Below are 107,375 nucleotides of genomic sequence, written 5' to 3' on the forward strand. Positions count from 1 at the left end.
TTGTGCAGGTCTGATCTGCAACTACAGGAAACGTTTGGTTGAGGTTATTGCTGCCAAAGGAGGGTCAACCAGTTATTAAGTCCAAAGGTTCACATACTTTTTCCTCCCTGCACTGTTTACATGTTATGTGCAATTAAACCATGGCAGCATCTAATGTTTGTGTAGTATTATGTTCAGCAGACTGTGTTCTTCTATTGTTGTGACTTAGATGACGTTCAGAGCACATTTTATGCCCAATTCATGCAAAACTCCACGTAATCCCAAGGGGTTCACATACTTTTTCTTGCAACTGTACATGCTGCACAGCTCCCTATTGGATGATGTACAGTGTGAGAGATCCTGCAGTTATACCTGATAATGTGTAAAATAGAAACATCCTTGCTTTTTTCTCACTAGTTCACCAAAAAATGTTCACTAAGGAGTTTATTTTTAATGAACTAAAATCTTTCATTCTCACCCTAAAACAGGAAATGCTTAAATAACTTCATGGCGGGATCACAAAGACTTATGTATTTAATAAAAGATGCAGAGTTAAATATAATGAAAATAACTTTTGAATTTCTTTTAAAATATGCTTGAGGTGATTGTAGCCGTATTAGTGCATTTGCGACAGAAACAACTGAGTACTGTCCGTGATACTTTTTTTATTTGCACTAACATACAATTTTGAGGACAAGCTTTCGGGGGATGTCCCCTTTTTCAAGGTCAGAGCAGTACTAAATATATATTATATATTAATATATTTTAATATATTAAACCTTTTGGGAGAATTTAGTAATTGTGTTTACATCTACTTTAAATATATTAGTCACACAGCAATATAATACAATTATATGTGTGTATATGCTTTGTTTACCAATGATATATTTAGTAATTAGAATAAAATACATTTATTGGGTACATGCTATTGATGTGGTGTAAGTATAACATTTATGAGTATGTAGAGTCCTTTGGACCTCAGTAAGCAGACAGCCCCTGGGATCTCACCCAGGTATGGAGCTGAAGATAGAGACCACAAGTCATAATTAAGCCATTTCATGGTAAGATGATCATACACATTACAAACTCATGTAAGAACTCTGTACAATATTCTTTAGATTCACCAAATACATTTAATATGGCGGCCTATTTAAGCAATCTGTACATCATGTATGAGTCAGGCAGTCCTGTGTACGTTGAAGTTGTTGGTAGATCTAAAGAGATTGTACAATCAGATTACACGGACAGATTTTTTAAAATCTTTTTAAAGCTAATTAACTGAATTATTAAATTGTATTTTCTTAAAAATAAAATCATTACTGAACTTTAAGAATGTAAATATACATAATTAAATTCTAATACACCCCAGGGAACTCATAGACTTAGGACATTCCATTACACAAATACAAACTTCAGCTCAGAGGTCAGCACTGTGGTCAGCAGCATGTTACCTACAGGATCTCTGTATGGGTCACCATGGTGGTCCATTATACCTAATAATGGGATTTGCAGGAGGTGGGACAAATTACAGACGTTTGAGCTGAAGTTTACATTTGCATAACAGAGAACCCTGGACATCCATGGGACATCCTACAAGGGGCCAGAACAATGTTAGTGAGCTCCAGACCTGATGTCCAGAAACCTAATAATTGAGTGTAGGTATAAAATATAATGTGTATATAAGGTGTTAGGGTTGGGGTTACAGGGAGGGTTAGTGTGAAGGGGTGTTAGGGTTGGGGTTACAGGGAGGGTTAGTGTGAAGGGGTGTTAGGGTTGGGGTTACAGGGAGGGTTAGTGTGAAGGGGTGTTAGGGTTGGGGTTACAGGGAGGGTTAGTGTGAAGGGGTGTTAAGGTTGGGGTTACAGGGAGGGTTAGTGTGAAGGGGTGTTAAGGTTGGGGTTACAGGGAGGGTTAGTGTGAAGGGGTGTTAGGGTTGGGGTTACAGGGAGGGTTAGTGTGAAGGGGTGTTAGGGTTGGGGTTACAGGGAGGGTTAGTGAGGAGGGGTGTTAAGGTTGGGGTTACAGGGAGGGTTAGTGAGGAGGGGTGTTAAGGTTGGGGTTACAGGGAGGGTTAGTGTGAAGGGGTGTTAGGGTTGGGGTTACAGGGAGGGTTAGTGTGAAGGGGTGTTAGGGTTGGGGTTACAGGGAGGGTTAGTGTGAAGGGGTGTTAAGTTTGGGGTTACAGGGAGGGTTAGTGTGAAGGGGTGTTAGGGTTGGGGTTACAGGGAGGGTTAGTGTGAAGGGGTTTTAGGGTTGGGGTTACAGGGAGGGTTAGTGTGAAGGGGTGTTAGGGTTGGGGTTACAGGGAGGGTTAGTGAGGAGGAGTGTTAAGGTTGGGGTTACAGGGAGGGTTAGTGTGAAGGGGTGTTAAGGTTGGGGTTACAGGGAGGGTTAATGTGAAGAGGTGTTACGGTTGGGGTTATGGGGAGGGTTAGTGTGAAGGGGTGTAAGGGTTGGGGTTACAGGGAGGGTTAGTGTGGAGGGGTGTTAGGGTTGGGGTTACAGGGAGGGTTAGTGTGAAGGGGTGTTAGGGTTGGGGTTACAGAGGGTTAGTGTGAAGGGGTGTTGGGGTTATAGGGAGGGTTAGTGTGAAGGGGTGTTAGATTTGGGGGTCACAGGAAGGGTTGGTGTGAAGGGGTGTTAGGGTTAGAAATACAGGGTGGGTTTGTGAGAAGGGTCACACGGGTTATTGCTGGTAAACACCAAGAACAGAGGGATGTTTGGTGATGGATTTCAATAGAAGAGGTGGAGAGAATAACATTTCAGAAAGAAAATATTGTCTAAAGCCGGGCTTCACTGGAGAGGAGGTAAGTATTGTAGTCAGAGCTGATTTAGGGAGTTGAGTTTCAGACTTTTCACATCTTTACATCCCAAGTCTTTTCTACAACCCAAAAAATTATCATTTCCCTCAAAGGGAAAACACAATATACCATCATTTTGACCTACACTTGTTTGTGGTTTGTTAAGTTTCCTCTGTATTCTGTTTTTGTGTCATTACTCATAGAGGATACATAAAGAGGAACACCATATATACGTTGATGTAAAGATAAGTGGTTTCGGAAAGTCACAAGATACAATCTCACAGACTGTCATAGAAACAAGCTAAGCAAAAATATATCACTTAATTTTACAAGTCTGCACAAATATACCTAGATTGTAAGCTCCCAGGATCAGGGCCCTCCAAACCCTCTTGTATTGAACTGTATTGTTGCTGTATTGTCTCCCGTTATATTGTAAAGCGCTGATCAAACTGTTGGCGCCATAAATCCTGTATAATAATAATAATATATTCTTTACATGTCACAATATTTGCAGCACCTGTATCGTTTTATTCTCTTTTATCAGCTGTGTGATGTCCAAATTCTGGAAAGTGTCCAGGTTTGGTGCAACCACATATTACATCATCTGAATTGTATAGTTTTGGGATGTTCTATTGGTCTTCATAAACCCATCAGTGGTAGGAGATAACTGCTGTGCAATCCATAGTATTAGCACAATGTTGTCAGATTTTTGGCTTTTTGTTTAACTCGAACAATTCTATTTACATTTTCGCATACGTGTAAAAATCTTAATTTTTGGTGATTAAAATGATTTAAAGCCCCAGAACATTATATACAGTATTTCTGAAAGCAGAGAGCTGTATTCTACCCTGTAGAATAAAAAGGCAATAGATGCAAATTTGTATGTCACATGATATTTACGCAACTGTTTATTAAACACAAATTTTCAGGAAAAAATAGAATGAAATGAATTTTAGTGCAAAACACACAATATAATACCCATTTTTGGTAAAAATCTAAAAGATGAGATTGCATCGAGTAATTGTTACCAAGTATTCCATGTCTAAAATTTGCGTGCGCCCACCATATTGCCAAAAAGTAGCCCAAAAAACACCATAGGTGACCCTTTAACCATTTCCATACCGGGCACTTTTACCCCCTTCCTGCCCAGGCCATTTTTCAGGTGTCAGCGTTCTCACATTTTGAATGACAATTGCGCGGTCATATAACATTGTACCCAAACTAAAATTTTATCATTTTCTTCACACAACTAGAGATTTCTTTTGTTGGTATTTAATCACCGCTGGGGTTTTTATTTTTTGCTAAATTGACAAAAAAACCGAAAATAAAAAAAACACGTTTTTCTTTGTTTCTGTTATAAACGTTTGCAAATAAATAATTGTTCTTCATACATTTAGGCCGAGATGTATTCTGCTACATGTCTTTTGTGAAAATAACCCAAATTAGGATGTATTTTTTAGTTTGTAGGAAAGTTATAGAGTTCACAAACTATGGTACATATCTGATCAATCCTGAAGTACTGACAGCCAATCTAATTTCTTGAGGTCCAAGAATGTCAGAATAGTACAGATATCCCCTAAATGACCCCTTTTTGCAGAATAGACAGTCCGACGTACTTCATAAGAGGCATGGCGAGTTTTTTTAAGTTGTATTTTTTGTCATAATTTTTTGAAAAATTTAAAAATTAAAAAAATTATTTTCACTATTTTTTTTTTACATATTGTCACCAGTGCTGTACAGCGTCATCATATAACTGGCATGGCAGTGATCAGGGACACTGACTGGTGACAGTATGAAAAAAAAAAAAAAATTTTTTTATTATTATTATTTTTTATTAAATTTTTTTCCTTTTTTTTAAGATTTTTTTTTCATATTTCACTATGACCAAAGTAGTACCTTGTTACCATAGTAACATTGTACTACTTTGGGGAAGTGATCAGTATTTTTTTTTTTTTTACACAATTTGCTTATAGCAAAGCATTTACCTGAATGACATCGATTCATTCAGGGTTTTTTGTTTTTTTTGTGCTTAGCTGTGTTTTGGCCACAGCTAATCACATGACATGTGCATGTGATCGCTGTGACCATTCACAGCTAGGCACTAGTAAACAATGGATGGCATGAATGAAGCCATCCATTGTATACAACTGTCGTGTGACCTGCTGTGATTGGTCACAGCAGGTCACATGGTACTGGCAACGGGGCTGGTACTCAGATCTGTCATTGGCCGTGTCCGAGGTACATGGCCAGTGACAGATCGTGCCGCTGCATGGCTCTGCAGGCACACAAACTGCGCATGCCCGGGAGGACTCCATATGGAGTCCACCCGAAACGCTGAAGGATTTTGCCGGCCCCCAAACGGCCATTGGCCGGGCGGCTAATGGTTAAAAGTCTTTACAGCTCATCAGTTTGGAGTTAACTAGGAGCTCTTGTGCTAGAATTATTTTTCTTACTCTGATGTTCACGGCGATATTGTCACACGTGTGGTGCGGATGTGGTTTACATACGTGTGCACACCGTAGGCTTGCTTTTGTATTTGCGCAGGTGTGCGAGGTGTTCTGAAATGTAATTTAATACTTCAATTTTATAGATAGGCAACTCCTATCCTCATATTGATTAGTGGTCCCAAATTAATAATAACGACTGCAGTAGGGAACAGACACAACAAGATACACTCAGCATCTTTCCAAATCGCTGTTCTGTTCATTCGGAGCATTTGAAGTTTTTTATACACATGATTACGTCGGTATGACATTAATATTACAATTGTACTTTTATGGTAACAAGGGGCGTTACATAGACAGGCTCATTTCTAATCAGGACTTGAAGGAATGCAAACGTAATGAGAACATTATTAGTGCCGTGTGCACAATGAGTGCCGTGTACAATACATACAGTATCTCCCAGAAATGAGTCCACCCCTCACATTTGTGTAAATATTCGATTCTATCTTTTAATGTGACAACACTGAAGAAATGACACTTTGCTACAATGTGACGTAGTCAGTGTACAGCTTGTATAACATGTAAATTTGCTGTCCCCTCAAAATAACTCAACACACCTCCATTAATGTCTAAACCGCTGGCAACAAAAGTGAGTCCACCCCTAAGTGACAAGGTCCAATTTTAATTTGTTTAATTTTCTGTCTAATGTTTTGTACTAATAATGCATTTCTTGTGTTATTTTCCTTTTGTACCACTGAGGTATATTGATCTATTTTTTAGGATATTTTTATTTTTACAATTTTGTCTATTTTTTTTATTTATGCCCATTTTTTCTTCATTGCTAATTTATGAGGTTATTTCATAGCTACATTTCTTAACCGCACAAGCAATGGTAAATTGCAACAGTTTTTGCAGCCGGTAATAGTACAAACAGTATATTTTCTATTGGCACAATTGGTGGCTGCCATATTGGTGTAGCCGCCCATTCAAAATACTTGTGACCAGGGTGGATAAAAATCAATGATTTTTTTAAAAAAATAAAAAAATCTGATTTTTTTAATTTAAATTGGATTTTTTTTATTTAAATCGGATTTTTTTTAAATAAAATGCTTTTTGAGGAAAATATATTACCATCCAAAGGTTATTCCATCATGAAATAAAGATTCGTTTTTTAATTATGTAGAATAAGGCTGTATAAGTTTAATTATTTTGGTAAATAAATTCCATGAATCCATTCACAATGTCATGCTCTTCCAGAGGTTTTTGTAAGATTATTGGGCAGTTTCTCTGCCTACAAGATATTATCACAGATGATTGGTTTACTTTTGCAGTTCTCAAAACTGAATTTGACTCAGCGGAGATCACATGCCTCTTCTTCAGAGCAAAAATGTTATAACATGAACAGAGTTAAGAAAAAGACCTTCATCCTAACTTCTACAAACCTATGAATACAGAATCAACCCCTTCAGTGCTAAATTTCAAGAAGTTCAGTGAATAGAATAGAAACAATATTTTTCTGATTGTTTGGAGTGGAATAGATCTGCACAAGAAGAAAGTGAAACTAAGTGTGAGGAGGAAGGGGCTGACAGTCTAAGTTTCTTCAAATATATATATTTTGTTTAGCCAAATTAGTTAACAAACATGGATGTTTAAGCAAATCACATATGCTGGAATGTTATTGTTTCAGATAAATAAATCTATTTAAATTGTTATTATTAAGGTAATGATTATTTTTCTCCTTCCGAAGTACAACAGAAAAGTTGTCCAAATATGAATGATTAACCTATTAAACTGGGGATAAAAAAACTAATATGAAAAGTTGTTATTCTAAAAATCTTCATCTACTTGCATATTAAAGTTATACCAGCAAGAATTAGTCTTTATGTAGAAAACTAGGATTTAAATCAAGCCTTACTGACTAGTGATTTAAATCGTGATTTAAATCGTGATTTAAATCAGTTTGATTTAAATCAAATCCACCCTGCTTGTGACCCTTTATATTGAGCATGGAAATGGCGGTATGTCACTTCCTGAAGATGCCACCAGGTGAAACGTACATAGAAGCGTGATCCCGTCACCCCCGGGTCCTACATGACATCACGACCGGCTCACTAACATGAGGCTTGGATGCACGCCGGATTAACACAGGGAGACACGTTGTACCCACATTGGCTGCACAGGCTGGTGCCGGGGTACAGCCACCATACAATGTGAGTGCATTTTTTACTTAATATATAAACCATGGTTCTTAATAAATATTACATTTACAGCAAAATAAAAATTTGTTTTTATTTTGAGCTTCTTTGAGAGCTACTACTACAAGAAGGGGAGCCTTGAGACCCATCATACGAGAGCCTGCAGTTGGGAATCCATATGTCATTTGATTACCCTAGCATTATTTGACCACCCAGAGTGGGGGCCAATACCTTCTGGTGAGTGGGGAATTCATTTATTACTCACAAGTGGTGGAGAAGAACCTATTGGATCCATGTGACACCCTCCTATAGGACTCTCATTCATCTACAATTTTTGGACTTTACCATACCCTGTATTAGATTCACTATTACATGTGGTGCTGGGAGAGCACTTTATATATATTTGTACTTTAACTTTCATGTTACATGACACATATACTGTATATATATATATATATATATATATATATATATATATATTGTGACAGTAGGCAGGTGAAATCACCTGGTTGCGTCCTGGATGGACGATACATTTGTCCAAGGTTCAGACTCTATGGGGATTTGTTCCACTAGAGGGAAGTGCTGAGTCCTTCAGCACTGACATAATGAGCCCAGCTGAAGGTAGTGGGCTCATTAAGACCATTATAAAACTTCCCAGCTTGCTTAGGGAGTTGCTCCAACCTGGAACCAGATCTGTGCCTGAACTGACTGGGGAGCAGGGAGACAAAAGCCTGTGTGGCTAGCCTCCAACTACTAGCAACTAGGTATAGCACCAGGCTGTACCTAGTGGGTAGCTAGGGAAAGCTGTTGGTACAGTAAGTAGCCAAGCTGGCCAGGATTTAATTTGATGTTTCTTTTTTGTTTGGCATTTTTTGTACATAGTGTAAATAAACTGCATCTTTCTGTTTTTTCACCTCCACTGTTGTGCTGTGCCTGTCTTTTTGTGTTGTGCACCCATCCAGGGGGTCACACACACCCACTGCCGAGCTAACCCCGTTACAATATGTGTTGTAACTTTAATGAGCAAGCACCTGTTTGAAAAACATGTTTTATGTTTATCTTTACCCAATATACAGTACAGAAGTGTGAGATAACTATGAGATATGATCATTAGAATTCAGTTCACGCCCTTCCGCTGAAAAGATCTTCCATCCTCAGTTCATCAGTTGATGCTTCTTTCATTGCTCAGTGCTCAGCCTGTAGAGATGGAGGTTCATCAACTTCTAGCACTCCTCCTACATGGGGTCACCTTGTTCTGTGCAGTGGATGGAGACAATATAATGGAGGGTGAGTACCCAGCGGTTATAGATCTATTTTAACTTCCATAAGTTGGCTCATATGGCAGGCCAACAAAATGAACCAGCAACTATGCAATTTGAGGACCCATGCAGACAATCCATTGACAATATTTTCAGACAGATAGACCATCATATTACACAGGTGTTGATAAAAATATTGGACTGCTAAGTCATTTCTAGGACCAAATCTTCCCATATGTGACCAGAATGATTCATGAAGCCTATGAGAAGGCATGACAAGGTGCTGAGAAGATCAGATCGACCTTACAAGGTTCCATATAAGTGTAATTATCAGCCACAGCCAATAAGAATTTGTATTTTACTGGTCTGATTTCAATACGCTCAAGTCTGAATGGTTGCTCTGAGTTATGTAATTATCATAGAACTTTGTAGTTTCACTAAAGAGGTTAATTGACCATCAGTGGATGTACTAAAGGAGGTTCTAGTCAAAGGTTTGAGGGGACATTTTTCCAAAAACAGATGTATAAAGAACAGGGAAGTCTGGTTGTTCAAATGAAGGGCAGCTTCATTTATGAATCCAGCAGCTGGTGATTATAAGTGAAGCTGACCAGTATCAGAAGGGACCCAATCCCAGTTGTGGAACTGTCCAAGCCCCAGTATGAGTGACTGATCATGGAGTGAAAACACACAGAGAAATATGAAGATAAATGTTTTCTACGGCTTTGGAAAACCACAAAATGGAGAAAAGTAACAAGTGATCAAAGGTGGATCACCTGTAATAGATAGAGACTACAAATGCAGTATATGTAAAACATAAATGTTGGGTTTACTATTCATATAAATCACATTAATATTCACAATAAATTTTATTGTGAATATTTATGTAATTTATATGAATTGTAAACCCACCTAATTGGGTGTTTTACTAGTATTTTATGTTTTATATACAGTATATTTGTAGTCTTTAACTGTTACCGGTGAGCCACCTTTGGTCATCTGTTACTTTTCTCTATTTTGTGGTTTATATTTGGGTTGGTGACCTGCCGGGAAGCTTATTTATCCTGTCCACATTTACAGATACGTCTTTGGAAAGACCTCTATGTAAGTATTATTATCATGTAAAGGTGGTCATGTAGCAATTATTCATCAATCTAAGTTTGTGTAAAATCACTTATAACATTTGTAGTGTCTTAGGCAATTGTGTGTAATTAGTTCAACAGCCAGGCTGGGAAAGTGTGATTTTATAGTATCACACACAAAAAGTATCCAAAAATAAAGTGAATACAAACGATAAAACAATTTACATTTCAATGTAATAAAAGCAAAAATACGAGAAACAAAAACAGACGGTATAAAAATGTGGTAAGATTGAAAATGTTTTTTTGCTTCTTTCTTCTTTTGCAAATGGTGTAAAAAGAAGTAAGTTGAGAGTTTGAAGCAAACAGGTATTTAGTAAGAGGTATAATGAGTTTTTTGAAGTTGTAATTTTTGTCACAATTTTTGGAAAAAGAAGAAATTAAATAATTATTGTTTATTAAATTTTTTTTACATACTGTCACCATCTGTGTGTCATATGACTGGCGTGGAGGTGATCAGGGACACTGACTGGTGACAGCATGTAGAAAAGAAAATTAATAATTATTTACTCATTTTATTAAAAACTTTCTTATTACATACTGTCAGCAGTGCAGCATCATCATATGGCTGGTGTGGCGATGATCAGGGATACTGACTGGTGACAGTATGTAGAAAAGAAAATGAATAATTATTTATTAATCTTTGTAAACATTCTAAACTTTTTTTTACATACTGTCAGCAGTGCACTAAAGCGTCATCGTACGACTGGTGTGGAGGTGATCAGGGATACTGAATGATGACAGTATTTGAAAAGAAAATTAATAATTATTTATTCATTTTTAACCACTTCCATACCGGGCAATTTTACCCCTTCCTGCCCAGGCCATTTTTCAGGTTTCAGCGCTCTCACACTTTGAATGACAATTGCGCGGTCATACAACATTGTACCCAAACTAAAATTTTATCATGTTCTTCACACAACTAGAGCTTTCTTTTGGTGGTATTTAATCACTGCTGGGGTTTTTATTTTTTGCTAAATTAACAAAAAGACCAAAAATTTTGAAAAAAAAACACTTTTTTTTGTTTCTGTTATAAAAGTTTACAAATAAATAATTGTTCTTCATAAATTTAGGCCGAGATGTATTCTGCTACATGTCTTTGGTGAAAATAACCCAAATTAGGATGTATTATTTAGTTTGTAGGAAAGTTATAGAGTTCACAAACTATGGGATAGATCTGAAAATTGATCAATCCTGAAGTACTGACGGCCAATCTAATTTCTTGAGGTCCAAGAATGTCAGAATAGTACAGATATCCCCAAATGCCCCCTTTTTGCAGAGTAGAAAGTCCGGCGTACTTCATAAGAGGCATGGCGAGTTTTTTGAAGTTGTATTTTTTTTGTCATAATTTTTCAGAAAATGAAAAAATGAAAAAAATGTTTTTCACTATTTTTTTTTTACCATACTGTCACCAGTGCAGTACAGCGTCATCATATAACTGGCATGATGGTGAACAGGGACACTGACTGGTGACAGTATGAAAAAAATAAAATTAAAAAAAAAAAAAAATATATATATATATATATACAGTTGCAAGAAAAAGTATGTGAACCCCTTGGGATTACGTGGATTTTCGCATGAATTGGGCATAAAATGTGCTCTGAACGTCATCTAAGTCACAACAATAGAAGAACACAGTCTGCTGAACATAATACTACACAAACATTAGATGTTGCCATGGTTTAATTGCACACAACATGTAAACATTCACAGTGCAGGGAGGAAAAAGTATGTGAGGCCCTAGCTTAATGACTTCTCCCAGAGCTAATTGGAGCCAGGAGTGAGCCAACCTTGACTCCAATCAGTGTGATGATATTGGATGTGTTGCTGACAGCTGTCCTGCCCTTAAAAAACACACACCTGTTTTGGGTTTACTGGTTTCAAGAAGCACTGTCTGATGTGAACCATGCCTCACAGAAAAGAGCTCTCAGAAGACCTACGATCAAGAATTGTTGACTTGCATGAAGCTGGAAAGGGTTACAAAAGTATCTCCAAAAGCCTTGATGTTCATGTGTCCACGGTAAGACAGACTGTCTACAATTGGAGAAAGTTTAGCACTGTTGCTACTCTCCCTAGGCGTGGTCATCCTGTAAAAATGACTGCAAGAGCCCAGCGCAGAATGCTGCATGAGGTAAAGAAGAATCCCAGAGTGTCAGCTAAAGACCTACAGAAATCTCTGGCACATGCTAACATTTTTGTTGACACATCTACAATAAGGAAAACATTAAACAAGAATGGAGTACATGGGAGGACACCACGGAGGAAGCCATTGCTGTCCAAAAAGAATATTTTTGCAAAGTTTGCAAAAGAGCACCTGGATGTTCCACAGCACTACTGGCAAAATATACTGTGGACAGATGAAACCAAGATTGAGTTGTTTGGGAAGAACCCACAACACTATGTGTGGAGAAAAAAAGGCACAGCACACCAACATCAAAACCTCATCCCCACTGTAAAACATGGCAGAGGGAGCATCATGGTTTGGGGCTGCTTTGCTGCCTCAGGGTCTGGACGGTTTGTTGTCATTGATTGGTAAATGAATTCCAGAGTTTATCAAGACATTTTGCAGGAAAACGTACGACCATCTGTCCGCCAACTGAAGCTCCGCAGAGGATGGGTGATGCAACAGGACAATGACCCAAAGCATACAAGTAATTCAACAAAACAATGGCTGCAACAGCACAGAATACGCCTTCTGGAGTGGCCCAGTCAGAGTCCTGACCTCAACCCGATTGAAATGCTGTGGCATGACCTTAAGAGAGTGATTCACACCAGACATCCCAAGAATATTGCTACACTGAAACAGTTTTGTGAAGAGGAGTGGTCCAAAATTACTCCAGATCGTTATGCAGGTCTGATCTGCAACTACAGGAAACATTTGGTTGAGGTTATTGCTGCCAAAGGAGGGTCAACCAGTTATTAAGTCGAAAGGTTCACATACTTTTTCCTCCTTGCACTGTGAATGTTTACATGTTATGTGCAATTAAACCATGGCAACATCTAATGTTTGTGTAGTATTATGTTCAGCAGACTGTGTTCTTCTATTGTTGTGACTTAGATGACGTTCAGAGCACATTTTATGCCCAATTCATGCAAAACTCCACGTAATCCCAAGGGGTTCACATACTTTTTCTTGCAACTGTATATATATATATATATATATATATATATATATATATATATATATATATATATATTTTATTATTTTTAATTTTTTATTACATTTTTTTAAAGATTTTTTTTCATATTTTACTATGACCAAAGTAGTACAATGTTACCATAGTAACATTGTACTACTTTGGGGAAGTGATCAGTATTTTTTTTTTTTACACAAAGAATTACTTTGCTATAAGCAAGCATTTACCTGAATGACATCAATTCATTTAGGATTTTTTTTTTTTTGTGCTTAGCTGTGATTTGGCCACAGCTAATTACATGACATGTGCATGTGACCTGCTGTGACCATTCACAGCTAGGCACTAGTATACAATGGATGGCATTAATGAAGCCATCCATTGTATACAACTGTCATGTGAGCTGCTGTGATTGGTCACAGCAGGTCACATGGTACTGGCAAAGGGGCCGATGCTCAGATCTGTCATCAGCCGTGTCCGAGGTACATGGCCGGTGACAGATCGCGCTGCTGCACGGCTCTGCAAGCGTGAAAACTGCGCATGTGCGGGAGGATGCCAAATGGCGTGCACCCGGAAATCCGAAGCATTCTTGCGGCCGCCAAACGGCTATAGGCCGGGCGACTAATGGTTAAACTTTTTTTACATATTGTCACCTTTGCAGTACAGCATCATCATTCAGGGACACTGAATGGTTACAGTATGTAGAAAAGAATATTAATAATGATTTAATTGTTTTTTTCAGCTTTCTAAACTTTTTTTTTATATACTGTCAGCAGTGCAGTACAGCGTCATCATACGACTGGTGTGGCAATCAGGGCTGTCTTTAATATTGATTGGACCCTGGGCAAAATGTTTCTTGCCCCCCCCCCATGCAATTTCACTCTCCACCCCAACATCCTTAAAATCAAACACACACATAGACATAGCTACAACAAACTGCATAATTTAAACATAAAGAACTGGTCCACACTCACTGATTGGTTTCTAGATGTTACTGCACATCCTTACTGCTCACTGATTGGTTGCTAGAGGTTACAGCACATCATTATTGCTCACTGATTGGTTGGTAGAGATTAATCAGTGAACTACCACAATGCTCAACTGCCCCGGGGTACTTAATTGAGAACTACAAGCTGACAGCTGCTAAGGCCTCTGGTAGTTATAGTCCATTCATTCACAGAACTCTGTGGATCAGTATTTAAAAAAGAAAATTAGTAATTTTTTTTTTTTTTACATTTTTTTTTTTACATACTGTCATCATTGCAATACAGCATCATCATATGACTGGTGTGGTGGTGATCAGGGATACGGACTGGTGACAGTATAATAAAGAGAAATAAATACATTTTTTAATTCAATTTTGAAACCATGTAAGACTGTACTACTCTGGGGGGGAAGATCCAGGATATACACTGCTCAAAACAATTAAAGGAGGACTTATTAATCAGAGTCTAGCATTAAGACAGTGACACTCCTGGGATATTGATCTGGTTAGGTAAGTAGCAGAGGGGGTTGTTCATCAGTTTCAGCTGCTTTGGTGTTAATAAAATTAACAACAGGTGCACTAGATGGGCAACAATGAGACGACCCCCAAAACATAAATGATTTTAAGGGTGGAAGCCACTGACATTTTTTTTCCTATTCATCTTTTCTGACTGTTTTTACAAGTTTTGCATTTGGCTAGGGTCAGTGTCACTACTGGTAGCATGAAGCCATACCTGGACCCTATAGAGGTTGAACAGGCAGTCCAACTCCTCCAGGATGGCACATTAATATGAGCCATTGATAGAAGGTTTGCTGTGTTTCCCAACACAGTCTCAAGAGGATTGAGGTGATTCCAGGAGACAGGCAGTTACTCTAGGAGAGCTGGACAGGGCCATAGAAGGTTCTTAACCCATCAGCAGGACCGGTATCTGCTCCTTTGTGCAAGGAGGAACAGGAGGAACCCTGCCAGAACCCTACAAAATGACCTCCAGCAGGCCACTGGTGTGAATGTCTCTGACCAAACAACGTTAAGCTATCTGTAACATCATTCAGCATGACCATTTTGGTGGTGGGTCAGTGATGGTCTGGGGAGACATATCCATGGAGGGATGCACAGACCTCTACAGGCTAGACAAAGGCACCCTGACTGCCATTAGGTATTGGGATGAAATCCTTGGACCCATTGTCAGACCCTACGCTGGTGCAGTGGGTCCTGAGTTCCTCCTGGGGCACAACAATGCCCAGCCTCATGTGGCGAGAGTATGCAGGCAGTTCCTGGAGGATGAAGGAATTGATACCATTGAATGACCACAACACTCCCTGACCTAAATCCAATAGAACACCTCTGGGATGTCATGTTTCGGTCTATCCGACACCGCCAGGTTGCACCTCAGACTGTCCAGGAACTCAATGATGCCCTGGTCCAGATCTGGGAGGAAATCCCTCAGGACACCATCCGTGGTCTCATTAGGAGCCTCCCCCGACGTTGTCAGGCATGCATACAAGCACATGGGGGCCATACAAACTACTGAGGACCATTCTGAGTTGCTGCAATGAAATGTCAGCAAAATGGACTCGCCTGCTCCATCATTTTTTCACTTTGATTTTCGGGGTGTCTTTGAATTCAGTCCTCTGTAGGTTGATCATGTTCATTTCCATCACACGATGGGACATCCTTACGTTCCTAACACGTTACCCAGTCCAATAAAGATATCCAGCAGGAGCTGAGAAATATATATATATATATATATATATATATATTATACTTTAATTGTTGTTACAGTGATGATCACTGTAACAGCAAAGTTTTGAACTGACATGAACTGGTTACATTCATAATGACTGTGATTGGCTATAGTTAATCTATTGGTACAGGGTGCTCTGATTGCCACTTGGTGGGGGGGAAGGAGCCGGGATCGCCATCCAGGGACCCAAGAAGAGTAGGATCAGGGCTGCTTTTTCCAAAAACATTACACAGAGCAGGTAAGTATGACATGAAAGCAGAAATACTGCTACAGGCAGCACGTGTGCGCAAAATTGCATATACAGTTGCAAGAAAAAGTATGTGAACCCCTTGGGATTACATGGAGTTTTGCATGAATTGGGCATAAAATGTGCTCTGAACGTCATCTAAGTCACAACAATAGAAGAACACAGTCTGCTGAACATAATACTACACAAACATTAGATGTTGCCATGGTTTAATTGCACATAACATGTAAACATTCACGGTCCAGGGAGGAAAAAGTATGTGAACCTTTGGACTTAATAACTGGTTGACCCTTCTTTGGCAGCAATAACCTCAACCAAACATTTCCTGTAGTTGCAGATCAGACCTGCACAACGATCTGGAGTCATTTTGGACCACTCCTCTTCACAAAACTGTTTCAGTGTAGCAATATTCTTCGATGTCTGGTGTGAATCGCTCTCTTAAGGTCATGCCACAGCATTTCAATCAGGTTGAGGTCAGGACTCTGACTGGGCCACTCCAGAAGGCGTATTCTGTGCTGTTGCAACCATTGTTTTGTTGAATTACTTGTATGCTTTGGGTCATTGTCCTGTTGCATCACCCATCCTCTGCGGAGCTTCAGTTGGCAGACAGATGGTCGTACGTTTTCCTTCAAAATGTCTTGATAAACTCTGGAATTTATTTTCCCATCAATGACAACAATCCGTCCAGGCCCTGAGGCAGCAAAGCAGCCCCAAACCATGATGCTCCCTCCGCCATGTTTCACAGTGGGGATGAGGTTTGATGTTGGTGTTCTGTGCCTTTTTTTTCTCCACACATAGTGTTGTGTGTTCTTCCCAAACAACTCAATCTTGGTTTCATCTGTCCACAGTATATTTTGCCAGTAGTGCTGTGGAACATCCAGGTGCTCTTTTGCAAACTTCAAACGTGCTGCAATGTTCTTTTTGGACAGCAATGGCTTCCTCCATGGTGTCCTCCCATGTACTCCATTCTTGTTTCATGTTTTCCTTATTGTAGATGTGTCAACAAAAATGTTAGCATGTGCCAGAGATTCCTGTAGGTCTTTAGCTGACACTCTGGGATTCTTCTTTACCTCATGCAGCATTCTGCGCTGTGCTCTTGCAGTCATTTTTACAGGACGACCACGCCTAGGGAGAGTAGCGACAGTGCTAAACTTTCTCCATTTGTAGAAAGTCTGTCTTACCGTGGACACATGAACATCAAGGCTTTTGGAGATACTTTTGTAACCCTTTCCAGCTTCATGCAAGTCAACAATTCTTGATTGTAGGTCTTCTGAGAGCTCTTTTCTGCGAGGCATGGTTCACATCAGACAGTGCTTCTTGAAACCAGTAAACCCAAAACAGGTGTGTGTTTTTTAAGGGCAGGACAGCTGTCAGCAACACATCCAATATCATCACACTGATTGGAGTCAAGGTTGGCTCACTCCTGGCTCCAATTAGCTCTGGGAGAAGTCATTAAGCTAGGGCTTCACATACTTTTTCCTCCCTGCACTGTGAATGTTTACATGTTATGTGCAATTAAACCATGGCAACATCTAATGTTTGTGTAGTATTATGTTCAGCAGACTGTGTTCTTCTATTGTTGTGACTTAGATGACGTTCAGAGCACATTTTATGCCCAATTCATGCAAAACTCCACGTAATCCCAAGGGGTTCACATACTTTTTCTTGCAACTGTATATACATTTTTCTTGGAGGTGGGGAGCTGTGATTTGATCCCCAAGAGATCAATCATCTGATTTAGGCCAGTGTTGGTCGGCCTAAGTCAAATGATCAATCCCTGTCCTATCAGAGATCTTCCTGTACCTATTTTTACATGTACAGAGGTACAGGAAGTGATGAAACCTTCTCTCTCCGGGCACATTCCATCCCAGACAGAGAAGAAAGAAGACACATGTGAGTAAAACAGCACACATTTCACAGTTAGAAAACTTTAGGACACATTTAACCCCTTGATCCCCCCCGTTAACTCCTTCACTGCCCTGTCACCAGTGTCATGAGCACGGGCGGACTGACCATTTGGAAACTCGGACACTGCCCGAGTGCCCGGGGTCAGTAGGGGGCCCCATGAGATGCCCCTGGTACCTTTTTCATAGGCTTTTTTGAGTTTGGGCAAGGACACAGGGGGCCCCATGATCCCCTATTTCCCGGGGGCCACATGAGTTGTCAGTCCGCCCCTGGTCATGAGCACAATGTACAGATTTTTTGCTGATCACCGTATTAGTGTCGCCAGTGAATTCAGATAGCGTCAGCTTCAGTTAGCAGCAGTTAGCACCCCTCCCAGATAGCGTCAGATTGCCCGTCAGTCATCACATTTAACCCCTTGATTGCCAGGAACACGCTCACATACACAATACATCTTCATTGCGAGTATAGTGTCTGAACGGATCAATATCTTTGAGCTTTTAGCTCCTATGCTTACCCCCCCCTTCCACCCCCTCTACCCCAGCAAGTGCAGTGTCAGTAGATCACTGTCACTTGATACATTACATACAAAACGGCAGTGTTTGCAGAATCAGGTCTGATCTCTGTTAGCACTTGCAGGTACATTTTTTTGTAGTGGTTCAAGCTGTCCCTGACAGCCAGGTGCTCTTTTTCCCATGAGTCACACAAGGTACCTATCATATTAGTGGTCAAAATGTCAGTGGAAAGGTACTCTAGTGAAGAGGCAAACAGGATTCTAAGCATGTCAGATGAGAGCGAAGGGGAAGACTCACCGACACAATCAGCCTCAGAATACGAACCTGTAGACAGCAGTGGCACCCTGATAGCTCAGACAATGGAAAAGAGATCCATGCTAAGATCAGGTGTACCTGACCCCGTTCCGAGGTTGCTGAGATGTTACAAACTCATGATGACTCTCATATGCAGCAGACTGCCAGTACTAGTGCCGCTCTACCTTTCAGTGAACTGGTGAGCCCCAGTGGCCTAGTACATCCTGGTCTTTCACATACCAGCACTGCAGTATCACCTGGTGACATGGAGAGTCCCATAAGTGCAGTACAAGCTGGTGTGGTGGCGGGCACAAGTATTATCCTTCAGGCGCTAAGAATTTGCACACAGGCCATTAGAGCTCTCAGTATCCTTCCTGATATGCTTGCAAATCCCAATTGGCAGACTACAAATTCTGCAGCACCCGTACTTCTCCCATTCACTGCCCAACCCGGAATTCAGGTGGAAACAGCAAATTTAACTACTCCCCTTGATTTTTTGGAGCTGTTTTTTTACAGAAGATTTGTATACATTGATTGTGGATCAAAGCAATTTATATGTACAACAGTTTATCGCTGCCAACCCAAATTAAAACCTTGCCAGACCATTCGCATGGAAACCCATTAAGGTTTCCAAATTTAATGTTTTTTGGGGCCTAACCCTCAACATGGACATTAATAATAAAAATGAATCTTGTATCTAGAGAAAACAAATCAATACCTCGGTGTAGGATAGCTAGGGCTGGGTTTGGTTTAATCAGAATTCCTGTTGTTTCAGAAATAATCAAGAAACTGTTTCTCCAAAAGCTAGTAAGGTTTTTACAGGCCCAAAAGATGTGAATTAGGTTGCCTATATGTCCACAGTTTTTCCAACACAGGGGAGAACGGGACTGTGAAAATTTTGCTATTTTGTAAGGTGTCAAATACCATCGGGTGAGTCGTTTCTGGAATTGTTCCCAGTGAGATATGTTGTGTGAGAGTGTAGAGGTGGAGTTTATTGTTATTGTTCTCCATTGTGATTCTGAGCAGGAATGTTGGAAGTTAGAATCCCATTTCTGGATGTATGGTGATTTTTCAAAAGACAGTTTATTTTGGAAGTAGTTATAGAAAAGGGAGATGCCTTTGGGTTTTGGCACGGAAGAAGATAAAAATTGCTAAATGTTCTCCAGAGCGACGGGAGAATGTTTGCAAGTCTCATTGCTAGCAATTTTGCATAGATATTCACATCAGAATTGAGTAATGAGATTGGATGAAAATTTGTGAAAAGTTGGGGTCCTTCACTAGCTTAGGGAGGGTTACAAGATGTGCAGTCAACATCTAGGCTGGGAAAGAGGAAGTTTCAACTGCTCTAGTAAAAACTGATTGTAGATGAGGGGTCAGTAAATCTCTGAATGCTTTAAATTATTTGTTAGTTAGGCCACCTGGTCCAGGTGATTTCCCTAGAGGCATTGATTGGATGATTTTGTGTAGCTCCTCTGAAGTAAAAGGGGTGTCGCTGTGCTCGAGTTGAGAGGACGATAGAGCAGGGAGATTTCGTTTTTTAGGAACTGCTGTATGTTGTTGTGTGTTGGTTGAGGAGTTTGTGAATCAAATTTGAGATTATATAAATCAAGGAAACCGAGGGCTGGGCCCACAGATTCAGAGGGTACATGATGCCACACAGACACAGACAGCGGTTCTTTTACAACAATTACGTTTACTTTACAGTTATAGTGATCATGTAGTTGAGCATACGTAAACAGAATGATAGCGCATAACCATACAGTAAGAATAATACTGTCTAACACTAACCCCATACTTGCGGACTTTTCCCCAATGTCCAGAACGCAGCCTGGCTGCGCCTGAATGTTCCTGAGCAAGATATAACGTTGAGGTGCATCCTAAGTATTGCGGAATACTATTTATAATCGCAAGGAAAGTGGAGTGTGTCTCTTGTAGCTTTCTGGTATATCCAAAATGTCACTGAACACGTGTGGTGCGATGTGCTGCGGCAAAGCCGCACTTACAGTTCCTTGGCAGGCTCTTGGTGCTTTTTCCTAATCCACTGGTCCACTCCAGAACTGCACCATACAGTCACTTGTTTCCCGGTCTCGTCGCGGTGAATCTTCCCTAGGTGCCGTTGCCAGACTCCACTGTGAGCCATAAATCCTCTTCCAGGCCCCACACAGATTCTCCAGATGTCCTCAGCATCCAACAGCCAGACACAGACTCCCTGTCACTTCCTGCTCTCCTCCGGAACTCCTCCCCTTCCCAGAGAGTTTGTGATGCAGTAAGTAATTTCCTAATTGCAGCCACAACCCTGCATTTACAGTTCACTATGACCCTTCTGAGGGTCCTACTCAGCCCCTAAATTAGCATTAATTAAACTTTATAAGGTAAATAAGCATTAGTCTTGTCTTAGTAAACTTCAATGCAAAATCGATTATTGTACTTTGCTGCCATCTACTGACCAAAGAGCATATTGCAGGCATATTACAGTTTAACATTGCACATCAGTATTTATCCTTGCCCCACACCCTTACGTAATGACAAATAATCAGCAAAGGCGTCTGCAATATCTTGGGGCTTTACAATTATTGCTTTGGTGGTGGGGTGAATAACAAAGGGTATTTTGGCCTTGACCCTTTGGGCCCATACTCTATTCACCAGAAATGTGTCTGCTCTGTTGTTATGTGCGTAATAATTCATTTTTATTTTTCATAGGTAATGGTCATGTTGATCACACAACAATTTTCTCAATTTGTTTCTTAGGTTTAACAATTTGGTTGCTAGTTTAGGGGTGGGGGTGGATTTATTTGGGGTATCTAGGGAATGAATCTCCGCCAGGATAGTGTTGAGTTTAGCTGAGTATTGTTTTTTGGCTTTAGATCCTAGTTGTATTAGTAAACCTCTTATGAAGTCATTATCGGCATTCCAAAGCGTAAAAGCATTTGTATCAGAAGGATCATTGAGCAAAAATAATTCCCTGAGTTGTTCAGTTAATTGTGGTTGAAATTTAGTGTTTTAGATTAAAGAATTATTACATCTCCACGTAAATACTGCTGGGCAAGTGTTCTCTTCCAAGATAGTCATATATATGGCTGCATGATCAGACCACGTGATATTGGAAATAGAGGAGGATGATGAAACATTTTACAATACCCATTTATCTACTAGAAACATTTCTATACGTTTGTAGGAATTGTGTCTTGGAGAAAAATAAGTAAAGTCTCGTTCATTAGCATGTTGACAGCGCCATACATCGCAAACATCTTCTGCTTGCAAGAATCCCCCCAAAGAGTGGGAGGAGATGACTAGGTTTGGGTCTGCCAACATGTTAAAATCTCCACAGATAATTACGTTCCCCTATGTACCTTTGATATTTTACCAAATAACTTATGTACAATTGTGTTCAAAATAATAGCAGTGTGTTGAAAAAAGTGAATAAAGCTTAAAATCCTTCTAATAGCTTTTATTTCCATCCACACAAATGCATTGGGAACACAACACATTCTATTCCAAATCAAAACATGAAGAAAAATAGATCACATTTGTGTTGTTCCTCTAGAAAAATTGAAGAAAAGTAAATATTAGACAGTTCAAAAAAATCGCAGTGTTTGTATTCTTCTTTACAAACTCAAACATTCACTATATAAACTGAAAAATGTTTGAAGATTTTGCTTTCCTTTGAATCACTTAATGAATATTTGGTTGTAGTCGCACTGTTTCTGAGAACTGCTGTACATCTGTGTTGCATGGAGTCACCCAACTTCTGGCCCCTGTGATCAGGTATTCTAGCCCAGGATGATTGGACCACATTCCACAGTTCTTCTCTAGTATTATTCTTCTCTGTATTCAAACTGATCCATGATTCCTGGTATGCGATAAATAGGCCCAACACCGTAGTAGGAGAAACATCCCCATATCATGATGCTTGCACCACCATGCTTCACTGTCTTCACAGTGTACTGTGGCTTGAATTCAGTTTTTGGGGGTCGTCTGACAAACTGTCTCCGCCCACTAGACCCAAAAAGAACAATCTTACTTCCATCAGTCCATAAAATGTTGCACCATTTCTCTTTAGGCCAGTCAATGTGCTCTTTGGAAGATTGTAACCTCTTCAGCACGTCTTTTTTCCAACAGTGGGACTTTGCGGGGACTTCTTGCGGATAGCTTGGCTTCACATAGGTGTCTTCTAATTGTAACAGTCCTCACAGGGAAATTTACACCTTCTTTCATCTTCCTGGAGCTGATTGTTGGCTGAGTCCTTGCCATTTTGGCTATTCTTCTATCCATTCCAATGGTAGTTTTTCGCTTTCTTCCACGTCTTTCAGGTTTTGGTTCCCATTTTAAAGCATTTGCGATCATTTTAGCTGAGCAGCCTATCATTTTCTGCACTTCTTTATATGTTTTCTCCTCTCCAATCAACTTTTTAATCAAGGTACGCTGTTCTTCTGAACAATGTCTGGAACAACCCATTTTTCTCAGAATTTCAGAGACAAGTGCACTGTAACCAGCATGTACAACATTTGCTGCCTTCCTTCCTTAAATAAGGGCAATAATTGCCACCTGTTTTTCAAAGAATGAATGACCTCACTAATAAAACTCCACATTGCTATTATTTTGAACACGCCCCTTTCAATGAGTGATTAATGGACACAGAATCAGCAGCATGCATGTCATGACTGTTGGGTCTGTTGGATTTCTATTACTCTACTACACCTGCTAGTAAATTATTTGCCGTGTAGAAATATCATTTCTACCAAAAACAGTGATTGATATTATTTTGAACATAACTGTATATATCCCACCTGGTGTGAGTTTGGAACATAGACATTAACCATTGTGTAAATACAGTTGTTGATAATACAAACAATTTTTATATATCTACCATTTGGGTCTAGAAAGGTATTGGTCACTGAAAAGGATACAGAGTCTCTAATAGTGAGCATCACTCCCTTTTTTGGCCAGAATTGATGCCATAAATACATGAGGATAGTTTTTGTGTGTACAGTGTGGCATAAAGTCCCTGTGAAAATGAGTTTGTTGTATAGCTATTACGTCAGCCTAGTTTGAAGATGCCTCCTTCCAAAGAGAGTGTCTTTTTGCTGGATGGTTAAGCCCTCAGACGCTAAGAGACCTTATATTAAGCCCCATGTTGATAGATTCGGTTGAGATATGATGTGATGGTGTAGTTCCGAAGGATGGTATCGTTGGTTGCTTCCATGATGACTCTAAGTAGTATGTTGCTAGCAGTACTCATTTTGAGAAATACAGGTGATTGGCAAGACTTAAGAGCTGGTATCAGGTTGTGGCTGAAGGGGTTTGAGAGTGTAACCATAACAAAGGGTATGAAATAATGTTCATAAAAAGTAGAAGTCGATTGAGGTTGTCGCGTATGTTGAGGAGAACGTTGAATACGTACGCTTGTGATATGCTTCTCCACTTTTATGTAGTATTTGGGGTCATGGTAAATAATGCAGAGTAGAAGCCAAGTAAAACAACAAATAAAAATAAGGTCCAGGAAGAACCTATATGAGCAGTAAAAACTGCAGAACATTGTGATTTGGGGGTAGTGAGTACGGTGATCGGTACTCCTTCTATTTCCAGAGTTATGCAGCTCAAACTGGGCTATGAAGCGAAGCTATTGCCACTAGATTTTTTGTAGCAGAATGTTTTTTAGTAACTTTTTATCAGGCTTGAGTGACTGTGCCTGGTATTTGATGTTGAGATTGGTTCTGGGCTGGCTGTGGTTCGCGAATGATTCCTCATGTTTTGAGGAGTTTGAGTCCCTCTTCCAAGGAAGTAATTAAGTAGGATGTACCCTTGTAGGTAATGTTCATTTTAGCTGGGTACTTCCATTTGTATATTAGTTTGTTATTTCACAGAGCTTTAGTGATGGTATTCAGTTTGCGTCTAAGCTGCAGAGTGTATTGAGAGAAGTCCGGCAATACCTGGAGGTTTGCTGCTTGAGCTGGGAAGCGGTCTATCTGGCGGAAGGCTTCCATTATTCTTTCCTTCACCTGATAGAAGTGAATGTATTAAAGGACATCTCTTGGTACTTCAGGAGATAAAAAGGAGGGTTTTGGGAGTCTGTGTATTCTGTCAATAGTGAGATCAGCAGAATTGAGGTGTGGTAGCACCGCTCAAAATGTATCCTGAACATGGTGGGGCAATTGCTGTGGTAGTATAGTCTCTGTTATTCTCCTTATTTTCAGATTATTGCGGTGTGATCTGTCTTCCAGGGCAGCCAGTTTTGCTTTGAGATAGGATATATCTTCTTGCTGAGAGGTGATGTGGGAGGATGTGATCTCACACAATTTATCCTCTGTATTGCCCACTCTTTCACCCAATTCCTGTATGTCAGCCGTACATTGATGGATGGATGTTAAAAAATATGATTGTAGGGATGACCGAAGAGACATCGTCATGTCTTTTAAAGCAGTGTCTGATACAGGTTGCACTGAGGTTGGGTAGGCCGCAATCGTGACAGGCTTTATAGCGTGGTGATTGCAAGTCCACTTACCTCCATCAGAGGGTCATTATGCAGCCTCTCTTCTGTGTCCCTTCTTGGACATGATTTAGCTGGACTCTGTGTGGAGGGGTTTGAGTTCCTCAAGTAATTAGTGTCTACCGTCGGTCCCATGCTAGAATCTGAGTCTGGCAGTGGTTTCAAAGTATCCTCCAGAGCTCCAAGCCCGCTGCGAAGTGTGCAGTCTCCGCCACCATTTTGGTTTGGTCCGGGTTGCATGGTCAGGAAGAAACTGGAGAGTTTCTTTAGAGGAGCTGAATCCTGCTCCCATTGCCGCATACCTTGAGGGTGAGCAGGGGTTATCAAGGGTGCTAAGTCAGTCTGCGTGGCTGTAGCTACGCTAGAGGCATTTGTAGAGGTAGATTATCCCAGTGTCAGAGCAGAGCTCTGGAGATAAGCGGCCATCTTGCTGAGCAATCGCCACCCCCCCCTTTATTCTCTTTTTTCATTCAGCCCACAGGCTGCATAAAATACCCAACATGGGCCAACTACGTACTGGTACATCACTACAATCTGAGTGGCTATACCAGGAAGATGCCTGCAGCTGCAGGCATCATCCTGGTATCTTTTTTTCAGCCAGCGATCAGTTTTCATATAAAAGCAATCCTAGTGGCTAATTAGCTGCAAGATTGCTTTTACAAGTAGCGGGAGAAGATGCCAGTCCTACCCCGTTGCCTTCCACAGCCTTCTCAGGCAGTCCCGTGCCATCGGGGGAACCTGAAAATGCAGCCGGTGTTTCTGCCAGCTGACCATAGAGCTGATTGGAGACCAGAATGATGCCAATCATCTCTATAGTCTAAGAAATCAGAAGCTACAAGCATTTCATCACTTCAGTTTCGCAGGATATTAACAGCACCATTTGTAAATTGGGAACGCATCTGATTACACCGATCTTGGTGAGATTAGATAATGTAAGGGCAGAGGAGATATCTAGAGCCTGATAGACCCCAGATTGCTCAAAAAAGAATACATGACAATGCCCATTGAAGTTATAAGAAATATTTGCATTCCCTGTGATAGCATTAAAAGTGATAAAAAAAAAAAAAAAAGAAAGGGACAGTGTAAAAATAATTTAAAAAAACAAATAAAAGCACCCTCGCCCCCCCCCCCATGCACGCACACCTGTGTGCATGAGTGTTTATCCCGTAGTAGTATGTAAACAGCGGTTGCACCATGCATGTGAGGTATCACCATGAACGTCAGATCAAGGGCAGTTATTCTAACACTAGACCTCCTCTGTAAATCTAAAATGGTAGTTTGTAAAGGCTTTTAAAGCATTGCCTAAGGATATTAAAAATGTATGCAGTTTGTCGCCATTGAACGGGGCATGCACATTTTTAAAGCATGTCATGTTTGCTATCTATTTGCTCGGCATACCATCATCTATTATCATCTACCAAATAATTGGCCAATATATTGTGTTTTTGTGCATTAAAATTAAAAACAGTGTATTTTTTTAAAAACATTTGCGTTTGAATAATCGCTGCGCAAGTACTTTGTAACATAAAAAATGCAGCACCCATCATTTTATTCACTAGGGTGTCTGCTTTAAAAAATATATAATGTTTGGGGGTTCAAAGTAATTTCCTAGCAAAAATACAGATTTTTTTCATGTGAACAAAAAGTGTCAGAAAAGGCTTGGTCTTCAGGTAGTTGGAAGAGTGAATGATGTGTGGTATAAACTTTTAATGCTGGGCATAAAATGTCCCCACCCCCCAAAACGACCCCTTTTTGGAAAGTAGACACCCCAAACTATTTTCTGAGAGGCATGTTGAGTCAATAGAAGAATTTATTTTTTACCATAAGTTTTTGGAAAATGACAATTTTTTTTTTTTGGTACACAAAATTGTCGATTAAATGATTTATTGCTCACACATGCCATGGGTATATGTGGAATTACTCCCCAAAATACAATCTGCTACTTCTCCCGAGTATGGAGGTACCACATGTGAGAGACTTTTTGGTAGTCTAGCCAAGTACAGGACCCCAAAATCTAATAAGCACCTTCAGACTTTTAAAAGGCTTTATTTCCTCATTACACTTCCTGACTACCTATCACAGTTTTGGAGGCCCTGAAATGCCAGGATAGCACAAAATCCCCCAAAATGACCCATTTTTGGAAAGTAGACACCCCAAGAAATTTGATAAGAAGCATGGTGAGTGTTTTGTAGATCTTGTTTGTTGCCACAAATTTTTGGAAAATGAAGAAAGAAAACAAAAACATTTTTTTCTTTTTTTACATTTCAAAAGCTTGTGAGAAAAAATGAGATCTGCAAAATACTCGCCATGCCTCTTTTTAAATTCCTTGGTGTGTCTACTTTTCAAATAGGGGAATTTTTTTTTCTGGGTGGTTGGGGGGGGGTTGTGCTATCCTGGCATTTCAGGGCCTCCGAATCTGTGATAGGTAGTCAGGAAGTGAAATGAGGAAGTTACGCACCTTCAGGATTTCAAAGTGGTGATTGGATTTCAGGCTCCTGTATGTGGCTAGGCTCCCAAAAAGTCTCACACATGTGATATCTCCATACTCGGTAGAAGTAGCAGAATGTATTTTGGGGTGTAATTCCACATATACCCATGGCTTTTGTGAGCAATATATTATTTAAGTGACAACTTTGTGTAAAAAAGAAATGTTTTTATCATTTTAAAGAAACTTGTGGAAAAAAATTAATCTTCCATGGACTCAATATGCCTGTCAGCAGATAACTTAGGGTGTCTACTTTCTGAAAAAGGGTCATTTAGGGGTAAAAATTATGGTTTGACACGAGCGCTAGATCTATGTGGACAGAGCAGCTAGCATGGAAGGCAACACCCCAAAACCTCTATATGACACAAATATATAAAAAGTCATGCAGCGCTATAAGTACAGTATTGGTCATACAGTTGTGGCTCTGGATAGATAATCATATATTAATATAATGTAGCGTCTCTTGAATAGATGGAATAGCCAACTGTGAAATCCAGTTAGTTCTCATGTTAAACAAAAATTTTCCTGCACTCAAGGGTAGTGAGCGTGCGTGACGTGAAGTAACAGTCTACCAGCATCAGCAGTTAGCACACATGACAATGGTGGTAAGGTGTATAAGTGTAGATTGCACTAACCAGATAGCACAATTTAAAGCGCATTTGAGTGAAAAGACCAACTCCTGGTCATCTGGTAACGGGCGTCTGGAATTCTGATTGTGTGATGGGCAGCAACTGGAATATCAGCATAACATTCAAACTTCCAGGTAACAAAAAAGTGCAATCCAAGACCACCAGAGGAAGCCAACGTTTCAGATGTCATCAGATGGTCTCCTTGAAAGGGAGGGCCCATAACGAAATGAGCCCAAGCACAAAGAATTCCATAGGGAAAAACCATTTTATTTAAGTAAATCCAATGTAAAAGAATATAACTTACACTTGATAAGTATTTGTCAAAAGATGGCCCCTGGCCATATGAGGAAAGCACGTGGTGAGGTCACTGAGGGCAGCTTCCTCAAGGAAATAAATAAAACGGTTTTGCACTATGGAATTCTTTGTGCTTCTGTGTAAATTCCATTATCTAGACCATAGTTTGTAGACGCTATAACTTTCACACAAAGCAATCAATATACACTTTTTGGGATTTTTTTTACCAAAAAACATGAAGCAGAATACATTTTGGCCTAAATTAAGGACACAATTTTAGTTTTGGATATTCTTTATGACAAAAATAAGAAAATATAATTTTTTTTCAAAATTTGTGGGGTTTTTTGTTTATAGCACAAAAAATAAAAAGTGCACAGGCAATCAAATACCGCTGAAAGAAAGCTCTATTTGTGTGAAAGAAAGGACATAAATTTTGCTTGGGTACCTGTTTGCATGACCGCACAATTGTCAGTTAAACTAGCGCAGCGCTATATAGCAAAAAATGGCGTGAATTCCAGTATCTATACCACAGTTTGTAGTCGCTATAACTTTCACACAAAGCAATCAATATACACTTATTGGTTTTTTTTTTACCAAAAACATGGAGCAGAATACATTTTGGCCTAAATTTATGACTAACTTTGAGTTTACATATATATTTTTTATAGCCAAACAGGGGTTCAACCTTTCCCTACCCATTCATAATATAAATCTCTGGCCATCTATTTGGTTGTAAATGATAAAAGTCTCCAAAATGTTTAAAAAATCTGTGACTTTCACAAGTGATAAACTGTCGTCATTTATGGTCCATAAAAAGAGATGTCTTGATTGTTGATTTATTCACCAAAAAACATTTTGGCTGTAGCTGTCATTGAGATGTCACTCATCTGTCTTCATCTCATCTTTTCATTGCAGAGTACATCAGAGACACTTATGCTGTCACACCAAGACCGACTACTATGCAGAATACAAAGACTCCACAGTATGATAATTGTCCAAAAAAGACCAACCACCACACCACACATCGTACCATTGTGCTACCCACCAATCATACCACACAAGGACCTTCTCCTCCACCCTCTCCTACAGAGTACATTGTGATTGGCATATCAGAAGTCTGTCTAAGAATGAAGGCAATCTTCAAAATAATGCTAAACACCACCAAGATCAGAAATGTAAGTTAGTCCTGAGTATAATCTAGAATTTGTAAAGACCTGAGAGCCGATGGCAATGAAGAACATTTAATCCAGGTATGGTTTAGATCAGGGGTCTCCAAACTATGGCCCTCCAGCTGTTGAAGTACTACAAGTCCTATCATGCCTCTGAGAGTCTTGCCTGGAGCTGTCAGAATCTTGCAAGGCCTCATGGGACTTGTAGTTCCTCACCACCTGGAGGGCCATAGTTTGGATACCCCTGGTTTAGATTGTCCCATCAAATTCCATGATTACCAGATCAATGTCTATATGTCATCCAGTTCTGAGGTCATAGACAGGGCTGCTAGCAAAGGGTAATGGCCATAAATCTTACAACAGTGTGCTCTTATCATTGGTTGTGACAGGTGAAATTCCCCAACTCTTATCTACTCTCTAGTTGCCATGTCACATCCTCCCATGCTCGCCTCCAGGAATTCTCCCGAGCTTCTCCCATCCTATGGAACTCCCTACCCCAATCTGTCCGGCTATCTCCTAATCTATCCACCTTTAGACGATCCCTGAAAACCTTTCTCTTTAAAGAAGCCTATCCTGCTTCTACCTTGTAAACTGCTATTTATTTCCTCCATCAGCTCATCCCCCACAGCTATTACCTTTTGTATCACTTGACCGTTCCTCCTTGATTGTAAGCTCTATGAGCCGGGCCCTCTGTTTTCTCTTGTACCAAATTGTATTGTAACTGTACTGTCTGCCTTCTATTTGTAAAGCGCTGCGCAAACTGTTGACGCAATATAAATCCTGTATAATAATAATAGCTATAATACAGTGGCTAAGGGAAGGGTTGTAGGGAATGTGGAGAGATTCCAGTAACTGGACATAACACCGTTGCTGCGCCTTGTCTTAGAGAGTGCAATTTAATATCTACATGTCATTTATTTATTACAGGTACTTATATAGCACCATCAATTTATGCAGCACTTTACATATACAGTATATTGTACATTCCCATCAGTCCCTGACCCTCAAGGAGTGTACAATCTAAGGTCCCTAACTCACATTCATACATACACATGATAGGGACAATTTAGACAGGAGCCAATTAACCTGCCACTATATCTTTGGAGTGTGAGAGGAAAACAGAGTACCCGGAGGAAATCCACGCAGGCACAGGGAGAGCATGCAAATGCCAGGAAAGTGGTACTGTGGTTGGGATTTGAGCCAACAACCCTAGTACTGCCAGGCAGAAGTGCTAACCATTTAACCACTGTGCTCTGTGATTCCCCTTTGCTGTCAGGTTGCAGTAACAATTTACTTCTCTTCTCAGCTATAGCCATACAATAACTATTAGAGGGTCATATGATATTTGGAGAAATTCCAGTAAATGGACATCGTACTGTCGATAAATGTATGGATTAGTTGGCCGGTTACTCCAGTTATCTCTGGGAATTAAACAACACAGGGAAATGGTATCACTCCTGGTTGGCCCGGCTGCACTCACTTTCTTAGAGATGTATTCAACAATGGGGTCCATCTATTCCCCAGAAACACTCCAGCAATACAGACACAGTAAAAGATGCATGATTGGTAATCCCGCTTTTCAGGTAATCCCTCTTAGAAAGAAAGAAAGAAAGAAAGAAAGCAAGAAAGAAAGAAAGAAAGACACTTTCTCTCAGAACAAAGACAACTCTTTAAGAAAAAAAAATCAACAACTTTTATTACTTATTCACTTTTATTATTATTACTTATTAACTTTTATTCACTTTGTGACTTATAATGTTAAAGGGTTAAATAGCCCTGGGACGAGATTTGGGATTTTTAAAGAAATTCAACATAGATTTTCTTCAGTGTTTTTTTTACAGGAGACACATTTGGTGCAAGAATCAAATGTTAAGTTAAATTCCAGATATTATCCAATGTGGTTTTATGCAGATTCCCCAATTAAACGTGCCAAGAGAGTGGCAATAGGTTTTGCGAAAAATATAAGGTTTAAGCTGGAAGACAGACTGGTAGATCCGGATGGGAGATTTCTGTTTCTGAAGGGAAAATTGCAGGAAATAGACTGTACATTAGCAAATATTTATTGTCCGAATTAGAAACGGGAGGTATTCCTAAAAAAATACTCTGAGGAAGTTAATGGATTTCAAAAAAGGTAATTTAATTGTGGCAGGTGATTTCAATCTCTGCATGGATCCCCAGATGGATATGACGTCCCCTGTGCAGAGAGATGGTAGTAGGTCTCTGAAATCCTTGAAAAAAATGATATACCAATGTCAACTTGTAGATATATGGAGAATTAAGCACACAAAGGACAGAGACTATATGTTTTATTCTCCTGCACATGAGATGTATTCAAGACTGGATTATATATTGCTAGACAATCGGCTTCTCGAGTCTCTGGTCAAAGTAAAAATAGAAGTGATGTCAATATCAGACCATGCCCCTGTCACAATGCAAGTATTATGGGGAAATGAGCAGATAGGGGGGGAATTACGGAGGTTAAATGAGACACTTCTCCAGGATTCATATGTGGATCAAAGAATTAAAAAAGAAATAGAGCAATTTTTTGAGGAAAATGATTCTGGGGAAGTGTCCATAGCAACAGTGTGGGAGGCTCATAAGGCCTATATTAGAGGAATCCTGATAGCGACTGGAGAAAAAAAGAAGAGGGAAAGAAGAGAAAAAATAAACATGCTTCTTAGTGAACTCTGTGAGTTAGAGCAGATACATAAACATAAAGTAACAAAAGAGATTATACAGAGGGTAATAAATAAAAGAGAAGAATTAAATAAATTTCTGGAAGAAGATAAGAGAAAAGTGTTCAATAAAATGATAAGTGAGAGATACAGATGGGGAGATAGGCCAGGAAAGTATTTAATGAGGGCTCAGAGAAAAAAAAATCTAGGAACTATATAGAGAAAATAAGAGACCACAAAGGAGAATTAATGTATTCAACTTAAGATATAGCTAAAGTGTTTAAAGAATATTATAATAAGCTATATAATATTATCCCCCACAGCTCCGTAAGTAAAGATGAAGTAGGAAAAATAGAAAAAAGACAGACATGCTTAAAAAAGGCAGGATTACCAAAATTAAGTGAGAAGCAATTAAAATCCCTAGAATCAGCAATAATGCAGGAGGAAATACACTTAGCATTAAAGAGCACCTTAGCTGGGAAAAGTCCAGGACCTGACGGATACACAGTGAGATATTATACAAAATATAAAGAATTATTAGTACCTAAACTGAGGATATATATGAATGCATTGGGAGGAGAGATGAAAATGAGGAAGGAATCCCTACAAGCCCATGTAGTTCTCATACATAAGGAAGGTAAAGATGATACTCACTGTTCAAGTTACAGACCGATTTCCTTATTAAACACAGATACCAAACTATATGCAAAGTTCTGGCAAACAGGTTGAAAGACCTAATGTCGGAATAGATACACATAGACCAAGTAGGCTTTGTCTCAGGGAGAAAGGGTAGAGATAATGGATTGAGATCTCTGTTTCTCATACAAAAAAGTAGGAAAGAGAAAATCCCTGCGGTGGTACTCTCTATCGATGCTGAAAAGGCATTTGATAGAGTAGATTGGGGATATATGTTGGATACATTGGAAGTATTGGGCATGGGACCTAGAATGAGAGAGTGGATAAGGAAACTATATAGTCAACCCTCTGCAGCAATCATGGTTAATGTCAGGGACCATTGCGACGCATGGGTCTGCACATGCGTAGGGGTCTGTCAAGACATGCAGGCAGCAGGACACTAGGACCCAGGAGCAAAAATACAACTTCAAAAAACTTGCCATTCCTCTTATGAAGTACGTCGGACTGTCTACTCTGCAAAAAGGGGTCATTTGGGGGATATCTGTACTGTTCTGACATTCTTGGACCTCAAGAAATTAGATTGGCTGTCAGTACTTCACGATTGATCAATTTTCAGATCTATACCATAGTTTGTGAACTCTATAACTTTCCTACAAACTAAATAATACATCCTAATTTGGGTTATTTTCACCAAAGACATGTAGCAGAATACATCTCGGCCTAAATGTATGAAGAACAATTATTTATTTGCAAACTTTTATAACAGAAACAAAGAAAAACGTGTTTTTTTTTCAAAATTTTCAGTCTTTTTTTGTTAATTTAGCAAAAAATAAAAACCCCGGCGGTGATTAAATACCACCAAAAGAAAGCTCTAGTTGTGTGAAGAAAATGATAAAATTTTAGTTTGGGTACAATGTTGTATGACCACGCAATTGTCATTCAAAGTGCGAGAGCGCTGAAACCTGAAAAATGGCCTGGGCAGGAAGGTGTAAAATTGCACGGTATTGAATTGGTTAAGGAATTGGAAAAAAAAAGGCGAAGTTTTTATGAGAATGGATGAGTGACGTTATTTTCAATTGAAACACTTCATAGGAAAGCTTCCAAAGCCTTTAAGTCTAAGAGGGGATTGGACTCCTTTTGAGCACTTATTAGGTATACGGGGAGGTGGGAAACACGGAACCTCTAAAATATATACGATTCTCACTGAAATAAACACAGATATAAGTCCTACATATATAGAAACATGGAAAAGAGAAATAGGAGTAACAATAGATGTGGAAAAACAGAGGAAAATGTATAGAATAATCCATGTAAATATAAACAGTCAGGAGGTAGAAATTAATTATAAGTGTTTGGCAAGATGGTATATCACACCGAGTGTGGCACACAGATTGAGTGGAGATAATTCACCTTTATGTTGTTGTGGATGTGGAGGTAGAGGCACAATGTATCACATATGGTGGGCGTGTTCTAAAATACAAGAGTATTGGGGGAAAATAGTAAGCTTGATTCATAAAATTACAGAGGTTGATATTCTAGTAGACCCAGAGATTTGCCTTTTTCATAGTACTAAGCTTTCAGTTAAATACAAAGAATCGGGTTTATTGTACTATTTGAATGCAGCAAAGGGACTGATACCCAAGTATTGGAGGAGACAGGAGGTGCCGAAAGTAAAAGACTGGGTGGATAGGGTGGATCAAATATGTAAATTAGAGGAACTTTATCATTTGAATGAAGATAAGATGGAGAGTCACCATACAAGATGGAACAAATGGGAGGAATTCAAAAAGTCAAGGCTAGCCTTAGAGGTTGTGGGGGATTAACATAGAATAATATGGAAACATATTTTGTTCTTCTTTTATAGGGATTACGATCTCCAGAAATAAACAGAAAAATGCAGAGCAGAAGGGGATTGGATAGGGGGGATGGGTGGTATATATGTTGGGGGAGGTGGAGGGACGGGGGGGAAAGGGATGAAACTATAAATGTTTTGATAATATGCTAAGGTTTTAATGAGTATATTTGTATAACTTGTTTATCTGAAAAATTAATAAATATTTAAATTAAAAAAACAAAACTTTTATTACAAAATTAGTACAATTGAATGGGGTAAAAGATTCTCCTAAAAATGGTAAGTCCATAAAGGGCTCAAAGAATCATACCCTCATATTTGTCATTAGCATCACAACCCCCCAGAGTGCACTACCCCTCCTAGTGTAACTTATTACATAATGATGTAGTAAATACAGTAAATCACACAGTATATCGATCTGTAGGCGGGGGGACAAGTTCCAACGCGTTTCATACTGGAGCTACTAGTGACAAATATGAGGGTTCAATTCTTTCAGTCCTCTATGAACTTAATTTTGTAATAAAAGTTGATGTTTATTTCTTTAAAGCGTTGTCTTTGTTCTGAGAGAAGGTGTTCAGATCATGAAAATCCCAATCTGTTCTTGTTCCTTTTTTGATGGGCCTACTGTCCAGTTCCTTCCCAGTTACTTTGCTCTGCAGCCAGCCACATGGACTCATTCATACGTTTCTCCAATAACCAGTATAGGGGTCTTGTGTTTATTACTTTTGGAGAATTGGGATAGGGATGAGGGAGATGAGTGGGATACTCCAAAAATAAGATCTATGTACACTTAAGAACTTTATCTAATCTTCAGAGCAAACTATGTCAGAGTTTCTGCTTGAATCAAACAATCGGCCTTCACCTTTAGGGCAGTAGTAAAAGGTAGTAGTAGTAGCAGTAACAGTGGTAGTATCAGTAACTTCTTCAAAGCCCCAGAGCATTGCCCCTTTAAATGTAGGCCAGGTGGACACCAGCCCTGTGGTAGACCCGTACCTGACTTCCTAGCATTAGAAGGGGTTAACCAGCTCTTAGTCTCTAAGATCCTTTAGGGGTTTCTGTACTCACAAGGCCTAAGAGTAGCTGAATGCCTTCCTCTGTGATACCAGACCAGATCTTCAGTAGACGGCCCCTCAGTCAGCACAACAGAACCCAGGACTTGGCATTCAGGCCCTCAGGTCTCCCACCTGAAGCCACATGGCAGTAGTTGTCTGGGAGGGCAGTGTGTCCTCTCTCAGGCTTGAACGATCCTATGCAGGAAAGATCCAGAACTTCAGTGCTCACTGAATAAATCCTGCTACCCAGCATGCCTTCAGAGCCTCTCCCTGGTCAATAGGTTGGGGTTCTATCAATATTCATGCTGCCTTCTGCATAATGCCACACCTATCATCCAGAAACCTCTACAGTCTCCTGGATACAGAGGAAGCTATAGGCAGACTGGTAGCAGCTGAGCATACAGAGCAGACCTAACTAAGTGATCACAGCTCACCGAGTACAGAGATCTGACCATGCTTTTTACAGCCACTCAGACTACAGTGGGATATTACATTTACCTATCAAATACCAAGCTAAAGCTCACTATGTAAACCTAGCACCAAACTAGGAGGGAGCTACACAAATGTTATGCAGTTTGCCATAAAAGCATTTTTAGGTCATGGCCCTGGTCTGTCTCACACTGATCTGTGTGCTTGTTGTGTTCCATAGATCACCATCCCATCACCTCCAGCCACAAAGGCTTATGGAAATTGTATTCATGATGAAGTATGGCTGAGCCTGTCCTTTCCAGGAGGATATCTTTCCCTGACATTCATAGAGGTATGGAGGGCACAGACTGGGGGAGGGGTGTAATGATGGGACATGGAGGGTAAAATATGTCTGAAGAACCCCAGGCTTAATAAGAGGGGATATGTGATCTCCAGATATCAGACAATATGAGGTGGACAGTTTGGAATTTTGTATTAGGTAGCAATGGGCTGTTTCAAATACCACTTTATGCCGTGACCCGGTCTGTATGGACAGGATCCCCGTGTGCAATGTACTAACCCAGCAGAATCCAAAGACAGCTTAAAGGATAAGATCACCTTTTGGACAAAAATAATAAATGTACATTTTTTTGCAGGTAAAACATTGTGCATTCATTATTTTTGTCCAAAAGAGCCTGGAAAGCATTGCATCAGAGATCAGTAGATTGCTGATGCCATGCAGGTCTCCTGCAGACCTGTCAGAATACCTGCTTGCCATATGAGATGTATGGGATGTACGGGATGTATGAGGTGTATAAGGTGTATGAGATGTACAGGGTGTACAGGATGTGTTGGATGTATGGGGTGTATAGGGTGTATGGGATGTACGGGATGTACGGGGTGTATAGGGTGTATGGGATGTGTGGGATGTACGGGTATATGGGAGGTATGGTATGTATGGGATGTACGGGGTTTATGGGGTTGTACGGGATGTACAGGGTGTATGTGGTGTATGTGGTGTATGGGATGTATGGAATGCATGGAATGTATGGGTTGTACGGGATGTATGGGGTGTATGGAGTGTATAGGATGTGTGGGATGTATGGGATGTATGGAATGCATGGAATGTATGGGTTGTACGGGATGTATGGGGTGTATGGGATGTACAGGATGTATGAGGTGTACAGGATGTACGGAATGTATGGGGTGTACGAGATGTGTGGGATGTACGGGATGTGAGGGATGTACGGAATGTATGGGGTGTACGGGATGTGAGGGATGTACGAGATGTGTGGGATGTACAGGATATGTGGGATGTACGGGATGTAAGGGGTGTATGGGATGTACGGGATGTATGGAATGTACGGGATGTATGGGGTGTATGAAATGTACCGGATGTATGGGGTGTACAGTCAGGCAGATATTCTGACAGGAAGCTTCAATGAACTACTACGGTGCTCCACAGTGTGTCCCTGGAAGTCTGTAAAGCTCATCATACACTATACAATCTGATTGTACAATCTCCTTTCTAGGGAATAAGGGAAACAATGACGAAGGCAAAGAGTGTCTGGGTCGAGCGGGTCCAAAAGAGGTCAGAGGTTGTAATACAAGCCGCAGTTTGACCTCTTCTGGACCCGTCTGACCCAGGCACTCTTTGCCTTCATCATTGTTTCCCTTGTTCCCTAGAGCTAAAGGAGATTGTACAATCATATTGTATAGTGTATGATGAGCTTTAGAGATGAGCGAAGTATTCAAAAATTCGATTCGACTGATTCGGCGAATTCGTGGCAAATATTCGATTTGAGTCGAATATATTTGCGGTGAATTTAACTTAAAAAACGCAGTTATTTACCTGTTAACTGTATTTCCAGGAATCTTCTAGGACAGCTCACTTGAGAGATAGGGCTCCTCCCAGGAAACACCCGCTCCACCTTTTTTCCCCTTTTATAGGCGTCCTCTCTCCCATTGCCCCCAGTATAAGAATATGACCGAAGGCCTAGGAGAAAACAAAGAAGAAAACCGGTAATAAAGACATCCCCCATAGGTTCGCAACATACCTGCACATAATTGTGTGATCAAACAGTAATCGGGGGGGAGTTACGCTGTCCTAGAAGATTCCTGGAAATACAGTTAACAGGTAAATAACTGCGTTTTCCCGAGTCATCTTCTAGGACAGCTCACTTGAGAGGAGTAGAATAGAAATACGTACATTAGGGCGGGCACCCTGCTTGTAGGACCTTCCTGCCAAATGCCTGGTCCTTGCTGCCGATCAGATCCAGCCTGTAATGCTTAGTGAAGGTGGCGAAACTGGACCACGTTGCGGCTCTGCAGATCTGTCCGGGGGAGGCCCCCCCTTTTTCCGCCCAGGAGGCCGCAGTGGCCCTCGTGGAGTGGGCTTTTAGGCCGGGCGGTGGTGACAGGCCTGCCGACTTGTAACCTTCCGAAACTGCCTCCCTGATCCATCTGGCGATGGTGCCCTTGGAGGCACCGTCCCCCTTCCTTGGCCCCTGGAATAGGACGAAAAGCCGGGACGAGTGTCTCCATGTCTTCGTGCGTTCGATGTACGTGATCAAACACCGTCGAACGTCTAACCTGTTATAGTCTTCCGTGCTGCCCGGATCGGCCTCCAGGGAAGGTATTACTATTTCCTGAGATCTATGGAAGTGTGACGCGACCTTAGGTAGGAAGGCCGCGTCCGTGCGGAGGATGATCCTATCCAAGAAGATGGTGCAGTACGGCTCGATCACTGAAAGGGCATGCAACTCGCTGACCCTGCGGGCAGAAACTAGTGCCGTGAGGAGGATGGTTTTAAGCGTCAAAAACCTGAGCGAACACTCATCCAGCGGTTCGAAGGGCCCCCGCTGAAAGCTCTTCAGGACTGTGCCCAGGTCCCATGTTGGCAGTTTTGGCAAGGACGGGGCACGGCGCCTGGAGATAGCCTTCAGGAATCTGATTACCAAGGGGTCTGCCGCCAACCTCAGCTCGAGAAAGTTCGACAGAGCCGCTACCTGTACTTTGAGGGTATTGGCGGCCAGATTCTTATCCGCACCGGCTTGAAGGAATTCAAGAACGGCATGCAAAATGGGCGTGCCCGGTGCTGCGTTTCTGACCTTCCAGGCGGAAAACTTCTTCCAGACCTTGTCGTACAAGGCGTTCGTCGACCTCTTCCGGCCCTCCAAGAGGGTGGCGACCACTCTTGCCGACAGCCCCATTTCCGCTAGCCGGTCCCGCTCAGAAGCCACGCCGCTAAGGACAGCCTTTCTGGATGAGGATGCATCACCCTCCCCTGGGTGAGTAAATCGCGTGTGGGTGGCATCATCCAAGGGTCCGCTAAACTGAGCTCCTTCAACCGGGAGAACCAAGATCTCTTGGGCCAGAATGGTGCGATCAGAACAACTGTGGTTTGAGACAACTGGATCTTCTGTATCACCTGCGGCAGTAGTCTGAATGGAGGGAAGGCATAAAGGAGGTCTCCTTCCCACTGCTGGGCAAGCGCATCTATCCCCTCGCTTTTGGGGTCCCTCTGCAGGCAGAAGTACCTTTCCCGCTTTGTGTTCTGGCCGTTGGCAAATAGATCGATAGAGGGGGAGCCCCACCTGGCGCAAATCTGATCGAACGCTGACTGGCTGAGGCACCATTCTGTCTGGCTGACCTCTCTTCGGCTCAGCTGATCCGCCAATTGGTTCAGGTCCCCTTTCAGATGTACTGCCGTGATGAACTCCAGGTTTTCCTCCGCCCAGCTCAGGAGGGATCCGGCCAACTCCATCAGCCTTGGGGACCTTGTGCCTCCCTGCCTGTTCAAATATGCCACTGCAGTGGTATTGTCGGAGAGAACCTGGACACCCCTCCCCCTTATCTTTTCCTGAAAGGTCGTAAGTGCCTTGAAAACTGCCAACAGCTCCCTGTAATTTGACGACCTGCTGGAGTCCACTGCACCCCACGTGCCCTGGGCGAGGCCGTCTTCCATATGGGCACCCCAACCAGTCATGCTTGCATCCGTGGTGATCCGCACTGGGCTGGCCAACCTCCAACTTCTTCCCCGTTCCAAAGTGAGAGTGCTTCCCCACCACTTTAGTGACTCCTTCACTTCCTGCGTGATGCGGATCCTGGAATTCAGACCTGCTCGGCTGCCGTCCCAGTGGGAAAGGGTGTGATTTTGCAGAACCCTGGAGTGAAGTTGCGCCCATTGCACCCCTGGTATTGCCGCTGTCATCCGCCCGATTATTCTCATCGCGGTCCTGACCGTGCAGGTCGACATCCTCCTGAGGGCCTTTGTGTCCTGCCGCAGGTTGAGGGCTTTTTCTGATGTGAGGTATGACCGGGCCTGTGCGGAGTCCAGGACGTACCCCAAGTACGTAATCCTCTTGGAGGGGGTTAGCTGCGACTTCTCCTTGTTGATAAGCCACCCCAAACTTTCCAGAAAAGATATCGTACGTTCGATGTGCGTTCTCAGGCCACCTTCTGTGCCCGCAAATAAAAGCAGGTCGTCCAAATAGGGGATGATGTTTATCCCTTCCAGTCTCAAAACTCTTAAAGGCTCCGCTAGAATCTTGGTGAAGATCCTCGGGGCCGACGACAGGCCGAAGGGGAGTGTGTTGAACTGAAATAGCACTGGACCCATTTCGCCTTCCAGCGCAAACCTCAGGAATCTCCTGGAGTCTTCTCTTATCGGGACATGCAGGTATGCATCTTGCAGATCTATCGAGGCCATGAACACCCCAGGTGAAAGGAGATCCTTCACCGTGTATATGGACTCCATACGGAATTTGCTGGGCCTCACGAACTCGTTCACCTTCCGCAGATTCAATATCATCCTGTAAGCACCTGACGGTTTTTTCCTTAGGAAGAAATGGGAGAAGAATCCACTTCCCCTTTCCTCTTCTCTCAACTGGCAGATAACATTCTGACTGAGCATATCTTGTAGGAGGTCCACCAACGCATCCGCCATGGCCCTGTCCTTTGGCAGGGGTGTTGCAAAGAATCTCTGAGGGGGGGCCCTTGTGAACTCTATTCTGTACCCCCTGTGGATGGCCTCCAGAATGTAGGTGTTCTGGGTTATCCTTAGCCATTGTGCGTGGAAGCGCCCCAGCCTCGCTCCCACCTGGCCTCTCCAGTCACTTCTGCTGGGTTTTGGGTCTATTCTGGCTGGGGTTGAAAAGGAAACCTCCCCTGCCTCTCGGCTCGTTCCTGCCTCTTCTCGCGCCCCAGCCTGGGCGCTGGGTTTGGAACCTAGCTTCCCTTGACGTGTATCGCCTGGATGGGCGAAACCCCTTCCGTCCGACCTGCCTGCTGGGGACCGGGAAGCTCTTTTTCCTGTCTGCCGACCTTTCCAGGACTGAATTCAGCTCCGGGCCGAAAAGGAGTTTTCCTTCAAACGGCAGGCCACAGAGTTTAGACTTGGAGGCCAGATCCCCCTGCCAAGATTTCAGCCAGATAGCCCTCCGCGCCGAGTTTATGAGCGCTGTAGATCTAGCAGAGAGTCTGATGGTCTCTGCTGATGCGTCCGCGATGAAGGCCACCGCTTTCTCCAGCACCGGAAGGGACTTCAGAATCTCCTCCCCCGGGGTGCCTTGTTCCAGATGCGAACGGAGCTGCCCCAACCACACATCCAGGGTTCTGGACACGCAGGTTGTTGCCACTGCAGGCTTAAAATTTACTGCGGATGCTTCCCATGCCCTCTTCAGGAAAGCATCTGCTTTCCGATCCATTGGGTCCTTTAGGGACCCACCGTCTTCAAAGGACAGATCCGTGTCCTTCGAGATCCTCGAGAGAGGGGCGTCTGGCTTTGGGCAAGTCTCCCAAACCGAGGCATCTTCCTCCTTAAAGGGGAAACGTCTCTTGAGGTTCTTGGGAAGGAAAGCTTTCCTCTCTGGCTCTTCCCATTCCCTCCTGATCGTGGACCACAGGGCAGGGTGTACTGGGAATGTACGGCTGCTTTTTGCCTGTAGCCCTGCGTACAGTTGGTCGTGGAGAGAGAGGTCCTGTTGTTCCTCCTCCAGATCCAGGGTCTCATAGATCACCTTTAACAGGTCCTCCGTGTCTTCCACCTGAAAAAGGAACCTGTCTGCCTTTGGGCCCTGAGCCTCAATCTCACCCTCCTCCGAGTCTGAGGTGTCCGACTGTTCGGCCTCTTCCCAGTCCCTTACCGGCGCTACCTTGTCCAGCTTCCTCTTTTTCCCCCCTTGGGTGCCAGAAGTGCCCGGTTGGGGCTCATCCTGGGCCGGCCCCGGCCTCTGTTCCCTGAAGCTTTGAAATGTCTTGGACATTTCCTGTGTCATATTTTGTAGGAAATCTTTAAAAAAAGATCCAGACTCCTTCTTGATGAGCTTGTCTATGCACCCCTGGCAGAGCTGCTTCCTCCAGGAGCTCGCCAGCTTCTTCCTACAAGTGGCACACTTCTTTTTCTGCTCACAAGGAGCTTCTTTCTCCCCTCTATCCTCCTCCTGTGGGCCCATCTGGGGACAAGGAGATACATGCGTTCATGCGTCTGTAAAAACAACGCCTCCCCCCCTGTGCCACTGTGAAAGCTCCAGCCGTGGGCCTGGGGGGGGGAGAGGGGGGCTGTGTGTGCGTGGGGGGCACCCAATCATCCCGGGAGGGGAGGAGGGGGGGGGGGGGGGGGGGGGGGAGGGAGGGAGGGGGGGGGGGGAGGAGGGGGGCAAAAACAAAAGAGAGTTGCCAAAGGCCCTTACCTTACTGCAGGCCTCCCCCGCTCCTGACAGATCTGCCTCCATGCTGCCGCAGACTCTGCCTCGGTGCGGCGGTTTTTCAGGGGCTGGTGAGCTCCGCCCCCCCCCTGCGATCCCCCCTCGCCGACCTCCCTCTCACGGCCGCCGGTGGAGAAGCGGCCGTGGCACGGGTTCCTTCCACGGTCCGCCGCCCATTTCCAAGATGGCGGCGGCCGTTCCCTGCTCCTGCGCCGGAAGTGACGACACCCGGCGCCCGGAAGTGACGCGATCGCAGCGTCCAGACCTCCGCAGCCGAGCCTCCTGGCCATGCTGCCGGGATCCCAGGAGCAGGTAAGACTTACCTGAAACCCCGCAGGGAAAGGCACCAATGCCTCGGTCGGCGGAGCGGGCTCTACCCCCCTGGAGAGCCCCGCTGGGACCATCTGGGGCCGACGCCCCCACCCTACAACGGGCATTCCCCGAGTGGAAACTGGCTGAAAGGTCCCCCCCCTCACAAGGCCCCTGCCTCGCTTGGAGGAAGGGGGGGCCTCAGCCAGGGACCCTCTGTACTCCGCCAGAGAGCCCAGATAAAAACAAAAAATGGGCGTAGCTCCTTCCTGGCCGGAGGAAACACTAAAACTGGGGGCAATGGGAGAGAGGACGCCTATAAAAGGGGAAAAAAGGTGGAGCGGGTGTTTCCTGGGAGGAGCCCTATCTCTCAAGTGAGCTGTCCTAGAAGATGACTCGGGAAAAGGGTGTTTCTAGGCTTCAGAGAGACTTAATATTAGTGCAGAACACTGTACCTTTAATTTAAATGCCCTTGGAGTCTGCTGGGGAAGAGAAATAATACTGTCAGTCAGTATGACATGCAGATGAGTGCCGTCGATCTTAGAATCACCGCACATTTCACTCATTTGGCCAGTCACGGGGCCAAAACCAGAGTGTGGAGCCACAGTGTGGCGGTGGAGGCAGCAGCAATGGGAGGCCATACAGCAACCTATGACAAAATGGAAACCAGCAGGAGTGTGAGGAGACCTGAAAGTGGCACATGGTACAGTGGGAGCAATGGGAGGCGGTACAGGGACCCAGGTCACACTGTGGGCCCAGCAGCAGCGTGACCAGGCGGTACGGGGGCCCATGGCCGATTTGGGGCCTGGCAGCACCTATGAGAGGCCTGTAATCTGCCAGCAACCTATGACAAAATGGAAAACCGCAGGAGTGTGAGGAGACCTCAAAGTGGCACATGGTAGAGTGGGAGCAATGGGAGGCCGTACAGGGACCCAGGTCACACTGTGGGCTCAGCAGCAGCGTGACCAGGCGGTACGGGGGCCCATGGCCGATTTGGGGCCTGGCGGCACCTATGGGAGGCCTTTAATCTGCCAGCAACCTATGACAAAATGGAAAACCGCAGGAGTGTGAGGAGACCTGAAAGGGGCACATGGTACAGTGGGAGCAATGGGAGGCGGTACAGGGACCCAGGTCACACTGTGGGCCTAGCAGCAGCGTGACCAGGCGGTACAGGGGCCCATTGGCGATTTGGGGCCTGGCGGCACCTATGGGAGGCCTTTAATCTGCCAGCAACCTATGACAAAATGGAAAACCGCAGGAGTGTGAGGAGACCTCAAAGTGGCACATGGTAGAGTGGGAGCAATGGGAGGCGGTACAGGGACCCAGGTCACACTGTGGGCTCAGCAGCAGCGTGACCAGGCGTTACGGGGGCTCATTGGCGATTTGGGGCCTGACGGCACCTTTGGGAGGCCTGTAACCTGCCAGCAACCTATGACAAAATGGAAAACCGCAGGAGTGTGAGGAGACCTCAAAGTGGCACATGGTAGAGTGGGAGCAATGGGAGGCAGTACAGGGACCCAGGTCACACTGTGGGCTCAGCAGCAGCGTGACCAGGCGGTACGGGGGCCCATGGCCGATTTGGGGCCTGGCGGCACCTATGGGAGGCCTTTAATCTGCCAGCAACCTATGACAAAATGGAAAACCGCAGGAGTGTGAGGAGACCTCAAAGTGGCACATGGTACAGTGGGAGCAATGGGAGGCGGTACAAGGACCCAGGTCACACTGTGGGCCCAGCAGCAGCGTGACCAGGCGTTACGGGGGCCCATTGGCGATTTGGGGCCTGGCGGCACCTATGGGAGGCCTTTAATCTGCCAGCAACCTATGACAAAATGGAAAACCGCAGGAGTGTGAGGAGACCTCAAAGTGGCACATGGTAGAGTGGGAGCAATGGGAGGCGGTACAGGGACCCAGGTCACACTGTGGGCCCAGCAGCAGCGTGACCAGGCGGTACGGGGGCCCATGGCCGATTTGGGGCCTGGCGGCACCTATGGGAGGCCTTTAATCTGCCAGCAACCTATGACAAAATGGAAAACCGCAGGAGTGTGAGGAGACCTCAAAGTGGCACATGGTACAGTGGGAGCAATGGGAGGCGGTACAGGTACCCAGGTCACACTGTGGGCCCAGCAGCAGCGTGACCAGGCGGTACGGGGGCCCATGGCCGATTTGGGGCCTGGCGGCACCTATGGGAGACCTTTAATCTGCCAGCAACCTATGACAAAATGGAAAACCGCAGGAGTGTGAGGAGACCTCAAAGTGGCACATGGCAGAGTGGGAGCAATGGGAGGCCGTACAGGGACCCGTGAGAGACTCTGGACCTGGCAGCAGCATGAGGAGGCGGTATAGGGGCCCATGGCAGATTAAGGCCTGGCAGCAGCAATGGGATGCCCGTAATCTGCCAGCACCCTATGACAAAATGGAACCCTGGGCTGGGGCAGGCAGAACCGCCGTATCTTTATCACTGTTTTCCCAGGCCACCGAATGGCGACGCTGCATATGCTGACGCAACGCTGTAGTCCCAACATGGGCCCCCTGGCCACGCTTGACTTTCTGGCCACATAGTCGACATACGGCTACGTTTACTTCCTCGGGCGGCTTGACGAAAAATTGCCACACTGCCGAGTAGGAAACTTTGCCCCCACTACTCCTCACTGGCTGACTGCTACTTCCTCCGTGCACACCGGCACCACTACTGGCCGTGGTGGTAGGCTGCAGTGGAGCTGGTGCTCTACTCCGTGGCCGTTTGCCTCCACTGACACTGCTGCGACCCTGCTGCCTCCTGGCAGCAGCAATGGGAGGCCGTACAGGGACCCATGACACACTCTGGACCTGGCAGCAGCATGAAGAGGCGGTACAGGGGCCCATGGCAGATTACGGGCCTGGCAGCAGCAATGGGAGGCCCGTAATCTGCCAGCACCCTATGACAAAAAATGGAACACACCAGCAGTGTGAGGAGACCTGAAAGTGGCACATGGCATGAGAGACTGTGGACCTGGCAGCAGCATGAGGAGGCGGTACAGGGGCCCATGGCAGATTAGGGGCCTGGCAGCAGCTATGGGAGGCCCATAATCTGCCAGCACCCTATGTCAAAAAAATCAACACACCAGCAGTGTGAGGAGACCTGAAAGTGGCACATGGCAGAGTGTGGCGATGGAGACAGCAGCAATGGGAGGCCGTACAGGGACCCATGACAGACTCTGGACCTGGCAGCAGCATGAGGAGGCGGTATATAGGGGCCAATGGCAGATTAGGGGCCTGGCAGCAGCTATGGGAGGCCCGTAATCTGCCAGCACCCTATGTCAAAAAATTGAACACAACAGCAGTGTGTGAGGAGACCTGAAAGTGGCACATAGCAGAGTGTGGCGATGGAGACAGCAGCAATGGGAGGCCGTACAGGGACCCATGAGAGACTCTGGACTTGGCAGCAGCATGAGGAGGCGGTATATAGGGGCCCATGGCAGATTAGGGGCCTGGCAGCAGCTATGGGAGGCCCGTAATCTGCCAGCACCCTATGTCAAAAAATTCAACACACCAGCAGTGTGAAGAGACCTGAATGTGGCACATGGCAGAGTGTGGCGATGGAGACAGCAGCAATGGGAGGCCGTACAGGGACCCATGACAGACTCTGAACTTGGCAGCAGCATGAGGAGGCGGTATAGGGGCCCATGGCAGATTAGGGGCCTGGCAGCAGCTATGGGAGGCCCGTAATCTGCCAGCACCCTATGTCAAAAAATTGAACACAACAGCAGTGTGTGAGGAGACCTGAAAGTGGCACATGGCAGAGTGTGGCGATGGAGACAGCAGCAATGGGAGGCCGTACAGGGACCCATGAGAGACTCTGGACCTGGCAGCAGCATGAGGAGGCGGTACAGGGGCCCATGGCAGATTAGGGGCCTGGCAGCAGCTATGGGAGGCCCGTAATCTGCCAGCACCCTATGTCAAAAAATTCAACACACCAGCAGTGTGAGGAGACCTGAAAGTGGCACATGGCATGAGAGACTGTGGACCTTGCAGCAGCATGAGGAGGCGGTACAGGGGCCCATGGCAGATTAGGGGCCTGGCAGCAGCTATGGGAGGCCCGTAATCTGCCAGCACCCTATGTCAAAAAATTCAACACACCAGCAGTGTGAAGAGACCTGAATGTGGCACATGGCAGAGTGTGGCGATGGAGACAGCAGCAATGGGAGGCCGTACAGGGACCCATGACAGACTCTGGACTTGGCAGCAGCATGAGGAGGCAGTATAGGGGCCCATGGCAGATTAGGGGCCTGGCAGCAGCTATGGGAGGCCCGTAATCTGCCAGCACCCTATGTCAAAAAATTGAACACAACAGCAGTGTGTGAGGAGACCTGAAAGTGGCACATGGCAGAGTGTGGCGATGGAGACAGCAGCAATGGGAGGCCGTACAGGGACCCATGAGAGACTCTGGACCTGGCAGCAGCATGAGGAGGCGGTACAGGGGCCCATGGCAGATTAGGGGCCTGGCAGCAGCTATGGGAGGCCCGTAATCTGCCAGCACCCTATGTCAAAAAATTCAACACACCAGCAGTGTGAGGAGACCTGAAAGTGGCACATGGCATGAGAGACTGTGGACCTGGCAGCAGCATGAGGAGGCGGTACAGGGGCCCATGGCAGATTAGGGGCCTGGCAGCAGCTATGGGAGGCCCGTAATCTGCCAGCACCCTATGTCAAAAAATTCAACACACCAGCAGTGTGAAGAGACCTGAATGTGGCACATGGCAGAGTGTGGCGATGGAGACAGCAGCAATGGGAGGCCGTACAGGGACCCATGACAGACTCTGGACTTGGCAGCAGCATGAGGAGGCGGTATAGGGGCCCATGGCAGATTAGGGGCCTGGCAGCAGCTATGGGAGGCCCGTAATCTGCCAGCACCCTATGTCAAAAAATTGAACACAACAGCAGTGTGTGAGGAGACCTGAAAGTGGCACATGGCAGAGTGTGGCGATGGAGACAGCAGCAATGGGAGGCCGTACAGGGACCCATGAGAGACTCTGGACCTGGCAGCAGCATGAGGAGGCGGTACAGGGGCCCATGGCAGATTAGGGGCCTGGCAGCAGCTATGGGAGGCCCGTAATCTGCCAGCACCCTATGTCAAAAAATTCAACACACCAGCAGTGTGAGGAGACCTGAAAGTGGCACATGGCATGAGAGACTGTGGACCTGGCAGCAGCATGAGGAGGCGGTATATAGGGGCCCATGGCAGATTAGGGGCCTGGCAGCAGCTATGGGAGGCCCGTAATCTGCCAGCACCCTATGTCAAAAAATTCAACACACCAGCAGTGTGAAGAGACCTGAATGTGGCACATGGCAGAGTGTGGCGATGGAGACAGCAGCAATGGGAGGCCCGTAATCTGCCAGCACCCTATGACAAAAAATGGAATACACCAGCAGTGTGTGAGGAGACCTTAAAGTGGCACATGTTTGTGGCATGATTCATGGTGGATTTAGTCAGTTGTGTCAGGAACTGGTGGTTTGAAATCCAGACTAATCCACGCCTGATTCATTTTCACAAACGTGAGTCTCTCCACACTTTGGGTGGACAGTCGTGTCCTCCGCGGAGTTACAATACCTCCTGCCGCACTAAACACGCGCTCCGATGCCACGCTACTGGCCGGGCATGACAGCCTTTCAAGGGCAAATTCAGCTAGTTGGGGCCAAAGGTCAAGTTTCGTTGCCCAGTAGTCAAGGGGATTGTCTACCTCGGTTGGCAGGGTGCTGTCCAAGTAGGCCCAAGCCTGTTGTTTGAGCTCCTGCTCCAGGTCCACCTGATGCTGCTGCTGCTGCTGCGGCTGGTTAGTAGTTTCCTCACTGCGCTGGTGAAGAAAGCTACTCATCATCGACTGCAGACTGAGGCAGCCCCTGCTGGTGGAGCTGCCACTGCTCCTACCACCCCACCCCTCCCCTGCTGCCATGGCAGCGGAACGCGAGCGCACAGGGCCCACAGTGTCTGAGGATGGACATTGGCGCACAAAGGCAGAGACCAACTGACTACATAGGTGGTTTTTATAGTACGTAATTTTGGCCTCCCTCTCAGCAGGTGTGAAAAAGGCCACCATTTTGGAATGATAGCGAGGGTCCAACAAGGTGGACAGCCAAAAGTCATCCCTCTGTCTGATGGTTATTATTCGGCTGTCGCTACGCAAGCAACCGAGCATGCTATGGGCCATTTGCGCCAAGGAATGCGAGGGACTCCCTGCCTCCATCTCCACAGCATACTGCCATGGTGCGTCTGGGTCCTCTGTCTCCTTCTCCTCCTCCTCTCCCAGATGCTCCTGCTCCTCCACTCCTGTCCGCTGAGTGGAAAAACCACCCATTTCACTCAATAATTCCTGAGCACAAATGTCCTCCTCTACCTCCTCCTCTTCTTCCTGTCCTGGCCCCACAGGGGTCATGTGGCGTTGAGATCTGTGCGCCACGTCTACCGCACCCTGACCAGCCATTGTTAACAGCATTTGTTCAAGGACGTGCAACAGAGGAATGACGTCGTTCATCCCATAGTCCTGCCGACTCACGAATAGCGTGGCCTCCTCAAAGGGCCTGAGCAAGCGGCAGGTGTCACGCATGAGCTGCCAATGGCTGACATCGAAGTTACACAGGGGAGTACCTTTATCCGCTTGTAACATCAGGAAATCGGTGATGGCCTTTCGCTGCTCGTAAAGGCGGTCTAACATGTGTAGGGTTGAATTCCACCTTGTTGCAACGTCGCAGATCAGGCGATGATGTGGAATTCCGTTCTGCCGCTGCAGCTCAATGAGGGTGTGCTTTGCGGTGTAGGAATGGCTGAAATGCATGCAAAGTTTACGTGACATTTTAAGGATGTCTTGCAGTGGGATGGTGGATTTTAGGAACCGCTTGACAACCAGATTGAACACGTGAGCCACGCATGGCGCATGGCACAACCTTCCTTGACGCAGAGCAGACACCATGTTCTTTCCGTTGTCGGTCAACATGGTTCCGATTTTCAGTTTGCGCGGAGACAGCCATCTGTCGATTTCTCTGTTCATTACACTCAGAAGTTCCTCCCCTGTGTGACTACGTTCGCCAAGGCATACCAGGTGCAGCACAGCGTGACACCGTTGCGCCCTGCACATGTGATATGCCGGTCGGGTAATGGGACTTGGCACGGGGGTGGCGGCTGAGGACACGGCGGAAGAAGAGGTGGTAGAGGCGGACATGTTTGCTGGACCAAGGACGTGCAAACGTGGAGGCAAAAGCGTCGTGACCTGTCCAAGTTGCTGGTGCGGCTGTGCCGGCACCACGTTCACCCAGTGTGCCGTAAATGACATGTACTGTCCCTGACCGTAGTTACAGCTCCACACGGCGGCGCTGCCGTGCACTTTGGCAGAGACCGACATGCTCAAAGACTGGCCCACCATCTCTTCTACATGTGAATGCAGGGCTGGCACTGCCTTTTTGGCGAAGAAATGACGGCTTGGCACTCTCCACCGCGTCGCGGCACAAGCCATCATTTCTCGGAAAGGTGCTGAGTCCACCAGTTGGAAAGGGAGGGACTGCAGCACCAGCAACTTGGACAGGAGGACGTTCAGCTTTTGCACCGTCGGGTGCGTGCTCGCAAACTGTTGTCTCTTGGAAACGGATTCCAAGAAAGACTGCTGACGGAATCCGAGAAGAGGAGTAGCAGGAGAAGGAGCATCTGAACGAGCGGAAGATGCCAACGAGCGACAACTCCCCTCAGCAGAGGTGTTGGAGCCTTGACTGGCTGATAGAGGGCGATTGACGTCGGGTGACGGAACAAGTAACGGAGCGGGTGATGGAGCGGGGGCTGGGGCAGGCAGAACCGCCGTATCTTTATCACGGTTTTCCCAGGCCACCGAATGGTGACGCTGCATATTGCCACACCACCGAGTAGGAAACTTTGCCCCCGCTACTCCTCACTGGCTGACTGCTACTTCCTCCGTGCGCACCGGCACCACTACTGGCCGTGGTGGTAGGCTGCAGTGGAGCTGGTGCTGTACTCCGTGGCCGTTTGGCTCCACTGACACTGCTGCGACCCTGCTGCCTCCTGGGCAACCCACCGACTGTTTCGCTCGCTGCCAAGCTCGCACCCTCTTCTCCTGATGATGCGGAAGAAATTACCTGATGACGACGAGGCTGCCAAGTGCGATCAACCTCCTCATCATCAAGTAGGGTCTCCGCCTCACTACTAGCCCCCTCGGCTGCGTCTGGGTCAGGAGACAGACCTGTCTCTAGACCGGCTACCGAGCCACTCTCCTCGCCAGTACTTCTTCGCCTGGCTGCTGAAAAGGCAGATGTCTCCCCCCATTCCTGACCGCCCTCTGTTAGCTCTTCCTCACTGTACAGTGGGGCTGAGCCCACAGCATGCGATACTTCGCTTGGTGAGGGAACAGCAAAGGACAGGGGCAGGTAGAGGACACGTGATTTTAGTGGGCTTGCTCCCGGGCCATGCCAACTAACGGTTGTGTCTGACGTACCCACCGACCATTGGCTGTAGGTGTCAGAGGTGACCTGGGAAGAGGAAGACGACCGAGCCAACCAATCGATGACGGCAGGGTTGTCGGTGGAGACACGACTGCTGGATGACATCGGGAGCACTGGCCTCTGGCTGCGAATAGTGCTGCCTCGACCCCTTCCTCTGCTGCCACGTCTGCTCGCTCCTAAAACATTGCCTCCTCTGCCACTCCTCTGCATGTTGTCTGACATACTCTTTAATTCAACGATTCTGTGTCCCTGAGTAACAATTCTGTGTCCCTGAGTAACAATTCTGTGTCTGTCCCTGAGTAACAATTCTGTGGCCCTAAGTAACGGTTCTGTGGCCCTCAGTAACAATTCTGTGTCCCTGAGTAACAATTCTGTGGCCCTAAGTAACGGTTCTGTGGCCCTCAGTAACAATTCTGTGTCCCTCAGTAACAATTCTGTGTCTGTCCCTGAGTAACAATTCTGTGGCCCTAAGTAACGGTTCTGTGGCCCTCAGTAACAATTCTGTGTCCCTGATTAACGTTTATGTGGCCCTAAGTAACGGTTCTGTAGCCCTCAGTAACAATTCTGTGTCCCTCAGTAACAATTCTGTGTCTGTCCCTGAGTAACAATTCTGTGGCCCTAAGTAACGGTTCTGTGGCCCTCAGTAACAATTCTGTGTCCCTGATTAACGTTTATGTGGCCCTAAGTAACGGTTCTGTGGCCCTCAGTAACAATTCTGTGTCCCTGATTAACGTTTATGTGGCCCTAAGTAACGGTTCTGTGGCCCTCAGTAACAATTCTGTGTTCCTCAGTAACAATTCTGTGTCTGTCCCTGAGTAACAATTCTGTGGCCCTAAGTAACGGTTCTGTGGCCCTCAGTAACAATTCTGTGTCCCTGATTAACGTTTATGTGGCCCTAAGTAACGGTTCTGTGGCCCTCAGTAACAATTCTGTGTCCCTGAGTAACAATTCTGTGTCTGTCCGAGTAACAATTCTGTGGCCCTAAGTAACAGTTCTGTGGCCCTCAGTAACAATTCTGTGTCCCTGAGTAACAATTCTGTGGCCCTAAGTAACGGTTCTGTGGCCCTCAGTAACAATTCTGTGTCCCTGAGTAACGTTTCTGTGGCCCTAAGTAACAATTCTGTGTCCCTGAGTAACAATTCTGTGGCCCTAAGTAACGGTTGTGGCCCTCAGTAACAATTCTGTGTCCCTCAGTAACAATTCTGTGTCTGTCCCTGAGTAACAATTCTGTGGCCCGAAGTAACGGTTCTGTGGCCCTCAGTAACAATTCTGTGTCCCTGAGTAACGTTTCTGTGGCCCTAAGTAACGGTTCTGTGGCCCTCAGTAACAATTCTGTGTCCCTGAGTAACAATTCTGTGTCTGTCCCTGAGTAACAATTCTGTGGCCCTAAGTAACGGTTCTGTGGCCCTCAGTAACAATTCTGTGTCCCTGAGTAACGTTTCTGTGGCCCTAAGTAACAGTTCTGTGGCCCTCAGTAACAATTCTGTGTCTGTCCCTGAGTAACAATTCTGTGGCCCTAACTAACGTTTCTGTGGCCCTAAGTAACAATTCTCTGGCACTCAGTAACAATTCTGTCTGTCCCTGAGTAACAATTCTGTGGCCCTAACTAACGTTTCTGTGGCCCTAAGTAACAGTTCTGTGGCCCTCAGTAACAATTCTGTGTCTGTCCCTGAGTAACAATTCTGTGGCCCTAACATTTCTGTGGCCCTAAGTAACAATTCTCTGGCACTCAGTAACAATTCTGTCTGTCCCTGAGTAACAATTCTGTGGCCCTAATAACGTTTCTGTGGCCCTAAGTAACAGTTCTGTGGCCCTCAGTAACAATTCTGTGTCTGTCCCTGAGTAACAATTCTGTGGCCCTAACTAACGTTTCTGTGGCCCTAAGTAACAGTTCTGTGGCCCTCAGTAACAATTCTGTGTCTGTCCCTGAGTAACAATTCTGTGGCCCTAACGTTTCTGTGGCCCTAAGTAACAATTCTCTGGCACTCAGTAACAATTCTGTCTGTCCCTGAGTAACAATTCTGTGGCCCTAATAACGTTTCTGTGGCCCTAAGTAACAGTTCTGTGGCCCTCAGTAACAATTCTGTGTCTGTCCCTGAGTAACAATTCTGTGGCCCTAACTAACGTTTCTGTGGCCCTAAGTAACAGTTCTGTGGCCCTCAGTAACAATTCTGTGTCTGTCCCTGAGTAACAATTCTGTGGCCCTAACGTTTCTGTGGCCCTCAGTAACAATTCTGTGTCCCTCAGTAACAATTCTGTGTCTGTCCCTGAGTAACAATTCTGTGGCCCGAAGTAACGGTTCTGTGGCCCTCAGTAACAATTCTGTGTCCCTGAGTAACGTTTCTGTGGCCCTAAGTAACGGTTCTGTGGCCCTCAGTAACAATTCTGTGTCCCTGAGTAACAATTCTGTGTCTGTCCCTGAGTAACAATTCTGTGGCCCTAAGTAACGGTTCTGTGGCCCTCAGTAACAATTCTGTGTCCCTGAGTAACGTTTCTGTGGCCCTAAGTAACAGTTCTGTGGCCCTCAGTAACAATTCTGTGTCTGTCCCTGAGTAACAATTCTGTGGCCCTAACTAACGTTTCTGTGGCCCTAAGTAACAATTCTCTGGCACTCAGTAACAATTCTGTCTGTCCCTGAGTAACAATTCTGTGGCCCTAACTAACGTTTCTGTGGCCCTAAGTAACAGTTCTGTGGCCCTCAGTAACAATTCTGTGTCTGTCCCTGAGTAACAATTCTGTGGCCCTAACATTTCTGTGGCCCTAAGTAACAATTCTCTGGCACTCAGTAACAATTCTGTCTGTCCCTGAGTAACAATTCTGTGGCCCTAATAACGTTTCTGTGGCCCTAAGTAACAGTTCTGTGGCCCTCAGTAACAATTCTGTGTCTGTCCCTGAGTAACAATTCTGTGGCCCTAACTAACGTTTCTGTGGCCCTAAGTAACAGTTCTGTGGCCCTCAGTAACAATTCTGTGTCTGTCCCTGAGTAACAATTCTGTGGCCCTAACGTTTCTGTGGCCCTAAGTAACAATTCTCTGGCACTCAGTAACAATTCTGTCTGTCCCTGAGTAACAATTCTGTGGCCCTAATAACGTTTCTGTGGCCCTAAGTAACAGTTCTGTGGCCCTCAGTAACAATTCTGTGTCTGTCCCTGAGTAACAATTCTGTGGCCCTAACTAACGTTTCTGTGGCCCTAAGTAACAGTTCTGTGGCCCTCAGTAACAATTCTGTGTCTGTCCCTGAGTAACAATTCTGTGGCCCTAACGTTTCTGTGGCCCTAAGTAACAATTCTCTGGCACTCAGTAACAATTCTGTCTGTCCCTGAGTAACAATTCGGTGGCCCTAATAACGTTTCTGTGGCCCTAAGTAACAGTTCTGTGGCCCTCAGTAACAATTCTGTGTCTGTCCCTGAGTAACAATTCTGTGGCCCTAACGTTTCTGTGGCCCTAAGTAACAATTCTCTGGCACTCAGTAACAATTCTGTCTGTCCCTGAGTAACAATTCTATGTCCCTAATAACGTTTCTGTGGCCCTAAGTAACAGTTCTGTGGCCCTCAGTAACAATTCTGTGTCTGTCCCTGAGTAACAATTCTGTGGCCCTAACTAACGTTTCTGTGGCCCTAAGCAACAATTCTCTGGCACTCAGTAACAATTCTGTCTGTCCCTGAGTAACAATTCTGTGGCCCTAACTAGCGTTTCTTTGGCCCTAAGTAACGATTCTGTGGCCCTCATTAACAATTCTGTGTCCCTGAGTAATGCTTCTCTGTCCCTAAGTAACGTTTCTCTGTCCCCAAGTATCGTTTCTGTGGCCCTAACTCTGTCCCTAATACAGAGCAGTCTGCCTCTGTTCAATGACTGGAGGCAAATGAAGAATTCTAAAATGGCCGCTATTTATAGCTCGACCATTACACAGTGCTGGCTGGCTGGCTGCTGATTGGCTAATGCGATCACATGTCATTAAGGAATGCATTATGGGTCAGCGCGCCTTGTCTGCGCGCCTTCCCAGACATCCCCGCTCCGTCGCCGCACATGTCGCCGCCATTTTAGGAAAAATTTTCCAATATTTGACTCGAATTCCACTTCGCCTACTTCGATTCGCTCATCTCTAATGAGCTTTACAGACTTCCAGGGACACACTGTGTCTCCTATGTACTTGTATAAAGCTGGCCACACACTATGCAACCTGATTGTACATGTAGACCTACCCCCTTGAGTATTTTTCGAGTTCCCTGTCTGTCCCAAACCTGCCTTGAAAGCCCCACCCCCGCTGACTCCACCCTAGACCTTGGACCAGGAGGACCCCCTGGATAAAACCATAAACTAGACTCACACACAGTTTAGAGTGGATTCATATTTTGCCGATATTGAGGTCAGAATGCAGCACAATAAAATGACAAGAGAATATGTGCATAGGAGAACACAGCCCATTCCCAACCAGGGTGCCCAGGTACCCAGAGGTGCCTGGGGGTTTCTTCAGGGGTGCCTTAGCAAAAATGTCCAAAAATTGCCCAAAACTTGTATACAAGCCAGCGGGTGGAACAAGCCTGCCGTTTAGTTACACAAAGCCAAAGGTTTTCATTGTGCAGCATTACGACCTTCTAGCTGCCGGTGTCCTGACAACCAATGACATCATCAGTGGATAAGGAGGACGTCAGCTGCCTGCACAGCATCCTAGTTTAACCCTCCCCCGCCCTCCCCATCACTTTTGGGGTCACATTAGCTCAGTGATGGAGAAAAGCTGAGGGAGAAGAGAAACATTGGAATACTAGTCAGTACCAATGTGCAAAAGTGTATTTGCTTTGGAAGAATAAATCCCCTCTAATGTTGGATGTCCTACTGTACATGTGTGGGTGTCGCTGCGTTATATAGAACTATTAGGACAGTTTTTCACATTTTAGAATGGGGCGCCTCAAGACTGTTCATAATTTTAAAGGGTGCCTTGACTGAAAAAAGGTTGAGAAACACTGGGGTACCAGATAACACTCTCAGAAGACTCTAATAAGGGTTGCAACACAGCACCACTTCAATCAATTCTTAGATGTCCTGCAAATCATGTTTGGGCTCTCAGTTACTGGGGGCTGGGTTTAACTCTGAAAAAGGGGGTATTTAATTAGATATATCAATGTCCCTTTTTTGTCCATTTTGTCCATTTAACACAGAGTTGTCCAATCTTCTGCATGCTTGATGGGGCCCTAGTTGGTGCACAGGAGGGTTTAAATTTTTCTTGATGTAGAGGCAAGATTTCCTCAAGAGAGTGTTAACACAAAGGAAGGGAACTTCTCCTTTAAGTGAGGTTCAATTTGGATGATATTTCTTTACCACACAGAGTAAAATCTGAGATTAGACTGAGATTGTGGAACGGGGTGGAAGCAGTCGTCAGCAGGGGTTCATTCCTCATTAATGGGTGACAATCTAGGGTGATAAGGAAGTTCCTTCATGAGTAGAACAGACGGTAACTGAGACATGAATGTACCTCGATCTGCAGAATGCATCTATTGCAGCAGAATCCTGAGATTCAATGTGCTGAGAGTGTAATAATCAGTAGGCCACAGGGCAGGATAGGCCAGACAATCTCAGCCTTAGCACAATAACTTGTGAAGCAGAGGGTGCTGAACGGGAAAGAAATACATTCAGCTTAGCAATGTCACTTGTAACCTAGATGATTTGAGTATGGAGCTCTCTCAACCGATTGGTAGCCTTGGTCATATAGAGGATAGTCTCTCTGTAGAGGGGCCCCCGTGTTCCCTCAATCCCTCCATCATAGAGCAATGCAGATAAAAGCACCCCGGTCCACCTGCTGTCAGGATTGTCAGTCCGGCTTGTCAGCGGTCAATGATTCCTCCTCTCTTTCACTCTCTGCAGTCTGGTCCAGCTCGGATCTCCAGTGTCCCGCACAGCCTTCTCCTCACACCTGCTCTCCGACTCTCACTGTTCACTTCCTGTCCTCTGGTTCCCAGGCTTCTGTATTTATCTGTCCCCGCCCCCTTAGCCAGTCCCTCTGGAAAATGTAGTTTGTTAGCTCGTTATTAAGCAGCAAAGTCCTGCTATCAGCCTACAAGTCCAACAAAGCTTTTCTTCAACAAAGTCTGTATAACTGAGCTGCACAACACTGCCATCTTGTGTCCATTTAACATCCTGCAGCCAGTATTACTGCAGGGTGTTACATACAATATCTGCACAATTTCCTTTAGATTTACCAAAATTATAGAACAGGAGGACCCACCTGAAAAACCTACTCAGTTTGTATCAAATCAGGCTGGCCATTATGCTGTAAAGCTGATGGGAGATCTAAAGGAGACTGTACAATCAGATTGTATGGTGTATGGCTACCTTAAAGAAAGAAGTAGGAAAGTGGGTGGAAATAAAAAGGAGGGGGTATAGTGATGAGGGAGGTGAGGTCCAGAGAAGTAAAACACTCCATTTTTTGATACATTATGACAGTGCACGATGGGATATGAAGTTTCTTGGATGGTCACATGATGCTACAGGAAGTGATGGGTCCAGAATATATTGTTTAAAATTCTGAACAGAGAGGTGCAGACTGACCCCTGGTTCACACTATGCGGCTGCTGCAGTAATCACACCTGGCCCCGCAACCACCCACAGCCATATTGTGTTTCTCTTGTGGGGGGTGACATTAATTATGAATGGCACCCCCACGCATCACATCCCACAGCACGATCACCATGTGATTGTGGGTGCGGGAACCACACGGAAACCCCATGGTCAAAATGACAACATGGTTTCCGTGGGTGAAACGTGGCCACAACAGCCCGTGGGCTACACTAACGTGATCTGGGCCTAAAGGCTGCCATGGACTGTGAGAGATAAGTAGATTAGGATGGCTTGGGCAGAAAAATATTAGAAAAGGCTTCTATTTATTATGAAAAGTCAAATTCTGCCTGAAAAGGTGAACTTATGCAGGCCATGGGTGCAGAGCGCAGAACACTGTGCACCCATTAGGTCCAGGCTCCATGTAGGAGAGCAGTACATACTGACTGCTGCAGACATGGCCGGTGGAGGGAGGATAGTCTTTCTCATATGTCCTCTGTCCTCTCCCAGATGGTCCTCCTATTAGTGGGGGTCCTACAGTCATCACATGGGGGGCTTACAAAGTGATCAATGCCAGCAGAGTGAGGAGATTGGCTCGCTCTGCTCCGGCACTTTTATTACTCGCTATCTCTGCAAAGTCTACAGTGTACAATAGCTTCATAGTTCCAGGAGGGCTGAGAACACTGTCAGATCTTCTCCACATCCATCTCTCTGCCATCACTGGCTCCTGCGGCTCCTGAAGGACGAGCTTGGAGAATGGCTCTACTTTTCACACCGCTATTAGCTCCACCCCCTACTCCACCCTCTGTCCTGGGCGGGGGGGGGGGGGGGAATCATAGAAATGGGCTGCAAAGGTGTCCAAAAGCATGACACAATGCATTGCACCAGCAGTAATACATATCATATGTGGGACACAACTAGTAACAATTGTATTGATGGAACCATTTGTACTATTCTTTTGTAGAACAAGACGGAGAGTTCATTTTACCTGGGGAAGGTTTATACTCACATAAAGGAAGAAGGTAATACAATAAATGATCCTAATTTATTATTATTTATTAAACATGAAGTTTACTCAACTGACCAGTGGTGGAAGCTAGTGGTGTTACACCCCGCAGTCTTTTCTGTCTTTTAAAGAGCCCACTGGTGAGATCCCTGCACTGAGTTCCGGAACCTGTACACTTGTTTTCCCCTTTATGAGGGGCTCCCACCATCCCTGAGTTGAGTTCCCTGGTCTGTACACCTGCTGTGCTCTTTATGAAGGGTTCCTGGTATAATAGTCCTAGCTGAGCTCAGCCTTGTATCCATGCATTGATCTTGTTCACCCTGCTTATATTTTGTAATTGTTAGCTTGGGTAATGGCCCTCATGGTGCTCAGCTGGGCTGCCTTGTACAGTAGATTAGTCTATACAGGTATAGCATCATTCTCTTTGTATACCATCTCTAGCCATGTCCAGCCTTGTCTCCTATGTATACCATCCTCTGATCATACATCATTTGTCTTCTTACAGTTGGCAGTCATGCTCACATGTAATCTGTGTTTTTGGTTTACAGATGCGACCAACATAGGATTCTTTATGTCTCTAAAATCCTGGGTTACCCCACTTGGACATTCATTTACTTCTGAAGAAGTGATATTGAGGATTGGTCCCAATGTGAGCGTTGTGCTCCAAGATGTCCAGGTTCAGGCCTTTACACTGGAAAGGGATCATTTCACAAATGGTAAGCCACTCCGGGATGATGATATTGACTCTCGTTATGTAGCATTTTACCTGAACCTTTACCTCATGGGGATCTGACCTCACCATTGCAGATGGGATCACCAACCTCTGCAGAATCATCTCATCCAGTTGTTTGTGACATTTTCCTTTATTTTATTAACAATTTTGTGTGCTTTTCATTCATCTTCCTATGTCAGGGGCACAGCATTTTCTGATACAGAGGTCATGTCTCGGCTCCCTCACCTTCCCCTAACCTTCTCCCCTTTACTGTCTACACCATCCAGAGGAGACCTGGAGCAAGGGGCATTAATGGCCTTTCTTTTTCATATTCTTCTTGCCAGGCTGACCCTCCTCCACAGACCCTGAACAGTTTGCAGATCAGGACTTTTGTCCTTACTATAAACTTGTGACATGTTTGCTCTAAGTCAGTGTTGGAGGAAGTCCGAAGGTCAGAACTAGCCTAGGAGAATTAACATTTTCAGTAAATCACCCGCGACATCCAATGTATTTCAGCTTGAAGAAGGGAAGCTGAAGTACAACAGTTAGTGATGGGCCGAACACCCCCCTTCAGTTCAAACCTACAGAATGTTCGACCATGAACTTCGAACAGGAACAATTTACTAAGCAGTATCTTGCTGCATCTGAGTATGTGATAAGATACGCTCAGTTACTACAATACGGCATGAGTTATATCATTCTGTCATGCGGTATTTTAGTAGTGAGACATTCATTCATGTTTCAGCTGTCAGTGGGGTTAAAAGGTGTAAAAATAATTGTTAGCATTGCCCGACAATTAAACATTTAAAAAACAAAACAGATATGGGGTCCCCCCCCCATCCATGCCAAGCCCTTTGGGTCTGGTATAGATTTTGAGGGGAACCCCCATGCTAACATTTTTTTTTAAATGGCATGAGGGTCCCCCTCCAAAATCCATACCAGACCCTTATCCAAGCATGCAGCCTGGCAGGTCAGAAAAAGGAGGGGACGAGCGAGCGCCCCCCTCCACCTACTGAACCATACTAGGCCACATGCCCTCAAATGGGAGGTGGGCTTGTTGATGGGTACAAGGACCTCTTCCCCACAACCCTAGGCTGTGGTTGTGGGAGTCTGGGGGTAGGGGGCTTATCAGAATCTGGAAATCCTCTTTAACTAGGGGGCCCCCAGATCTAAGCCAACCCCCCCCCCCCTGTGAATGAGTGTGTTACCCATTCACAAAAAAAAGTAGTGTAAAAATGACAAGAGGCAGTCTTTGACAAGTTCTTTATTAAATATAAACTTTAAAAAAATGTCCCCCGAAGTGGATCCAACTTCAGTCATGATAATACTATACACTGTCACTGCACTAATGACACCGGCTAGGAAGGGGTTAACATCCAGGGTGATCAAGGGGTTAAATGTGTGCCTAACTATTCGTAATGTCTGTACAGTGTGCTGCCTATACTAACAGATCTTTCAGCAAAGCAGGGATGAGAAACTGACAGATGGATCCCTCTGTACAGAACTCTGTGTTGTAAGAGGACCTGTCATGTTATTATGGACAGGATTGGGGTAAGAGGACCTGTCATGTTATTATGGACAGGATTGGGAGAAGCGGTCTCTATACTGATCAATCAATTGATGATTCATGATTACCATGGACAGAAGAAGGTAAAATAATAATAAATGAAAACAATTGTGTAATAAAATAGCTGAATTGTAGATCTTATTGTACGATTCTCTAACACTTTCCTCTTACACTTTTGCAGATGATGAATCTACGTTTGTTATCCCGGGTAAGGAACTTATTATACAACGTAACTTAATTTATATCACATTACTGTCCTGACATTAATTGGGGTAAGTTCCTGACGTCTTCATGCCCATAGACCGGCTCTGGATGCGAGGACACCAGGAACAGTCCACCGCTGGACATGGGGAAGCACTGTTTTCCGGAGGATGGAAGGATCAGGTAAGTATAGATTTTATTTGCACCCCTGGATAAAACAAGCAATTAACTCATGCAGAAACATCTCTCCCAAAATTAAATATCCTCTAAAATATCTTAGCTTTTCCCCCAAAACCATTTTATCACATGATTGCACATTTAAGCATGAAGCGAGTTCCTTAACATTGGTATTATCATCCCAACTGATAATCCTTCACCCAACATATACAAGTTTCATCGCTGTCTATTAGCTGAAGTTACAAAAAGTGCTTCTTTATTGCCATAAACATACTCCAAAAATGTGATTACCCCTCACATACACACAAATAATAGCAGCCACTGACATTTAGGACGACTGCTTTTTATTGGTCTTTTTGGGTCCACTTCCTTTTAGTAAAAATGTAAATGGGGTATGTAGCGCTAAACAATGAATAACAAGCAAGAACGGTGTCACCATATACAATAATAATTCAATAGTTCATATGATATGGCAAAAAGGAAGATGGATATGATCCAATAATGTTCCGAATCCCATTTAGTAGAATAAGAGAAAATTAGTAAGGTTGTGCGCTTACCACAAGTACACACAATATGAGCATTGTATGCAAAATAAACAGCAACCGGGCGTCACGGTCTGGTCAGCAGCCTGGGCAGCATCTGGTCATATGAGGACATCTGTATCACAGGTCCAACGCTGTCCACGCCCCCTCTGGCTCTCAAATCCAAATCGCCACCTTACAAGGCTCATTAAAAAACGAGCCGGGAGGCAAGAAAGTGCTAATAGTGAAGTACGTTTATTAAGAGCATAAGAAGTGAGCTAAAACAACAAGAACTCACATCGGTAAAAGCATACATCCAGGCCCAATAGATAGGCTCCCTGGTGGTTAGTGGTTCAAACAGCATGCAAACCATATACATCCAGGTCCAATAGATAAGTCCCTGGTGGCTAGTGGTATCATCAGCATAAAGACATAAAGTTAAAATATGTGATGACAAAGATACTCATCCAGGTCTGGTGAAGGTATTCCCTGGTGGCTAGTAGCTCCCTAGTAGCAAAGGCGTCAGTAGGGTGGATCCCCTAACATGTTTCGAGCTAATGCTCGTTTTCAAAGGGGTAAATCCTGCCCTTAGACGCCGATTTTAAAATACCCGCGTTCGCTCATGCGCATTACGCGCCACGTGCTGCTCCGGGATACTGCGCATGCGCGAATGACATCACACGCTACCGTGTAAATACTGCGCATGCGCGAGCGCATCATCAATATGAATGCTGAAGCCTAATAGCTATACCTGCCCACACATAGGCAGGCTTAGGGCGGGTCTGAACGGCTGCTCGTTCCTCCATGAAACCGGAGACCAGAGCAGCATCTAAATAGTATAAACACAGTCTAGATACACTGGACTACCAGGGAAATATATCAGAGCCATGGAATATATCCAAATCCATAACAGTGACATAAAATTTAAAAGAACGGCATATGTTCAATGTTATACATATATAAACTTCCGGATCACATTTTATTAGAGTCCTTAAAATGATCCATCAGTTAATACACCCAAAATAAAACATATAGTGAATACATCATTATTAAAACTATAAAATCATAACTCATTACAGTAACTATTATATAATAATACCATAAATGGATGTCACATACATATAACGAATAATCAGATCAATAATAATAGTCATAAAATTAATATGTAAATTTTTTTTTAAAATACTCCAACTAGCACAGTTCATATTATTAAATAAAATAAAGTGAATGCTCAGAAGTGCAGAAAAAAACACCCATCCCGCACAATAATCTAGATCTCCCTATTTAAAGAGAACCTATTTGTGTCAAAGGGGGATTTAAACCATCTACAAGCGATGAATCCAATCATATGCATATAGCTGGAATAAAAATTATTACCCAGCATTTAAATGAATCAGTATAAATTTAAAACTAGGAGCACCGTTCCATCACACAATGATGAAACCATATAATAAATGCACCCAAGGTTAGAATATGATAAAACAAAATTATTATGGAAAAACCAAAGCCATGATATAGATAGCACGGTGGACAGATACAAATATATAATAATAAAAGCCGAATTCATAAGACAATAAAACCTACTGAAACCAGAACTCAACTATTATCAATAAAGCAGTTGATGTCCAGGTCTACATTCAAGCCTTTGGGTTGAAGAGACTTAAGCTCTACAATCCACTTTGTCTCAAGACGGGACACTGCTCTCCTCTTATGTCCCCCCCTCCAATGCTGGTCAATCACATCAATAGCTGTGAATTTAAGAGTTGAGGGGTCTTTGGCATGATAATCTTTATAATGCTTTGATAATGAGTGGTACTCAAAACCCTTTTTAATTTTATTGTAATGTTCCCTGAGGCGATCCCTCAGGCGTCTTGTAGTCCTACCCACATATTGGAGGTTACAGGGACATTGCAGAAGGTATACTGTATGCGTAGTATTACATGTTATAGTCTGATGTATGGTATACCTTTTGCCGGTAATACTCGATCCAAAGTCTCTAACTTTGGTCTTATGCACCCCATTATATCTACAGGCAATACATTTATTGCACGGGAAGAACCCTTTAAGGCCGAATGGTGAAGTCATACTCCTTGGCTGATCGACTACATTAGGGGCCACCAAGAGACTCAGTGGAGGTGCCTTCCTAAAAGTAATCTCTGGGAATTCCGGTAGAGAGTCACCCAAAATAGGGTCATTCCTAAGGACAGCCCAATTCTTCTTAATAATTCTGGTAACTTCTCTGAATTGGATGGAGAAATCTGGTATAAAAGGACAGAATCTATCAGGTTTTACTCTTTTCTCCATAGTAAGCAGATCCTCCCTATCCAATAAGCCAATCTCATTAGCGGTTTGATCCAGAGTGTGAGAATTATATCCTTTCTCCATGAATCTGGCTTTGAGTAATTCTGATTGGTAATGGTTAGAGATGAGCGAATCGAAGTATCCGAAGTGGAATTCGAGTCGAATATCGGAAAAATTTCGATTCGTGCCGAATCCGAAAAATAGCCTAATTCGGACGCGCGAATCGAAATTTTTCAGAAAATGGCGGCTGACATGTGCGGCGACGGAGCGGGGATGTCTGGGAAGGCGCGCAGACAAGGCGCGCTGACCCATAATGCATTCCTCAACTACATGTGATCGCATCAGCCAATCAGCAGCCAGCCAGCCAGCACTGTGTAATGGTCGAGCTATAAATAGCGGCCATTTTGGAATTCTTCATTTGCCTGCAGTTATTGAACAGAGGCAGACCGCTCTGTACTAGGGACAGGGACAGAGTTAGGGCCACAGAAACGATAATTGGGGACAGAGAAAAGTTACTTAGGGACAGAGAACCATTACTCAGGGACACAGACTTGTTAATGAGGGCCACAGAATCGTTATTTAGGGACAAAGAAACGCTAGTTAGGGCCACAGAATTCATACTCAGGGACAGACAGAATTGTTACTCAGTGCCAGAGAATTGTTACTTAGGGCCACAGAAACGTTATTAGGGCCACAGAATTTTTACTCAGGGACAGACAGAATTGTTACTGAGTGCCAGAGAATTGTTACTCAGGGACAGACAGAATTGTTACTGAGTGCCAGAGAATTGTTACTTAGGGCCACAGAAACTTTAATTAGGGCCACAGAATTTTTACTCAGGGACAGACAGAATTGTTACTGAGTGCCAGAGAATTGTTACTCAGGGACAGACAGAATTGTTACTGAGTGCCAGAGAATTGTTATTTAGGGCCACAGAAACTTTACTTAGGGCCACAGAATTTTTACTCAGGGACAGACAGAATTGTTACTGAGTGCCAGAGAATTGTTACTCAGGGACAGACAGAATTGTTACTGAGTGCCAGAGAATTGTTACTCAGGGCCCCAGAAACTTTACTTAGGGCCACAGAATTTTTACTCAGGGACAGACAGAATTGTTACTGAGTGCCAGAGAATTGTTACTCAGGGACAGACAGAATTATTACTGAGTGCCAGAGAATTGTTACTTAGGGCCACAGAAACTTTACTTAGGGCCACAGAATTGTTACTCGCACAGACACAGAATTGTTACTCGCACAGACACAGAATTGTTACTGAAGGCCACAGAACTGTTACTTAGGGCCACAGAATTGTTACTCGCACAGACACAGAATTGTTACTCGCAAAGACACAGAACTGTTACTGAGGGCCACAGAACTGTTACTTAGGGCCACAGAATTGTTACTCGCACAGACACAGAATTGTTACTCAGGGCCACAGAACTGTTACTTAGGGACAAAGAAACGCTAGTTAGGGCCACAGAATTCATACTCAGGGACAGACAGAATTGTTACGGAGTGCCAGAGAATTGTTACTCAGGGCCACAGAAACTTTACTTAGGGCCACAGAATTTTTACTCAGGGACAGACAGAATTGTTACTGAGTGCCAGAGAATTGTTACTCAGGGACAGACAGAATTGTTACGGAGTGCCAGAGAATTGTTACTCAGGGCCACAGAAACTTTACTTAGGGCCACAGAATTTTTACTCAGGGACAGACAGAATTGTTACTGAGTGCCAGAGAATTGTTACTCAGGGACAGACAGAATTGTTACTGAGTGCCAGAGAATTGTTACTTAGGGCCACAGAAACTTTACTTAGGGCCACAGAATTGTTACTCGCACAGACACAGAATTGTTACTCGCACAGACACAGAACTGTTACTGAGGGCCACAGAAACTTTACTTAGGGCCACAGAATTGTTACTCGCACAGACACAGAATTGTTACTCGCACAGACACAGAACTGTTACTGAGGGCCACAGAACTGTTACTTAGGGCCACAGAATTGTTACTCGCACAGACACAGAATTGTTACTCAGGGCCACAGAACTGTTACTTAGGGACAAAGAAACGCTAGTTAGGGCCACAGAATTCATACTCAGGGACAGACAGAATTGTTACGGAGTGCCAGAGAATTGTTACTCAGGGCCACAGAAACTTTACTTAGGGCCACAGAATTTTTACTCAGGGACAGACAGAATTGTTACTGAGTGCCAGAGAATTGTTACTCAGGGACAGACAGAATTGTTACTGAGTGCCAGAGAATTGTTACTCAGGGCCACAGAAACTTTACTTAGGGCCACAGAATTTTTACTCAGGGACAGACAGAATTGTTACTGAGTGCCAGAGAATTGTTACTCAGGGACAGACAGAATTGTTACGGAGTGCCAGAGAATTGTTACTCAGGGACAGACAGAATTGTTACTGAGTGCCAGAGAATTGTTACTTAGGGCCACAGAAACTTTAATTAGGGCCACAGAATTTTTACTCAGGGACAGACAGAATTGTTACTGAGTGCCAGAGAATTGTTACTCAGGGACAGACAGAATTGTTACGGAGTGCCAGAGAATTGTTACTCACGGCCACAGAAACTTTACTTAGGGCCACAGAATTTTTACTCAGGGACAGACAGAATTGTTACTGAGTGCCAGAGAATTGTTACTCAGGGACAGACAGAATTGTTACTGAGTGCCAGATAATTGTTACTTAGGGCCACAGAAACGTTATTAGGGCCACAGAATTGTTACTCAGGGACAGACAGAATTGTTACTGAGTGCCAGAGAATTGTTACTTAGGGCCACAGAAACTTTAGTTAGGGCCACAGAATTGTTACTCAGGGACAGACACAGAATTGTTACTGAGGGCCACAGAACTGTTACTTAGGGCCACAGAATTGTTACTCGCACAGACACAGAATTGTTACTCGCACAGACACAGAATTGTTACTGAGGACCACAGAACTGTTACTTAGGGCCACAGAATTGTTACTCGCACAGACACAGAATTGTTACACAGGGACACAGAACTGTTACTGAGGGCCACAGAACCGTTACTTAGGGCCACAGAATTGTTACTCGCACAGACACAGAATTGTTACTCGCACAGACACAGAATTGTTACTGAGGGCCACAGAACTGTTACTTGGGGCCACAGAAACGTTAATCAGGGACACAGAATTGTTACTGAGGGCCACAGAACTGTTACTTAGGGCCACAGAATTGTTACTCGCACAGACACAGAATTGTTACACAGAGACACACAGAACTGTTACTGAGGGCCACAGAACCGTTACTTAGGGCCACAGAATTGTTACTCGCACAGACAGAATTGTTACTCGCACAGACACAGAATTGTTACTCAGGGACACAGAACTGTTACTGAGGGCCACAGAACTGTTACTTAGGGCCACAGAATTGTTACTCGCACAGACACAGAATTCTTACTCGCACAGACACAGAATTGTTACTCAGGGAAACAGAACTGTTACTGAGGGCCACAGAACTGTTACTTAGGGCCACAGAATTGTTTCTCGCACAGACACAGAATTGTTACTCGCACAGACACAGAATTGTTACTGAGGGCCACAGAACTGTTACTTGGGGCCACAGAAACGTTAATCAGGGACACAGAATTGTTACTGAGGGCCACAGAACTGTTACTTAGGGCCACAGAATTGTTACTCGCACAGACACAGAATTGTTACTCAGGGACACAGAATTGTTACTCAGGGACACATAATCGTTTAATTAAAGAGTATGTCAGACAACATGCAGAGGAGTGGCAGAGGAGGCAATGTTTTAGGAGCGAGCAGACGTGGCAGCAGAGGAAGGGGTCGAGGCAGCACTATTCGCAGCCAGAGGCCAGTGCTCCCGGTGTCATCCAGCGGTCGTGTCTCCACCGACAACCCTGCCGTCATCGATTGGTTGGCTCGGTCGTCTTCCTCTTCCCAGGTCACCTCTGACACCTACAGCCAACGGTCGGTGGGTACGTCAGACACAACCGTTAGTTGGCATGGCCCGGGACCAAGCCCACTGAAATCACGTGTCCTCTACCTGCCCCTGTCCTTTGGTGTTCCCTCACCAAGCGAAGTATCGCATGCTGTGGGCTCAGCCCCACTGTACAGTGAGGAAGAGCTAACAGAGGGCGGTCAGGAACGGGGGGAGACATCCGCCTTTTCAGCAGCTAGGCGAAGAAGTAGTGGCGAGGAGAGTGGCCCGGTAGCCGGTCTAGAGACAGGTCTGTCTCCTGACCCAGACGCAGCCGAGGGGGCTAGTAGTGAGGCGGAGACCCTACTTGATGATGAGGAGGTTGATCGCACTTGGCAGCCTCGTCGTCATCAGGCAATTTCTTCCGCATCATCAGGAGAAGAGGGTGGCAGCTTGGCAGTGAGCGAAACAGTCGGTGGGTTGCCCAGGAGACAGCAGCAGGGTCGCAGCAGTGTCAGTGGAAGCAGTGTCAGTGGAGCCAAACGGCCACGGAGTAGAGCACCAGTTCCACTGCAGCCTACCACCACGGCCAGTAGTGGTGCCGGTGTGCACGGAGGAAGCAGCAGTCAGCCAGTGAGGAGTATCGGGGGCAAAGTTTCCTACTCGGCGGTGTGGCAATTTTTCGTCAAGCCGCCCGAAGAAGTAAACGTAGCCGTATGTCGACTATGTGGCCAGAAAGTCAAGCGTGGCCAGGGGGCCCATGTTGGGACTACAGCGTTGCGGCAGCATATGCAGCGTCGCCATTTGGTGGCCTGGGAAAACCGTGATAAAGATACGGCGGTTCTGCCCGCCCCAGCCCCCGCTCCATCACCCGCTCTGTTACTTGCTCCGTCACCCGACGACAATCGCCCTCCATCAGCCAGTCAAGGCTCCAACACCTCTGCTGAGGGGAGTTGTCACTCGTTGGCATCTTCCGCTCGTTCAGATGCTCCTTCTCCTGCTACTCCTCTTCACGGATTCCGTCAGCAGTCTTTCTTGGAATCCGTTTCCAAGAGACAACAGTTTGCGAGCACGCACCCGACGGTGCAAAAGCTGAACGTCCTCCTGTCCAAGTTGCTGGTGCTGCAGTCCCTCCCTTTCCAAGTGGTGGACTCAGCACCTTTCAGAGAAATGATGGCTTGTGCCGCGCCGCGGTGGAGAGTGCCAAGCCGTCATTTCTTCGCCAAAAAGGCAGTGCCAGCCCTGCATTCACATGTAGAAGACATGGTGGGCCAGTCTTTGAGCATGTCGGTCTCTGCCAAAGTGCACGGCAGCGCCGACGTGTGGAGCTGTAACTACGGTCAGGGACAGTACATGTCATTTACGGCCCACTGGGTGAACGTGATGCCGTCACAGCCGCACCAGCAACTTGGACAGGTCACGCCGCTTTTGCCTCCACGTTTGCACGTCCTTGGTCCGGCAAAGATGTCCGCCTCTACCACCTCTTCTTCCACCGTGTCCTCAGCCGCCACCCCCGTGCCAAGTCCCATTACCCGACCGGCATATCACATGTGCAGGGCGCAACGGTGTCACGCTGTTCTGCACCTGGTATGCCTTGGCGAACGTAGTCACACAGGGGAGGAACTTCTGAGTGTAATGAACAGAGAAATCGACAGATGGCTGTCTCCGCGCAAACTGAAAATCGGAACCATGTTGACCGACAACGGAAAGAACATGGTGTCTGCTCTGCGTCAAGGAAGGTTGTGCCATGCGCCATGCATGGCTCACGTGTTCAATCTGGTTGTCAAGCGGTTCCTAAAATCCACCATCCCACTGCAAGACATCCTTAAAATGTCACGTAAACTTTGCATGCATTTCAGCCATTCCTACACCGCAAAGCACACCCTCCTTGAGCTGCAGCGGCAGAACGGAATTCCACATCATCGCCTGATCTGCGACGTTGCAACAAGGTGGAATTCAACCCTACACATGTTAGACCGCCTTTACGAGCAGCGAAAGGCCATCACCGATTTCCTGATGTTACAAAAAGGTACTCCCCTGTGTAACTTCGATGTCAGCCATTGGCAGCTCATGCGTGACACCTGCCGCTTGCTCAGGCCCTTTGAGGAGGCCACGCTATTCGTGAGTCGGCAGGACTATGGGGTGAACGACGTCATTCCTCTGTTGCACGTCCTTGAACAAATGCTGTTAACAATGGCTGGTCAGGGTGCGGTAGACGTGGCGCACAGATCTCAACGCCACATGACCCCTGTGGGGGCAGGACAGGAAGAAGAGGAGGAGGTAGAGGAGGACATTTGTGCTCAGGAATTATTGAGTGAAATGGGTGGTTTTTCCACTCAGCGGACAGGAGTGGAGGAGCAGGAGCATCTGGTAGAGGAGGAGGAGGAGGAGACAGAGGACCCAGACGCACCGTGGCAGTATGCTGTGGAGATGGAGGCAGGGAGTCCCTCGCATTCCTTGGCACAAATGGCCCATAGCATGCTCGGTTGCTTGCGTAGCGACAGCCGAATAATAACCATCAGACAGAGGGATGACTTTTGGCTGTCCACCTTGTTGGACCCTCGCTACCGTTCCAAAATGGTGGCCTTTTTCACACCTGCTGAGAGGGAGGCCAAAATAACGTACTATAAAAACCACCTATGTAGTCAGTTGGTCTCTGCCTTTGTGCGCCAACGTCCATCCTCAGACACTGTGGGCCCTGTGCGCTCGCGTTCCGCTGCCATGGCAGCAGGGGAGGGGTGGGGTGGTAGGAGCAGTGGCAGCTCCACCAGCAGCGGCTGCCTCAGTCTGCAGTCGATGATGAGTAGCTTTCTTCACCAGCGCAGTGAGGAAACTACTAACCAGCCGCAGCAGCAGCAGCAGCAGCATCAGGTGGACCTGGAGCAGGACCTCAAACAACAGGCTTGGGCCTACTTGGACAGCACCCTGCCAACCGAGGTAGACAATCCCCTTGACTACTGGTCAACGAAACTTGACCTTTGGCCCCAACTAGCTGAATTTGCCCTTGAAAGGCTGTCATGCCCGGCCAGTAGCGTGGCATCGGAGCGCGTGTTTAGTGCGGCAGGAGGTATTGTAACTCCGCGGAGGACACGACTGTCCACCCAAAGTGTGGAGAGACTCACGTTTGTGAAAATGAATCAGGCGTGGATTAGTCTGGATTTCAAACCACCAGTTCCTGACACAACTGACTAAATCCGCCATGAATCATGCCTCAAACATGTGCCACTTTCAGGTCTCCTCACACACTGCTGGTGTGTAGAATTTTTTGACATAGGGTGCTGGCAGATTACGGGCCTCCCATAGCTGCTGCCAGGCCCCTAATCTGCCATAGGCCCCTATATACCACCTCCTCATGCTGCTGCCAGGTCCAGAGTCTCTCATGGGTCCCTGTACGGCCTCCCATTGCTGCTGTCTCCATCGCCACACTCTGCCATGTGCCACTTTCAGGTCTCCTCACACTGCTGGTGTGTTCAATTTTTTGACATAGGGTGCTGGCAGATTACGGGCCTCCCATAGCTGCTGCCAGGCCCCTAATCTGCCATGGGCCCCTATACCGCCTCTTCATGCTGCTGCCAGGTCCACAGTCTCTCATGCCATGTGCCACTTTCAGGTCTCCTCACACTGCTGGTGTGTTGAATTTTTTGACATAGGGTGCTGGCAGATTACGGGCCTCCCATTGCTGCTGCCAGGCCCCTAATCTGCCATAGGCCCCTATATACCGCCTCCTCATGCTGCTGCCAGGTCCAGAGTCTGTCATGGGTCCCTGTACGGCCTCCCATTGCTGCTGTCTCCATCGCCACACTCTGTCATGTGCCACTTTCAGGTCTCCTCACACTGCTGGTGTGTAGAATTTTTTGACATAGGGTGCTGGCAGATTACGGGCCTCCCATAGCTGCTGCCAGGCCCCTAATCTGCCATAGGCCCCTATATACCGCCTCCTCATGCTGCTGCCAGGTCCAGAGTATCTCATGGGTCCCTGTACGGCCTCCCATTGCTGCTGTCTCCATCGCCACACTCTGCCATGTGCCACTTTCAGGTCTCCTCACACACTGCTGGTGTTTTGAATTTTTTGACATAGGGTGCTGGCAGATTACGGGCCTCCCATAGCTGCTGCCAGGCCCCTAATCTGCCATAGGCCCCTATATACCGCCTCCTCATGCTGCTGCCAGGTCCAGAGTCTGTCATGGGTCCCTGTACGGCCTCCCATTGCTGCTGTCTCCATCGCCACACTCTGCCATGTGCCACTTTCAGGTCTCCTCACACTGCTGGTGTGTAGAATTTTTTGACATAGGGTGCTGGCAGATTACGGGCCTCCTATAGCTGCTGCCAGGCCCCTAATCTGCCATAGGCCCCTATATACCGCCTCCTCATGCTGCTGCCAGGTCCAGAGTCTCTCATGGGTCCCTGTACGGCCTCCCATTGCTGCTGTCTCCATCGCCACACTCTGCCATGTGCCACTTTCAGGTCTCCTCACACACTGCTGGTGTGTTGAATTTTTTGACATAGGGTGCTGGCAGATTACGGGCCTCCCATAGCTGCTGCCAGGCCCCTAATCTGCCATAGGCCCCTATATACCGCCTCCTCATGCTGCTGCCAGGTCCAGAGTCTCTCATGGGTCCCTGTACGGCCTCCCATTGCTGCTGTCTCCATCGCCACACTCTGCCATGTGCCACTTTCAGGTCTCCTCACACACTGCTGGTGTGTTGAATTTTTTGACATAGGGTGCTGGCAGATTACGGGCCTCCCATAGCTGCTGCCAGGCCCCTAATCTGCCATGGGCCCCTATATACCGCCTCCTCATGCTGCTGCCAGGTCCACAGTGTCTCATGCCATGTGCCACTTTCAGGTCTCCTCACACTGCTGGTGTGTTGAATTTTTTGACATAGGGTGCTGGCAGATTACGGGCCTCCCATAGCTGCTGCCAGGCCCCTAATCTGCCATAGGCCCCTATATACCGCCTCCTCATGCTGCTGCCAGGTCCAGAGTCTCTCATGGGTCCCTGTACGGCCTCCCATTGCTGCTGTCTCCATCGCCACACTCTGCCATGTGCCACTTTCAGGTCTCCTCACACACTGCTGGTGTGTTGAATTTTTTGACATAGGGTGCTGGCAGATTACGGGCCTCCCATAGCTGCTGCCAGGCCCCTAATCTGCCATAGGCCCCTATATACCGCCTCCTCATGCTGCTGCCAGGTCCACAGTGTCTCATGCCATGTGCCACTTTCAGGTCTCCTCACACTGCTGGTGTGTTGAATTTTTTGACATAGGGTGCTGGCAGATTATGGGCCTCCTATAGCTGCTGCCAGGCCCCTAATCTGCCATAGGCCCCTATATACCGCCTCCTCATGCTGCTGCCAGGTCCAGAGTCTCTCATGGGTCCCTGTACGGCCTCCCATTGCTGCTGTCTCATCGCCACACTCTGCCATGTGCCACTTTCAGGTCTCCTCACACTGCTGGTGTGTAGAATTTTTTGACATAGGGTGCTGGCAGATTACGGGCCTCCCATAGCTGCTGCCAGGCCCCTAATCTGCCATAGGCCCCTATATACCGCCTCCTCATCCTGCTGCCAGGTCCAGAGTCTCTCATGGGTCCCTGTACGGCCTCCCATTGCTGCTGTCTCCATCGCCACACTCTGCCATGTGCCACTTTCAGGTCTCCTCACACTGCTGGTGTGTAGAATTTTTTGACATAGGGTGCTGGCAGATTACGGGCCTCCCATAGCTGCTGCCAGGCCCCTAATCTGCCATAGGCCCCTATATACCGCCTCCTCATACTGCTGCCAGGTCCAGAGTCTCTCATGGGTCCCTGTACAGCCTCCCATTGCTGCTGTCTCCATCGCCACACTCTGCCATGTGCCACTTTCAGGTCTCCTCACACACTGCTGGTGTGTTGAATTTTTTGACATAGGGTGCTGGCAGATTACGGGCCTCCCATAGCTACTGCCAGGCCCCTAATCTGCCATGGGCCCCTATACCGCCTCTTCATGCTGCTGCCAGGTCCACAGTCTCTCATGCCATGTGCCACTTTCAGGTCTCCTCACACTGCTGGTGTGTTGAATTTTTTGACATCGGGTGCTGGCAGATTACGGGCCTCCCATTGCTGCTGCCAGGCCCCTAATCTGCCATAGGCCCCTATATACCGCCTCCTCATGCTGCTGCCAGGTCCAGAGTCTGTCATGGGTCCCTGTATGGCCTCCCATTGCTGCTGTCTCCATCGCCACACTCTGCCATGTGCCACTTTCAGGTCTCCTCAAACTGCTGGTGTGTAGACTTTTTTGACATAGGGTGCTGGCAGATTACGGGCCTCCCATAGCTGCTGCCAGGCCCCTAATCTGCCATAGGCCCCTATATACCGCCTCCTCATGCTGCTGCCAGGTCCAGAGTCTCTCATGGGTCCCTGTACGGCCTCCCATTGCTGCTGTCTCCATCGCCACACTCTGCCATGTGCCACTTTCAGGTCTCCTCACACACTGCTGGTGTGTTGAATTTTTTGACATAGGGTGCTGGCAGATTACGGGCCTCCCATAGCTGCTGCCAGGCCCCTAATCTGCCATAGGCCCCTATATACCGCCTCCTCATGCTGCTGCCAGGTCCAGAGTCTGTCATGGGTCCCTGTACGGCCTCCCATTGCTGCTGTCTCCATCGCCACACTCTGCCATGTGCCACTTTCAGGTCTCCTCACACTGCTGGTGTGTAGAATTTTTTGACATAGGGTGCTGGCAGATTACGGGCCTCCTATAGCTGCTGCCAGGCCCCTAATCTGCCATAGGCCCCTATATACCGCCTCCTCATGCTGCTGCCAGGTCCAGAGTCTCTCATGGGTCCCTGTACGGCCTCCCATTGCTGCTGTCTCCATCGCCACACTCTGCCATGTGCCACTTTCAGGTCTCCTCACACACTGCTGGTGTGTTGAATTTTTTGACATAGGGTGCTGGCAGATTATGGGCCTCCCATAGCTGCTGCCAGGCCCCTAATCTGCCATAGGCCCCTATATACCGCCTCCTCATGCTGCTGCCAGGTCCAGAGTCTCTCATGGGTCCCTGTACGGCCTCCCATTGCTGCTGTCTCCATCGCCACACTCTGCCATGTGCCACTTTCAGGTCTCCTCACACACTGCTGGTGTGTTGAATTTTTTGACATAGGGTGCTGGCAGATTACGGGCCTCCCATAGCTGCTGCCAGGCCCCTAATCTGCCATGGGCCCCTATATACCGCCTCCTCATGCTGCTGCCAGGTCCACAGTGTCTCATGCCATGTGCCACTTTCAGGTCTCCTCACACTGCTGGTGTGTTGAATTTTTTGACATAGGGTGCTGGCAGATTACGGGCCTCCCATAGCTGCTGCCAGGCCCCTAATCTGCCATAGGCCCCTATATACCGCCTCCTCATGCTGCTGCCAGGTCCAGAGTCTGTCATGGGTCCCTGTACGGCCTCCCATTGCTGCTGTCTCCATCGCCACACTCTGCCATGTGCCACTTTCAGGTCTCCTCACACTGCTGGTGTGTAGAATTTTTTGACATAGGGTGCTGGCAGATTACGGGCCTCCCATAGCTGCTGCCAGGCCCCTAATCTGCCATAGGCCCCTATATACCGCCTCCTCATCCTGCTGCCAGGTCCAGAGTCTCTCATGGGTCCCTGTACGGCCTCCCATTGCTGCTGTCTCCATCGCCACACTCTGCCATGTGCCACTTTCAGGTCTCCTCACACTGCTGGTGTGTAGAATTTTTTGACATAGGGTGCTGGCAGATTACGGGCCTCCCATAGCTGCTGCCAGGCCCCTAATCTGCCATAGGCCCCTATATACCGCCTCCTCATGCTGCTGCCAGGTCCAGAGTCTCTCATGGGTCCCTGTACGGCCTCCCATTGCTGCTGTCTCCATCGCCACACTCTGCCATATGCCACTTTCAGGTCTCCTCACACACTGCTGGTGTGTTGAATTTTTTGACATAGGGTGCTGGCAGATTACGGGCCTCCCATAGCTGCTGCCAGGCCCCTAATCTGCCATAGGCCCCTATATACCGCCTTCTCATGCTGCTGCCAGGTCCACAGTGTCTCATGCCATGTGCCACTTTCAGGTCTCCTCACACTGCTGGTGTGTTGAATTTTTTGACATAGGGTGCTGGCAGATTACGGGCCTCCTATAGCTGCTGCCAGGCCCCTAATCTGCCATAGGCCCCTATATACCGCCTTCTTATGCTGCTGCCAGGTCCAGAGTCTCTCATGGGTCCCTGTACGGCCTCCCATTGCTGCTGTCTCATCGCCACACTCTGCCATGTGCCACTTTCAGGTCTCCTCACACTGCTGGTGTGTTGAATTTTTTGACATAGGGTGCTGGCAGATTACGGGCCTCCCATTGCTGCTGCCAGGCCCGTAATCTGCCATGGGCCCCCGTACCGACTCCTCATGCTGTGACGTTGCAACAAGGTGGAATTCAACCCTACATATGTTAGACCGCCTTTACGAACAGCGAAAGGCCATCACCGATTTCCTGATGTTAAAAGCGGATAAAGGTACTCCCTGTGTAACTTAGATGTCAGCCATTGGCAGCTCATGCGTGACACCTGCGCTTGCTCAGGCCCTTTGAGGAGGCCACGCTATTCGTGAGTCGGCAGGACTATGGGATGAACGACGTCATTCCTCTGTTGCACGTCCTGGAACAAATGCTGTTAACAATGGCTGGTCAGGGTGCGGTAGACGTGGCGCACAGATCTCAACGCCACATGACCCCTGTGGGGGCAGGACAGGAAGAAGAGGAGGAGGTAGAGGAGGACATTGGTGCTCAGGAATTATTGAGTGAAATGGGTGGTTTTTCCACTCAGCGGACAGGAGTGGAGGAGCAGGAGCATCTGGTAGAGGAGGAGGAGGAGGAGACAGAGGACCCAGACGCACCGTGGCAGTATGCTGTGGAGATGGAGGCAGGGAGTCCCTCGCATTCCTTGGCACAAATGGCCCATAGCATGCTCGCTTGCTTGCGTAGCGACAGCCGAATAATAACCATCAGACAGAGGGATGACTTTTGGCTGTCCACCTTGTTGGACCCTCGCTACCGTTCAAAAATGGTGGCCTTTTTCACACCTGCTGAGAGGGAGGCCAAAATAACGTACTATAAAAACCATCTATGTAGTCAGCTGGTCTCTGCCTGTCTGCGCCAACGTCCATCCTCGGACACTGTGGGCCCTGTGCGCTCGCGTTCCGCTGCCATGGCAGCAGGGGAGGGGTGGGGTGGTAGGAGCAGTGGCAGCTCCACCAGCAGCGGCTGCCTCAGTCTGCAGTCGATGATGAGTAGCTTTCTTCACCAGCGCAGTGAGGAAACTACTAACCAGCCGCAGCAGCAGCAGCATCAGGTGGACCTGGAGCAGGACCTCAAACAACAGGCTTAGGCCTACTTGGACAGCACCCTGCCAACCGAGGTAGACAATCCCCTTGACTACTGGGCAACGAAACTTGACCTTTGGCCCCAACTAGCTGAATTTGCCCTTGAAAGGCTGTCATGCCCGGCCAGTAGCGTGGCATCGGAGCGCGTGTTTAGTGCGGCAGGAGGTATTGCAACTCCGCGGAGGACACGACTGTCCACCCAAAGTGTGGAGAGACTGACGTTTGTGAAAATGAATCAGGCGTGGATTACTCTGGATTTCAAACCACCAGTTCCTGACACAACTGACTAAATCCGCCATGAATCATGCCCCAAACATGTGCCACTTTCAGGTCTCCTCACACTGCTGGTGTGTTACATTTTTTGTCATAGGGTGCTGGCAGATTACGGGCCTCCCATAGCTGCTGCCAGGCCCCTAATCTGCCATGGGCCCCTATACCGCCTCCTCATGCTGCTGCCAAGTCCAGAGTCTCTCATGGGTCCCTGTACGGCCTCCCATTGCTGCTGTCTCCATCGCCACACTCTGCCATGTGCCACTTTCAGGTCTCCTCACACTGCTGGTGTGTAGAATTTTTTGACATAGGGTGCTGGCAGATTACGGGCCTCCCATAGCTGCTGCCAGGCCCCTAATCTGCCATAGGCCCCTATATACCGCCTCCTCATGCTGCTGCCAGGTCCAGAGTCTCTCATGGGTCCCTGTACGGCCTCCCATTGCTGCTGTCTCCATCGCCACACTCTGCCATGTGCCACTTTCAGGTCTCCTCACACACTGCTGGTGTGTTGAATTTTTTGACATAGGGTGCTGGCAGATTACGGGCCTCCCATAGCTGCTGCCAGGCCCCTAATCTGCCATGGGCCCCTATACCGCCTCTTCATGCTGCTGCCAGGTCCACAGTCTCTCATGCCATGTGCCACTTTCAGGTCTCCTCACACTGCTGGTGTGTTGAATTTTTTGACATAGGGTGCTGGCAGATTACGGGCCTCCCATTGCTGCTGCCAGGCCCCTAATCTGCCATAGGCCCCTATATACCGCCTCCTCATGCTGCAGCCAGGTCCAGAGTCTGTCATGGGTCCCTGTACGGCCTCCCATTGCTGCTGTCTCCATCGCCACACTCTGCCATGTGCCACTTTCAGGTCTCCTCACACTGCTGGTGTGTAGAATTTTTTGACATAGGGTGCTGGCAGATTACGGGCCTCCTATAGCTGCTGCCAGGCCCCTAATCTGCCATAGGCCCCTATATACCGCCTCCTCATGCTGCTGCCAGGTCCAGAGTCTCTCATGGGTCCCTGTACGGCCTCCCATTGCTGCTGTCTCCATAGCCACACTCTGCCATGTGCCACTTTCAGGTCTCCTCACACTGCTGGTGTGTTGAATTTTTTGACATAGGGTGCTGGCAGATTACGGGCCTCCCATTGCTGCTGCCAGGCCCGTAATCTGCCATGGGCCCCCGTACCGACTCCTCATGCTGTGACGTTGCAACAAGGTGGAATTCAACCCTACATATGTTAGACCGCCTTTACGAACAGCGAAAGGCCATCACCGATTTCCTGATGTTAAAAGCGGATAAAGGTACTCCCTGTGTAACTTAGATGTCAGCCATTGGCAGCTCATGCGTGACACCTGCGCTTGCTCAGGCCCTTTGAGGAGGCCACGCTATTCGTGAGTCGGCAGGACTATGGGATGAACGACGTCATTCCTCTGTTGCACGTCCTGGAACAAATGCTGTTAACAATGGCTGGTCAGGGTGCGGTAGACGTGGCGCACAGATCTCAACGCCACATGACCCCTGTGGGGGCAGGACAGGAAGAAGAGGAGGAGGTAGAGGAGGACATTGGTGCTCAGGAATTATTGAGTGAAATGGGTGGTTTTTCCACTCAGCGGACAGGAGTGGAGGAGCAGGAGCATCTGGTAGAGGAGGAGGAGGAGGAGACAGAGGACCCAGACGCACCGTGGCAGTATGCTGTGGAGATGGAGGCAGGGAGTCCCTCGCATTCCTTGGCACAAATGGCCCATAGCATGCTCGCTTGCTTGCGTAGCGACAGCCGAATAATAACCATCAGACAGAGGGATGACTTTTGGCTGTCCACCTTGTTGGACCCTCGCTACCGTTCAAAAATGGTGGCCTTTTTCACACCTGCTGAGAGGGAGGCCAAAATAACGTACTATAAAAACCATCTATGTAGTCAGCTGGTCTCTGCCTGTCTGCGCCAACGTCCATCCTCGGACACTGTGGGCCCTGTGCGCTCGCGTTCCGCTGCCATGGCAGCAGGGGAGGGGTGGGGTGGTAGGAGCAGTGGCAGCTCCACCAGCAGCGGCTGCCTCAGTCTGCAGTCGATGATGAGTAGCTTTCTTCACCAGCGCAGTGAGGAAACTACTAACCAGCCGCAGCAGCAGCAGCAGCAGCAGCATCAGGTGGACCTGGAGCAGGACCTCAAACAACAGGCTTAGGCCTACTTGGACAGCACCCTGCCAACCGAGGTAGACAATCCCCTTGACTACTGGGCAACGAAACTTGACCTTTGGCCCCAACTAGCTGAATTTGCCCTTGAAAGGCTGTCATGCCCGGCCAGTAGCGTGGCATCGGAGCGCGTGTTTAGTGCGGCAGGAGGTATTGCAACTCCGCGGAGGACACGACTGTCCACCCAAAGTGTGGAGAGACTGACGTTTGTGAAAATGAATCAGGCGTGGATTACTCTGGATTTCAAACCACCAGTTCCTGACACAACTGACTAAATCCGCCATGAATCATGCCCCAAACATGTGCCACTTTCAGGTCTCCTCACACTGCTGGTGTGTTACATTTTTTGTCATAGGGTGCTGGCAGATTACGGGCCTCCCATAGCTGCTGCCAGGCCCCTAATCTGCCATGGGCCCCTATACCGCCTCCTCATGCTGCTGCCAAGTCCAGAGTCTCTCATGGGTCCCTGTACGGCCTCCCATTGCTGCTGTCTCCATCGCCACACTCTGCCATGTGCCACTTTCAGGTCTCCTCACACTGCTGGTGTATTCCATTTTTTGTCATAGGGTGCTGGCAGATTACGGGCCTCCCATAGCTGCTGCCAGGCCCCTAATCTGCCATGGGCCCCTATACCGCCTCCTCATGCTGCTGCCAGGTCCAGAGTCTCTCATGGGTCCCTGTACGGCCTCCCATTGCTGCTGTCTCCATCGCCACACTCTGCCATGTGCCACTTTCAGGTCTCCTCACACTGCTGGTGGGTTCCATTTTTTGTCATAGGGTGCTGGCAGATTACGGGCCTCCCATAGCTGCTGCCAGGCCCCTAATCTGCCATGGGCCCCCGTACCGACTCCTCATGCTGCTGCCAGGCCCGTAATCTGTCATGGGCCCCTGTTGTCGCTTGTTGGCATATTCCACTCATTCAGATGCTCCTTCTCCTGCTACTCCTCTTCACGGATTCCGTCAGCAGTCTTTCTTGGAATCCGTTTCCAAGAGACAACAGTTTGCGAGCACGCACCAGACGGTGCAGAAACTGAACGTCCTCCTGTCCAAGTTGCTGCTGCCAGGCTCGTAATCTGTCATGCGCCCCTGTACCGCCTCCTCATGCTGCTGCCAGGTCCAGAGTGTGTCATGGGCCCCTGTACCGACTCCAAATGCTGCTGCCAGGCCCGTAATCTGTCATGGGCCCCTGTACCGCCTCCCCATGCTGCTGCCAGGTCCAGATTGTGTCATGGGTCCCTGTACGGCCTCCCATTGCTGCTGCCAGGCCCGTAATCTGCCATGGGCCCCCGTACCGACTCCTCATGCTGCTGCCAGGCCCGTAATCTGCCATGGGCCCCTGTACCGCCTCCTCATGCTGCTGCCAGGTCCAGAGTGTGTCATGGGTCCCTGTATGGCCTCCCATTGCTGCTGTCTCTATCGCCACACTCTGCCATGTGCCACTTTCAGGTCTCCTCACACTGCTGGTGGTTTCCATTTTTGTCATAGGGTGCTGTATGGCCTCCCATTGCTGCTGCCTCCACCGCCACACTGTGGCTCCACACTCTGGTTTTGGCCCCGTGACTGCCCAAATGAGTGAAGTGTGCGGTGATTCTAAGATCGACGGCACTCATCTGCATGTCATACTGCCTGACAGTATTATTTCTCTTCCCCAGCAGACTCCAAGGGCATTTAAATTAAAGGTACAGTGTTCAGCACTAATATTAAGTCTCTCTGAAGCCTAGAAACACCCTTTTTTAAGTTAAATTCACAGCGAATATATTCGACTCGAATCGAAATTTTTCCACGAATTCGCCGAATCAGTCGAATCGAATTTTTGAATACTTCGCTCATCTCTAGTAATGGTAATCAGGCAAGCTAGTACAATTCCTCCTCAGCCTGAGGAACTGTCCCCTAGGAATATTATTTAACCAGGTCGGATGATGACAGCTGTCAGTGGGTATATACCCATTCCTGTCCGTACTTTTAAAATACGTCCTGGTCACAACCTTGGTACCACTATTACTTAAAACCAGATCTAAAAAGTTGATTTCTTTAAAATCGTATTCATATGATAACTTGATATTGAGATCATTGTTGTTCAGAGTAGTAAAGAAATTTTTTAAAGAAAACTCATCCCCCTGCCATAAAAGAAACAAGTCATCGATGTAGCGTCGATAAAATATAAGGGGAGGCCAGTCACGTGAATAAACTAAATCTTCCTCCCACCTGGCCATGAACAGATTGGCCAGGCTGGGGGCAAACCTAGCCCCCATCGCAACACCCATGACTTGTAGGTAGAAAGTATGATCAAACCAGAAAAAATTTTTTTGCATAACAAAATCCAGAAGCTCAAGGATGAACTCTTTTTGCTGTCTGGGGATATCCGAAACAGTATCCAGATAGAACTGGACCGCCTCCATTCCATCTTTGTGCTTTATGTTACTATATAAAGCAGAAACATCTGCAGTAACTAAATAAGTTTTCTCATTAATATTAAAGTCTTTTAGATCTACTAGTATTTGCTTCGTGTCGCGTAGAAATGCAGGTGTGGATCTAACCAAAGGTTGAAGAAAAATATCAACATATTCCCCTATACGGGAATTCAATGACCCTATGCCACCCATTATTAGTGGCTCCCATTGCTATTATTATTGCCATTATTGCTATTATTATTATTGCTATTGCTATTATTATTGCCATTATTATTAGCCTCCCATTGCTGCTGTCTCCATCGCCACACTCTGCCATGTGCCACTTTCAGGTCTCCTCACACTGCTGGTGTGTTCCATTTTTTGTCATAGGGTGCTGGCAGATTACGGGCCTCCCATTGCTGCTGCCAGGCCCGTAATCTGCCATGGGCCTCTGTACCGCCTCCTCATGCTGCTGCCAGGTCCACAGTGTCTCATGGGTCCCTGTACGGCCTCCCATTGCTGCTGTCTCCATCGCCACACTCTGCCAAGTGCCACTTTCAGGTCTCCTCACACTGCTGGTGGGTTCCATTTTTTGTCATAGGGTGCTGGCAGATTACGGGCCTCCCATTGCTGCTGCCAGGCCCGTAATCTGCCATGGGCCCCTGTACCGCCTCTTCATGCTGCTGCCAGGTCCAGAGTGTCTCATGGGTCCCTGTACGGCCTCCCATTGCTGCTGTCCCCATCGCCACACTCTGCCATGTGCCACTTTCAGGTCTCCTCACACACTGCTGGTGTGTTGAATTTTTTGACATAGGGTGCTGGCAGATTACGGGCCTCCCATAGCTGCTGCCAGGCCCCTAATCTGCCATGGGCCCCTATACCGCCTCTTCATGCTGCTGCCAGGTCCACAGTCTCTCATGCCATGTGCCACTTTCAGGTCTCCTCACACTGCTGGTGTGTTGAATTTTTTGACATAGGGTGCTGGCAGATTACGGGCCTCCCATTGCTGCTGCCAGGCCCCTAATCTGCCATAGGCCCCTATATACCGCCTCCTCATGCTGCAGCCAGGTCCAGAGTCTGTCATGGGTCCCTGTACGGCCTCCCATTGCTGCTGTCTCCATCGCCACACTCTGCCATGTGCCACTTTCAGGTCTCCTCACACTGCTGGTGTGTAGAATTTTTTGACATAGGGTGCTGGCAGATTACGGGCCTCCTATAGCTGCTGCCAGGCCCCTAATCTGCCATAGGCCCCTATATACCGCCTCCTCATGCTGCTGCCAGGTCCAGAGTCTCTCATGGGTCCCTGTACGGCCTCCCATTGCTGCTGTCTCCATAGCCACACTCTGCCATGTGCCACTTTCAGGTCTCCTCACACTGCTGGTGTGTTGAATTTTTTGACATAGGGTGCTGGCAGATTACGGGCCTCCCATTGCTGCTGCCAGGCCCGTAATCTGCCATGGGCCCCCGTACCGACTCCTCATGCTGTGACGTTGCAACAAGGTGGAATTCAACCCTACATATGTTAGACCGCCTTTACGAACAGCGAAAGGCCATCACCGATTTCCTGATGTTAAAAGCGGATAAAGGTACTCCCTGTGTAACTTAGATGTCAGCCATTGGCAGCTCATGCGTGACACCTGCGCTTGCTCAGGCCCTTTGAGGAGGCCACGCTATTCGTGAGTCGGCAGGACTATGGGATGAACGACGTCATTCCTCTGTTGCACGTCCTGGAACAAATGCTGTTAACAATGGCTGGTCAGGGTGCGGTAGACGTGGCGCACAGATCTCAACGCCACATGACCCCTGTGGGGGCAGGACAGGAAGAAGAGGAGGAGGTAGAGGAGGACATTGGTGCTCAGGAATTATTGAGTGAAATGGGTGGTTTTTCCACTCAGCGGACAGGAGTGGAGGAGCAGGAGCATCTGGTAGAGGAGGAGGAGGAGGAGACAGAGGACCCAGACGCACCGTGGCAGTATGCTGTGGAGATGGAGGCAGGGAGTCCCTCGCATTCCTTGGCACAAATGGCCCATAGCATGCTCGCTTGCTTGCGTAGCGACAGCCGAATAATAACCATCAGACAGAGGGATGACTTTTGGCTGTCCACCTTGTTGGACCCTCGCTACCGTTCAAAAATGGTGGCCTTTTTCACACCTGCTGAGAGGGAGGCCAAAATAACGTACTATAAAAACCATCTATGTAGTCAGCTGGTCTCTGCCTGTCTGCGCCAACGTCCATCCTCGGACACTGTGGGCCCTGTGCGCTCGCGTTCCGCTGCCATGGCAGCAGGGGAGGGGTGGGGTGGTAGGAGCAGTGGCAGCTCCACCAGCAGCGGCTGCCTCAGTCTGCAGTCGATGATGAGTAGCTTTCTTCACCAGCGCAGTGAGGAAACTACTAACCAGCCGCAGCAGCAGCAGCAGCAGCAGCAGCAGGTGGACCTGGAGCAGGACCTCAAACAACAGGCTTAGGCCTACTTGGACAGCACCCTGCCAACCGAGGTAGACAATCCCCTTGACTACTGGGCAACGAAACTTGACCTTTGGCCCCAACTAGCTGAATTTGCCCTTGAAAGGCTGTCATGCCCGGCCAGTAGCGTGGCATCGGAGCGCGTGTTTAGTGCGGCAGGAGGTATTGCAACTTCGCGGAGGACACGACTGTCCACCCAAAGTGTGGAGAGACTGACGTTTGTGAAAATGAATCAGGCGTGGATTACTCTGGATTTCAAACCACCAGTTCCTGACACAACTGACTAAATCCGCCATGAATCATGCCCCAAACATGTGCCACTTTCAGGTCTCCTCACACTGCTGGTGTGTTACATTTTTTGTCATAGGGTGCTGGCAGATTACGGGCCTCCCATAGCTGCTGCCAGGCCCCTAATCTGCCATGGGCCCCTATACCGCCTCCTCATGCTGCTGCCAAGTCCAGAGTCTCTCATGGGTCCCTGTACGGCCTCCCATTGCTGCTGTCTCCATCGCCACACTCTGCCATGTGCCACTTTCAGGTCTCCTCACACTGCTGGTGTATTCCATTTTTTGTCATAGGGTGCTGGCAGATTACGGGCCTCCCATAGCTGCTGCCAGGCCCCTAATCTGCCATGGGCCCCTATACCGCCTCCTCATGCTGCTGCCAGGTCCAGAGTCTCTCATGGGTCCCTGTACGGCCTCCCATTGCTGCTGTCTCCATCGCCACACTCTGCCATGTGCCACTTTCAGGTCTCCTCACACTGCTGGTGGGTTCCATTTTTTGTCATAGGGTGCTGGCAGATTACGGGCCTCCCATAGCTGCTGCCAGGCCCCTAATCTGCCATGGGCCCCGTACCGACTCCTCATGCTGCTGCCAGGCCCGTAATCTGTCATGGGCCCCTGTTGTCGCTTGTTGGCATATTCCGCTCATTCAGATGCTCCTTCTCCTGCTACTCCTCTTCACGGATTCCGTCAGCAGTCTTTCTTGGAATCCGTTTCCAAGAGACAACAGTTTGCGAGCACGCACCAGACGGTGCAGAAACTGAACGTCCTCCTGTCCAAGTTGCTGCTGCCAGGCTCGTAATCTGTCATGCGCCCCTGTACCGCCTCCTCATGCTGCTGCCAGGTCCAGAGTGTGTCATGGGCCCCTGTACCGACTCCAAATGCTGCTGCCAGGCCCGTAATCTGTCATGGGCCCCTGTACCGCCTCCCCATGCTGCTGCCAGGTCCAGATTGTGTCATGGGTCCCTGTACGGCCTCCCATTGCTGCTGCCAGGCCCGTAATCTGCCATGGGCCCCCGTACCGACTCCTCATGCTGCTGCCAGGCCCGTAATCTGCCATGGGCCCCTGTACCGCCTCCTCATGCTGCTGCCAGGTCCAGAGTGTGTCATGGGTCCCTGTATGGCCTCCCATTGCTGCTGTCTCTATCGCCACACTCTGCCATGTGCCACTTTCAGGTCTCCTCACACTGCTGGTGGTTTCCATTTTTGTCATAGGGTGCTGTATGGCCTCCCATTGCTGCTGCCTCCACCGCCACACTGTGGCTCCACACTCTGGTTTTGGCCCCGTGACTGCCCAAATGAGTGAAGTGTGCGGTGATTCTAAGATCGACGGCACTCATCTGCATGTCATACTGCCTGACAGTATTATTTCTCTTCCCCAGCAGACTCCAAGGGCATTTAAATTAAAGGTACAGTGTTCAGCACTAATATTAAGTCTCTCTGAAGCCTAGAAACACCCTTTTTTAAGTTAAATTCACAGCGAATATATTCGACTCGAATCGAAATTTTTCCACGAATTCGCCGAATCAGTCGAATCGAATTTTTGAATACTTCGCTCATCTCTAGTAATGGTAATCAGGCAAGCTAGTACAATTCCTCCTCAGCCTGAGGAACTGTCCCCTAGGAATATTATTTAACCAGGTCGGATGATGACAGCTGTCAGTGGGTATATACCCATTCCTGTCCGTACTTTTAAAATACGTCCTGGTCACAACCTTGGTACCACTATTACTTAAAACCAGATCTAAAAAGTTGATTTCTTTAAAATCGTATTCATATGATAACTTGATATTGAGATCATTGTTGTTCAGAGTAGTAAAGAAATTTTTTAAAGAAAACTCATCCCCCTGCCATAAAAGAAACAAGTCATCGATGTAGCGTCGATAAAATATAAGGGGAGGCCAGTCACGTGAATAAACTAAATCTTCCTCCCACCTGGCCATGAACAGATTGGCCAGGCTGGGGGCAAACCTAGCCCCCATCGCAACACCCATGACTTGTAGGTAGAAAGTATGATCAAACCAGAAAAAATTTTTTTGCATAACAAAATCCAGAAGCTCAAGGATGAACTCTTTTTGCTGTCTGGGGATATCCGAAACAGTATCCAGATAGAACTGGACCGCCTCCATTCCATCTTTGTGCTTTATGTTACTATATAAAGCAGAAACATCTGCAGTAACTAAATAAGTTTTCTCATTAATATTAAAGTCTTTTAGATCTACTAGTATTTGCTTCGTGTCGCGTAGAAATGCAGGTGTGGATCTAACCAAAGGTTGAAGAAAAATATCAACATATTCCCCTATACGGGAATTCAATGACCCTATGCCACCCATTATTAGTGGCTCCCATTGCTATTATTATTGCCATTATTGCTATTATTATTATTGCTATTGCTATTATTATTGCCATTATTATTAGCCTCCCATTGCTGCTGTCTCCATCGCCACACTCTGCCATGTGCCACTTTCAGGTCTCCTCACACTGCTGGTGTGTTCCATTTTTTGTCATAGGGTGCTGGCAGATTACGGGCCTCCCATTGCTGCTGCCAGGCCCGTAATCTGCCATGGGCCCCTGTACCGCCTCCTCATGCTGCTGCCAGGTCCACAGTGTCTCATGGGTCCCTGTACGGCCTCCCATTGCTGCTGTCTCCATCGCCACACTCTGCCAAGTGCCACTTTCAGGTCTCCTCACACTGCTGGTGGGTTCCATTTTTTGTCATAGGGTGCTGGCAGATTACGGGCCTCCCATTGCTGCTGCCAGGCCCGTAATCTGCCATGGGCCCCTGTACCGCCTCTTCATGCTGCTGCCAGGTCCAGAGTGTCTCATGGGTCCCTGTACGGCCTCCCATTGCTGCTGTCTCCATCGCCACACTCTGCCATGTGCCACTTTCAGGTCTCCTCGCACTGCTGGTGTGTTCCATTTTGTCATAGGGTGCTGGCAGATTACGGGCCTCCCATTGCTGCTGCCAGGCCCGTAATCTGCCATGGGCCCCCGTACCGCCTCCTCATGCTGCTGCCAGGTCCAGAGTGTCTCATGGGTCCCTGTACGGCCTCCCATTGCTGCTGTCTCCATCGCCACACTCTGCCATGTGCCACTTTCAGGTCTCCTCACACTGCTGGTGTGTTCCATTTTTTGTCATAGAGTCTGGCAGATTACGGGCCTCCCATTGCTGCTGCCAGGCCCGTAATCTGCCATGGGCCCCCGTACCGCCTCCTCATGCTGCTGCCAGGTCCAGAGTGTCTCATGGGTCCCTGTACGGCCTCCCATTGCTGCTGTCTCCATCGCCACACTCTGCCATGTGCCACTTTCAGGTCTCCTCACACTGCTGGTGGGTTCCATTTTTTGTCATAGGGTGCTGTATGGCCTCCCATTGCTGCTGCCTCCACCGCCACACTGTGGCTCCACACTCTGGTTTTGGCCCCGTGACTGCCCAAATGAGTGAAGTGTGCGGTGATTCTAAGATCGACGGCACTCATCTGCATGTCATACTGACTGACAGTATTATTTCTCTTCCCCAGCAGACTCCAAGGGCATTTAAATTAAAGGTACAGTGTTCTGCACTAATATAAAGGCTCTCTGAAGCCTAGAAACACCCTTTTATAAGTTAAATTCGCAGCGAATATATTCGCATCGAATCAAATTTATTCCTCGAATTCGCCGAATCAGCCGAATCGAATTTTTGAATACTTCGCTCATCTCTAATCATGAGTATTATGTGCGTACAATGTGGACCTATTCTTGGCATTTCTCCAACTCCAACTGAGTTGATCAGGGACTGGCCTTGAGTACGATCAAGGATCAAGATTTAGCCTTGATGTTCTTTCAGAAACCCATTATTTCACACTCCCTGGTGTGAGCGTTTGTGCAGGGCATCAATCATATTGTTCCATCACTTAAACCTTTGTTGGTTATGTGGGACTGATGTTTCTCTCCCCGTCCTCCTTCCAGATGCTTGCCATAAAATATAGTGAAATGTTCTCTACTATTTGTGTTGTCCTCATTGTTCATTTCAGAAGATGATGAAGTGCTCACTATAAGGCCATGCTCTGGATATATACAGAGTCCATTGTATTTGGATAATGTTCTGCCTTTGGTCTGGGTGGTTTCCAGTGGGCTGCATATTTGTAAGTCATGTGTCCATATACTGTATGTTACTCTCCTAAACACTCAGAAGTACTCCTTTATTCTTAAAGCTGAACTCCCTTTATAAATCCTCCCACCAGTTCATAGATTGTAAGATAATGCAGAGTTCCCTCACTGAGACATTCTATGAGAACTGTACAATGTATTCATGTTCCTTTTTGGAGAATATAGAAAGTTTGATGGTTCTGTGGATGTTTTATGCTCCTACTGTTCAGAATATGGACTTTCAGATACAATACTCTGTGGATTATTGTCCATTGTAACTGACACATGTTCTTACCTCATGTGTAAGAAACCAGCGTGTGCTCCAGGAGGATGTGACATCACCAGATGTGATGTCAGCACGTAGATTACACCTCGACCTGTTTTGTCGACATTGGACGCTTTCTGAAGACGTCCAATCAGGATGAAACCGGTTGAGGTGTGGTCTACTCACTGATGTCACTTCTGGTGATGCCACATGAACCCGTTGGAGCACAGGCTGGTTTCTTACACATGTACAGCTATGGCCATCCTTAGCACCCTATACAAGCCATGCATACTCAGTGCCGGTTCTTATAGGCCCCTACAAATGAGAGTGTGAATTTTTTGTAATACTTCTGTGTGTTTTAATAAGATCAGTGAGGTTTTACCTCATATTTTGTTTGCATGTATGATGGAGCACCATCTGTAAAGGACCCGTAGGAACAATCCATTGGAGACTTAGAGCTTTATCCCCAAACACAAGCACTACTGACCTGACTAGCAATAGAAGGTCAACAACTTGTGGTGGGTGTCTGTCTGTATGGGAACACTGGAGGCACTGAGCAGTGGAGTACTTGTTTTATCTATGCCTGCAGGAGCACCTTTTCATCTGGGACTTTTCAACTTGGATCTATTCACTGGATATATGAATATTTTGTTTTCATGTTATTTTGTATTACTATAATATTTATCATGGTCATGTCCTTTATATTGTTTATGTAGGTTTACAGCAGCACGGTTTATTTATGAAATAAGGCTTTTGTACTCAGTGTTTTGTTTATATAGGATTTGTTTAAGTCCTCATGCACATGGGACATTTTTACAGTGGCTTCTTTTGGCTTTTGACCTTTTTTTCTACAGCCAGTAAACTCTCCAGCATGTTATCCTATGTCTCTATGCACACATAGATTGTAATCAACGTTTTTTGGTAGGGGCATTTTTTGACTGGAAAACCCCCCAGAAATAGTGGCAAATCATGCCAAACCAGCGTTTCTGGACTTTTTGTAACCAAAAAAGAATTATTTTTTGGTCAAAAAAAACTCTAAAAAAATGCAAACATGAAAAAACGCGGCAAAACGCCACTAAATGCTAATACAAGAACACTAGAAAACTAGAAGTGGCAGTTTATTACATTATTAGTTCAAGGGGTTTCTGATGCCGGGAGGCGGGGCGGTGTTTAGGGTTATGTGACTGCCGTGATTGGCTGTCACAGAAGTCACATGATTTGAAAGGTTCCAATCACAAGGTGAGATCGGGACCTCTTCATGGGACACCGACACGTGTTGGGAGCGCACAGGGTGAGCGCTCCCAGAGCATGTTTGTTTACAAATGATACACAAATATGCGGCCAGTCAGCATCAAGGCCCAGCCACCTAGAGGCTGCATATTTGTGTACTGTCAGCGTGAAGAGGTTAAAGAAAAGTGAAATGTATCTTGTTCATTTATTAATTCTAATATTAGCTGTTTTCTTTCCAGATGATGAATATGAATTCAGTCGGATATTCCATACTTCATTCAGACATTGGAGTGTGACCAAACTTGCCCCATCGATCTATACTGTTGTGTTCCTGGTGGCTCTTCCTCTCAATATCATGGCGATCGTCATGTTCCTGGTGAAGGTGAAGGTCAGGAAGCCGGCAGTGGTCTACATGCTGAACCTCGCCATAGCAGATACTTTGCTTGTTAGCGTCTTGCCTTTTTATATTGACTACAGATTCTCATACAATAACTGGATCTTCGGAGAAGGAATGTGTCGCTTTGTCACGGCAGCATTTTACTGTAACATGTACTGCTCCGTCCTGCTCATGACAAGTATCAGCGTGGACCGTTTCCTGGCCGTAGTCTACCCGGTGCAGTCTCTCTCCTGGCGCACAGTGACCCGAGCCTGGCTGGTGTGTGGTGTCATCTGGGTCATCTCATTGGCCAGCACTGTGCCTCTTCTCATAACAGATCAATCCCGGAAATTTTATAAACTAAATATCACAACATGTCATGATATTCAATACTTTGCTGTTGGTATTCATTTCTATTATTACTATTTCATCTCTCTTATCTCACTTTTCTTTTTCTTTCCATTATTCATTACAACTTTCTGTTACATTGGAACCATCCGCAGTCTCAGCAGATCAATATTTGATCGCACACATAAGAGGTCACGATCTATCCGCCTCTGCATGGTTGTGCTGAGTGTGTTTGTCCTTTGTTTTGGCCCAACTAATGTCATCTCTTTAATTAACTATGTGAACTTGTATAAGGATTATGATCACTCTCTGTATATTCCCTACATGCTCTCTTCTAGTATCAGCAGCATCAACTGTTGTCTGGATCCTCTTATCTATTACTTTGCATCCTCCCACAGTCAGAGACACGTCTGCAGCTTGCTGCGCTGGAAGAAAGATTGTCGCCCTCCAGTACAAAGTCTTCCCTTAAACACAAGGAGCAAAAACCAGAGAGGACCAGAGGAGACCTAATCCACCCATCCCAATAAGAGGGGATGAGTAATTTGAACACGGCTCCATATTTTATCTCACAGTCATTTTCCTGAACAAATGTTCCAATAACATACATGTCACCAAGATCTGTTATGGCTTAAGGTCCACTTTACTCCCCTTATTACAAATAAAGTTTTTAAAATACATATACTACCTTGGCCCCGGCTTCTGATGTTTCCTGGAGGTGTGAGTGATGTCTGTGTTCCTCCTGGACGATCCGGATGTGTGAAATGCTGAGTGAATATTCTCCAGCTCATTGCACTGCTCAGTGGGTGGCACGATGACATCACTCACACTACCTGAAGGGTTGTAGGTATGAACAGCTCTAAGGGAATTTGGTGCGGCAGTTGCAAATGGAAAAACAATCTTCTTACAAAACTGAATGTGTTGTGTGTCTTATCTGATGAATCTGTGCACCATAAACAATCGTTTAGGTGATTATCAATTCCCCCTGAGGGCCAATTCATGTTCACCTAAATCACTGAGCTACATGCTGCACAGCTCCCTATTGGACAATGTATAGTATGAGAGATCCTGCAGTTATACCTGATAATGTGTAAAATAGAAACATCCTTGCTTTTTTCTCACTAGTTCACCAAAAAAGTCCTTTATCACTAAGGAGTCTATTTTTCTTGTTCAAACTTTTTATTGGTATTATAACATAGGAAGGAATACATTAACAGTAGGCAATAGACATTATATCAACAGTAAAGTGCGGGGGAAAGTATATTCAGTGTCAATTGCATTATATATCAAGGGAGAGTCAATAAAACAAAGCGGTACAACCTGTGATGCCTAGTAAGTAAAAATTCTTGTCAAAAGGTAGTGGCATATCACACAGACATTAAACGATGGAGATGAGGACTCTCCAGAGCTGCGTGGAGAGTTAGGGGTGAACAGAGGGGGACTGAAGGGGGGGGGGGGTGAGAGAGGGGTGACAAAAGTGACTCCATGGTTGGAAGGGAAAGAGGTAGAGATTTGTGTGTTCGGTTTGCAGTGGTGCCAGACTAATGCTAGGAATGCACGGTTTGCACATCAGGGAAGAAGGAGCGATTCATCAAAGTTCTGCGGGAGGAAGCCTTCTACCCAAGGATTCCAGACATTTAGGAACTTAGGAATTGTGTCAAGGATTGTGGCTTCCACCTTTGCATGTATCATGGCTTGTGTTACTCTAGTTTTAACTGAAGCAATGCTTAAAGTGGGGGATTTCCAGGATTTTGCAATAACCTGCTTGGCTGCAGTGGTAATTTGTAGTATGAGCTTGAATTGCGACGTAGTTACGCCAGGAGGGCGTAGATTGAGAAGTGCTATTGTAGGGGATGGGTGAAGCGGGGCTGCACTAAATTTGGTGATCATGTTAAAGACATCCGTCCAGAATGTTTGGGCTATTGGGCAGTCCCACCATATGTGATAATGCGTTCCCAGGTCTACACAGCCTCTAAAGCAGTTAGGGGAGTAATTGGGGGTGTATTTTGCGATTCTCGCCGGAACCAAGTACCATCGTGTTAGAACTTTATAGTTGGTTTCCAAGGCTACAATATTCTGTGAGGAAGTTTTTGTGTTGGCCCAGATGTGGTCCCAGTCTGACGGGTCTAATTGTTGGTTTAGGTCTGTTTCCCATCTGTTGGTATATGAAGGGGGGGATGTGGTTGCCGAAGTTGTGAGTATGGCATACAGGCATGAAATGAGGCCACGTCTATGGGTGTCTTTATGGCAGGCCCGCTCAAAGGGGGACATGGTGTTAGTTTGGGTAGATGTCGCAGAGTAGGGGCCATAAAAGTGTTGTAATTGTAAATACCTGAATATTTCAGATGCTGGGAGGTTATGTGTTTCCTGTAATGAGGTGAAGGATTTGAATTTGTTCCTCTGTAGGAAATGATGAGTGCAGAGAAGGTTCGCAGAGGTCCATAATTTAAATGAGGTTGGCGATGACCATGCTGGGGGAAAGGCTGGGTTCTTGAGATACGAAAGTAAAGGGTTATGTGGCGATTGGAGAAGATAACGAGTCTTCAGTTTATCCCACAATGATAGAAAGTGGGAAGTGATGGGATTCGTTATTGAGCGGCGGTCGATTGGTCTTAGCCAAAGTAAATTAGCCGTGGAGAGGGGGTCACATACTATAGATTAAAGAACAACCCATTGTGGAATTTCATAGGTTGCATGGTATTTCGGCAACTGAGCTAGATGTGCCGCCTGGTAATATTTATTGACATCAGGAAGACCAAGACCGCCGCTTAGCTTGGTACGGTAAAGGGTAGAACGGGGTATACGAGGGCGGACAGTGCCCCATACGTAGGAGGAAATGCGGCGCTGTAATACACAAAGATAATGGGAAGGTACTGGAATTGGGAGTACTCTAAATAAATATAGGATTTTTGGGAGGATTGACATCTTTATGACCGCTATTCTGCCTAGCCATGCAAGCGGTAAGGAGGACCATTTAGTCATAAGAGCAGTGAGATGAGTTAGCATGGGAGTATAGTTAGCTGCATAAAGGTCTGATAGGTTGGGAGTCAATTTGATTCCTAAAAAAGGAATATGGTGCTGTGACCAAGAAAATGGGAGGATCTGTTTCAGGTGGGCTAGCTCCTTAGGGGGGAGGGAAATATTAAGTGCCATAGACTTGTGAGAGTTTATTACAAGGCCAGAAAGTGAGTCAAACCTCTCGAGAAGCCGGAGAAGAGAGGGAGAGGAAGTTAAGGGAGAAGTAAGAAAAACTAGAACGTCATCAGCAAAGAGGCATAATTTGTGATGAGACCCGCCTAACTCAAGTCCCCGGACATCCGGATTAGCTCTAATTAGGAGGGCTAGTGGTTCTATGGCCAATGCAAAAAGTAGGGGGGAGAGAGGGCAGCCCTGCCTTGTACCACGGGAGATAGGAAAATGAGCAGATCTATGTCCAAGGTATCTAACTCTGGCCGAGGGCTCTTGATATAGTGAGAAAATCCAGGTTAAAAAATGAGGGCCAAAGCCCCAACGGCGCAGAATGTAGTGCAGATATGGCCATGATACCGTGTCAAACGCTTTCCGGATGTCCAAGGACAGGAAACAGGCAGGAATGTTGCGGGATTTAGCAATATGTGCCAAGAGAGTTGCGCGTCTGATGTCTCCGGCTTGTCGAGTTGGAATAAAGCCCACTTGGTCATTGTGGATTAGAGAGCCTATACACAAGTTTAGGCGCGTGGAGAGGATTTTAGCTAGCAGTTTTATGTCAATGTTAAGAAGAGAGATCGGCCTGTAGTTGGACCACTGTGTATCGTCTGAATTGGGTTTCGGAATCATTGAGATGTTAGCTTGGACTGTTTCTAGGTTGAAGGTATGGCCTGATAGTACAGCGTTTAATGCATTAGTGAGAATGGGCGCTAGAAGGTGGGCAAATTTTTTGTAGTATGTGGCAGAAAAGCCATCAGGTCCTGGGCGTTTACGAAGCTTTAAATTTTTAATAGCATTTAGGGTTTCGATTAAGGTGATGGGTTGTTCTAAAGCAGCCAGGTGGTGTTCAGAGAGCATCGGAAAGGAGATGGGGGCCAGGAGGGTGTCAGCCTGGGTGGAGTCAAATGGTGTGGAGTGGGAGTAAAGTCGCGAGAGATGTTTGTGAAAGATTTGTAGGATGCGTTCCGGGTTACTAGTGAGGCTGCCAGAAGAGGTGCGTAATCGAATTGGTCTAGTAATCTGATCAAGCCTATGAAGCGAAAGAGCTAGAAAGGTATTGGGTTTATTTGCTTTTGTGTAGTATTTGTGCCGAGATCTGCGAAGTGAAAGCTCCGCCTTGTCTGTGAGAAAAAGGTCAAGAGCTAATCGAGCTTGCTCTAAAGCTTCACGATTAGCCGGCGTAGGGGTTGCTTGGAAGGCTTGATGGGATTGGTTATAGGTTCGTTCCAGAGAAAGACATTGCTGTCTTTTCGCTTTATTTAAAAAGGAAGCTTTGCTAATACAGAAGCCTCGTATAACCGGTTTGTGCGCTTCCCAGAGGAGAAGAGGAGAAATTTCAGGTGTTTGGTTTATGGATATGTAGTCTTTAAGAGCGGCTTCGATTTCTGAGCTGTGGGCTGGGTTTGCTAGTAAGTTGTCGTTAAAGATCCAAGAGGGATCAGTAGAAGATGGGGCTAGGGAGGCCATGGAAGTAAATACAGCGCTATGGTCTGACCAAGGGATTGGTAGTATGTCAGAGGTCAGGAGCCGGGGGGAGGAGCTGGCAGTTATGAGAACATGATCTATCCTAGAAAAAGACTTATGGGGGTGGCAGTAGAAAGTATATTGGCGCTGTATTGGGTTCAGTTCCCTCCAGGTGTCTATCATGGAGTGACACTGTAGTACGGCTTGAAGGGTTTGCCTGGAGGTAGGGAGGGGGGAAGGTTGAGGAGATTTGTCAAGAAAGGGATATAGGGTGCAGTTTGAGTCTCCGCAGACAAACAGAGTACCTTGCTTGTGGTGATCTATTATCGAGAATAGGTGGAAAAGAAATGGTAAGGGGCCTTGGTTCAGAGCATAGTATGAAACTATGGTGACGTCGGTGTCTAGGAGTTGTCCTGTTAGTAGGAGATATCGACCCTCTGGGTCTTTGATTTCACTGCATAGTGTGAAGGGTGTGGTGCAGTGGAAAGCGATTAGTACTCCTCTACATTTAGTCGTAGCTGAGGCTGTGTAGACCTGTGGGTAACGAGGGCCGAAAAACTTAGGTGTAGATTTGGGAGTATAGTATGTTTCTTGCAGGCAAACCACATGGGCCTTAAATGATGCAAAAGCACTGAAGGCTTTGTTGCGTTTCTGCGGCATGTTGAGGCCCTGAACGTTCAGGGTGAGAATGTTTAACGGGCCCATAGGGAGAGTGCAAGGTGAATTAAATGATAAAGTATAACCTGTTTGGGGAGAGTTTGGTAGTCACTGTGTAAGATAGCCTGGTGGTATAGGAGATTGGGTAGGGTCATGGAGTCATATGAAGGGGAGGATGGGGGAGTATGACTTGGGAAGGGTATCAGTAAAAGGGTATAAGGGGCCATTCTAGGCCGAAGAAGTGGTCCCCGGGTACACCCAGACTCAGGGTGATCCGAGGAACGGTGATAGCCCAGGTGCTATTAAATAAACAATAGCACAAGGGCTAGTGGAGAGTGCACAGATACCCGGGCCGTGGGGATGACAGCATTTAAATAAATATATAGCAAAGAGATCCCGGGGAAAAAAAAAAGTAGTAAATATATTCCCAAACAATTCGGGGGTCCTGAGCTCGGGCGGCATCGGTCATGGTGATGGACCAATAAGAAGGGAGAGGGACGGCATCCTATGCCGCCAGAGCTGGGGTCCCCAAGCACAACCTAAGATATAATCTAGGTAAAACAATATAAGAAAGAAAAATAAACGTTATATTCGATTCAACAGGCTCTCAAGAACGTAGGAGAGACAAAATGTTAATTCAATCGTCCTCTGACGAGAAAAGCCCAGAGATAAGAGCTTTCCAAAAGTGAGGGCTTGTGTAGGGGTACACAGCGTTTGCATCAGAGCGTGAGGCAGGGAAAATAAGAACCCTGAGTGGCGTCTTCAACGCTAGCTAAAAGATACAAAACCTGGTGTGCGTGGTAAAGTAGAAGTTGAAGGACGCGGTTCAGTCCATGGTATCTTGTGAAGAAGTGCCTGGTGATGAAAAACGCCCTCGTTTGTGGATACTGAGCTGACCATCAGTGGAGCGTGTGGGATAAGATTTCCGCGGTGAGCAGGATGTGGATCTCCGTTTGGAGCTCTCTGATGGTGTTGTTGGAGAGTGTAGCTGAAGTTTCCGCAGGGTGTCCAGCAGGTCTTCGGGAGTTTTGCAGGTGTAGTCCTGAGTTTGATATTGGAACTGTATGGCGAAGGGGAAGCTCCATTTGTATGGTATGGCGTGTTGTTGGAGTGTTTGCAGATGGGGTTTCATAGCCCTGCATTTAGTGATGGTTGTAGGGCAGAGGTCCTGAAATAGCTGGTAGATATGGCCTTGAAATTGTAAAGATTCTGCGTTACGGGCCGCTTGTAGGAGTTGCTCTTTGGTGCGGTGAAAGTGGAGTTTGGCTATGATATCACGCGGCCTGCCATCGGGGCGCCATGTGGCTAATGCCCTATGAACCCTATCCATTTCTAGCCGTTCGATTGGAATGGCAGGGGCGAGCTCTTGAAATAGCGCCGTAATGGTTGGTTGGACATCGACAATCGGTTCTGGGAGGCCACGGATTCGTAAGTTTGAGCGTCTTGCCCTATTTTCAAAGTCCTCCAGGCGTGTGTGCAGCGCTGCATTTTCATCGCGTAAGAGGTCGAGGTCATCGGTTTGTGTCTGTAATGGGGCTTCAAGATCGTCTACTCTCAGCTCTAGGTCAGCAGTGCGCTGTCCCAATTCGCGGATTTCTCTAGTCAGTGTAGCGGTAATACGGTCAGAGGTTTGCTGCAATGCTTTATGTAACATCTGCTCAAAGCGTGTAAGGAGGTCAGGGGTTGTAAGGTCAGGCACTGAAGTGAGAGCTGGGGTGTCTGGGTCAATATCAGACTCACCCTCTGATGCACTGGGACGACTGGGCTGTGTATCCTGCAGGGTGCCATATGAATTTGCAGCCTGCTTGCTGCTACGTGCTGGGGTGGCGGCCATCTTGGAGGAGGCCTTTGCAAGTGCCTCCTTAATAGATTTATGTTGCGGCGGGGCTTGGTGGCGGGGTGCTCCCCTAACCATCCTATTTCCAGAGAGGGGGGTTGCCACTGTGATCGGAGCCCCCCCGCTTTGCCCTGCGATGTTGTATGGGCTTAGAATAGAAGATGGTGGGCGGGGCCTCTGCTCCGCTCACCGTGGAGACAGGGCTGCAGCTCCCTGCTTGCCGCCAATCGAGCCGGGACGAGTCTGAGCAGGGTTGCCGTGGAGACGGATGTCTCACGGTGCCTCCTGCGTGGTTGTGCCGGCCGGGATCCGTGGACGGACTGCTGTGTCCACCGACGGGGAGACAGAGCTCTACCTCAGCATGTCCGTCCCGCCGGCCGCGCATGCGCACTCCCCTAAGGAGTCTATTTTTAATAAAATGAAAATCTCTGTAGGCGTGTGTCAATCCTCCGCACAGCCATCATGAATAATCCCCATAATGTATCTAATATTTTTATTTCCTATGATGATCAGCTCCGTCTAGTGGGCATAATGTGGAACTTCCTAATTGAGGTTTTACAGGAAAATATCTCATTATGGCCACTAGATGGAGCTGATCATCATAGGAAATAAACATTTTAGATAAACTATAGGAATTATCTGTGATGGCCATAGTCCTGCTATAAGTCGCCGATCAACGCCATTACTAGTATTAAAAAACTTTCACGTAAACCAATTAATTTATACATATTGGTATTTTTTTAGCAAAGACATGGAGCAGAATACATTTTGGCCTAAATTTATGACAACATTTGATTTTTAAATTTTTTTCTCTGGACATGTTTAATAGCAAAAATTTAAAAATAGTGTCAGAGAGAGAAAAAAGTGACCTGGTATTGATAGGAGGAAAAAACGCCTGGGCATTGGTGGTCAATGGGAGGAAACCTGCATGAATGGATGGGCGGATTTGCTCAGCCGACACGTATTCTCTATTGTGGACAGTTTCAGTGTCCTCCTCTTCATTCCTATGGTGGAAATGTACAAGAACTGCAAAACTGGAGGGTTCTGTTCCAATACAAAGGCAGTCCTGAGAGAGGGCTGGATGGAATACCAATGATGGCTGTATGACATTTCTTTGGGTGGATTTCCTGACGGTGACAATGATGGACCATGTCTATGTAATGTGTGGTGAAACAGCCGCTTGTAGTCTCCATTCCAAACTTACATGGCAGGGTGACAATGTGGGAGCACAATTACAATGTTGTAGGAAGCAGGGGCAAAGCATTCTCACCCTAAAACAGGAAAGTACTTAAACAACGTCATGGCGGGATCACAAAGACTTACGTATTTAATAAAAGATGCAGGTTTAAATATAATGAAAATTACTTTTGAATTTATTTTAATATTTTAAGCCTTTTTGGAGAATTTAGTAATTGTGTTTACATCTACTTTAAATATATTAGTCACACAGCAATTTAATGCAATTATATGTGTGTATATGCTTTGTTTACCAATGATTATTATTATTACTATACAGGATTTATATAGCGCCAACAGTTTGCACAGTATGGTGATTGTGGTTCTGCACAGAAAAATCATTTTTGAATTGAAAAGTGTTTATGATACAAATAAAAATATCTTCTTTATTGGACTTTTTTTGCACATTCAGTTGGACACTATTAATAATTTATTGTTATATAGATTTATACAATTACATATTGTGGATATATTCACAACTGGGTTGAGATTATGAGCGCAAACCTGTTTTTTCATTTATGTATACACCTTAGAGATTAGGTTTTGCAGCTATTTATTTTTCACTATTGTGTTTAGTTTATTTTTTGTGGCTCTGTCCATATTTTTTTAAATAAAATATAATGTGTGTATAAGGTGTTAGGGTTGGGGTTACAGGGAGGGTTAGTGTGAAGGGGTGTTAGGGTTGGGGTTACAGGGAGGGTTAGTGTGAAGGGGTGTTAGGGTTGTGGTTACAGGGAGGGTTAGTGTGGAGGGGTGTTAGGGTTGGGGTTACAGGGAGGGTTAGTGTGAAGGGGTGTTAGGGTTACAGGGAGGGTTAGTGTGAAGGGGTGTTAGGGTTGGGGTTATAGGGAGGGTTAGTGTAAAATGGTGTTAGGGTTGGGGTTACAGGGAGGGTTAGTGTGGAGGGGTGTTAGGGTTGGGGTTACATGGAGGATTAGTGTGAAGGGGTGTTAGGGTTGGGGTTACAGGGAGGGTTAGTGTGAAGGAGTGTTAGGGTTGTGGTTACAGGGAGGGTTAGTGTGAAGGGGTGTTAGAGTTGGGGTTATAAGGAGGGTTAGTGTGAAGGGGTGTTAAGGTTGTGGTTACAGGGAGGGTTAGTGTGAAGGGGTGTTAGGGTTGGGGTTACAGGGAGGGTTAGTGTGAAGGGGTGTTAGGGTTGGGGTTACAGGGAGGGTTAGTGTGAAGGGGTGTTAGGGTTGGGGTTACAGGGAGGGTTGGTGAGAAGGGGTGTTAGGGTTGTGGTTACAGGGAGGGTTAGTGTGAAGGGGTGTTAGGGATGGGGTTACAGGGAGGGTTAGTGTGAAGGGGTGTTAGGGTTGGGGTTACAGGGAGGGTTAGTGTGAAGGGGTGTTAGGGTTGGGGTTACAGGGAGGGTTAGTGTGAAGGGGTGTTAAGGTTGTGGTTACAGGGAGGGTTAGTGTGAAGGGGTGTTAGGGTTGGGGTTATAAGGAGGGTTAGTGTGAAGGGGTGTTAGGGTTGGGGTTACAGGGAGGGTTAGTGTGAAGGGGTGTTAGGGTTGTGGTTACAGGGAGGGTTAGTGTGGAGGGGTGTTAGGGTTGGAGTTGCAGGGAGGGTTAGTGTGGAGGGGTGTTAGGGTTGGGGTTACAGGGAGGGTTAGTGTGAAGGGGTGTTAGGGTTGGGGTTACAGGGAGGGTTAGTGTGAAGGGGTGTTAAGGTTGGGGTTACAGGGAGGGTTAGTGTGAAGGGGTGTTAGGGTTGGAGTTACAGGGAGGGTTAGTGTGGAGGGGTGTTAGGGTTGGAGTTACAGGGAGGGTTAGTGTGAAGGGGTGTTAGGGTTGGAGTTACAGGGAGGGTTAGTGTGAAGAGGTGTTAGGGTTGGAGTTACAGGGAGGGTTAGTGTGAAGGGGTGTTAGGGTTGGGGTTGCAGGGAGGGTTAGTGTGAAGGGGTGTTAGGGTTGGGGTTACAGGGAGGGTTAGTGTGGAGGGGTGTTAGGGTTGGGGTTACAGGGAGGGTTAGTGTGAAGGGGTGTTAGGGTTGGGGTTACAGGGAGGGTTAGTGTGAAGGGGTGTTAGGGTTGTGGTTACAGGGAGGGTTAGTGTGAAGGGGTGTTAGGGTTGGGGTTACAGGGAGGGTTAGTGTGAAGGGGTGTAAGGGTTGGGGTTACAGGGAGGGTTAGTGTGGAGGGGTGTTAGGGTTGGGGTTACAGGGAGGGTTAGTGTGAAGGGGTGTTAGGGTTGGGGTTACAGGGAGGGTTAGTGTGAAGGGGTGTTAGGGTTGGGGTTACAGGGAGGGTTAGTGTGGAGGGGTGTTAGGGTTCGGGTTACAGGGAGGGTTAGTGTGGAGGAGTGTTAGGGTTGGGGTTATAGGGAGGGTTAGTGTGAAGGGGTGTTAGATTTGGGGATCACAGGAACGGTTGGTGTGAAGGGGTGTTAGGGTTAGAAATACAGGGTGGATTTGTGAGAAGGGTCACAAGGGTTATTGCTGGTAAACACCAAGAACAGAGGGATGTTTGGTGATGGATTTGAATAGAAGAGGTGGAGAGCATAACGTTTCAGAAAGAAAATATTGTCTAAGCCGGGCTTCACTGGAGAGGAGGTAAGTATTGTAGTCAGAGCTGATTTAGGGAGTTGTGTTCCAGACTTTTCACATCTTTACATCCCAAGTCTTTTCTACAACCCAAAAATGATCATTTCCCTCAAAGGGAAAACACAATATACCATCATCTTGACCTACACTTGTTTGTGGTTTGTTAAGTTTCCTCTGTATTCTGTTTTTGTATCATTAGTCCGGGAGGATACATAAAGAGGAACACCATATATTCGTTGACGTAAAGATAAATGGTTGTGGAAAATCACAAGATTCAATCTCACAGACTGTCATAGAAACAAACTCTAAGCAAAAATGTATTTTTATCACTTAATTTTACAAGTCTGCACAAATATATTCTTTACATGTCACAATATTTACAGCACCTGTATCGTTTTATTCTATTTTATCAACTGTGTGATGTCCAAATTCTGGAAAGTGTCCAGGTTTGGTGCAACCACATATTACATCATCTGAATTGTATAGTATTGGGATGTTCTATTGGTCTTCATAAACCCATCAGTGGTAGGAGATAACTGCTGTGCAATCCCTAGTATTAGCACAATGTTAAAATGACTTAAAGCCCCAGAACATTATATATTTCTGAAAGCAGAGAGCTGTATTCTAGCCTGTAGAAGAAAAAGGCAATAGTTGCAAATTTGTATGTCACATGATATTTGCACAACTGTTTATTAAACACAAATTTTCAGGAAAAAATAGAATGAAATTAATTTTAGTGCAAAACACACAATATAATACCCATTTTTGGTAAAAATCTAAAAGATGAGATTGCATCGAGTAATTGTTACCAAGTATTCCATGTCTAAAATTTGCGTGCGCCCACCATATTGCCAAAAAGTAGCCCAAAAAACACCATAGGTGACCCTTTAACCATTTCCATACCGGGCACTTTTACCCCCTTCCTGCCCAGGCCATTTTTCAGGTGTCAGCGTTCTCACATTTTGAATGACAATTGCGCGGTCATACAACATTGTACCCAATATATTATCCATTTTTGGTAAAAATCTAAAATATGAGATTGCATCGAGTAAATAGTTACCAAACATTCCATGTCTTAAATTTGCGTGCGCCCACCATATCACCAAATATTACGTTGCCCAAAAAACACCATAGGTGACCCTTTAAAAGCCTTTACAGTTTAGAGTTAACTAGGAGCTTGTCAGGAATGGACTTGCCAATAATGGTGGGACTCACCTGCCGTGTGGGCTGCAGTACCAGGGCTGGCCAACGGGTGCTCTCAGCAATCAGAGACTCACCCCTGCAATCAGCCAAACACCTGAAGCTGATTGCAGGGGTTGTATTTAAGGAATGGCCAGACTCACAGTCAGGGCCTTGGTGTGTGTTTTTCCATGGGTCCCTGTACCTTGTATCCTGTATTCCTGTTCCTGTCTGACTTGTTGCCAACCCTTCCTGATCCTGACCTCTGCTGACTTCTCCTGCTTGATCCCTGGCTTGTGACCCTGACCATTCTCTGCCCGACCCTCTGTACCGCGCTGCCCATGAGTTACTGAACCCAGCTTGTGACCCCGACACTCTCCCGCCTGTTCCTGGTACTCCGTTTGCCCGTTTGCTACTGACCCGGCCTGCCTGACTACTCTTTGTATTGTATGTATTGTTATCGGTGGGTGGTTTGGTTTGGTTTGTTTGCACTGTGTTTATGTTTAGTTTTGCACTGTGTTTTGTATTGTTAGTCCTAATAAATTATATTGTTTATACCATATCTGAAGCCTGCGTTTCCCTGTGTCAGTCCACACCCCTCTGGTCATACCTGGAGCCCTGACAGAGCTCTTGTGCTAGAATTATTTTTCTTACTCTGATGTTCGCGGCGATATTGTCACACGTGTGGTGCGACTGTGGTTTACATACCTCTGCACACCCTGGGCTTGCTTTTGTATTTGCGCAGGTGTGCGAGGTGTTCTGAAATGTAATTTAATACTTACATTTTATAGATAGCTAACTCCTATCCTCATATTGATTAGTGGTCCCAAATTAATAATAACGACTGCAGTAGGGAACAGACACAACAAGATACACTCAGCATCTTTCCAAATCGCTGTTCTGTTCATTCGGAGCATTTGACGTTTTTTATACACATGATTACGTCGGTATGACATTAATATTACAATTGTACTTTTATGGTAACAAGGGGCGTTACATAGACAGGCTCATTTCTAATCAGGACTTGAAGGAATGCAAACGTAATGAAAACCTTATTAGTGCCGTGTGCAGAATCAGTGCAATACATACAGTATCTCCCAGAAGTGAGTCCCCCCCTCACATTTGTGTAAATATTTGATTCTATCTTTTCATGTGACAGTACTGAAGAAATGACACTTTGCTACAATGTGACGTAGTCGGTGTACAGTTTGTAAATTTGCTGTCCCCTCAAAATAACTCAACACACCGCCATTAATGTCTAAACAACTGGTAACAAAAGTGAGTCCACCCCTAAGTGACAAGGTCCAAATTAGAATTCATTGGCCTACTGATCCATTAATCCTCATTAGATATATTTTATACCTAGTTTCGATAATTTTGGTTTAATCTTTTGTTTAGTTTTCTGTCTAAAGTTTTGTACTAATAATTAATTTCTTGTGTTATTTTCCTTTTGTACCTCTGAGGTATATTGATCTATTTTTTAGGATATTTATATTTTTACAATTTTGTCTATTTTTTTTATCTATACCCATTTTTTCTGCATTGTTTCTTTGTTAATTATGAGGTTATTTCATAGCTACATTTTAGGTGTTAACCACACAAGCAATGGTAAACTGCAACAGTTTATGCAGCCGGTAATAGTACAAACAGTATATTTTCTATTGGCACAATTGGTGGCTGCCATATTGGCGTAGCCGCGCAATGAAAATACTTGTGTCCCTTTATATTGAGCATGGAAATGGCGGTATGTCACTTCCTGAAGATGCCACTAGGTGAAACGGACATAGAAGCATGATCCCATCACTCCCGGGTCCTACATGACATCACGACCGGCTCGCTAACATGAGGCTTGGATGCACGCCGGATTAACACAGGGAGACATGTTGTCCCCACATTGGCTGTACAGGCTGGTGCCGGGGTACAGCCACCATACAATGTGAGTGCATTTTTTACTTAATTTATGAACCATGGTTCTTAACCACTTGAGCTCCAGAGGATTTACCCCCCTTAATGACCACGCCTCTTTTTGCTACTCAGCGCTGCACTAATTCAACTGATAATTGTGCGGTCATGCAATGCTGCACCCAAACGAAATTTACGTCCTTTTTTCACACAAATAGAGCTTTCTTTCGGTGTAATTTGATCATCTGTGCGCTTTTTATTTTTCAGGCTATAAACAAAAAAAGGCCAAAAATTTTGAAGAAAAACAATATTTTTTATTTTCAGCTATAAAAAATATATAGTAAACTCAAAGTTGGTTATAAATTTATGTATTCTGCTCCATGTTTTTGGTAAAAAAAATCCCAATAAGTGTATATTGATTGCTTTGTGTGGAAGTTATAGCGTCTACAAACTATGGTATAGATACTGCAACTTACGCCATTTTTTGCTATACAGCGCTGCGCTAGTTTAATGGACAATTGCGCGGTCATGCAATATGGTACATAAATGAAATATATATCCTTTTTTCCCCACAAATTGAGCTTTCTTTCAGTGGTATTTGATCGCCTGTGCGGTTTTTATTTTTTGCGCTATAAAAATTTTGAGGAAAAAAAAACAATATTTTGGACTTTTTGCTATAAAACATGTCCAGTAAAAAAAAATGCAAAAATCAAATTTAGTCATAAATTTCTGCCAAAATGCATTCTGCAACATGTCTTTGCTAAAAAAAAAACCCAATACGTGTAAATTAATTGGTTTACGTGAAAGTTATAGCGTTTACAAATGGCGGGAAAGATACTGGGATTTTTAGGGTTTTTTTTATACTAATAATGGCGGCGATCAGCGAATTATGGCGGCGATCAGGGACTTATGGTCGCGACCAGCGACTTATGGCGGGACTGCGGGACTGCGGCGGACATTTTGACATTGGGGGGTACTGACTTGGGGTCACTGACATCCCCAAAACACTAATACAGTGATCAGTGCAAAAAAAAAAAAACTGAAACTGTACTAATGGCACTGGGGAGGAAGGGGTTAACTTTATTTTTCAGGGAAGGGTTATAGGAGTGAGGGGAGTGTTTTACTAGGGGGCGGGGTGTGTACTGGGAGGGACAAGGCTGATCGAGAAAGAGAAACTGTTCTTTCTTGATCAGCTCATCCTCGAGCTGAGAAGGAAGTGACAGACAGCACAGCTACTGCAGCTGTGCTCTCTGTCACGGTTTGCCGCCGATCGCCGGGACATAGCCG

General features: G+C 46.2%; 2 protein-coding genes across 2 annotated transcripts; one reads left to right on the forward strand and one right to left on the reverse strand.

Annotated features, from left to right (window-relative positions):
• Window positions 1–8,620: 8,620 nt before the first annotated feature.
• On the forward strand, window positions 8,621–92,766 carry LOC149441791 (proteinase-activated receptor 1-like). Its single transcript, XM_089656889.1, has 7 exons — window positions 8,621–8,706; window positions 29,446–29,705; window positions 36,564–36,674; window positions 59,329–59,386; window positions 59,919–60,086; window positions 61,831–61,857; window positions 91,598–92,766. Exons 1-7 carry the CDS (start codon window positions 8,625–8,627, stop codon window positions 92,590–92,592), a joined length of 1,701 nt encoding a protein of 566 aa, XP_089513015.1. The 5' UTR covers window positions 8,621–8,624; the 3' UTR covers window positions 92,593–92,766.
• Window positions 40,943–42,910, reverse strand: LOC149441792 (uncharacterized). The gene has a single exon (XM_089656890.1). It carries the CDS (start codon window positions 42,775–42,777, stop codon window positions 41,437–41,439), a length of 1,341 nt encoding a protein of 446 aa, XP_089513016.1. The 5' UTR covers window positions 42,778–42,910; the 3' UTR covers window positions 40,943–41,436.
• Window positions 92,767–107,375: the final 14,609 nt, after the last annotated feature.

The sequence above is a fragment of the Staurois parvus genome, unplaced genomic scaffold, assembly GCF_062004578.1.
Source record: "Staurois parvus isolate SC_StPar_1 unplaced genomic scaffold, SC_StPar_1.0 ptg000947l, whole genome shotgun sequence".
NCBI lineage: Eukaryota > Metazoa > Chordata > Amphibia > Anura > Ranidae > Staurois > Staurois parvus.

What these genes read in the sequence shown, in the direction of transcription:
- LOC149441792 (XM_089656890.1), bottom strand. Translation starts at nt 42,777, where the DNA reads ATGGGCCCACAGGAGGAGGATAGAGGGGAGAAAGAAGCTCCTTGTGAG.
- LOC149441791 (XM_089656889.1), top strand. Translation starts at nt 8,625, where the DNA reads ATGGAGGTTCATCAACTTCTAGCACTCCTCCTACATGGGGTCACCTTG. An exon ending in TGGAGACAATATAATGGAGG is followed by an intron (nt 8,707 to 29,445) that starts GTGAGTACCCAG and finishes TTTTCATTGCAG; the next exon opens with AGTACATCAGAGACACTTAT. An exon ending in TTTCCCTGACATTCATAGAG is followed by an intron (nt 36,675 to 59,328) that starts GTATGGAGGGCA and finishes ATTCTTTTGTAG; the next exon opens with AACAAGACGGAGAGTTCATT.